Source organism: Bombina bombina, chromosome 5, assembly GCF_027579735.1.
Source record: "Bombina bombina isolate aBomBom1 chromosome 5, aBomBom1.pri, whole genome shotgun sequence".
Classification (NCBI taxonomy): Eukaryota; Metazoa; Chordata; class Amphibia; order Anura; family Bombinatoridae; genus Bombina; species Bombina bombina.
The window spans coordinates 1,056,447,729-1,056,591,907 of NC_069503.1; positions in this window are offsets into that span (position 1 = coordinate 1,056,447,729).

Here is a 144,179-nt window from a genome sequence, read left to right on the forward strand (position 1 = left end):
ATTAGCATGTGCCCATTACCTTGTTCGCAATCACTTTCTATTGTACAATCGGTAGTTTGCCGCTGCCCTTGGGTACGCCAGACTGAATATTTATTGTTGAGCATGTTTTATGAAATTGTTAGAGAGTCATGCCCTAGCCATATGAAGTTATAATTTCATTTAGATCTGAACTTTAACATTATGAGTTTATTTCCAGTCTCAGAATGTTCTGTACTTAGTTTACCACTTTTTTATTGTAATCCTTAGTATGTATCTGTGGGTAAGGGATGTCACAGTTTGTTTATTTTTGTTTTTATTTCATGCTTTGTTTTTTATTGGAACTAAATGTTTTCCAATTCTTTGCAGAGCATATCTGTCTTGAAAAAGGCCCAAGCAGGGGCCGAAACTTTGACTATTACATTATGAACTTTATGAACTAAAAATAAACATTTTTTGGATTGTAATATAAACACCTGTGAGTGCCCTTCTAAATCAATGGTCTACATGTGTACATAATTGAGGATAGCACCCGGGTACTGAATACACCCTAAAGGTTGGAGTGCTGGGATACCGGCTAACTGATATATATATAAGAATGAACTTATAGTGGAAGAATTTGCATACAAAAAGAGAAGTGCCTTCTATGGGCCTCATCAGTGAGGTTCAGCCATATTCCTCTTAGCACACTGGGCAAGGAGTCCACATCTAGTTTCCCCCATCACCTCCCCAGGGTCATAAAAATTTGCATACGAAGAGAGAAGCGCTCTACCAGGAATGAATATCAGCTCAGTGGCTTGTTCTATGGCGAGCTACCACCTAGGAGCAGCCTCTTTTAGCCCAGTTGTGCTTTTCACAGAGGAAAACTTTCCTGAAGTATATCATTCTTATCCTGCCAAGTAAGGTCAGCCCAGCCCCGAAATACCAGGCAATTCTCCTTCGAACAAGGAACATGACAACCCCAGACAATCGCTTCGGCCTTCTATGGGCCTCGTCAGTGAGGTGCAGCCATATTCCTCTAAGCACACTGGGCAAGGAGTCCATGACTGGTTTCCCCCGTCACCTTTAGGGTGACCTCCCCAGGGTCATAAAAATTTGCATACAAAAGAGAGAGCAAAAAAAGGAGCCCCTAAGGGAACCGTGAGTGGGGTGCGCTGACAAGTTGATATGTTGATAATAACAAATGTGAGTGAATAATGTCTATGGACAAACCGTATTAGTCCAAATGAAGAAAACGGTGCTGTGTCTTTTGATACAGTCAAAATGTGCTGGCGGCAAAGCTCCTCTGGACTTCAGGTGAAAGGTGTCTGTAAATTAGAAATAAAAAAGAGGGCGCCACATAGCGTGATATTGTAGATTAAATAGCCAAAATGGAAGAATAATGTTAAGGCTTACCAGAGGTAATGGCACCGTATTGTAACCGGTGCTGACATGCAGGCTAACACTTTCAGTGGCTAGCACACTGGGTGGTATCCGGCAAGCTGTGCACAGGTGCTATTCAGCGTTTCTTTGATTGGCGTCTATGCGGCTGAAACTTGAGACACTGCGATAAGGTAGCAAAGTATCTGCTCTACCGCAGTGTCTCAAGTTTCAGCCGCATAGACGCCAATCAAAGAAACGCTGAATAGCACCTGTGCACAGCTTGCCGGATACCACCCAGTGTGCTAGCCACTGAAAGTGTTAGCCTGCATGTCAGCACCGGTTACAATACGGTGCCATTACCTCTGGTAAGCCTTAACATTATTCTTCCATTTTGGCTATTTAATCTACAATATCACGCTATGTGGCGCCCTCTTTTTTATTTCTAAAAGAGAGAGCACTCTACTAGGAATGAACAACAGCTCAGTGGCTGTGGCTCAGTACAGTCCAGCCTCAAAAAGGTACGTCTGGGTATTTTGCTTTTAAGCTCGTTCAGAGAAGGATTGCCTGGTATTTTGGGGCTGGACTGTACTGTTAAGTCAGGATCATACTGATATGCTACAAGAAAGTTCTTCTCTGTGAAAGGCACATGTTGAGCAAAAAGAGGCTGCTTCTTGGGTGGTAATTAGCCATAGAACAATCTATTATGCTATTGTTCGTTCCCAGGTTGAGTGCTTCTCTCTTTTTATTCATGCAAATTATGACCCTGATGGAAGTCTCCCTAAGGGTGATGCAGGAAGTCAGACGTGGACCCAATGCTCAATGTGCCTAGATGGATATGGCTGCACCTCACTGACGAGGCCCACAATAGGCTGAAATGATCAGCTGAGGTTGCTTCTCGGGCCTTTGGCTTGGATCAAGTGCAGTTTTCTGTGCTTGGTCTTGGTTTGCTGCCTGGAGACCTGCTCCTTCGGCCTGGGGTCCTTTCCCTTTGGGGTTTGGGCTCCTGCTGCTATTGGGGGGGTGGCTACTCCTTAGGCGTAGAGCAACTGGGTAGTAGGACCGTCCCCTTGGCCTTGTGGTATCGTCCCTGGACTTCAGCCACATGATAGTTTTGGGGGGGGGCGCTCTGAAATCCAGCCTAAAGAGGCAATAGGGCAAATATGGCTACCAATGTGCCAAATGTTCCCCATACACTTCGGCTGTTGATTTCTGAGGACTTTCGAGAGAAGATTGGTTTGGCTCATGTCCAGCAGGTGGTTTTGGAGGGTGTTTTGAAGATGCCAAGAGCAAGTTTGCATTGTGTTCAGTCATTCCCTTCAAGAGGGATTTTTGATGTGGCTTTCACCGATGAGCATTATTTACAGACCTGCTATCAACGGACTATTGATGTGGCTGCTGCTCCAGAGTTGGTTGGCATGAAATTTGTTGCCTGTGTGCAGTGGGAGAGAAGAATCCCAGTGACAGTACATATGTACAACCCTTGGGTTACTGATGTGGAAATTCGTCTGTTACTTTGTCGCTACTTTGATGATGTTCAAGGAGGTAGCAAGCTGAAGAATCAGTTTGGGACTTTCAATGGAAAGCGCAGGTTCTGGGTGCAGTTTGTGCCAGATGAATTAGGTATTGGTGGAAAGAAACACCCTCCACAGACTTTCGCCATTGGTGGAAATAGAGGTTTCCTATACTATGATGACATGCCTCTTTTTTGCCGTAGTTGCAACCTGTTTGGTCACAATGCTGAAAATTGCCCAGGTGCCAGATGTCGAAATTGCGGTGAGGAGGATCATCTTGTTGCCCACTGTAGTAAACGCCGGACCTCTGACCTGTGTGGTTCTTCAAGTCATCTGTGCAGGATGTGTCCTTTGAATATGTTTCAGGGGCTTGATAGAGTGAAGCCTTCTTATGCTGATGTTGCAAAAAAAACATCTTCAGTTGCAGTTGAGCCATCTGTGAATGAGGAGGAGGTCTCTGATGAGGCATTGAACTCTATATTACCTCTTTTGTGTAAGAAATCTGCAGTTGGGATCCCTGTCGGAGAGGTGTCTGATGTTCCTGTGGTGGTTCCTGTGGTTGAGAAGGTAGAGGAAGCCCAATCTCATCTTCAGGAGGTGGATCTTGCTACATCTAATGTGATAGCTGCTTCACATGTTCTTGAAGCCCTGTTGCCCAATTCTGTGGATGATACTGTTGCTGTTCCTGGGACAGAGAATTTTTCCTTCACTGAGTCATCTTGTGATGCTGCTCCTGATGCTGTTCTTGGTGAAGGGGAGAACATTGATTGGTCTGCTGTTGTGTCCTCTAGTTCTGAGGAGGATGTGGACACTGAAGGGAAAAAATCTGCCTCCAAGCGAAAAATAGATGTGGATTCTGATGGATGGGAAAGTCCTGATTTGAATCTTCCAGTAATTAAGGGTGCTGATCCAGATACTACAAGTGATGCTGACTCTTTAATTTCAGAGTTTCCTTCTGTCTCTACTAAAGACGTTCCTTCTGACTCAAGCCAGTGTATAGGTGACTTTTCTGATGCCTCTTCTGTTGGTTATCTAGATAAAAGAGATGTGAACCAACTTGCTGAAGTTACTGGTTATGAGGCTGGCAAGGGGGAGCCTAGGAGGTCGGAACGTCACAGAGGCAGATTTAAAGAATCTCCTTTGAGTCCTAAGAAAAAGAAAGGAAAGAAGAAGTCCTGATGTTGTTTCTTTTTTTGTTTTTCTTTAATTTATTTTTGTGATGTTTCTGACCATGTCTTTCCTTAATGTCAGGTGTATGACAACTATAGCAAGGAGAGCTGCAATTTTTAAATTATTATCTGTATGTTCTGCTAATATTTTTTGTTTGCAGGAATGTTGTCTCTCTGAACATCCTAAATGTGCTGACTGGGAATATGGTCCTAAAGTATGGTCTTGTTCTTCTGATAGGAATGGGGGGGGGGGGTGGGAGTTTTGTTTAAGGGGTTTAGTTTTTCTATCCTTAATGTAGTTCATATTGTCCCAGGTCGGGTACTTTTGGTTAGTTTTAGTTTTCGTGGGACTGTTTTTCGTTTGTTTAATGTATATGCTTCTCCAAATAGGGTAGAACGTTTGCTTAATTTTGAAACTTTAAAGTTTGTTTTGCCAGGTCGAGAGCCAACTTTTTTGGTTGGGGATTTTAATTGTATTATTAAGAATGGGGACAGAGAGGGTGGGAGTGATTGTAGGGTGGATAGCTCAGGGAAGTTTTTACTTGATTTGCTTAAATCTTTCGGTTTGAAGGATGCCTTCGGGTCTGTTTCTTTTTCAGGAGAGGGCTTTACTTTCTTTAGTGATAGTGGTGGGATAAAATCTCGAATTGATTTTTGTTTTTTATCTAAATTTTTATGTGTTGATGATTTTTCTTTAAAGCGGATGCCCTTTACGGATCATGCCCTTTTGATGTGTAAGGTGAATTGTGATTTGAAGATCAAGTATTGTAAGGGTGTTGGAAACTGAATGTGGATTTGTTAGAAGATGAGAAGTTTAAGCGTCAGTTTGTTTGGATGTATGAAAGGTGACGTGAAAGAAAATGTGATTTTAGTAATGTGCTTATGTGGTGGGAATGGTTGTAGGTGGAAATAAAGAGGTTTTTTATTAAGAAAGGCTGTGAGAAAGCTAGAATGGAAAGGGAGTTGTATGATAAATGGTATCTGAGGTTGTTGTATTTGTATGAATTGAGAAATTGTGATATTGATGTGCATGAGAAAATTGCTGAAGCAAGAAAGATAATTAAAAAGTGTATGCATGAAAAAGGAAAGAAAATTGTTTTTATGGCAAGATTGGAGAAAATGGAAAAGGATGAGTCTTGTAGTAAATATTTTTTTAAGAAATCTTTTGAAGGAAAGACTGCTTATGTTAGTGTTTTTGATAAGGTTGAGTGTGAAGTTAATGGTACGGATGGTGTTTTGCATGAAGTTCATGAGTTTTACAGTGAGTTGTATAAAGAAAAAACAAGAGATGTTTTATTGGAAAATGAGTTGTTGGAAAATATTGAGGTTAAGTTGGAAAAATATGATAATGATTTGTTAGGAAGGGATCTAAGTTTGGATGAGATTGCAGAGGGAGTTTTAAGAATGGGAAGGTACCTGGTTGTGATGGTTTGCCTGTTGAATTGTATACTTGTTTTTGGAATTTGATTGGGGTTGATATGTTGGATGTTTGTAAGTTTGTTTTTAGAATGAATGTTTTGCCTGTTTCAATGAGGAAAGGTTTGATTGTTTTGTTATTTAAAAAGGGTGATAAGAGAGATTTGAGGAATTGGAGGCCGATTACGTTGTTGAATGTTGACTATAAGGTTATTGCAAAGGTGTTGGCAAATAGAATGCGTGGAGTGATTGGTAAGTTTGTCAATGAAGAGCAAGTGTGTGCTGTTCCTGGGCGTCAGATTTCTGAAAGTTTGTTGTTACTACGTGATGTACTGTGGTATGTGAGGGAGAGGATGAGGTCTGTTGCTGTTGCTATTTTGGATTTTAAAAAAGCGTATGATAGGGTAGTGCATGATTTTATGTTTCATGTTTTAGAACGTTTAGGTTTTTCTGGTAAGATTATTGGATGGTTTAAATGTTTGTATAGTGATATTGTGAGTCAAGTCCAGGTTAATGGTTTTTTGACTGAGGAATTTTGTGTTAAATCTGGAGTGCGTCAATGATGTCCTTTGTCTCCTGTGTTATTTGTATGTGTCATTGTGCCATTATTAACTAGTTTGAGGAAGGATAAATTAGTTAGAGGTGTGAGTGTTCCTGGTAGTAATGGAAGGTGTTTAAAAGTGATTGGGTATATGGATGATGTGAGTGTGGTATGTGAGACTCAGGCTGGTTTGAGGAGGGTGAAAACTTTAGTTGAATGTTTTTGTATGGCAAGTGGTTTCAGAGTTAATTGGAATAAGTGTAAAGTTAAAGTTTTTTGTAATGATAGGGAGATTGATTCCTGTGGATGGCCTGTGACTGAAGGTGCAATTGAGGTGTTGGGTGTGAAATTTGATGTGGATTTGAAAGGCTTGGAAAGTTGGAGAATGTTTTTGATAAAGTGAGTAGAAAACTTCAGTTTTGGTCTTTAAGGACTTTATCTTTGGAAGGAAAAATGTTAGTTATTAAATCGGTTTTGATCCCTATTATGTTATATTTGGCGTTAGTTTTTCCACCACCTGAGAGGATTTTTCAGAGAATTTTGAGAGTGTTGTTTTCTTTTTTCTGGAGTTCTGGTATGGAGCGTTTGAAAAGAGATGTTGTTGTTAAGAGTAAGAATGTTGGTGGTAAGGGTTTTCCAAATGTGGAGAGATTTTTGGCTGTGAAATATGTTAGTAGGTGTGTGGTTCTGAGTGGTAAGGATAGCATGGCTGGTTGTATGGTAAAGTATGCTTGTGGAAATGTTTTAAGATGATATGGTTTATTTGAGATTGATAGAAAGAAACCGGTATGTTTTGCTGTTCCGTGGTTTTATGTAAGGGTGGAATGTTGGATTAAAAAATGTTGCCAATTCTGTGGAGGATACTGTTGCTGTTCCTGGGACGGTGAGTTTTTCCTTCACTGAGTCATCTTGTGATACTGCTCCTGATGCTGTTCTTGGTGAAGCTGTTGTGTCCTCTGGGTCTGAGGATGATATGGATACTGCATGGAAAAAATCTGCCTCTAAGCAGAAAAAAGGTGCAGATTCTGATGGATGGGAGAGTCCTGATTTGGATCTTCCAGTAGTTAAGAGCACAGATACTGCAAGTGATGCTGACTCTTTAATTTCAGAGTTTCCTTGTGTCTACTAAAGATGTTCCCTCTGACTCAAGCCAGTGTATTGGTGACTTTTCTGATGCCTCTTCTGTTGGTTATCTAGATAAATTAGTTAGAGGTGTGAGTGTTCCTGGTAGTAATGGAAGGTGTTTAAAAGTGATTGGGTATATGGATGATGTGAGTGTGGTATGTGAGACTCAGGCTGGTTTGAGGAGGGTGAAAACTTTAGTTGAATGTTTTTGTATGGCAAGTGGTTTCAGAGTTAATTGGAATAAGTGTAAAGTTAAAGTTTTTTGTAATGATAGGGAGATTGATTCCTGTGGATGGCCTGTGACTGAAGGTGCAATTGAGGTGTTGGGTGTGAAATTTGATGTGGATTTGAAAGGCTTGGAAAGTTGGAGAATGTTTTTGATAAAGTGAGTAGAAAACTTCAGTTTTGGTCTTTAAGGACTTTATCTTTGGAAGGAAAAATGTTAGTTATTAAATCGGTTTTGATCCCTATTATGTTATATTTGGCGTTAGTTTTTCCACCACCTGAGAGGATTTTTCAGAGAATTTTGAGAGTGTTGTTTTCTTTTTTCTGGAGTTCTGGTATGGAGCGTTTGAAAAGAGATGTTGTTGTTAAGAGTAAGAATGTTGGTGGTAAGGGTTTTCCAAATGTGGAGAGATTTTTGGCTGTGAAATATGTTAGTAGGTGTGTGGTTCTGAGTGGTAAGGATAGCATGGCTGGTTGTATGGTAAAGTATGCTTGTGGAAATGTTTTAAGACGATATGGTTTATTTGAGATTGATAGAAAGAAACCGGTATGTTTTGCTGTTCCGTGGTTTTATGTAAGGGTGGAATGTTGGATTAAAAAATGTTGCCAATTCTGTGGAGGATACTGTTGCTGTTCCTGGGACGGTGAGTTTTTCCTTCACTGAGTCATCTTGTGATACTGCTCCTGATGCTGTTCTTGGTGAAGGGGAGAACATTGATTGGTCTGCTGTTGTGTCCTCTGGGTCTGAGGATGATATGGATACTGCATGGAAAAAATCTGCCTCTAAGCAGAAAAAAGGTGCAGATTCTGATGGATGGGAGAGTCCTGATTTGGATCTTCCAGTAGTTAAGAGCACAGATACTGCAAGTGATGCTGACTCTTTAATTTCAGAGTTTCCTTGTGTCTACTAAAGATGTTCCCTCTGACTCAAGCCAGTGTATTGGTGACTTTTCTGATGCCTCTTCTGTTGGTTATCTAGATAAAAGAGATGTGAACCAGCTTGCTGAAGTTACTGGTTGAGGTTGGCAACGAGGATCCTAGCAGGTTGGAACATCACAGAGGCAGATTTAAAGGATCTCCTTTGAGTCCTAAGAAAAAGAAAGGAAAAGAAGTCCTGATGTTAATTCTTTTTTTGTTTTTCTTTAATTTATTTTTGTGATATTTCTAACCATTTCTTCTCTTAATGTCAGGCGTATGAAAACTATAGCAAGGAGAGCTGCAATTTTTAAGTTATTATTTGTATTTTCTGCTAATATTTTTTGTTTGCAGGAATGTGGTCTCTCTGAACATCCTAAATGTGCTGACTGGGAATATGGTCCTAAAGTATGGTCTTGTTCTTCTGATAAGAATGGGAGGGGGGGGTATTGTTTAAGGGGTTTTGTTTTTCTATCCTTAATGTAATGTAATTAGCTCATATTGTTCCAGGTTGGGTTTTTTTGGTTAGTTTTAGTTTTTGTGGGACAATTTTTCATTTGTTTAATGTATATGCTTGTATTATTAAGAATGGGGACAGAGGGTGGGAGTGATTGTAGGGTGGATAGCTCAGGGAAGTTTTTAGTTGATATGCTTAAATCTTTTGGTTTTAAGGATACCTTCGGGTCTGTTTAATTTTCAGGGGAAGGTTTTACTTTCTTTAGTGATAGTGGTGGGATAAAATCTCAAATTGATTTTTGTTTTTTATCTAAATTTATACGTGTTAACGATTTTTCTTTAAAGCAGATGCCCTTTGCAGATCATGCCTTTTTGATGTGTAATGTGATTTGAAAATCAAGTATGGTAAGGGTGTTTGGAAACTAAATGTTGATTTGTTAGAAGATGAGCAGATTAAGCGTCAGTTTGTTTGGATGTATGAAAGGTGGCGTGAAAGAGTGTGATTTTAGAAATGTGCTTATGTGGTGGGAATGGTTGAAGGTTAAAATAAAAAGGTTTTTTATTATGAAAGGCTGTGAGAAAGCTAGAATGGAAAGAGTTGTATGCTAAATGGTATATGAGGTTGTTGTATTTGTATAAATTGAGAAATTGTGGTATTGATATACATGAGGAAATTGCTGAAGCAAGAAAGATAAGAAAGAAAGTGTATGCATGAGAAAGGAAAGAAAAATGTTTTTATGGCAAGACTGGAAAATGATGAGTCTTGCAGTAAATAATTTTTTTAAGAAGCTTTTGAAGGAAAGACTGGTTTTGTTAGTGTTTTTTTTATAAGGATGAATGTGAAATTAATGGTACGAATGGTGTTTTGCGTGAAGTTTGTGAGTTTTATAGTGAGATGTATAAAGAAAAGACAAGAGATTTTTTATTGGAAAAGGAGTTGTTGGAAGACATTGGGGTTAAGCTGGAAATATGATAATGATTTGTTAGAAAGGGATATAAGTTTGAATGAGAATGGGAAGGTACCTGGTTGTGATGGTTTGCCTGTTGAATTCTATACTTGTTTTTGTAATTTGAGGTGGATATGTTGGATGTTTGTAAGTTTGTTTTAAGAATGAATGTTTTGCCTGTTTCAATGATTAAAGGTTTGATTGTTTTGTTATTAACAAAGGGTGGTAAGAGAGATTTGAGGAATTGGAGGCCGATTACGTTGTTGAATGTTGACTATAAGGTTATTGCAAAGGTGCTGGCAAATAGAGTACTTGGAGTGATTAGTAAGGTAGTGAGTGAAGAGTAAGTGTGTGCAAGCATATGATAGAGTAGAGCATGATTTTATGTTTTAGAATGTTTAGGTTTTCTGGTAAGATTATTGGATGGTTTAAATGTTTGTATTGTGAGTCAAGTTCAGGTTAATAGAATTTTGTGTTAAATCTGGAGTACATAAAGGTTGTCCTTTGTCTCCTGTGTTATTTGTATGTGTCATTAAACCATTGTTAACTAGTTTGAGGAAGGATACATTAGTTAGAGGTGTGAGTGTTCCTGGCAGTAATGGAAGGTGTTTGCAAGTGATTGGGTATATGGATGATTTGAGTGTGGTATGTGAGACTCAGGCTGGTTTGAGGAGGGTGAAAAGGGAGATTGATTCCTGTGGATGGCCTGTGACTGATGGTGCAATTGAGGTGCTGGGTGTGAAATTTGGTGTGGATTTGAAAGGCTTGGAAAGTTGGGAGAATGTTTGTTTGTGATAAAGTGAGTAGAAAACTTCAGTTTTGGTCTTTAAGGACTTTATCTTTGGAAGGAAAAATGTTAGTTATTTAAATCGGTTTTGATCCCTATTATGTTATATTTAGCGTTAGGTTTTTCTGCCTCCTGAGAGGATTTTTTCAGAGAATTTCGAGAGTATTTTCTTTTTTCTGGAGTTCTAGTATGGATCGTTTGAAAAGAGATGTTGTTAAGAGTAAGAATGTTGGTGGTAGGGGTTTTCCAAATGTGGAGAGATTCTTGGGTGTGAAATATGTTAGTAGGTGTGTGGTTCTGAGTGGTAAGGATAGCATGGCTGGTTGTATGGTTACGTATGCTTGTGGAAATGTTTTAAGACTATATGGTTTGTTTGAGATTGATAGAAAGACTGTTGGATTAAAAAAATATGGTTTAGAGAATGTTAGTATGGAGATGTGGTGGGAAAACAGAATGGTGTTGAAAATGTTGGAGACATAGGAAGGTCTTGAGTAGATTGGGGGTTTGAATGAGAATGAATGTGTGTCGGTAAGGAAAAATGTGTGTAATAAGCATGTGATGAATAGGCAGAAAGATATTAGTTGGATCAGTGTGTATAAGTGTTTGCTCACAAGGGATTTTCAGAGAGTGCGTCATTTAGTGGCTTCAGAAGTGTGTCCTAGAGATGGTTGTTAAAGTGAGATTGTTATTCATTTGTTTTGGAATTGTGAGTATGCTAGGGATGTTTGGAGAAGCTTGTGTAGGATGATTAAGGGTCTGACTGGATTGCTGTTTTTTTACTTTTAATATGATGATGTATGGTTTGTGTGGAAGTGGTGTGGATAAGGAGAAAGCTAGATTGATATGGTTGTTATCATGTTGTGTGAAGGAGGTTTTGTGGGATGTACATCATATATTGATTTTTAAGAAAGAGGTAGTTACTGTAGGTGATTGTGTGGGTATGATTGATGGGAAGTTGTTTTTGTATTTTTATTTTGATAGGAGGCGATATGGGGAATTAGATTCTGAAGGCATCTGGAAAGAAGGGGAAGGATTGGAATTTTTTTTTCTTCCCCTCCAGTCTGTTTATGTCTGTATTTCAATTATGTTTAGTTTTATTCTGTGTGATTATTTAAGTTGTATTTTTGAATTATTTCTGATGACAAAAGTTTGGGTCAATATTTCAGTTATGATTTTATTTTGTATATGCATATATGATTATTTTTCTAATAAAAGAATTATGAAACTTGTGAACTGCTGGTGCAATGCCCCCCTCTGCAGATTTGTGTCCAATCGGCCGCTAGCAGAAGGTGTCAATGAGTCCGGTCGTACATGATCGGACAGATTGCTATACGCCACCTCAGAGGCGGCGTATGAGTTAAGGAGCAGCGGTCTTAAGACCGCTACTTCTTAACTCCTGTTTCCGGTGAGCCTGAATGCTCGTGTAGAAACAAGGGGAACAGGGGCCATTCGGCCCTTGTTAAATAGACCCCATGGAGAGCATTGTGCAGGTGTATAGTTAGTAAGTTTTACCTGTTAGTAGGACTGCAGTTTCCCCCTCCAGTTTTTAACTCTAGTTCTTTACTCACCACTTGTAACACAGGCACACATAGCCAAGGCTCAGATAGCCTTTGCTCAGCTTTATATAGCAGTGAGATAGCAGTGAATGATTTAATTCAAGGCAGCTGTGTACAAATAGACTAGTTAGGAGACTGGAGACACACACACACTTGCAAATTAGATTGGGGTGGCGGACAAATGGCTGGAGAAGCACACAAAAATTGTACAAAAGAACTATTAACAAATATAAAGAAAAGTCATAAATTCAGACATAAGGAGAGAAGCATACCAGTGTATTACAAACAGATTAAAGGGACGTGGAAAAGCAACCAGGCAGATAAAGGAAGCAAGAGAAATGTATACCAGTGTATTACAAACAGAATTAAGGGACGTGGAAAGGCAACTAGGCAGATAAAGGAAGCAGGAGAGATGCATACCAGTGTATTACAAACAGGTTAAAGGGATGTGGAAAGGCAAGCAGGCAGAAATATGTGTATATATGTCTGTAAATACATATATACACATATAAATACATATATACATATGTACATACACAAACACACACACACACATATATATATATATATATATACATACATACATACATGCAGCAGAAAAGAAAGAGAAAGCGCACATCCGATTCAAGGTAGGAGTACTTTATTCAGGCACAACACACGCTAGTAATGCACTTACTAGAAAAAAGTAAAAAGACAGCAGTGTACAAAAAATCAATACGGCTTCACCAGAACATAAGGCAGCGGGAGATCCAGGGCGTCCAATTGCAATTTTCAAACGATACCCGGCAAAGGGAAAGTTCTTTCAACCAATCGGATACGTCCTTGGGCCACCTGACGTCTGTATCTACGGATCCTTTGGACAGCCACAATACCTCTACGCGTTTCGCCAGCGACACCCCAGCTTTTTCAAGAGTAATAGGCTGTAGTGATATCAGTCCTTTTATAGCTAAATAAAACCGCGACAGCTTGTTCCTAATACATACATACATACATATACATATTTAGAGATGTATATGTATGTATCTCAGTGTTAAAGTCCTTTGCCTGCCTTTTATTTTATTTTTTTTCTAACACCCGAGAGCTCAAATCTTTGAGCCTTTATAACTTTGGTGTGCAATATTTATTTGTAATTATTTTTATTAGATGGTGTTATTATTAGTGTAAGTGTATTTTGTAATGTATTTTTGATGTGTTTTCTGACACTTATGTTTTGCAAAACCGTTAATCGGAGCTCTGAAGTCACGGTAATCATTCAAGCATAAATCTCCATTGCGCTCATGCGATCGTGTTTACTTTCAACTCATAATACAAGTGCGAACCCTCGCGATAAACCCTTTTATCGCTTGGGCGCAAATGTTAGCGCTCCACTCGTATCTGGCCCATAATTAGTAGCTATAAGATAGTTAAATAACATTTAAGCTGCATCCTTCATCCAAGGGAGCTTATCTTAATACAGTCAAGGGCTTTTGGAATCCCTTATACTTTCGACGTTAACATTGGTATTCACCCTCTACACTAATACATCTATGTAGTCAATTTAAATTCCAGCTGGGAAAATGTTATCTCTTCAATGATCACCTGAGTATGCACTCAATAGTACCCAAATGTCAATGAAAGGTTTATCCTCATATAAACCGGTGGCTTTGGGTATATTTATTTATCTTGTGATCTGCACAAAGGGGCTGCCATGAGTTAATTTTAAACAACTTTCTAATTTACGTCTATTAAATTTTCTTCTTTCTCTTGGCATCTTTTGATTGAAAAGCAGGGATGTATTCTTAGGAGCCGGCCCATTTCTGGAGCACTATATGGCAACAGTTTTGCAAGAATGTTATCCATTTGCAAGAGCACTAGATTGCAGCACTGTTATCCATTTTGCAAGAGCACTAGATGGCAGCACTGTTTCCTGCCGTACTCCAGATGCCTACCTAGGTATCTCTTCAACACAGAATATAAGGGGAACAAAGCAAACTTGATAATAGAAGTAAATTGGAAACTTTGAAAAATGGTTTGCTGTCTCTGTCTGAATCACAAAAGAGAAGTTTGAGTTTTGATACCTTTAATATTGAGAGCATATTTATTATAGATGAAAGTAAAAGTATATCCCACAAATACATTAAATATTTTAATAACATTTAGTGTTACCCAGCATGAAAATAAATGAGTTACTGTCTACATAACTAAGTTAAATAACAGCAAACACTTTCATGACTTCTTTGGATCTGCTTTGTGAATTGCGTTCAACATATGATCTCACTGAGTTCTGAGAAGTAAAATGAGAATCAATGTGTTGGCTTCTTCTGCAAAACAAATTGTTTAATAACCAGCACTGTTAAATAGCAGGCTAACTTGCTGAATTTATTACCCCAAAAGCAGCAGAATTTTGAAAAACTGTTGAATTACAGCAAGATTAAGTTTCTTCAAATACTATTTAACAATGTGGCCAAGTTATTGACATTAATACAGAAGTATGAATCATTTGAATTTTGCTTGATGTGTTAAAAGATTACATTAATTACATATAGATGATTTATTTAGGACATGCTTGGTTATTTTCAAATGTTCAAACAGAATTTATTCAGTAAGCGTAAGTATCATATGTATTAAATTGTCCTGTAATAAATTCTACCTCTGTGCAGATTTATTTTAAGAAAGTAGTAATCCACATTATGTGAATGATATTCACAGTTGCAGACTGGTACCTGACATTTTAATCATAAGGGCATTTTTATGTTACTTCGCTTTGTGAATTTCATGCAAAAACAAGTGATTTGCCATCTAGTAAACTTACACTGAATTCTGCAGCATGAGTAATGGTTGGTTGCCAATGTCAATGGTTGGTTGTTGTTTAAATTCAGACTGTTTAGAAAATATTTTTTTCTAGCTAGTTATGCCTAATGTAATAGCACTCTAAATCCCATCCTCAGCAACATACTAACATGCTACTGAACCTAGCACAGGTTGTTGAGGTTTATATAGATGAACCCAATGATATAAATTCATTTAGCATAAAAAAGTTATATATATATATAGCTAATCCATTCCCTAGTAATTTCCCTGCTTGACTACTGTAATAACCTACTAACCGGCCTTCTTCTCTCCCACCTCTCTCCCCTTCAATCCATCCTAAATACCTCTGCTAGGCTAATCCACCTCTCCCGACGCTCTGTATCCGCTGCACCTCTCTGTGAGTCCCATCACTGACTCCCCATTCACAGCAGAATTAAATTCGAAATTCTCACTCTGACCTACAAATCCCTTATCAATGCAGCCCCCCCACGTATACTCACTCATCAACAAATATATTCCCGCCCGCCTCGCAAGATCCAACAACAATCTTCTCCTTGCATCTTTTACCATCACCTCCTGTGCTAGACTACAGGACTTCTCTCATGCGGCACCAACCCTCTGGAATGCACTTCCTCGAGCTGTCACTTTCCCCTAACCTCTCCTCCTTTAAACGCTCTCTAATAAATATATATATATATATAAATTGTAAGCTTAACCTATAAGTGATGTAGATTTGTAACCACTTTGGAGAAGAGCCCTCCTTTTATTGTATTAATTTGTGTTGTTAAAGGGATATGAAATCCAAAAAAAAATATTTTGTGATTCAGATTTTTAAAAAGTTTCCATTTTACTTATATTCTTAAATGTCCTTTGTTCCCATGATATTCTGTGTTGAAGAGATACCTAGGTAGGCATCTGGAGCACTACATCTCAGGAAATAGTGCTACCATCTAGTGCTCCAGAAATGGGCAGGCTCCTAAGCATACATTCCTGCTTTTCAACAATAAGAGAACAAAGAAAGCTTAAAAACCCATGCTCTATCTGAATCATGAAAGATAGATTTGGGGTTTCATATCCATTTATGTTTTTTTTTATGCATCTGTATTTTTTTTTAACACAAATTATCATCTTTATGCACCCCTACTCATGTATCCAGCACCACAATACCTAGAGCTTATTTACACATAAACAATAATAATAATGAAGTACTTGGATTTGGGTGTTGGTTGACAGAATTTTCCTTCTTAAGTTTATCTGTCAGGCTCTCCTGAAACATCCTTATGATACCACAATAGTTTTATATAAAACTTAAATAAGGATCCGCCCTTTGCAGGTATTTTAATGAAACATATAGGGGTCTATCTATCAAGCTCCGAATGGAGCTTGACGCCCCGTGTTTCTGGCGAGCTTGCAGGCTCGCCAGAAACGGCAGTTATGAAGCAGCGGTCTAAAGACCGCTGCTCCATAACCTGTTGAGGCGGGCAGCAATCGCCAGAATTCAACCCGATCGAGTACGATCGGGTTGATTGACACCTCCCTGCTGGCGGCCGATTGGCCGCGAGTCTGCAGGGGGCGGAGTTGCACTAGCAGCTCACAAGAATGCTCTCCGCATTCAGCGATCTCTGTCGGACCTGATCCGCACTGTCGGATCAGGTCCAACAGACATTTCATAAATAGGCCTCATTGTGACAATTAAGAAGTACAAGCTCTTTCTGCTTTTAATGATTGAGTCTTATTTTTCATTATCACATTACTCACTATCACGTTAAACAGTATACAAGAAATTTAAAGTATTAATGAGATTACCAACAAGAATTGCCTCATGGTTTTTAAAAATATATATGACAGAACAAATTCTTTTAAAACAACATATCATAAAATGGAGATGACGAGAAATTTTTTGCTAACAAATTCTCTAACCCAAATGTATGATAAGAGCAGAGGACTTGAAACTGTTAATTTTAAAGTGGTAATAGTAGGAGTGGGTTTGGAGTGAAGGATGTTATTGACTCACACATTGCATTAACTAGCTCCCAGTAGTGTATTAGTGCCTCTTTAACCAATGATAATGAAGCAAATAAGATGACAAAAGCAAAATGTAAAGTGATTTAAAATGATATTCTTTTTAATAATATGTCCCTTTTAACCCCTTAACGTCAAGGGTCGTACAGGGTACGTCTTACACAAACTGGTCTTTAAAGACCAGCGACATACCCTGTACGACCTAGGTGTTTAAAGCGGCTGGAAGCAATCCTGATCGCTTCCAGCCGCTTTCAAGGTATTGCCGTGATGCCTCGATATTGAGGCATCATGGCAATACCTTTTCTGGCACACCAATGCAGAGAGGGCCACTCTGTGGCCCTCTCTGCATCGGCCAGCGATGGTGCCAATCATTGGTGGGTGGGAGCAGCTGCAGGGAGGAGGGTGGGCGGCCCATTGCTGGGAATCTTCTTCCGGATTAGTCCCCGGTGCGTGTGGTTGGGTTGGGAGCGGGTGGTGATCTGTGGTGGGAGCGGGTGATTGGGGTTCAATTTTTATTTATAAAAGGGATCGGGGGGAGGGAAGAATTGAGGGGGGGCCAGCTACACTACAGAAAAAAATATATATTTAAAAAAAAATGCACAAAAGTTTGAAAAGTTAAGATAATGGGTACAATTGTGGGGTGGGGGAGGGAAGAGAACTGTTTGGGAGGGATCAGGGGGTGGAATGTGTCAGGTGGGAGGCTGATCTCTACACTAAAGCTAAAATTAACCCTGCAAGCTCCCTACAAGCTACCTAATTAACCCCTTCACTGCTAACCATAATACACGTGTGATGCGCAGCGGCATTTTGCCGCCTTCTAATTACCAAAAAGGAACTCCAAAGCGATATATGTCTGCTATTTCTTAACAAAGGGGATCCCAGAGAAGCATTTACAACCATGTGTGCCATAATTGCACAAGCTGTTTGTAAATAATTTCAGTGAGAAACCTAAAATTGTGAAAAATTTTACGATTTTCTTTTAATTTGATCGCATTTGGCGTTGAAATGGTGGCATGAAATATACCAAGATGGGCCTTGATCAATACTTGAGGTTGTCTACTACACTACACTAAAGTTAAAATTAACCCTAGAAGTTCCCTACATGCTCCCTAATTAACCCCATCACTGCTGGGCATAATACACGTGTGGTGCGCAGTGGTATTTAGCGGCCTTCTAATTACCAAAAAGCAAAGCCAAAGCCATATATGTCTGCTATTTATAAACAAAGGGGATCCCAGAGAAGCATTTACAACCATATATGCCATAATTGCACAAGTTGTTTGTAAATAATTTCAGTGACAAACCTAAAGTTTGTGAAAATTTTTTTTTTATTTGATCGCATTTGGCGGTGAAATGGTGGCTTGAAATATACTAAAATGGGCCTAGATCAATACTTTGGGATGTCTTCTAAAAAAAAAATATACATGTCAATGGATATTCAAGAATTCCTGAAAGATATCAGTGTTCCAATATAACTAGCGCTAATTTTGAAAAAAAAGTGGTTTGGAAATAGCAAAGTGCTACTTGTACTTATTGCCCTATAACTTGCAAAAAAAGCAAAGATCATGTAAACATTGGGTATTTCTAAGCTCAGGACAAAATTTTTAAACTATTTAGCATGGGTCTTTTTTGGTGGTTGTAGATGTGTAACAGATTTTGGGGGTCAAAGTTAGAAAAAGTGTTTTTTTTTTTCATTTTTTTCCTCATATTTTATAAAAAAATTTTTATAGTTAATTATCAGATATGATGAAAATAATCGTCTCTTTAGAAAGTCCATTTAATGGCGAGAAAAACGGTATATAATATGTGTGGGTACAATAAATGAGTAAGAAGAAAATTACAGCTAAACACAAACACAGCAGAAATGTAAAAATAACCCTGGTCCTTAAGGGAAAGAAACTGAAAAATGGCCTTGTCCTTAAGGGGTTAATATGCTGTTTTAAGAGATTTTTAGGATGTTAAAGGGACAGTCTAGTCAAAATTAAACTTTCATGATTCAGATAGGGCATGCAATTTTAAACAACTTTCCAATTTACTTCTATTATCTCATTTGCTCAATTCTTTAGATATCCTTTGTTGAAGAAATAGCAATGCACATGTGTGAGCCAATGACACAAGGCCTCTATGTGCAGCAACCAATCAGCAGCTACTGAGCATATCTAGATATGCTTTCCAGCAAGTGATATCAAGAGAATGAAGCAAATTAGATAATAAAAGTAAATTAGAAAGTTGTTCAAAATAACATGCTCTTTCTAAATCATGAAAGAAAAAAATTGGGTTTCATGTCCCTTTAAGTGTATCAATGGATAATTATGCTGGAGGATAGTTTATGATAGAGTTAATATAAATTAAAGAGTTTAAAGGGACACTGAACCCATATTTTTTTCTTTTGTGATTCAGATAGAGCATGCAGTTTTAAGCAACTTTCTAATTTACTCAATTTTTCTTTGTTCTCTTGATATCTTTATTTGAAAAAAAGGCATCTAAGCTTTTTTTTTTTGGTTTAGGACTCTGGACAGCACTTTTTTATTGGTGGGTGAATTTATCCACCAATCAGCAAGGACAACCCAGGTTGTTCACCAAATATGGGCCGGGATCTAAACTTTCATTCTTGCATTTCAAATAAAGATACCAAAAGAATGAAGAAAATTTGATAATAGGAGTAAATTAGAAAGTTGCTTAAAATTTCAAGCTCTATCTGAATCACAAAAGAAAAAATTTGGGTTCAGTGTCCCTTTAAGTTGCAATGGGAGATCATGTTTGAAAGGTTAGCTTAGTGTATAGGGTTTTCTGTAACCGAGGGATCTTTTGGACTAGGAATATGTTTTAAAGGGGTTTTGCAACAAGAATGTTCCTTGAGAAAGGAATTTGGTAAAAACATATGTTGGTACAGAATGACGGTGTGATGTCACTTGGTAGGTGGACTGCTTAAAGACTTAGTTGGAATTGTTAAGTGGAAGGAAAACTTTTAATAAAGAATTTCCCTTTTCCTAAAAGATTTTACTTTTATATAATAGCTAATACTGGAGGGGTCTTAACAGGGACAGTTGTAGAAAAACCAATGGGGGAGGGGCAAACAGCACTGACCCTGCAAAGATCTGGGGCCTGATCTGATATGCAGCGTCACCAGCAAAAGCCGGCGACGCAGAAATTTGCTCTGTTTTGGTATCCTATATACGGCGTAACCTAGAAGCTAGGCTCGTATATTTCTGCATTCGCCCGTAGTTTTTTGGGCCATAGGCAGGTATACCAAACCAGCGCAGTTTGGTATCCAATATACAGCGTAAGAACTTACGTGGCAAAAATGGAGAAATCTTACTCCATTTTCACCTCGCCACAAAATGCAGCCGTAGTAAGCCTTATGCTGTGTATTGGAGCCCCGTAACTCCCTAAACTACCTGCCAAATAAAACCTAACACCTAACGCATGCGCAATGTCTATCTACCTGTCAACCGCGATCCCCCGCCGCAATCCCTAATAAAGCATTTAACCCCTAAACCGCCGCTCCCGGACCCCGTCGCCACCTACATTAAAAGTATAACCCCCTAATGTGATCCCCCTACACCGTCGCCAGCTACCTTACCTACCCCCTAAAGTGAGCCCCTACCCCGCCGCCATCTACCTTACCTACCCCTAATGTTATCCCCCTACACCGTCGTCAGCTACCTTACCTACCCCCTAAAGTGAGCCCCTACCCCGCCGCCAGCTACCTTACCTACCCCCTAAAGTGAGCCCCTACCCCGCCGCCAGCTACCTTACCTACCCCCTAAAGTGAGCCCCTTACACCGCCGCCATCTATTTTATAAATATTAACCCCTAATTTAATCCCCCTACACCGCCGCCAGCTATATTAACCCTAATTATATTAGGGTTAATATAGTTAATATAGTTAATATATTATATATATTAACTATATTAACCCTAATTATATTAGGGTTAATATAGTTAATATCGTTATTATATTATATATATATATTAAGTATAATAACCCTATCTAACTCTAACATCACTAACTAAAATCTTATTAAAATAAATCTAATTAATATTAATATTATTAATTAAAATATTCCTATTTAAATCTAAATACTTACCTATAAAATAAACCCTAAGATAGCTACAATGTAATTAATAATTACATTGTAGCTATTTTAGGGTTTATATTTATTTTACAGGTAACTTGTTATTTTTTTTTAACTAGGTACAATAGCTATTAAATAGTTAATAACTATTTAATAGCTACCTAGTTAAAATAATTACCAATTTACCTGTAAAATAAATCCTAACCTAAGTTACAAATACACCTACACTATCAATAAATTAAATAAACTACAAATATCTAAACTAAAATACAATAAAATAATCTAAACTAAATTACAAAAAATAAAAAAAAATATTACAAGATTTTTAAGCTAATTACACCTATTCTAAGCCCCCTAATAAAATAACAAAGCCCCCCAAAATAAAAAAAATTCCCTACCCTATTCTAAATTAAAAAAGTTCAGTTCTTTTACCTTACCAGCCCTTAAAAGGGCCTTTTGCGGGGCATGCCCCAAAGAAAACAGCTCTTTTGCCTGTAAAAACCCCCCCACAATACAACACCCCAACATTACAACCCACCACCCACATACCCCTATTCTAAACCCACCCAAACCCCCTTAAAAAAACCTAACACTACCCCCCTGAAGATCTCCCTACCTTGTCTTCACCCAACCGGGCAGAACTCTTCATCCGATCCGGGCGATGTCTTCAATCAAGCGGCGATGTCTTCAAGCAAAGCGGCATCTTCAATCTTCTTTCTTCGCTCCTCAGCCGCGGAGCATCCATCCTGCACAAAGACTGAACTAGGAATGAGGTACCTTTAAATGACGTCATCCAAGATGGCGTCCGTCGAATTCCGATTGGCTGATAGGATTCTATCAGCCAATCGGAATTAAGGTAGAAAAATCTGATTGGCTGATTGAATCAGCCAATCAGATTCAAGTTCAATCCGATTGGCTGATTGGAAGAAGACTTCACTGCCGCTTGATTGGACATCGCCCGGATCGGATGAAGAGTTCTGCCCGGCTGGGTGAAGACAAGGTAGGGAGATCTTCAGGGGGGTAGTGTTAGGTTTTTTTTTAAGGGGGGTTTGGGTGGGTTTAGAATAGGGGTATGTGGGTGGTGGGTTGTAATGTTGGGGGGTGGTATTGTGTTTTTTTTTTTTACAGGCAAAAGAGCTGTTTTCTTTGGGGCATGCCCAGCAAAAGGCCCTTTTAAAGGCTGGTAAGGTAAAAGAACTGTGAACTTTTTTAATTTAGAATAGGGTAGGGAATTTTTTTATTTTGGGGGGCTTTATTATTTATTAGGGGGCTTAAAATAGGTGTAATTATCTTAAAAATCTTGTAATTTTTTTTTATTTTTGTAATTTAGTGTTTGTTTGTTTTTTTATTATAATTATAGTTTATTTAATTTATTGATAGTGTAGGTGTATTTGTAACTTAGGTTAGGATTTATTTTACAAGTAAATTGGTAATTATTTTAACTAGGTAGCTATTAAATAGTTATTAACTATTTAATAGCTATTGTACCTAGTTAAAATAAATACCAATTTACCTGTAAAATAAATATAAACCCTAAAATATCTACAATATAATTATTAATTACATTGTAGCTATCTTATGGTTTATTTTATAGGTAAGTATTTAGATTTAAATAGGAATATTTTAATTAATAATATTAATTAGATTTATTTTAATAAGAATTTAGTTAGGGATGTTAGAGTTAGATAGGGTTATTTGTCATCACGGGGAAATTTTTCCAATCCCTGGCCACACAAAAAGTGTATTCACTATCACAATGCACTAACTGTAGATCGACCTTTTGTGATCTACATGATTACATGCAGTGTTTGCAAGAAGCAATACATAGGATGCACCTCCCGGGAAGCCAGGGAGAGGATCCGTGCCCACCTCAACGACATCGAAAGGGGGATAACACCCACTGGAGCCTCTAAACACTTTGTGGATGAGCACAATAAGGATATAAGCACATTCACCTGGACTGTGATTGACCAGATAAAAAGGAAACCAAGAGGTGGAGATAGATTGAAGGACCTCCTTGCTAAAGAAGTGTTCTGGATCTTCACCCTAGGTAGTCGGCAACCAACTGGTCTAAACATTGAGACGGACCTAATCAATCATTGGTAATTGATTGTCCCTCATCTGCTTCTTAATATATTACATTGTGTTTTCAAACAGTGTAGTATCGAAATAAGCAAATGAGAAAAAAAAGTCTCGTTCTGTATATAAGTACTACAATATACCAATGTAAATATCTATTTTTCAGCTAAGTAAGCAAATATTGTTTCTTTTCTCTTCAATTTTCTTTTACATTTGTTCGACTAAGTAAATAAAGTTGATCAACATGAGGGCACTATTCAACTGTTATACAACAACATTTCGTTTTGTAAAGATACACAGTTAATATAGATATAAGGATTAATCCAATATTATGAATGTTGTTGTGATTAGTTACATGCCCTCTTGTTGACCAACTAAATATCACTTCTAGGCTACCACAAATCCACTTTCATGTTACTCTAATATCTAAACATCTTAATATGTATTGAGGAAAACAAAGCCCGCATTCATTTATTCAGAATTAGTGACAGTAGAATATAACGTTACCTCCTATAATAAGCTGTTAATAAGTATGACCATAAGTAAAATTTGGTATACATTCAGCACATAATGCGATCAGCTTAGAAGTAAGCAGCAGGCAACCAAATTATTCAATTAGCCGAAAAGTTATTTTCTTCTTTTCGTTTGTCAACTAATGAGACTTTATGTCCATTGGTGAATAGGGCACCAACAAGATTACTCACATACAAATTGAGTAATAAAAATATAAAAATATCTTTTAGGGAATTACACTTTCACAGCAGTAAAGATATAAACATATACATGGTTTAACAAAATAAATAAACAATCACTTAGAGTATTATATTCTCACATCACAAGGTATTCAGCCGTACATAGGCAGTTTTCCTTAATAGGTATACACCCACAAGTAACACAGGTAGGTCAGGCCATCCAATAGCAAGATAGCATAGTCTATATCAGTTTGAATAGGGCATTAGGGCAGTATTCTGTCTATGATTAAGGCTCCAAAGGAGCTGAAACGCGTCAGACGCCCACCCCAGCCCCTTTCTTGCTGTCTATTATAGCCATTTGTCCTGTAAATATATCTTAGAAGCTTTTATATTGTGCCAATAAATCCTCACTTTTGCTTTGAGCTCCCTGTCCGGACTTTTTCTTTGTTCTACTATATATATATATATATATATATATATATATATATATATATATATATATATATATAAAATAACTATATTAACTATATTAACCCTAATATAAATAGGGTTAATATAGTTAATATAGCTGGCGGCGGTGTAGGGGGATTAAATTAGGGGTTAATATTTATAAAATAGATGGCGGCGGTGTAAGGGGCTCACTTTAGGGGGTAGGTAAGGTAGCTGGCTGGCGGGGTAGGGGCTCACTTTAGGGGGTAGGTAAGGTAGATGGCGGCGGGGTAGGGGCTCACTTTAGGGGGTAGGTAAGGTAGATGGCGGCGGGTAGGGGCTCACTTTAGGGGGTAGGCAAGGTAGATGGCGGCGGGGTAGGGGCTCACTTTAGGGGGTAGGTAAGGTAGCTGGCGACGGTGTAGGGGGATCACATTAGGGGGTAAGTAAGGTAGATGGCGGAGGGGTAGGGGCTCACATTAGGGGTTATAGATTTAATATAGCTGGTGGCGGGGTCCGGGGAGCAGCGGTTTAGGGGTTAATACATTTTTATTGTTAGGATAGTGAGGGGGGATAGCGGATAGAGGGTTAGATGTGTCGGGCTATGTTTGGGAGGCGTGTTAGACAGTACGGGTGATTTTATAACTTTAGTCAGGTTTTGTAGGCGCCGGCAGTTTCTAAAGTGCCGTAAGTCACTGGCGACTCCAGAAATTTGTACTTACGCAGATTTCTGGACATCGCTGGTTTGTCAGACTTACGGCACTTTAGCCTCTGACGGCGCCGTATATAGGATAGCTCGAGTTGCGAGCTTAAACTGCGGGTGGCGGGGGTTCCCTCGCTTGTGCCGCAAACTACGATCTTTATCGGATCGCACCCCTGGTGCAATGCAGCTGTAGACTGATACAAAGAAGCATGTGGGCGGAGTTTGTCAGTTTGGGGTCTAGTCAATCCAAGGGCATGGATAGGCAAGAAATGACTGAGGCAGCAGGACAATTGTATTTACACAGTGGGGTTGCAGCCTAAACCATTGGTGTTCTTTTGCACCCATGCTAAACCACCGTTGGTTGTTTTATTAAGTTTAAATATAATACAGGCTAAATGTAAAATTCATCCCAACTAGGAATTTGTATTGAGTGCTTATTTTAGAGCTATTGAAGTTCTCATATGTGTGATTTACATTTTGGAGCAAACCACAATGGTACCTGCATCAATTACAATATTTTACAATATAAATGTACTTTCTCTTTTTATCTTTTTGGAAAGGATCATAGTTTTATTTTATATTTACTAAATATTATCAATAATAATAGATGTCATTGGGCCTGATATTCAAAACCTCTCTGCTCAGTTGAGATATTCTAAAATGATCCTCCAGCACTGTGATATCCCTAGTGAGGGAAGTTTTTGATTTACTTCTTCAAGGGGTGTTCCCTGCATTTACGTATGTGGAGAGACAAGCCCAGTGCAATATAGCTGTAATAATTCAACCTTTCTGTCACTATGTTTTGTTTAGTCACTATACCTTTAAGGATTTCTTATTACCTTGGCTATTTAAACACAGCCTAACCACTAATCAATTCTTGATTACTGTTGCATACACCAGTGTATTACGTTTATACATATTTTCCTAGCAGGCTCTCATTTTGTATTCAGCATCCTGCATCGTTACTTTCTTCGCTGTTACTACCTCAGCGTAGCTGTTGCTCCATACTCTCAGTCAGAACTTCCTCCGCCTCCTATCTATCGTATCTATGCTGACTTCACTGGAGGTTCTCTGAGATTTGTTTGTATGAACTCCTTATGATTGGATTTCCTAATCTATCTCTAACTCTGTACAATTGGTCTAAGAAGTTATTCTGTACTCAAGGATTTGGTAAAGTCTGGGATGATCCGGTAGTGGTAAGACTCCACCTGCAGTATTTCAAAATGTACTTACCTGAGAATGTCTTAATCTTTCCGGACTCCATTTTTACTCTGCTGAACTAATTAATGCCATGTGTATGTTTCGAATATTCAGTTCTAGCCAATTTAGTATTCAACAGATATTTAGTATATGAGTTTAACACATACTTTAATGCGTACCTACAGAAAACTAAACACATTCGCCTAGATTTAGAGTTCTGCGTTAGCCGTCAAAAGCAGCGTTAAGGGGTCCTAACGCTGCTTTCTCTTGTAAGGTGTATCCAGTCCACGGGTTCATCCATTACTTGTGGGATATTCTCCTTCCCAACAGGAAGTTGCAGAGGACACCCACAGCAGAGCTGTCTATATAGCTCCTCCCCTAACTACCACTCCCAGTCATTTTCTTGCAATTCTCGACAAGATAGGAAGTATAAGAGATATGTGGTGACTTAGTGTAGTTTTTACCTTCAATCAAGAGTTTGTTTTTTCTAAACGGTACCGGCGTCATACTGTTTTACTCCCAGACATAAATTAGAAGAAGAATCTGCCTGGAGGTTGATGATCTTAGCAGTTTGTAACTAAGGTCCATTGCTGTTCTCACGCATAACTGAAGAGTATGGGAAAGACTTCAGTTGGGGGAACGGTCTGCAGATTACCTGCTTTGAGGTATGTTCAGTATATTTATTCTAGAGAGATGATAAGATCTAGAAAATGCTGACAGCGCCTTTTATAATTGAGGTAAGCCTGATGCAGTGATATAACAACGACTGGGATCATGCTTACAAAAAAGGGTAATATTCATGTTAATACTCATATTTCTTAGTGACAAAACGTTTACATGTTATATAGAAAGAACGTTTTTTCTCTGAGGGTGATAAATCGTTTTTCTCTTGTAAGGTGTATCCAGTCCACGGATCATCCATTACTTGTGGGATATTCTCATTCCCAACAGGAAGTTGCAAGAGGACACCCACAGCAGAGCTGTAATATAGCTCCTCCCCTAACTGTCATAGCCAGTCATTCTCTTGCAACTCTCAACAAGCAAGGACGTTGTAGGAGAGAGTGGTTAAATATAGCTAGTTTATTTTCTTCAATCAAAAGTTTGTTATTTTTAAATAGTACCGGAGTTGTGCTATTTTATCTCAGGCAGTAAATAGAAGAAGAATCTGCCTGAGGTTTCTATGATCTTAGCAGGTTGTAACTAAGATCCATTGCTGTTCTCACATATGTCTGAGGGGATTACACAGATGAGACAGATGAGGTAACTTCAGCGAGAGAATGGCGTGCAGTTTATTCTGCTATCAGGTATGTGCAGTTATAATTTTTTCTAGAGATGGAAAACACTAGAAAATGCTGCTGATACCAGATTAATGTAAGTTAAGTCTGAATACAGTGATTTAATAACGACTGGTATCATGCTTACTCCCAGGGGTAATACCCTTATGATATTTACAATATAAAACGTTTGCTGGCATGTTTAATCGTTTTTATATATGCTTTGGTGATAAAACTTTATTGGGGCCTAATTTTTTCCACATGGCTGGCTTAAATTTTGACTAGAAACAATTTCCACTGTTGTAGAATAAAAGTTACAGTTGGTGCAGTTAAAATTACAAACTGTGACATCCAGCTTCCCTCAAAGGCCCTCTGAATGCTATAGGACATCTCTAAAGGGCCCAAAGGCTTTCCAAAGTTGTTTATTGGGGAAGGTAGGGCCACAGCTTGCTGTGGCAGTTGGTTGTGACTGTTAAAAAACGTCTATTTCGTTTTTTTGATCCGTTTTTTGAACTAAGGGGTTAATCATCCATTTGCAAGTGGGTGCAATGCTCTGACATAGAAGAAACTACTTGTTTATTATGTTTAAAAGCCATGGTGGAACCCCCCTTAGAATGTGTACCAAATGTACTGATTTCATTTTATGCAATAAAGATCATTTTCTGTCTTTAAAAAATTTATCACCAGAGGAATCTGACGAGGGGGAAGTTATGCCGACTAACTTTCCCCACGTGTCAGACCCTTTGACTTCCGCTTAAGGGACTCACGCTCAAATGGCGCCAAGTACATCTAGGGCACCCATAGTGTTTACTTTACAAGACATGGCGGCAGTCATGGATAATACACTGTCAGCGGTATTAGCCAGACTACCTGAACTTAGAGGTAAGCGAGATAGCTCTGGGGTGAGACAAAATGCAGAGCATACTGATGCTTTAAGAACCATGTCTGATACTGCCTCACAATATGCAGAAGCTGAGGAAAGAGAGCTTCAGTCAGTGGGTGATGTTAATGACTCAGGAAAGATACCTGATTCTAATATTTCTACATTTAAATTTAAGCTTGAACACCTCCGCGTGTTGTTTAGGGAGGTTTTAGCTGCTCTGAATGACTGTGATACCATTGCAGTGCCAGAGAAATTGTGTAGACTGGATAAATACTTCGCAGTGCCGGTGTGTACTGATGTTTTTCCAAATACCTAAAAGGTTTACAGAAATTATTAATAAGGAATGGGATAGACCAGGTGTGCCATTCTCTACCCCTCCTATTTTTAGAAAAATGTTTCCAATAGACGCCACCACACGGGACTTATGGCAGACAGTCCCTAAGGTGGAGGGAGCAGTTTCTACTCTAGTAAAGTGTACTACTATCCCTGTCGAGGACAGTTGTGCTTTTTTTAGATCCAATGGATAAAAAATTAGGTTACCTTAAGAAAATATTTATTCAACAAGGTTTTATCCTACAGTCCCTTGCATGCATTGCCCCTGTCACTGCTGCTGCGGCGTACTGGTTTGAGTCTCTGGAAGAGGCTTTACAGGTAGCGACTCCATTGGATGACATACTTGGCAAACTTAGAGCACTTAAGCTAGCCAATTCTTTTATTCTGATGCCATTGTTCATTTGACTAAACTAACGGCTAAGAATTCTGGTTTTGCTATACAGGCGCGCAGAGCGCCATGGCTTAGATCATGGTCAGCTGACGTGACTTCAAAATCTAAGCTACTTAACATTCCCTTCAAGGGGCAGACCCTATTCGGGCCTGGTTGAAGGAGATTATTGCTGATATCACTGGAGGAAAAGGTCATGCCCTTCCTCAGGACAGGTCCAAATCTAGGGCCAAACAGTCTAATTTTCGTGCCTTTCAAAACTTCAAGGCAGGTGCGGCATCAACTTCCTCTAATAATAAACAAGAGGGAACTTTTGCTCAATCCAAGACGGTCTGGAGACCAAACCTGACCTGGAAAAAAGGTAAGCAGGTAAAAAAGCCTGCTGCTGCCTCTAAGACAGCATGAAGGAACGGCCCCCTATCCAGGAACGGATCTAGTAGGTGGCAGACTTTCAATCTTTGCCCAGGCGTGGGCAAGAGATGTTCAGGATCCCTGGGCATTGTAAATTATATCCCAGGGATATCTTCTGGACTTCAAAGCTTCCCCCCCAAAAGGGAGATTTCACCTTTCACAATTATCTGCACACCAGAGAGGCATTCTTACACTGTGTACGAGACCTCCTAGTTATGGGAGTGATCCATCCAGTTCCAAAGGAGGAACAGGGACAGGGTTTTTACTCAAATCTGTTTGTGGTTCCCAAAAAAGAGGGAACCTTCAGACCAATTTTGGATCTAAAGATTCAAAGTTCCGTTGTTCAAGATGGAAACTATTCGTACCATCCTACCACTAATCCAGGAGGGTCAAGATATGACTACAGTGGATCTAAAGGATGCTTATCTTCACATTCCGATACACAAAGATCATCATCGGTTTCTCAGGTTTGCCTTTCAAGACAGGCATTACCAGTTGTAGCTCTTCCCTTGGGATTAGCTACAGCCCCAAGAATCTTTACAAAGGTTCTAGGGTCACTTATGGCGGTCCTAAGGCCGCGGGGCATAGCAGTAGCCCCTTATTTAGACGACATCCTGATACAGGCGTCAAACTTCCAAATTGCCAAGTTTCATTCGGACGTAGTACTGCCATTTCTGTGGTCGCATGGGTGGAAAGTGAACGAGGAAAAGAGTTCTCTATCCCCACTCACAAGAGTTTCCATTCTAGGGACTCTGATAGATTCTGTAGAAATGAAAATTCACCTGACGGAGTCCAGGTTATCAAAGCTTCTAAATTCCTGCCGGGTTCTTCATTCCATTCCGCGCCCTTCGGTGGTTCAGTGTATGGAAGTAATCGGCTTAATGGTAGCGGCAATGGACATAGTGCCGTTTGCACGCTTACATCTCAGACCGCTGCAACTATGCATGCTCAGTCAGTGGAACGGGGATTACACAGATTTGTCCCCTCAACTGAATCTGGACCAAGAGACCAGGGATTCTCTTCTCTGGTGGCTATCTCGGGTCCATCTGTCCAAATGTATGACCTTTCGCAGACCAGATTGGACAATTGTTATGACAGATGCCAGCCTTCTAGGTTAGGGTAAAGTCTGGAACTGACTGAAGGCTCAGGGATCGTGGACTCAGGAGGAGTCTCTCCTTCCATTAAATATTCTGGAACTAAGAGTGATATTCAAGGCTCTTCAGGCTTGGCCTCAGTTAGCAACTCTGAGGTACATCAGATTTCAGTCGGACAACATCACAACTGTAGCTTACATCAACCATCAAGGGGGAACGAGAAGTTCCCTAGAGATGTTAGAAGTTTAAAAAATAATACGCTGGGCAGAGATTCACTCTTGCCACCTATCAGCTATTCATATCCAAGGTGTAGAGCACTGGGAGGCGGATTTTCTAAGTCGTCAGACTTTTCATCCGGGAGAGTGAGAACTCCATCCGGAGGTATTTGCACAACTGATTCATCGTTGGGACAAACCAGAACTGGATCTCATGGCGTCTCGCCAGAACGCCAACCTGGTCTTTCAACCTGGCTTATGTGTTTCCACCGTTTCCTCTGCTCCCTCGACTGATTGCCAAGATCAAGCAGGAGAGAGCATCAGTGATTCTGATAGCACCTGCGTGGCCACACAGGACCTGGTATGCAGATCTAGTGGACATGTCATCCTTTCCACCATGGTCTCTGCCTCTGAAACAGGACCTTCTACTTCAGGGTCCTTTCAACCATCCAAATCTAATTTCTCTGAGGCTGACTGCCTGGAGATTGAACGTTTGATTTTATCAAAGCGTGGCTTCTCCGAGTCAGTTATTGATACCTTAAGAGAGGCACGAAAGCCTGTAACCAGGAAAATTTACCATAAGGTATGGCTTAGATATCTTTATTGGTGTGAATCCAAGGGTTACTCATGGAGTAAGGTCAGGATTGCTAGGATATTATCTTTTCTCCAAGAAGGTTTGGAAAAAGGATTGTCAGCTAGTTAAGCGTCTGGCAGATGTTCCAGACGTTCAGGCATTTTGTCAGGCTTTAGTTAGAATCAAGCCTGTGTTTAAACCTGTTGCTCCACCATGGAGCTTAAACTTGGTTCTTAAGGTTCTTCAAGGAGTTCCGTTTGAACCTCTTCATTCCATAGATATCAAGCTTTTATCTTGGAAAGTTCTTTTTTGGTAGCTATTTCCTCGGCTCGTAGAGTCTCTGAGCTATCTGCCTTACAATGTGATTCTCCTTATCTGATTTTTCATACGGATAAGGTAGTCCTGCGTACCAAACCTGGGTTCTTACCTAAGGTAGTATCTAACAAGAATATCAATCAAGAGATTGTTGTTCCATCCTTGTGTTACACAATCTGGACGTGGTCCGTGCTTTAAAGTTTTACTTACAAGCTACTAAAGATTTTCGTCAAAAATCTGCTTTGTTTGTTGTCTACTCTGGACAGAGGAGAGGTCAAAAGGCTTCGGCAACCTCTTTTTCTTTTTGACAAAGAAGCTTAATCCGCTTAGCCTATGAGACTGCTGGACAGCAGCCTCCTGAAAGGATTACAGTTCATTCCACTAGAGCTGTGGCTTCCACTTGGGCCTTTAAAAATGAGGCTTCTTTTGATCAGATTTGCAAGGCGACAACTTGGTCTTCGCTTCATATTTTTTCAAACTTTTACAAATTTGATACTTACTTACTTTCTTCGGAGGCTATATTTGGGAGACAGGTTTTACGGGCAGTGGTTCCTTTCATTTAAGTTCCTGCCTTGTCCCTCCCTTCATCCGTGTACTTTAGCTTTGGTATTGGTATCCCACAAGTAATGGATGATCCGTGGACTGGATACACCTTACAAGAGAAAACACAATTTATGCTTACCTGATAAATTTATTTCTCTTGTGGTGTATCCAGTCCACGGCCCGCCCTGTCATTTTAAGGCAGGTAATTTTTAAATTTAAACTACAGTAACCACTGCACTCTATGGTTCCTCCTTTTCTCTTGCAACTTCCTGTTGGGAATGAGAATATCCCACAAGTAATGGATGATCCGTGGACTGGATACACCACAAGAGAAATAAATTTATCAGGTAAGCATAAATTGTGTTTTTGGGGCCTAATTTCCACATGGCTAGTCAGATACTCCTAGGAGTATTTTCTTAAGGCCCTCTGACATTGAGTGCATGGTGGGAGGGGCCTATTTTCGCGCTCTAGATGCGCAGTTCATATTCAGACTGAGACATCCAGCTTCCCTAAAGGAGTCCTCTGGCATCTGAGGACCACTACAGAGGGCTTATTTCTTCCCTAAATTGTATTTGAAGGCAGGTAGGAGCCACAGCAGAGCTGTGGCAAGGTGTTTAACTGTTTATTAACGTTTTTTTAAAGTTTTTCAAATCCGGTTTGGGGCCTAAAGGGTTAATCATCCATTTGCAAGTGGGTGCAATGCTGCTTTAGTCCCTTAAACACACACTGTAAACATTTCGAAGAGTTTTCTACTTTTTAACACTGTTTTGCCGTTTATGTCTTAGTTTTTTTTTCTCTTAAAGGCACAGTACCGTTTTTGTTTAATTGCTGTTTCACATTTATTAAAGTGTTTTCCAAGCTTGCTGGTCTCATTACTAGTCTGTTAAACATGTCTGATATAGAGGAAACTCCTTGTTCTATATGTTTAGAAGCCATTGTGGAACCCCCTCTTAGAATGTGTACCAAATGTACTGAAATTTCTATAAATTATAAAGACCATATTATGGCATTTAAAGATTTATCGCCAGAGGTTTCTCAGACTGACAAAAGGGAGGTTATGCCATCTAGCTCTCCCCACGTGTCAGAACCTATAACTCCCGCTCAAGTGACGCTAAGTACATCTAGCGCGTCCAATGCGTTTATCTTACAAGACATGGCGGCAGTTATGACTAATACCCTCACAGAGGTATTGTCCAAACTGCAAGGCTTACAAGGAAAGAGGGACAGCTCTGGTGCTAGAACAAATACAGAGCTTTCTGACGCTTTAGTAGCTATGTCTGATATACCCTCACAATGCTCCGAAGCCGTGGCAAGGGAGTTGCTGTCTGAGGGTGAGATTTCAGATTCAGGGAAGACGTTACTTCAGTCCGATTCTGAAATGACAGCATTTAAATTTAAGCTTGAACACCTCCGCTTATTGCTCAGGGAGGTTTTAGCGACAATGGATGACTGTGACCCATTGTAGTTCCAGAGAAATTGTGTAAAATGGACAAATACTTTGCAGTGCCTGTTTACACTGATGTTTTTCCAGTCCCTAAGAGGTTTTCGGAAATTATTACTAAGGAATGGGATAGACCAGGTGTTCCGTTCTCTCCCCCTCCTGCTTTTAAAAATATGTTTCCCATAGATGTTGCTATACGGGACTCGTGGCAGACAGTCCCTAAGGTGGAGGGTGCTTTTTCTACCCTAGCTAAGCGTACAAATATCCCCGTCGAGGACAGTTGTGCTTTCTTAGATCCTATGGATAAAAAATTGGAGGGTCTCCTTAAGAAAATTTTTATCCATCAATGTTTTATTCTCCAGCCTCTTGCATGCATTGCCCCAGTTTCTGCTGCAGTGGCTTTTTGGTTTGAGTCTCTTGAGGAGGCTCTACAGGTGGAGACCCCGTTAGATGATATTTTAGACAGGATTAAAGCTCTCAAGTTAGCCTTTATTTCTGACGCCGTTTTTCATCTAACCAAACTAACGGCTAAGAATTCAGGTTTTGCCATTCTGGCACGCAGGGCGCTATGGCTTAAGTCCTGGTCAGCAGACGTTACTTCAAAGTCTAAGCTTCTTAACATCCCCTTCAAAGGACAGACCCTATTCGGGCCGGGCCTGAAGGAGATAATTTCTGATATTACTGGAGGTAAAGGTCACGCCCTTCCTCAGGATAGGTCCAATAAATTAAGGACCAAACAGAATAATTTGCGTTCATTTCGAAACTTCAAGAGTGGTGCAGCTTCAGCTTCCTCTAATGCAAAACAAGAGGGAAATTTCGCCCAGTCCAAACCAGTCTGGAGACCGAACCAGGCTTGGAACAAGATGAAGCAGGCCAAAAAACCTGCTGCCACCTCTAAGATGAAGGAGTAGCCCCCAATCCGGGACTGGATCTAGTAGGGGGGAGACTATCTCTCTTCACCCAGGCTTGGGCAAGAGACGTCCAGGATCCCTGGGCATTAGAGATTGTTTCCCAGGAATATCTTCTGGACTTCAAAGCTTCATCTCCAAAGGGGAGATTTCATCTCTCACAATTATCTGTAAACCAGATAAAGAGAGAGGCATTCTTATGTTGTGTTCAAGACCTACTGGGTATGGGAGTGATCCACCCAGTTCCAAGGGAGGAACAGGGGCAGGGCTTCTATTCAAATATGTTTATAGTTCCCAAAAAAGAGGGAACTTTCAGACCAATCTTGGATCTCAAGATCCTAAACAAATTTCTCAGGGTCCCATCCTTCAAAATGGAGACTATCCGAACCATTCTCCCTATGAGCCAGGAGGGTCAATATTTGACTACCATGGACTTAAAGGATGCTTATCTCCACATTCCGATTCACAGAGATCATCAACAGTTCCTCAGGTTCGCCTTCTTATACAGGCATTACCAGTTTGTGGCTCTTCCCTTTGGGTTAGCCACAGCACCAAGAATCTTTACGAAGGTTCTAGGGTCCCTACTGGCGGTTCTAAGGCCACGGGGCATAGCGGTGGCTCCTTACCTAGACGACATTCTGATACAGGCGTCGACTTTTCAAATTGCCAATTCCCATACGGACATTGTTCTGGCCTTTCTGAGGTCTCACGGGTGGAAGGTGAACAAAGAAAAGAGTTCTCTCTCCCCTCTCACAAGAGTTTCCTTCCTAGGAACACAGATAGATTCAGTAGAAATGAAAATTTTTCTGACAGAGGTCAGGTTATCAAAGCTTCTAACTTCCTGCCATGCTCTTCATTCCACTTCTCGGCCATCAGTGGCTCAGTGTATGGAAGTAATCGGCCTAATGGTAGCGGCAATGGATATAGTTCTGCTTGCCCGCCTACATCTCAGACCACTGCAACTTTGCATGCTCAATCAGTGGAATGGGGACTACACAGATTTGTCCCCTCTGCTAAATCTGGATCAAGAGACCAGGGATTCTCTTCTCTGGTGGTTATCTCGGGTCCATCTGTCCAGGGGAATGAGTTTCCGCAGGCCAGAGTGGATTATAGTGACAACAAATGCCAGCCTTCTGGGCTGGGGCACAGTTTGGAACTCCCTGTAGGCTCAGGGTTCATGGACTCAGGAGGAAGCCCTCCTTCCGATAAACATTCTGGAACTTAGAGCGATATTCAATGTTCTTCAGGCTTGGCCTCAACTATCTGCGGTCAGGTTCATAAGATTTCAGTCGGACAATATCACGACTGTAGCCTATATCAACCATCAGGGGGGAACAAGAAGCCCCCTGGCAATGTTGGAGGTTTCAAAGATAATTCTATGGGCTGAGGTTCACTCTTGCCATCTCTCAGCTATCCATATCCCAGGAGTAGAGAACTGGGAGGCGGATTTTTTAAGTCGGCAGACTTTTCATTCGGGGGAGTGGGAGCTCTATCCGGAGGTATTGGCCCAGCTGATTCAACTATGGGGCAAACCAGAACTGGATCTGATGGCGTCTCGTCAGAACGCCAAGCTTCCTTGTTACGGGTCAAGGTCAAGGGATCCCCAGGCAGCGCTGATAGATGCTCTAGCAGTGCCCTGGTCCTTCAGCCTGGCTTATGTATTCCCACCATTTCCTCTCCTCCCTCATCTGATTGCCAAGATCAAGCAGGAGAGGGCTTCGGTGATTTTGATAGCACCTGCGTGGCCACGCAGGACTTGGTATGAAGATCTGGTGGACATGTCATCCTTTCCACCATGGACTCTGCCGCTGAGGCAGGACCTTCTACTCCAAGGTCCATTCAAACATCTAAATCTAATTTCTCTGCGGCTCACTGCTTGGAGATTGAACGCTTGATTTTATCGAAACGTGGTCTCCGAGTCGGTCATTGATACCTTAATTCAGGCTTGAAAGCCTGTCACCAGGAAAATCTATCATAAGATATGGTGTAAATATCTTCATTGGTGTGAATCCAAGGGTTACTCATGGAGTAAGGATAATATCCAAGGAATCCTGACCTTTCTCCAAGAAGGATTGGAGAAGGGATTGTCAGCTAGTTCCTTAAAGGGACAGATTTCTGCTCTGTCTATTCTTCTGCACAAGCGTCTGGCAGATGTTCCAGACGTTCAGGAGTTTTGTCAGGCTTTAGTTAGAATCAAGCCTGTGTTTAAACCTGTTGCTCCGCCATGGAGTTTAAATTTAGTTCTTAAAGTTATTCAAGGGGTTCCATTTAAACCTCTGCATTCCATAGATATCAAGCTTTTATCTTGGAAAGTTCTGTTTTTGGTAGCTATCTCTTCGGCTCGAAGAGTTTCAAAGTTATCTACCTTACAGTGTGATTCCCTTTATCTGATCTTCCATGCAGATAAGGTAGTTTTGCGTACCAAACCTGGGTTTCTTCCTAAGGTGTTATCTAATAAGAATATCAATCAGGAGATTGTTCCGTCACTGTGTCCTAATCCTTCTTCAAAGAAGGAACGTCTATTACGCAATCTTGACGTGGTTCGTGCTTTAAAGTTTTATTTACAAGCTACTAAGGATTTTCGTCAAACATCTGCATTGTTTGTTGTCTACTCTGGACAGAGGAGAGGCCAAAAGGCTTCGGCAACCTCTCTTTCTTTTTGGCTGAGAAGCATAATCCGTTTAGCTTATGAGACTGCTGGCCAGCAGCCTCCTGAAAGAATTACAGCTCATTCCACTAGAGCGGTAGCTTCCACATGGGCTTTTAAAAATGAGGCCTCTGTTGAACAGATTTGTAAGGCCGCGACTTGGTCTTCACTTCAAACTTTTTCTAAATTGCTTCCTTGGAGGCTATTTTTGGGAGAAAGGTCTTGCAGGCAGTGGTGCCTTCCGTTTAAGTTCCTGCTTTGTCTCTCCCTTCATCCGTGTCCTAAAGCTTTGGTATTGGTATCCCACAAGTAATGGATGAACCCGTGGACTGGATACACCTTACAAGAGAAAACAAAATTTATGCTTACCTGATAAATTTCTTTCTCTTGTGGTGTATCCAGTCCACGGCCTGCCCTGTCAATTTAAGGCAGGTGTTTTTTATTTTTAAACTACAGTCACCACTGCACCCTATAGTTTCTCCTTTTTTCTTGCTTGTCTTCGGTCGAATGACTGGGAGTGGCAGTTGGGGGAGGAGCTATATAGACAGCTCTGCTGTGGGTGTCCTCTTGCAACTTCCTGTTGGGAAGGAGAATATCCCACAAGTAATGGATGAACCCGTAGACTGGATACACCACAAGAGAAAGAAATTTATCAGGTAAGCATAAATTTAGTTTTTTACCGCCCGCTGTTATTTAGAGTCAGTCAGGAAAGGGTCTAGCGCTCACTTTCCAGCCGCGACTTTTCCATACTGCAGATCCCCTTACGCCAATTGCGTATCCTATCTTTTCAATGGGATCTTCCTAACGCTGGTATTTAGAGTCTTGGCTGAAGTGAGCGTTAGAACTCTAACGACAAAACTCCAGCTGCAGAAAAAAGTCAGGAGTTAAGAGCTTTATGGGCTAACGCCGGTTTATAAAGTTCTTAGCTACAATGCTCTAAAGTACACTAACACCCATAAAAAACCTATGTACCCCTAAACCGAGGCCCCCCCACATCTCCGCCATTCTAATACATTTTTTTAGCCCCTAATCTGCAAACCGCACACCGCCGCCACATACAGTGGGGAAAAAAAGTATTTAGTCAGCCACCAATTGTGCAAGTTCTCCCACTTAAGAAGATGAGAGGCCTGTAATTTTCATCATAGGTATACCTCAACTATGAGAGACAAAATGTGGAAACAAATCCAGACTATCACATTTTCTGATTTGGAAAGAACTTATTTGAAAATTATGGTGGAAAATAAGTATTTGGTCACCTACAAACAAGCAAGATTTCTGGCTCTCACAGACCTGTATCTTCTTCTTTAAGAGGCTCCTCTGTCCTCCACTCATTACCTGTATTAATGGCACCTGTTTGAACTTGTTATCAGTATAAAAGACACCTGTCCACAACCTCAAACAGTCACACTCCAAACTCCACTATGGTGAAGACCAAAGAGCTGTCGAAGGACACCAGAAACAAAATTGTAGACCTGCACCAGGCTGGGAAGACTGAATCTGCAATAGGCAAGCAGCTTGGTGTAAAGAAATCAACTGTGGGAGCAATAATTAGAAAATGGAAGACATACAAGACCACTGATAATCTCCCTCGATCTGGGGCTCCATGTAAGATCTCACCCCGTGGGGTCAAAATGATCACAAGAACGGTGAGCAAACATCCCAGAACCACACAGGGGACCTAGTGAATGACCTGCAGAGAGCTGGGACCAACATAACAAAGGCTACCATCAGTAACACACTACGCCGCCAGGGACTCAGATCCTGCAGTGCCAGACGTGTCCCCCTGCTTAAGCCAGTACATGTCCGGGCCCATCTGAAGTATGCTAGAGAGTATTTGGATGATCCAGAAGTGGATTGGGAGAATGTCATATGGTCAAATGAAACCAAAGTAGAACTGTTTGGTAGAAACACAACTTGTCGTGTTTGGAGGAGAGAGAACACCATACCTACTGTGATGCATGGAGGTGACAACATCATGCTTTGGGGCTGTTTCTCTGCAAAGGGAACAGGACGACTGATCCATGTACATGAAAGAATGAATGGGGCCATGTATTGTGAGATTTTGAGTGCAAACCTCCTTCCATCAGCAAGGGCATTGAAGATGAAACGTGGCTGGGTCTTTCAGCATGACAATGATCCCAAACACACTGCCTGAGCAATGAAGGAGTGGCTTCGTAAGAAGCATTTCAAGGTCCTGGAGTGGCCTAGCCAGTCTCCAGATCTCAACCCCATAGAAAACCTTTGGAGGGAGTTGAAAGTCCATGTTGCCCAGTGACAGCCCCAAAACATCACTGCTCTAGAGGAGATCTGCATGCAGGAATGGGCCAACATACCAGCAACAGTGTGTGACAACCTTGTGAAGACTTATAGAAAATGTTTGACCTCTGTCATTGCCAACAAAGGATATATAACAAAGTATTAAGATGAACTTTTGATATTGGCCAAATACTTATTTTCCACCGTAATTTACAAATAAATTCTTTCCAAATCAGACAATGTGATTGTCTGGATTTGTTTCACCATTTTGTCTCTCATAGTTGAGGTATACCTATGATGAAAATTACAGGCCTCTCTCATCTTCTTAAGTGGGAGAACTTGCACAATTGGTGGCTGACTAAATACATTTTTTCCCCACTGTACATTATCCCTATGTACCCCTAATCTGCTGCCCCTAACATCGCTGACACCTACATAATATTTATTAACCCCTAATCTGACCCCCCAACGTCGCCGATACCTTACCTACACTTATTAACCCCTAATCTGCTGACCGGACCTCGCCACCACTATAATAAATATATTAACCCCTAAACCGCCGCACTCCCGCCTCAAAAACCTTATAATAAATAGTATTAACCCCTAATCTGCCCTCCCTAACATCTTTGACACCTAACTTCAAGTATTAACCCCTAATCTGCAGACCGGACCTCGCCGCTACTCTAATAAATGTATTAACCCCTAAAGCTAAGTCTAACCCTCCTAAATTAAATATAATTTTTATCTAACGAAATAAATTAAATCTTATTAAATAAATTATTCCTATTTAAAGCTAAATACTTACCTGTAAAATAAATCCTAATATAGCTACAATATAACGAATAATTATATTGTAGCTATTTTAGGATTTATATTTATTTTACAGGCAACTTTGTATTTATTTTAACTAGGTACAATAACTATTAAATAGGTATTTACTATTTAATAGCTACCTAGTTAAAATAATAACAAAACTACCTGTAAAATAAATCCTAACCTAAGTTACAATTAAACCTAACACTACACTATCAATAAATAAATTAACTAAACTACCTACAATTACCTACAATTAAATCAACTAAACTAAATTACAAAAAAAAAACCCACTAAATTACAAAAAAATAAAAAAAAGATTACAAGAATTTTAAACTAATTACACCTACTCTAAGCCCCCTAAAAAAATAACAAAGCCCCCCAAAATAAAAAAAATGCCCTACCCTATTCTAAAATAAAAAGTTAACAGCTCTATTACCTTACCAGCCCTTAAAAGAGCTTTTTGCGGGGCATGCCCCAAAGAAATCAACTCTTTTGCCTGTAAAAAAAAAACATACAATACCCCCCCAAATTACAACCCACCACCCACATACCCCTAATCTAACCCACCCAAACCCCCCTTAAAAAAACTAACACTAAGCCCCTGAAGATCTCCCTACCTTGTATTCACCCAGCCGGGTATCAACGATCCGTCTAGAAGAGGGTAGTGTTAGGTTTATTTAAGTGGGATTTGGGTTAGATTAGGGGTATGTCGGTGGTGGGTTGTAATGTTGGGGGGTATTGTATGTTTTTTTTTACAGGCAAAAGAGCTGATTTCTTTGGGGCATGCCCCGCAAAAAGCCCTTTTAAGGGCTGGTAAGTTATAGAGCTGTTAACTTTTTATTTTAGAATAGGGTAGGGCATTTTTTATTTTGGGGGGCTTTGTTATTTTTTTAGGGGGCTTAGAGTAGGTGTAATTAGTTTAAAATTCTTGTAATCTTTTTTATTTCTTGTAATTTAGTGTGTTTTTTTGTAGTTTAGTTGATTTAATTGTAGGTAATTGTAGGTAGTTTAGTTAATTTATTTATTGATAGTGTAGTGTTAGGTTTAATTGTAACTTAGGTTAGGATTTATTTTACAGGTAATTTTGTTATTATTTTAACTAGGTAGCTATTAAATAGTAAATAACTATATAATAGTAGTGATGTCGCGAATAGTTTGCCGGCGAATAGTTCCCGGCGAACATAGCATGTTCGCGTTCGCCGCAGCGGGCGAACATATGCGATGTTCGGTCCGCCCTCTATTTGTCATCATTGAGTAAACTTTGACCCTGTACCTCACAGTCAGCAGGCACATTCCAGGCAATCAGCAGCAGACCCTCCCTCCCAGACCCTCCCACCTCCTGGACAGCATCCATTTTAGATTCATTCGGAAGCTGCATTCTTAGTGAGAGGAGGGACAGTGTAGCTGCTGCTGATTTAATAGGGAAATCGATAGCTAGGCTAGTGTATTCAGTGTCCACTACAGTCCTGAAGGACTCATCTGATCTCTGCTGTAAGGACAGCACCCCAAAAAGCCCTTTTTAGGGCTAGAAAATCAGTCTGCTTTTTTTTTTCCCTGTGTAATCTAATTGCAGTTGCCTGCCTGCCAGCGTGTGTGTCAGGCTTACAGCGTATACTGTGCCCACTTGCCCAGTGCCACCACTCATATCTGGTGTAACAGTAGTGTACATTTAAAAAAAACAACACTTTTTTGACTGTGAAATAATAGCAGACAGCTGCCAGTACCCAAGATGGCCGCCAATAAGGCTGATGGGGAGGGTTAGAGAGCTGTTTTGGGGGGGATCAGGGAGGTTGGGGGCTAAGGGGGGATGCTACACCACAGCATATGTAAATATGCTAAAAAAAAAAAAACTTTTATTTTAGTACTGGCAGACTTTCTGCCAGTACTTAAGATGGCGGGGACAATTGTGGGGTGGGGGAGGGAAGGGAGCTGTTTGGGAGGGATCAGGGGGTCTGATGTGTCAGGTGGGAGGCTGATCTCTACACTAAAGCTAAAAGTAACCCTGCAAGCTTCCTACAAACTACCTAATTAACCCCTTCACTGCTAGCCGTAATACACGTGTGATGCGCAGCAGCATTTAGCGGCCTTCTAATTACCAGAAAGCAATGCCTAAGTCATATATGTCTGCTATTTCTAAACAAATGGGATCCCAGAGAAGCATTTACAACCATTTATGCCATAATTGCACAATCTGTTTGTAAATAATTTCAGTGAGAAACCTAAAATTGCGAAAAAAATTAAGTTTTTTTTTAAATATGATCGCATTTGGCGGTGAAATGGTGGCATTAAATATACCAAAATGGGCCTAGATCAATACTTTGGGTTGTCTACTACACTACACTTAAGCTAAAATTAACTCTACAAGCTCCCTACATGCTCCCTAATTAACCCCTTCACTGCTGGGCATAAAACACATGTGGTGCGCAGTGGCATTTAGCAGCCTTCTAATTGCCAAAAAGCAACACCAAAGCCATATAAGTCTGCTATTTCTGAACAAAGGGGATCCCAGAGAAGCATTTACAACCACATATGCCATAATTGCATAAGTTGTTTGTAAATAATTTCTGTGAGAAACCTAAAGTTTGTGAAAAAGTGAACAATTTTTTTTTTATTTGATCGCATTTGGCAGTGAAATGGTGGCATGAAATATACCAAAATGGGCCTAGATCAATACTTTGGGTTGTCTACTACACTACACTTAAGCTAAAATTAAGTCTACAAGCTCCCTAATTAACCCCTTCACTGCTGGGCATAAAACACGTGTGGTGCACAGTGGCATTTAGCAGCCTTCTAATTACCAAAAAGCAACACCAAAGCCATATAAGTCTGCTATTTCTGAACAAAGGGGATCCCAGAGAAGCATTTACAACCATTTATGCCATAATTGAATAAGTTGTTTGTATATAATTTCTGTGAGAAACCTAAAGTTTGTGAAAAAGTGAACAATTTTTTTTTATTTGATCGCATTTGGCGGTGAAATGGTGGCATGAAATATACAAAAATGGGCCTAGATCAATACTTTGGGATGTCTTCTAAAAAATATATATATATACATGTCAAGGGAAATTTAGGTATTCCTGACAGATATCAGGGTTCCAATGTAACTAGCGCTCATTTTGAAAAAAGTGGTTTTGAAATGGCAAAGTGCTTCTTGTATTTATTTCCCTATAACTTGCAACAAAAAGCAAAGAACATGTTAACATTGGTTATTTCTAAACTCAGGACAAAATTTAGAAACTATTTAGCATGGTTGTTTTTTGGTGGTTGTAGATATGTAACGGATTTTGGGGGTCAAAGTTAGAAAAAGTGTGTTTTTTTTTCCCTTTTTTTCCTCATATTTTATAATGTTAGTTGATTTATGCCCTTTATGGATTAAAACCAGACTCTGCATCAACTATGTAATTTACCATGGGAGTTTTGCCATGGATCCCCCTCCCGCATGCCACAGTCCAGGTGTTAGTCCCATTGAAACAACTTTTCCATCACTATTGTGGCCAGAAAGAGTCCCTGTGGGTTTTAAAATTTGCCTGCCTATTGAAGTCTATGGCGGTTCGCCCGGTTCGTCCGTTCGCGAACATTTGCGGAAGTTCGCGTTCGCCGTTCGCGAACCCAAATTTTTATGTTCACAACATCACTATTTAATAGTTATTGTACCTAGTTAAAATAAATACAAAGTTGCCTGTAAAATAAAAATAAATCCTAAAATAGCTACAATATAATTATTCGTTATATTGTAGCTATATTAGGATTTATTTTACAGGTAAGTATTTAGCTTTAAATAGGAATAATTTATTTAATAAGATTTAATTTATTTTGTTAGATAAAAATTATATTTAACTTAGGGGGGTGTTCGTGTTAGGGTTAGACTTAGCTTTAGAGGTTAATACATTTATTACAGTAGCGGCGAGGGCCGGTCGGGAGATTAGGGGTTAATACTTGAAGTTAGGTGTCGGTGATGTTAGGGAGGGCAGATTAGGGGTTAATACTATTTATTATTGGGTTTTTGAGTGCGGTGGTTTAGGGGTTAATACATTAATTATAGTGGCGGCGAGGTCCGGTCGGCAGATTAGGGGTTAATAAGTGTAGGTAAGGTAGCGGCAACGTTGGGGGGTCAGATTAGGGGTTAATAAATATTATGTAGGTGTTGGCGATGCTAGGGGCAGCAGATTAGGGGTACATAGGGATAATGTAGGTTGCGGCGGTGTCCGGAGCGGAAGATTAGGGGTTAATAATAAAATGCAGGTGTCAGCGATAGCGAGGGCGGCAGATTAGGGGTTAATAAGTGTAAGGTTAGGGGTGTTTAGACTCCGGGTTCATGTTAGGGTGTTAGGTGCAGACTTAGGAAGTGTTTCCCCATAGGAAACAATGGGGCTGCGCTAGGAGCTGAACGCTGCTTTTTTGCAGGTGTTAGGTTTTTTTTGCAGCTCAAACTGCCCCATTGTTTCCTATGGGGGAATCGTGCACAAGCACATTTTTCCAGCTGGCCGCTACCGTATGCAACGCTGGTATTTAGAATTGAAGTAGCGGTAAATATGCCTCTACGCTCCCTTTTTGGAGCCTAACGCAGCCCTTCAGAGAACTCTAAATACCAGGGTTATTTAAAAGGTGCTGGGGGAAAAAAACACGCGTAGCTAACGCACCCCTTTGGCCGCAAACCTCTAAATCTAGCCGATAGTCTCTTTTTTAAAAAAAAGAACCTAACCTTTCACTGTGTAAGTGATTTGAGTTATTCCTACGATTCCTCAATTGTAGTTCCTAAACTACATTATCTGCTGTTGATTCTGAGTCAGCTTATTCATATCCCTATAATGCTGCAGAAATATCAGCTACTATCTAAAATTACATTTGATCTATAATCTCAGGCAAACTAACTTTCATCTGAAGTTAGTTTATTGCAGTGTAATCAAGCCATAAAAGGGAAAAGATGGATCCTACAGAAATGTCTAACCATATAGCTACACTGAATAAAAAAGTGGACATATTGGCTCAAGGGTTTACCGATCTTCAAAAAGAAAATCAGACTCTTAAAGGTGTAGTTCAAGATTTAATGAGGAATAAACCTCTAGATTCCCCTGAACCATTACTTAACCCACCTATGATTTTCACTGGTAAACGCTCAGAATTCAGGGAATTTAAAACATGTTTAATGTATTTTGCTATGAAACCTAAAACTTTCATTTCAGACAGGATAAAAGTCTGTACTATCATATCATACATGAAAGGGGAACCCAGAGCATGGGCAAACCGTTTCTATGAAAATAATGATAATATTTTAAATTCTGTAGATGTATTTTTCTCTACTATGGCAACTTTATATGAAGATGTTAATAAACAACTTACAGCTGAAAACAACCTTGGATCCTTGAAACAAGGAAAGAGACCAGTTGAAGACTATATAGCAGGATTTCAAATGTGGATAACAGATTCTGAATGGAATAAACTTAGTTTAAAAAATCAATTTCACATTGGGTTGTCTGAAGTATTAAAAGATGATCTCTCCCGCATAGAGATGCCAGATACACTTAAAGGATTAATTAAAATCTGCATATCAATTGACCGTAGATACAGAGAAAGAAAAGCTGAGAAAACTCACTCAGAATACTCGCCTAAAAGGTTTTCTACTTACTCATCTCATGACAGAACTTTATCTCAAGTAACTCCTATGGGGATTGGAACTATGAAAGAGCCCCTTTTCGCAGGAAGAAAAGACTAGAAGAAGATTAGCTAATCTATGCTTATATTGTGCAAGTAGTGAACCTCTAGTTATGTCGCGAACATAAAATTTTCGGTTGGCGAACGCAAACTTCCGCAAATGTTCGCAACCGGGCGAACTGCCATAGACTTCAATAGGCAGGCGAATTTTAAAACCCACAGGGACTCTTTCTGGCCACAATAGTGATGGAAAAGTTGCTTCAAGGGGACTAACACCTGGACTGTGGCATGCCGGAGGGGGATCCATGGCAAAACTCCCATGGAAAATTACATAGTTGATGCAGAGTCTGGTTTTAATCCATAAAGGGCATAAATCACCTAAAATTCCTAAATTATTTGGAATAACGTGCTTTAAAACATCATGTATGATGTTGTATCGATCAGGTAGTGTAAGGGTTACGCCCGCTTCACAGTGACAGACCAAACTACCGCAGCGGGTACAACATCATCATCATTACACCGTACGTCCATGTGTGTAATGCTGCCTGACTGAGACATATCCCTGTTATCTACATCCTCTGGCAATAATGGTTGCACATCACTCATTTCTTCCAACTGATGTGTAAATAACTCCTCTGACAGAACAAGTGAAGCGGCTGTGGTGCTAGTGGTGGCGGCAGGCGGGCGAGTGGTAACTTGAGAGGTGCCCGAAGCTAAGCTGGAGGAGGATGGTGCACAAAGGTTCCGAGCGGAAGCTGTAGAAGATTGGGTGTCCTGTGTTAGCCAGTCAACTATGTCCTCAGAACTTTTCGAGTTCAGGGTACGTGGACTCTGAACACTGGGCATTATTCTAGGGCCATAGGGAATCACAGCACCACGACCACGACGGCCCCTGCGGGGTGGCCTGCCTCTGCCTGTCATTTTTTTTTTGATTAGTGGTACTATGCGTGCAAGCTACTGTGACAACAGATATGAGTGGCACTGTGCACTGGCAGAAGTTGGCAGAGTAGACGCTGTAGGCCTGACACACACACTTGCAGACAACTAACTGCTATTCAATCTATTACAGTCAAAATTGTATTTTTTTTTTTTTTAAATGTACACTACTGTTACACCAGATATGAGTTGCACTGGTGTGACACTGTGCCCTGGCAAGCCCTGAAACACACACGTGTGAAGGAAACTGACTGCTATTATTTCACAGTCAAATTTCTAGGGTTTTTTTGACCCCCACATATTATATACCATTTTTCTCGCCACTAAATGGACTTTCTAAAGATACCATTATTTTCATCATATCTTATAATTTATTATTAAAAATATTATAAAATATGAGGAAAAAATGGAAAAAAAACACACTTTTTCTAACTTTGACCCCCAAAATCTGTTACACATCTAGAACCACCAAAAAACATCCATGCTAAATAGTTTCTAAATTTTGTCCTGAGTTTAGAAATACCCAATGTTAACATGTTCTTTGCTTTTTTTGCAAGTTATAGGGCAATAAGTACAAGTAGCACTTTGCTATTTCAAAACCACTTTTTTTCAAAATGAGCGCTAGTTACATTGGAACCCTGATATTTGTCAGGAATACCTGAATATCCCTTGACATGTATATATATATTTTTTTTAGAAGACATCCCAAAGTATTGATCTAGGCCCATTTTGGTATATTTCATGCCACCATTTCACCGCCAAATGCGATCAAATAAAAATAAATTGTTCACTTTTTCACAAACTTTAGGTTTCTCACAGAAATTATTTACAAACAACTTATGCAATTATGGCATAAATGGTTGTAAATGCTTCTCTGGGATCCCGTTTGTTCAGAAATAGCAGACTTATATGGCTTTGGCGTTGCTTTTTGGTAATTAGAAGGCTGCTAAATGCCACTGCGCACCACACGTGTTTTATGCCCAGCAGTGAAGGGGTTAATAGGGAGCATATAGGGAGCTTGTAGAGGTAATTTTAGCTTAAGTGTAGTGTAGTAGACAACCCAAAGTATTGATCTAGGCCCATTTTGGTATATTTCATGCCACCATTTCACCGCCAAATGCGATCAAATAAAAAAAAAATTGTTCGCTTTTTCACAAACTTTAGGTTTCTCACAGAAATTATATACAAACAACTTATGCAATTATGGCATAAATGGTTGTAAATGCTTCTCTGGGATCCCCTTTGTTCAGAAATAGCAGACATATATGTCTTTGGCGTTGCTTTTTGGTGATTAGAAGGCTGCTAAAATGCCACTGCGCACCACACATGTTTTATGCCCAGCAGTGAAGGGGTTAATTAGGGAGCATGTAGGGAGCTTGTAGAGTTAATTTTAGCTGTAGTGTAGTAGACAACCCAAAGTATTGATCTAGGCCCATTTTGGTATATTTAATGCCAACATTTCACCACCAAATGCGATCAAATTTTAAAAAAACTTAAATTTTTTCGCAATTTTAGGTTTCTCACTGAAATTATTTACAAACAGCTTGTGCAATTATGGCACAAATGATTGTAAATGCTTCTCAGGGATCCCATTTGTTCAGAAATAGCAGACATATATGACTTAGGCGTTGCTTTCTGGTAATTAGAAGGCCGCTAAATGCTGCTGCGCATCACACGTGTATTATGGCTAGCAGTGAAGAGGTTAATTAAGTAGTTTGTAGGGAGCTTGCAGGGTTAATTTTAGCTTTAGTGTAGAGATCAGCCTCCCACCTGACACATCAGACCCCTGATCCCTCCCAAACAGCTCCCTTCCCTCCCCCACCCCACAATTGTCCCCGCCATCTTAAGTACTGGCAGAAAGTCTGCCAGTACTAAAATAAAAGGTTTTTTTTTTTTTTTTTTTTTTTTTAGCATATTTACATATGCTGTAGTGTAGCATCCCCCCTTAGCCCCCAACCTCCCTGATCCCCCCCAAAACAGCTCTCTAACCCTCCCCATATACTGTCTGCCAGTACCCAGTTTGCAAAAAAAGTCATTTTTTTCTGGTGGGATTTTTTTTTCTGTAGTGTAGCTTTCCCCCCCCCACAGACCAACCACCACCACCTGCCTGATCTTTTTTTTTTTAATTTTTATTCCTTTTTTTTTTTAAAAAAATTACACCAACTTTTTCTGTAGTGTAGCGGTTCCCACCCGCTCCCTCCCCATGCACGCGCCCGTCCCCGCCCTACCGTGCATGCGCGCGCATCTGTGAGCGCCCCCGGACATCCCCGCCCCCCTCCACTGACTGCTATTATTTCACAGTCAAAAAAGTGTTTTTTTTTTTAAATTTACACTACTGTTACACCAGATATGAGTGGTGGCACTGGGCAAGTGGGCACAGTATACGCTGTGAGCCTGACACACACGCTGGCAGGCAGGCAACTGCAATTAGATTACACAGGAAAAAAAAAAAAAAGCAGACATGTTCTAGCCCTAAAAAGGGCTTTTTGGGGTGCTGTCCTTACAGCAGAGATCAGATGAGTCCTTCAGGACTGTAGTGGACACTGAATACACTAGCCTAGCTATCGATTTCCCTATTAAATCAGCAGCAGCTACACTGTCCCTCCTCTCACTAAGAATGCAGCTTCCAAATGAATCTAAAATGGATGCTGTCCAGGAGGTGGGAGGGTCTGGGAGGGAGGGTCTGCTGCTGATTGGCTGGAATGTGTCTACTGACTGTGAGGTACAGGGTCAAAGTTTACTCAATGATGACGAATAGGGGGCGGACCGAACATCGCATATGTTTGCCCGCCTCAGCGAACGCGAACAAGCTATGTTCGCCGGGAACTTTTCGCCGGCAAACTATTCGCGACATCACTAGTGACCTCTTGTCCCTCTTTGTTACGTCAGAAAAAGGGTAAGTTATCCTATACTCAACACGTTAAAGCAGATAACATATTGTTCTTTCAATATTTTATTTCAGTGGGATCTCCATCACATCAGAAGCTATGATTGATTCTGGGGCTTTTGGAATGTTCATTGACAAATCATTTGCAACTACAAATAAAATTCCATGTGTGATTAAGCAGATACCAATTCCTGTCAAAGTAATAGATGGATCATATTATCTCAAGGGGCCTATCACACACAATACTGTGCCATTACTTGTTTTTTTTCCTTCAGGTCACAAAGAATACCTTACCTTTGATATAATTCCCTCCTGTGTTCACCCTGTTATTTTAGGGTGTTCTTAGTTACAAAAACATAGATTGGTCTCACAACAATATCACATTCTCATCAAAATATTGCACTCAGTCATGCCACACTGATTTATCTATTTTACACATAGATACAGACATTCCTGATAATTATAATGAGTTCATAGATGTTTTTGATCTGAAAGAGGCAGAGAGCCTTCCACCACACAGAATCTATGACTGCCCTGTAGATATTTTACCTGGAGCTGATATCCCTTATGGAACAATTTACCCTATATCACAAACTGAGTTAAAATTTTAAAGGGAATATTTAGATGAAAATCTTAGAAAGGGGTTTATATGTCCATCAACCTCCCCAGCAGCATTAGCTATATTTTTGTAAAAAATAAAGATGGATCCATGAGATCTATAATTAATTACAGGTCCTTGAACAACATAACTGTTAAAATAGGTATCCATTACCACTTATACCAGAATTACTTGAAAGACTAAATGATGCTACATTTATACTAAACTAGATCTCAAAGGGGCATATAATCTAGTTAGGATAAGACAGGGTGATGAATGGAAGACTGCTTTCAGAACTAGGTATGGTTTATTTGAATACTGTGTAATGCCTTTCAGCTTTTGCAATGCCCCAGCAACTTTTCAAGCATTCATTAACGACATTTTCAGGCATTTATTGGACATCTGTGTTATAGTGTACCTAGATGACATTCTTATATATTAAAAAAAAACTTACAGAACACATAAAATATGTCAGATAGGTATTAGCACGACTTAGAGTTCACAAGCTTTATGCTAAGTTAGAAAAATGTCAATTTCATAAAAGATATATCAAATATCTGGGTTATATACTCTGTCCACGTAGTATAAAAATGGATCCAGAAAAGGTATCTTGCATTATTAATTGGCCACGACCCACTACACAAAAAGCATTACAAAGGTTTTTGGGTTTTGCAAACTTTTATAGAAAATGTATTTGCAATTATTCCTCCATAATAAAACCACTCACCAGTCTTACTGGTAAAAAAGATAGATTTTTATGGTCTCCTGAAGCTGAAGAAACCTTTAACACATTAAAGTTAAAATTTACTACTGCACCAATTCTTCCTTTACCAGATATCTCTAAACAATTCATACTGGAAGTCGATGCATCTAATTCAGGCTTAGGTGCCATTTTATCTCAGCGAGATAATGTCAAAACCATCTTAAACCCTATAGCATTTTACTCTAGAACTCTAACCTCAGCTGAAGTCAACTACACAGTAGGTGATAAAGAATTATTGGCTATTAAATCTGCTTTAGAGACCTGGAAATACCTGCTTAAGAGTACCTCAGTACCATTCATTATATACACAGACCATAAGAATCTGGAATATTTAAAGAAAAACAAAATTCTTTCAGCAAGACAAGTTAGATGGTCTTTATTCTTAGACAGATTTGATTTCATCATTACTTATAGACCAGGACAACGTAACCTTAAGGAAGACTCTCTATCTCGTATACAAGATTCCATAGTCTTACAAAGAAAAAATCATAGCTCTAAGTCCATCCTTAGAACATACTTTTCTATCTAAACAAAAGAAGGATTTAAATATCTCTCTTTCACTGCTTTATCAAAAACCATCAGGGTTGTATTATCATGGAAATTCTTTATATGTACCACCAGCATTACAGCTAAGCATTCTTAAACAATTTCATAATTCCCCTACAGCCGAACATCCAGGAATTAACAAGACTCTGGACATAGTAAGAGGAACCATTGGTGGCCAAAACTTGATAAAGATATCTACCATTATGTACAAACCTGCGATGTTTGTGCTAGAAATAAGCCAGAATGCAAGAAACCTGCAGGTTGTCTTAGACCCTTACCTATACCGTATTTCCCCTGGTCTACCATATCCATGGATTTTATTGTTGAATTACCAAAATCAAAAACGTATAATAATGTATTAGTTCTAGTTGACCATCTTACAAAACTGGCTCATTTTATCCCTCTGAAGAATCTTCCTACAGATTCACAATCACCAGAAATATTTATATTACAAATTATGAAACTGCATGGATTACCAAAAGTAATCATAAGTGACAGAGGTACACAATTCACCTCAACCTTTTGGAGACACGTGTCGACTTCTTAAAATTGATTCTCGACTCTCTACAGCATATCATCTACAGACCAATGGTCTTACTGAGCGTGTCAATCAGATTTTGAAAAATTACCTAAGTTGTTATACCTCACACCTTCAAGACGATTGGTACGATTTACTCCCCATGGCTGAGTTCTCGTATAACAATTCACTCAACTCTTCAACTAAAGTTTCACCATTTTACGCAACATACGGGTTTCATCCCATCAGTTTTCCAAATAAGATAGACGAATGCAACTGTCCAGCTGCATTAGACTTTGCATCTAATATACAATCTACAATACTACAATTAAAGAAATCTTTGGAACATGCAAAAGTTTTACAAAAAAACTTCTTATTACGACAAACAACATAGTCCATCACCAGCGTACAAGGTATCAGATTTAGTATGGTTATCAACTAAAAACCTTAAGTTAAATGTTCCTTCTAAAAAGCTGGCTAATCAATTCATAGGTCCATTTCCTATCATCCGGATTATTAATCCAAATGTGGTCACTCTACGTTTACCGGATAACTATACTATTCATCCAACTTTTCATGTTGCTTTACTGAAACCTTATTTCAAGGATTCCAATCCTCAGAGATGTCAAACTGCTGTACCACCAATCCTTGTTAATGATCAGATTGAATACGAAGTAGATGAAATACTTGACTCCAGAATCAGAAACAAAAGTGTTCACTATATCATTAGTTGGCGTGGTTATGGACCGGAGGAAAATTCCTGGGTCTCATCAGTGGATCTTCACACTCCCAAGTTGGTATCAGCCTTTCATAAGCGTTTTCCACTTAAACCATACATATGAATCCTTGCAGTGGATTCTTTGAAGGGGGGATACTGTAATAATTTAACCTTTCTGTCACTATCGCCTAGATTTAGAGTTCTGCATTAGCCGTCAAAAGCAGCATTAAGGGGTCCTAACGCTGCTTTTTACCACCCGCTGGTATTTAGAGTCAGTCAGGAAAGGGTCTAATGCTCACTTTCCAGCCGCAACTTTTCCATACCGCATATCCCCTTACTCCAATTGGTATCCTATTTTTTCAATGGGATCTTCCTAACGCCGGTATTAGAGTCTTGGCTGAAGTGAGCGGTAGAGCCTCTACCGACAAGACTCCAGCCGCAGAAAAAAAGTCAGGAGTTAAGAGCTTTCTGGGCTAACGCCGGTTCATAAAGCTCTTAACTACTGTGCTCTAAAGTACACTAACATCCATAAACTACCTATGTACCCCTAAACCGAGGTCCCCCCACATCAAAGCCACTCTAATAAAAAATTTTAACCCCTAATCTGCCGACCGCACACCGCCGCCACCTACATTATCCCTATGTACCCCTAATCTGCTGCCCCTAACATCGCTGACCCCTACATAATATTTATTAACCCCTAATCTGCCCCCCCCAATGTCGCCGCTACCTTACCTACACTTATTAACCCCTAATCTTCCGACCGGACCTCGCCGCCACTATAAAAAATGTATTAACCCCTAAACCGCCGCACTCCCGCCTCAAAAACCCTATAATAAATATTATTAACCCCTAATCTGCCCTCCCTAACATCGCCGACACCTATCTTCAAGTATTAACCCCTAATCTGCCGACCGGACCTCGCCGCTACTCTAATAAATGTATTAACCCCTAAAGCTAAGTCTAACCCTAACACCCCCCTAAGTTAAATATAATTTTTATCTAACGAAATAAATTAAATATTATTAACTAAAGTCTTCCTATTTAAAACTAAATACTTACCTGTAAAATAAACCCTAATATAGCTACAATATAACGAATAATTATATATTGTAGCTATTTTAGGATTTATATTTATTTTACAGGCAACTTTGTATTTATTTTAACTAGGTACAATAGCTATTAAATAGTTATTTACTATTTAATAGCTACCTAGTTAAAATAATTACAAAATTACCTGTAAAATAAATCCTAACCTAAGTTACAATTAAACCTAACACTACACTATCAATAAATAAATTAAATCAATTAACTACAAGTACCTACAATTAAACTAAACTAAATTACAAAAAAACCCCCACTAAATTACAAAAATAAAAAAAGATTACAAGAATTTTAAGCTAATTACACCTACTCTAAGCCCCCTAATAAAAGAACAAAGCCCCCCAAAATAAAATAATTCCCTACCCTATTCTAAAATAAAATAGTTAACAGCTCTATTACCTTACCAGCCCTTAAAAGGGCTTTTTGTGGGGCATGCCCCAAAGAAATCAGCTCTTTTGCCTGTAAAAAAAACACAATACCACCCCCCAACATTACAACCCACCACCCACATACCCCTACTCTAACCCAAACCCCCCTTAAATAAACCTAACACTACCCCCCTGAAGATCTCCCTACCTTGAGCCGTCTTCACTCAGCCGAGCAGCGATGGACCAAAAGAAGACATCCAGAGCGGCAGAAGTCTTCATCCTATCCAGACAGAAGAGGACATCCAGACCGGCAAACATCTTCATCCAAGCGGCATCTTCTATCTTCATCCATCCAACGAGGAGCGACTCCATCTTCAAGACCTCCGGCGCGGAACATCCTCTTCTCCCGACGACTAGATGACGAATGAAGGTTTCTGTAAGTGATGTCATCCAAGATGGCGTCCCTCGAATTTTGATTGGCTGATAGGATTCTATCAGCCAATCGGAATTAAGATAGGAAAAATCTGATTGGCTGATTGAATCAGCCAATAAGATTCAAGTTCAATCCGATTGGCTGATCCAATCAGCCAATAAGATTGAGCTTGCATTCTATTGGCTGTTCCGATCAGCCAATAGAATGCGAGCTCAATCTGATTGGCTGATTGGATCAGCCAATCGGATTGAACTTGAATCTGATTGGCTGATTCAATCAGCCAATCAGATTTTTCCTACCTTAATTCCGATTGGCTGATAGAATCATATCAGCCAATCGGAATTCGAGGGACGCCATCTTGGATGACGTCACTTAAAGGAACCTTCATTTGTCGTCTAGTCGTCGGGAGAAGAGGATGTTCCGCGCCTGAGGTCTTGAAGATGGAGCCGCTCCTCGTCGGATGGATGAAGATAGAAGATGCTGCTTGCATGAAGATGTTTGCCGGTCCGGATGTCCTCTTCTGCCCAGATAGGATGAAGACTTCTGCCGCTCCGGATGTCTTCTTTTGGTCCATCGCTGCTCGGCTGAGTGAAGACGACTCAAGGTAGGGAGATCTTCAGGGGGGTAGTGTTAGGTTTATTTAAGGGGGTTTGGGTTAGAGTAGGGGTATGTGGGTGGTGGGTTGTAATGTTGGGGGTGGTATTGTGTTTTTTTTACAGGCAAAAGAGCTGATTTCTTTGGGGCATGCCCCGCAAAAAACCTTTTTAAGGGCTGGTAAGGTAATAGAGCTGTTAACTATTTTATTTAGATTAGGGTAGGGAATTTTTTTATTTTGGGGGGCTTTGTTATTTTATTAGGGGGCTTAGAGTAGGTGTAATTAGCTTAAAATTCTTGTAATCTTTATTTATTTTTTGTAATTTAGTGTTTGTTTGTTTTTTGTAATTTAGTTTAGTTTATTTAATTGTAGGTACTTGTAGTTAATTGATTTAATTTATTTATTGATAGTGTAGTGTTAGGTTTAATTGTAACTTAGGTTAGGATTTATTTTACAGGTAATTTTGTAATTATTTTAACTAGGTAGCTATTAAATAGTAAATAACTATTTAATAGCTACTGTACCTAGTTAAAATAAATACAAAGTTGCTTGTAAAATAAAGATAAATCCTAAAATAGCTACAATATAATTATTCGTTATATTGTAGCTATATTAGGATTTATTTTACAGGTAAGTATTTAGTTTTAAATAGGAAGACTTTAGTTAATAAAATTTAATTTATTTCGTTAGATAAAAATTATATTTAACTTAGGGGGGTGTTAGGGTTAGGGTTAGACTTAGCTTTAGGGGTTAATACATTTATTAGAGTAGCAGCGAGGTCCGGTCGGCAGATTAGGGGTTAATAGTATTTATTATAGGGTTTTTGAGGCGGGAGTGCGGCGGTTTAGGGGTTAATACATTTTTCTCCAACATTGGTGTGTCCGGTCCACAGCGTCATCCTTACTTGTGGGATATTCTCTTCCCCAACAGGAAATGGCAAAGAGTCCCAGCAAAGCTGGTCACATGATCCCTCCTAGGCTCCGCCCACCCCAGTCATTCTCTTTGCCGTTGCACAGGCAACATCTCCACGGAGATGGTTAAGAGTTTTTTGGTGTTTAAATGTAGTTTTATTCTTCTATCAAGTGTTTGTTATTTTAAAATAGTGCTGGTATGTACTATTTACTCTGAAACAGAAAAGGATGAAGATTTCTGTTTGTAAGAGGAAGATGATTTTTAGCAGACAGTAACTAAAATCGATTGCTGTTTCCACACAGGACTGTTGAGATGAAGTAACTTCAGTTGGGGGAAACAGTTAGCAGTCTTTTCTGCTTAAGGTATGACTAGCCATATTTCTAACAAGACCATGTAATGCTGGAAGGCTGTCATTTCCCCTCATGGGGACCGGTAAGCCATTTTCTTAGTTAAACATAAAAGAATAAAGGGCTTCAAAAAGGGCTTAAAAACTGGTAGACATTTTTCTGGGCTAAAACAATTGCTTTACTAGGCATATTATGCAGATTCTAACTAATTATTGGTATTATAATCTTGGGGAACGTTTAGAAAAACGGCAGGCACTGTGTTGGACACCTTTTTCAGATGGGGGCCTTTCTAGTTATAGACAGAGCCTCATTCTGGGACTGTATAGGGGTTAAATGTAAAAACGGCTCCGGTTCCGTTAATTTAAGGGTTAAAGCTCTGAAATTTGGTGTGCAATACTTTTAATGCTTTAAGACACTGTGGTGAAATTTTGGTGAATTTTGAACAATTCCTTCATACTTTTTCACATATTCAGTAATAAAGTGTTTTCAGTTTGAAATTTAAAGTGACAGTAACGGTTTTATTTTAAAACGTTTTTTGTGCTTTGTTGACAAGTTTAAGCCTGTTTAACATGTCTGTACCATCAGATAAGCTATGTTCTATATGTATGAAAGCCAATGTGTCTCCCCATTTAAATTTATGTGATAATTGTGCCATAGTGTCCAAACAAAGTAAGGACAGTAATGCAACAGATAATGATATTGCCCAAGATGATTCCTCAAATGAGGGGAGTAAACATGATACTACATCATCCCCTACTGTGTCTACACCAGTTATGCCCACACAGGAGGCCCCTAGTACATCTAGTGCGCCAATACTTATTACCATGCAACAATTAATGGCTGTAATGGATAACTCCATAGCAAATCTTTTAACCAAAATGCCTACTTATCAGAGAAAGCGCGATTGCTCTGTTTTAAACACTGAAGAGCAAGAGGACGCTGATGATAACTGTTCTGACATACCCTCACACCAATCTCAAGGGGCCATGAGGGAGGTTTTGTCTGATGGAGAAATTTCAGATTCAGGAAAAATTTCTCATCAAGCTGAACCTGATGTTGTGACATTTAAATTTAAATTAGAACATCTCCGCGCACTGCTTAAGGAGGTGTTATCTACTCTGGATGATTGTGACAATTTGGTCATTCCAGAGAAATGATGTAAGATGGACAAGTTCCTAGAGGTTCCGGTGCCCCCCGACGCTTTTCCTATACCCAAGCGGGTGGCGGACATAGTAAATAAAGAGTGGGAAAGGCCCGGCATACCTTTTGTTCCCCCCCCTATATTTAAGAAATTATTTCCTATAGTCGACCCCAGGAAGGACTTATGGCAGACAGTCCCCAAGGTCGAGGGGGCGGTTTCTACTCTAAACAAACGCACTACTATTCCTATCGAAGATAGTTGTGCTTTCAAAGATCCTATGGATAAGAAATTAGAGGGTTTGCTTAAAAAGATTTTTGTACAGCAAGGTTACCTTCTACAACCAATTTCATGCATTGTTCCTGTCACTACGGCAGCGTGTTTCTGGTTCGAGGAACTAGAAAAATCGCTCAGTAAAGAATCTTCATATGAGGAGGTTATGGACAGAGTTCAAGCACTTAAATTGGCTAACTCTTTTGTTTTAGATGCCGCTTTGCAATTAGCTAGATTAGCGGCGAAAAATTCAGGGTTTGCTGTCGTGGCGCGCAGAGTGCTTTGGCTAAAGTCTTGGTCAGCGGATGTGTCTTCCAAGACAAAATTGCTTAACATTCCTTTCAAAGGTAAAACATTATTTGGATCTGATTTGAAAGAGATTATTTCAGACATCACTGGGGGAAAGGGCCACGCCCTCCCACAGGATAGGTCTTTTAAGGCTAATAATAAGCCTAATTTTCGTCCCTTTCGCAGAAACGGACCAGTCTCTAATTCTGTATCCTCTAAGCAAGAGGGTAATACTTCACAACCCAAACCAGCCTGGAAACCAATGCAAGGCTGGAACAAGGGTAAGCAGGCCAAGATGCCTACCACTGCTACCAAAACAGCATGAAGGGATAGCCCCCGATCCGGGACCGGATCTAGTGGGGGGCAGACTTTCTCTCTTTGCTCAGGCTTGGGCAAGAGATGTTCAGGATCCTTGGGCGCTAGAAATAGTTTCTCAAGGTTATCTCCTGGAATTCAAGGAACTACCCCCAAGGGGAAGGTTCCACAGGTCTCAATTATCTTCAAACCAAATAAAGAGACAGGCATTCTTACATTGTGTAGAAGACCTGTTAAAGATGGGAGTGATACATCCAGTTCCAATAAGAGAACAAGGAATGGGATTTTATTCCAATCTGTTCATAGTTCCCAAAAAAGAGGGAACATTCAGACCAATTTTGGATCTAAAGATCCTAAACAAATTTCTCAGGGTACCATCGTTCAAAATGGAAACTATTCGAACGATCCTACCTACTATCCAGGAAAATCAATTTATGACTACCATGGATTTAAAGGATGCGTACCTACATATTCCTATCCACAAGGAACATCATCAGTTCCTAAGGTTCGCTTTTCTGGACAAGCATTACCAGTTTATGGCACTTCCATTTGGATTAGCCACTGCTCCAAGGATTTTCACAAAGGTACTAGGGTCCCTTCTAGCGGTTCTAAGACCAAGGGGCATTGCAGTAGTACCTTACTTGGACGACATCCTGATTCAAGCGTCGTCCCTGTCAAAAGCAAAGGCTCATACGGACATCGTCCTAGCCTTTCTCAGATCTCACGGATGGAAGGTGAACAAAGAAAAAAGTTCTCTGTCCCCGTCAACAAGAGTTCCCTTCTTGGGAACAATAATAGATTCCTTAGAAATGAGGATTTTTCTGACAGAGGTCAGAAAATCAAAACTTCTAAGCTCTTGTCAAGTACTTCATTCTGTTCCTCGTCCTTCCATAGCGCAGTGCATGGAAGTAATAGGATTGATGGTTGCAACAATGGACATAGTTCCTTTTGCACGAATTCATCTAAGACCATTACAACTGTGTATGCTCAGACAGTGGAATGGGGATTATACAGACTTGTCTCCGACGATTCAAGTAGATCAAAAGACCAGAGATTCACTCCGTTGGTGGCTGACCCTGGACAATCTGTCACAGGGAATGAGCTTCCGCAGACCAGAGTGGGTCATTGTCACGACCGACGCCAGCCTAGTGGGCTGGGGCGCGGTCTGGGAATCCCTGAAAGCTCAGGGTCTATGGTCTCGGGAAGAGTCTCTTCTCCCGATAAACATTCTGGAACTGAGAGCGATATTCAATGCTCTCAGAGCTTGGCCTCAACTAGCAAAGGCCAAATTCATAAGGTTTCAGTCAGACAACATGACGACCGTTGCATATATCAATCATCAGGGGGGAACAAGGACTTCCCTGGCGATGAAAGAAGTGACCAAGATAATTCAATGGGCAGAGGATCACTCCTGCCACTTGTCTGCGATCCACATCCCAGGAGTGGAAAATTGGGAAGCGGATTTTCTGAGTCGTCAGACATTCCATCCGGGGGAGTGGGAACTCCATCCGGAAATCTTTGCCCAAATAACTCAATTATGGGGCATTCCAGACATGGATCTGATGGCGTCTCGTCAGAACTTCAAGGTTCCTTGCTACGGGTCCAGATCCAGGGATCCCAAGGCGACCTTAGTAGATGCACTAGTAGCACCTTGGACCTTCAACCTAGCTTATGTATTCCCACCATTTCCTCTCATCCCCAGGCTGGTAGCCAGGATCAATCAGGAGAGGGCCTCGGTGATCTTGATAGCTCCTGCGTGGCCACGCAGGACTTGGTATGCAGACCTGGTGAATATGTCATCGGCTCCACCATGGAAGCTACCTTTGAGACAGGACCTTCTTGTTCAGGGTCCATTCGAACATCCGAATCTGGTTTCCCTCCAACTGACGGCTTGGAGATTGAACGCTTGATTTTATCAAAGTGTGGGTTTTCAGATTCTGTAATAGATACTCTGATTCAGGCTAGAAAGCCTGTAACTAGAAAAATTTAGCATAAAATATGGAAAAAATATATCTGTTGGTGTGAATCTAAAGGATTCCCATGGAACAAGATAAAAATTCCTAAGATTCTATCCTTTCTACAAGAAGGTTTGGAGAAAGGATTATCTGCAAGTTCTCTGAAGGGACAGATCTCTGCTTTATCTGTTTTACTTCACAAAAGACTGGCAGCTGTGCCAGATGTTCAAGCATTTGTTCAGGCTCTGGTTAGGATCAAGCCTGTTTACAGACCTTTGACTCCTCCCTGGAGTCTAAATCTAGTTCTTTCAGTTCTTCAAGGGGTTCCGTTTGAACCCTTACATTCCGTAGATATTAAGTTATTATCTTGGAAAGTTTTGTTTTTGGTTGCAATTTCTTCTGCTAGAAGAGTTTCAGAGTTATCTGCTCTGCAGTGTTCTCCTCCTTATCTGGTGTTCCATGCAGATAAGGTGGTTTTGCGTACTAAGCCTGGTTTTCTTCCGAAAGTTGTTTCCAACAAAAATATTAACCAGGAGATAGTTGTACCTTCTTTGTGTCCGAATCCAGTTTCAAAGAAGGAACGTTTGTTACACAATTTGGACGTAGTCCGTGCTCTAAAATTCTATTTAGAGGCTACTAAAGATTTCAGACAAACATCTTCCTTGTTTGTTGTTTATTCTGGTAAAAGGAGAGGTCAAAAAGTGACTTCTACCTCTCTTTCCTTTTGGCTTAAAAGCATTATCCGACGGCAGCCTCCTGAAAGAATCACAGCTCACTCCACTAGGGCTGTGGCTTCCACATGGGCCTTCAAGAACGAGGCTTCTGTTGACCAGATATGTAAGGCAGCGACTTGGTCTTCACTGCACACTTTTGCCAAATTTTACAAATTTGATACTTTTGCTTCTTCGGAGGCTATTTTTGGGAGAAAGGTTTTGCAAGCCGTGGTGCCTTCCATTTAGGTGACCTGATTTGCTCCCTCCCTTCATCCGTGTCCTAAAGCTTTGGTATTGGTTCCCACAAGTAAGAATGACGCCGTGGACCGGACACACCAATGTTGGAGAAAACAGAATTTATGCTTACCTGATAAATTACTTTCTCCAACGGTGTGTCCGGTCCACGGTCCGCCCTGGTTTTTTAATCAGGTCTGATTAATTATTTTCTCTAACTACAGTCACCACGGTATCATATGGTTTCTCCTATATATATTTCCTCCTGTCCGTCGGTCGAATGACTGGGGTGGGCGGAGCCTAGGAGGGATCATGTGACCAGCTTTGCTGGGACTCTTTGCCATTTCCTGTTGGGGAAGAGAATATCCCACAAGTAAGGATGACGCCGTGGACCGGACACACCGTTGGAGAAAGTAATTTATCAGGTAAGCATAAATTCTGTTATTATAGTGGCGGCGAGGTCTGGTCGGCAGATTAGGGGTTAATAAGTGTATGTAAGGTAGCGGCGTCGTGGGGGGGCAGATTAGGGGTTAATAAATATACTATAGGAGTCGGCGGTGTTGTGGGCAGCAGGTTAGGGGTACATAGGTATAATGTAGGTTGCGGCGGTGTCCGGAGCGGCAGATTAGGGGTTAGTAATACAATGCAGGGGTCAGCGATAGCGGGGGCGGCAGATTAGGGGTTAATAAGTGTAAGATTAGGGATGTTTAGACTCGGGGTACATGTTAGGGTGTTAGGTGCAGATTTAGAAAGTGTTTCCCCATAGGAAACAATGGGGCTGCGTTGGGAGCTTAACGCTGCTTTTTTGCAGGTGTTAGGTTTTTTTTCATCCCAAACTGCCCCATTGTTTCCTATGGGGGAATCGTGCACGAGCACGTTTTTCCAGCTAGCCGCTACCGTAAGCAACGCTGGTATTGAGAGTTGAAGTGGCGGTAAATATGCCTCTACACTCCCTTTTTGGAGCCTCACGCAGCCCTTCAGAGAACTCTAAATACCAGCGTTATTTAAGAGGTGCGGGGGGAAAATACACGCATAGCTAACGCACCCCTTTGGCTGCAAAACTCTAAATCTAGCCGTATGTTTTGTTTAGTCACTATACTTTTAAGGATTTCATATTACCTCGGCTGTTGCATACGTCAGTGTATTACGTTCATACGTATTTTCCTAGCAGGTTCTCATTTTGTATCTAGAATCCTGCATCAAGTTACTTTATTCGTTGTTACTACCTCAGCACAGCTGTTGCTGCTTACTATGTCGGAACGTCCTCCCCCTCCTATCTATCGGATCTACGCTGACTTCACTGGAAGTTCTCTGAGATTTGTTTGTATGAACTCCTCATGATTGGATATCCTAATCTATCTCTAACTCTGTACAATTGGTCTAAAATGTTATTCTATACTCAAAGATTTGGTAAAGTCTGGGATGTTCCGGTAGTGGTAAAACTGCACCTGCAGTATTTCAAAATATACTTACCTGAGAATGTCTTAATCTTTCTGGACTCCATTTTTACTCTGCTGAACTAATTAATGCCATGTATATGTTTCCAACATTCAGTTCTAACCAGTTTAGCATTCAAAAGATATTCAGTATATGAGTTTAACAGATACTTTAATGTGTAGCTACAGAAAACTAAACACATTGGCCTCTATTTATCAAAGTCTGGCGGACCTAATCCGACAGTGCAGATCAGGTCCGCCAGACCTCGCTGAATGCAGAGAGCAATATGCTCTCCGTATTCAGCATTGCACCAGCAGCTCACAAGAGCTGCTGGTGCAACGCCGCCCCCTGCAGACTTGCGGCCAATCACGCCAGCAGGGAGGTGTCAATCAACCTGATCGTACTCGATCGGGTTGATTTCTGGTGATGTCTGTCCGTCTGCTCAGAGCAGGCGGACAGGTTATGGAGCAGCAGTCTTTGTGACCGCTGCTTCATAACTGCTGTTTCTGGCGAGTCTGAAGACTCGCCAGAAACACGGGCCATCAAGCTCCTTTCGGAGCTTGATAGATAGGCCCCATAATCTCTTTTTAAAAAAGAATCTAACCTTTCACTGTGTAAGTGATTTGAGTTATTCCTAGTATTTCTCAATTGTAGTTCCTAAACTACATTATCTGCTGTTTATTCTGAGTCATCTTATTCATATGCCTATAATGCTGCAGAAATATCAGCTCCAAATCTAAAATTCATTTGATCTATAATACCAGGCAAACTAACCTTCATCTTAAATTAGTTTATTGCAATAGAAATGCATGACATGAGTTCTGCTGCATTTACACGTTGTGCTTTGTATTTTAGATCACTTTACACTTCAGAATAACTTCTATTACATTTAAACTCAAACGTTTTATTCTGTATTTTACAGCAGTGTATTTAGGATTGTGATTTTACAAATTCTGATTATGTTTTCACAGTTTCTGTGTAACTTGAACAACTAAGGGTCATGATTAGTGATGTCCCGAACTGTTCGCCCGCGAACGGTTCACAGCGAACATAGCTTGTTCGCGTTTGCGTTTGTGGGCAAACACATGGCGATGTTCGATCCGCCCCTATGTGTCATCATTGAGGAAACTTTGACCCTTTATGTCACAGCCGTCTGACACATTAGAGCCAATCAACATCAGACACTCCCTCACAGACCCTCTCAGCTACTCGGAATCCGCCATTTTAGACTCATAACGACCTTGCTTTCTTAATGAGAGGACGTGTTGTGTTTTTGCTCCTGACATTAATAGGAAAAACATAGCTAGGCTTGTGTATTTACAGTCCAGAAGGACTCCACTCATCTCTGCTGCAAGCACAGCACCCCAAAAAGCCCTTTTTAGGGCTATATTTCGTGCCGTTTTTTTTTTTTTCGTTTTTTTTTTATTAGCATTTGCCTGGCTTTCAGGCTGTGTGTTTAAGGCTCACAGCATATGCTGCTGTGATTACTGCCACCACTGATATCTCCCTAACAACATTAGTTTAAATTTAACTAACCAAAAAATTTAATTATTTTGCTAGTGTAATTTTTTTCTCATTTTCTATCAGGCCTGTGTCACACAGCATATACTCTGGTTCATTGCTCTGTGCCAGCCACCAGTGTTAATATCCGTTTATAACATTATTTTAAATTTAAAAAAAAAAAAAAAAAAAAAAAATATTTTGCTAGTGTAATTTAATTACATTTACTATCAGGCCTGTGTCTGTCAGGCTCACTCAGCATTAATATACCTCATTTTTTTTTTCAGTCTTTTGGTTAATTGGTCTGTGCCAGGCATCCACCCAGCACTCATATCCTCTTCACCTTAATTTAAATTTAAAAAAATAAATTTTTAAATTTGTTTGATAGTGTAATCTAATATAATTTTCTATCAGGCCTGTGTGTTTTGCTGACATACAGAGCCTACTGTGTTTACTTGCTGCCCTCCCTAGTCTATGAGCCACGACTCATATGTGTTTAACCTTTTTTTAATTCCCCCCCCCCAAAAAAAATAATTTAAATAATTTTTCTAGTGTAATCTAATAGTATTTTCTATCAGGCGTGTGAGTATCTGACTTAAAGAGCCAACTGTTTTTAATAGCTGCCCTTCCAAGGCTAGACAGCCACGACTCATATTTATGTGCTTAACCTTTTTCTTTAAATTGCCAAAAAAAGTCTTTAAATCATTATGCTAGTGTAATCTAATTTTATTTTCTATCAGGCCTGTGTCTAACTGTCTATCTGACTTACAAAGCATACTGTTGTTAATTGCTGCCCTACGTAGCAGCCAGCCAGTGCGACCACTCATATGTGCATTGCACTTCTTAACATTATTTTAATATTAAAATCTAAAATTTTTAAATATTTTGCTAGTGTAATCTAACTTAATTTTCTATCAGGCCTGTGTTTTTGTCACTTACACAGCATACTGTGTTAAATTGCTGCCCTACCTACCATCCACGACTCATATCTGCCAGCCTGTGTGCCAGGCCCAACTAGCCAATTAGTGGCACCAATCATAATTCTTGTAACAGTATATAAAAAAATAAAAATCATCATTTTTTGGACTGCAAATATTCAGTCTCCTAGTGTCCTTGAATTGCATTTACCTCCTGCCTGCCAGCCTTTTGTGCCAGGCTGTCTTGCCAACTATTTACACCAATCCTAATTGTTGTCACAGTATAGTTACTAATTAAAATTAAAAAATATTTGATTGTTGATCTTAATCCTCAGTTTGCTCGTGCCCTAGAATTGCACTTTTCTACTGCCTTCCAAGCCTGTGTGCCAGGCCTACTTGAAAAATATTTACACCAATCATATTTGTTGTCACAGTATTCTTATTAATTAAAAATTTAAATTTTGGGTAATATTTGTGGCGAATCCTCAGTTTGCTGGTGACAGTGAATTGTGCCAGTGCCTAATCATGATGGCCATGTAGACCACCACCGAGAGTCCTGGAAGTAACAGGGATGATGAGATGAAAGTGCTTAGAAAAATACTACTTGAAACAACAGAGTTAGCCATGGGTGTTAATCCAAGACCGCTTGGATTTATTTTTGTATTGGGTGCGGCTAATCTTGCAGGCCATATAGAGCTGCCACCATTCAGTGTTGTATCAGCTATAAAAATAATAAGAACTGTACTATCAAAATACAGCCAATGAAGGGCCTATGAAGACTGAGCAAAGGTTGGATTGTAGTATTTTGTTCGGCTAATCATGATGGCCATGTAGACCGCCCGTAACAGGGATGAAAGTGCTAAGAATAGTACTAATTGAAACAACCGAGTTAGCCATTGGTGTTAGTCTAAGACCACTCGGCTTTTTTTTGGGTTTGGGTGCAGCTAATCATGAAGGCCAGATAGACCTGCCACCATTTGGTGTTGTAACAGGTATTAAACTGCAAAGAACAGTACTACTTAACACAACCTACTTACCATGGGTCCCAGAGCATATGTTTGGTTATTATATTTTGTAAGGGTAATCATGCAGGCCATATAGACCTCCACCGATAGGGTGAGTATGAGTAACAGCTATTAAAATGCGAAGGACATTACTAATTAACACAACATAGTTACCATGGGTCGCAGACCAAGAGCAGATGTCTTATTATTATTATATTTTGTATGGGTAATCATCCAGGCCATATAGACCTCATCAAATATGGGGAGTTACAGAGATTAAAGTGCTAAGAATGGTAGTACTTAAAACACAACCTAGTTAAAATAGGTACCAGACCGCATGTCTTATTATTATATTTTTTCAGGGTAATCAGGCAGGCCATATAGAACACCCCCTATAGGGGGGGGGGACAGGGAATAAAGTGCTAAGAAAAGTACTAATTAACACAAGCTAGTTGGGTCCAAGAATGCATGTTTAATTATTAGACTTTATTAGGGTAATTATATATCTAACAAATCTATCTATTTCTCTTCTATCGATTCTATCTAACTATCAATCTATGTATATCTATCCTATCTATCAATCTATCTTCTGTCCGGGATGTTTTGAGACAGCCACTTTGGGAATGTTAGTTGATTTAGGCCCATTATGGCTTAAAAGCAGACTCTGCATAAACTATGTAATTTTCCATGGGAGTTTTGCCAGGGATCCCCCTCCAGCATGCGACAGTCCAGGTGTTAGTACCCTTGAAACAACTTTTCCATCACTATAGTGGCCAGAAAGAGTCCTTGTAGGTTTTAAAGTTCGCCTGCCAATTGAATTCAATGGCGAACCGAAAATTTTAGGTTTGCGACATCACTAGTCATGATTTGTATATTTATGTGTATCTTTTACAAATTACATTGCACTTTGCATTTTGTCTAAATTGAAACTGAAAAACTGTCAGTTTTTCAGAGAGCTTTATTACTTTAAATGGACCAGATAATCAAACATTCTCTAGTTTGGATAAGATTAGACTTCACAGGGGCTGAACTCACTGAATTTTCTAAGAAAATGGGAAAAACCTGGAAGTCCCAGAGAGATGAGAGATGCCTTCCATAGAAAGTAATGAACCTGTATTGGATACAAAATTACAAATGGGAGAGAGACAGTAACTGGACAACACCTGTGACTGATATAAATGCTCAGCTTGCATGATTTATAAATAAAACTGAAATGTTTTCACTACAATTTAGCTTGGTTTGTTTTCTATACTTTAGTAAATATTACTTTTCTGTTAGTTAAAATAAGTATATTGTGAATTTTGAACAAACTTCCCCTGCATACAGCTGGTGAGACAAATCAGTGGGTCTAGCTTGTTTAAAATGCTTACAAAAGTTCACAAGAACTGCCCAGTCCCTCCCACTTTCTGAAACTGTCAGTTTTAATGCTGCAAATATAGGGTGACATATGATTTGTAAAATCTAAACAGAAATATACAAAGTATGATCTCAGTTTGTTAAAGTAACACAGAAACTTTAATAACATTATCAGAATTTGTAAAATCAGGTGAATTTAGGAGATATTGCATAGATGGTTGGGGCAGGATGAAGAGAGCAATTGGATTTAGGGTATGAGGACAGAGTGGGGAGAAGGTGGTGCCAACAGTAACTTTGGACTAGTATTATTTTATGTTCAGTGTTTTCCATGTGTTTTTTAATTACTACCTTAATAAATTATTACTATTGCATGGAGCTCCCAAACCACATTTTTAACACAAAATGTAAGGCAGCTGGGAGTTCTAGTGACATTTTCATTGGCAAGCATTCATATTGGTAAGAATTTTAGGATATATGATATAATCACTGAGATTTAAAATCTTCAGGTTGTCATATAATCATGAACTATCTTCCCAAGCAAAATTTGTATTCAGGTGGAGATTACAAATGAAAGGAACATGAAACTCAAATTTTTTTCATGAATCAGAGCATGGATATTTAAACAACTTTCCAATTTATTTATATGATCAATTTTGCTTCATTCTTTTAGTATACTTTGTTGAAGGAGCAGCAAGGAATTACTGGGAGTTAGCTGAGCACATAAGCCAATGACAAGAGGCACTTCTGGGCAACCACCAATCAGCAGCTAGTACCCATCTTCTGAGCCTAACTAGGTATTATTTTCATCAAAGGATACCAAGATAGTTAAGCAAATTAGAAAATAGAAGTATATTGGAAAGTTGTTTTAAATTATATGATCTATCTGAATCATTAAATAAAAATGTTAGGTTTTCATGTCCCTTTAATTAGTGATTTATTTTATAACTGTGTAATAAAATAAAATAACTGAGCAGAATCAATGCTAAACTACTGTATGGGTCACAGAAGAGGGGAGAGCTTCCCCCTCTCATTCTTCAATTGCATATTGAGGGAACATTATTTAAGCATACAGCAATGGTCATTTTGTTCTTGAAAGCAGGAAAAGCAGTGAAAAGAAAAAGCATAAACTATAGTCATTTGACAGAATAAAAGCTTAATTGTTTATTGCAAAATGCTTTTCAAATATGAAGCTGCACTTTCCAAATTGTGTTTAATATCCCTTTAAAGACACTTAAAGGGACGTTAAAAACTTGAGATTATAATGTAAAATGCTAATGTGTAGTCACTTTGCAATATACTTTCAATATTTATTTTGCACCCTTTTCCTGTCATTTAAGATTCAAGATTGGCTCCTCCTAAATATGCAAAGTGGTGGCTGCAGTTTGACCGTTGAAAAACATTTGCTGCAAACAAGGTGTTAATCAGTTTGCTGTCTCTTTAAAGCATAATTCAAGAATGCAAGAAAAATAAAGCTAATTGCTCCAGAGTTTTATCTTGCAAAATAACTAGTCTGTATTTTATCTAACTGCCTACTAAAAAGAAATTTGTTTTCTTTCATGATTCAGATAGAGCATACAATTTTATACAAATTTCCAATTTAGTTCTATTATCTGATTTCCTTTGCACTGCTGCTCCTTTAACAAAGGATACCAAGAAAATGAAGCACATTTGATAATAGAAGTAAATTGGGGAGTTGTTTAAAATTGTATGCTCTGTCTGAATTATGAAAAAAAAATAGGTTTCATGTCCCTTTAAATTAGTTATAAGATTGCAGAATGAAACACATTCTCAAGTATCAGCTCCAATTTGCTTTTAGTTGCTAGTAGTGTTTATTTTTTAATCAAATTTTGTTAACAAATTGCACTTGCAAACCTCATTCTGTATAGCGTTGTGTTCATCATCATATACAGTACATAGGAAGGAATCAGATAATGTATCCTTTGTTGGCACGCTGCAGTTGGACACCAGTTTCATGTGGGATGCAATAAAATATACAATCTCTACAGTGGTTTGTAGTTTCAGAGAGTCACTAAATTAAATGCTCCAGATGCATCTGTTATGGTTTCCTAAATCCTGTGATGCTTGCGTGTGTGCAAAGGCAGAGCTTCCTTTTCTTAATTCCTACAAGAAGTAATTATGGTTTGTTTAATGCATTTGCACTGCAAGCACAACTATTACAAGTTCAAGATGTTTCCAGTGTGGTCACTTCTAGATGTTTGGATTTTGAATTTACTGTTAAACATACAACAATTCAATCTCCATGACCACAGTCTGATTTTTACAATAATTAACTGAATGATATTAGCATTTCCCAAAAACCTAAAGACAGTGAGCAGAAATGATTGATACAAGTTGATGAAGATAAACTCTTAAAGGGACATTAAACACTTTGAGATGGTAATATTAAATGATAAATTGTATATAATAAAAAAAAAATTCTGCAATATACTTTCATTATTTATTTTGTCCCCTTTGCCTGTAATTCCATTCTGAAATTGTGAGCTTTTCAGTTCCTGTTAGAAATGGAAGTGCAGAACACTGTTAAATCCAGCACAACCATTGGCTGCACACTCTAATGACCTATGTATAACTGTCCCTAATTGGCCACAGCAGAGAAGGTAACACAAGTTGCAACATGGCAGCTCCCAGTGTTTTATAGACACTAAGGGCTCCATGTACTAAGCAGTCAGCGAGCTACCCGCAACAAATCTCGCGTCAAAACTCGCAAACTGATATGTACAAAGCCGTCAATTATGTTAAAACTCGCATCTTTAAAATTGCGAGCGTACTTATCCGCCAAACCTCGCTACCTCTCCATTTTTTACTGTAATTAGACACATTTGACCACCAACTTGCCAAAAACGAATGTACTAAAAAATCTATTTGTCCGCTTGCGTCAATCTCCGCCCCCACCTCGTTATTTTTGCCTCGCCACCTTTTAGGTGGCGGGCAAGGTACAAAACAATAGGAAAGCCACTCTAGACGCCAGTCTATACATATATAAAAGGCAGTAATATCAGCATTGTACTTACATTGTTCATTTCAGCAGCTATGGAGAGAATTCTGTTTTTGTTTATTCTCCGTTTGATGCAAATCCGGGCTAGAATACAGAATACTGGAAATGTAGCTAATCGTATCGTTAGAAGAAGGAGAGTTCGTGTCCCCCGTGTATTCCTTCCACGGGTTGGTTTGCACAGCCTTTCTGACCGAGAGATCATACAAAGATTCCGGCTTGATCGTGAATCGATATTACACCTGTATCGAGAGATTGAAGATCATTTGGAGCCGATGACTGCTCGTTCACAAGCTATTCCGGGACTTCTGAAACTATTAGCTGCATTGCATTTTTTTGCAACAGGCTCCTTTCAGGCAGTTTCTAGCGTCATTATTGGAATGAGTCAATCTGCTTTTTCACGCCACTTATCCAAAGTAATAGGGGCTATGATGGTTATTTTTCATCGATATGTTTGTTTGCCATCTACCCCTGAAGAATGGCAATCTATCAAGTCAAATTTCTATAGGATGGCTGGGATGCCAAATGTCCTAGGTGCCATAGACTGTACCCATGTTGCTGTAAGACCACTTCAAGCTTGTGAGGAGATCTATAGGAATAGAAAGCATTTCCATTCCTTGAATGTCCAGATGGTCTGTGACCCCAACATGAGGATTATCAGTGTCCGTTCTAACTTTCCTGGCTCCTGTCATGATTCTTACATCTTAAGGCAGACTGGGTTATACCGGAAGTTCGAGGATGGAAATATGCCTGACGGATGGCTTCTAGGTAAGCATAACTGGCGTCTAATTTGTCTCTCATTTCAATGTACAAAAATTGCGCCCAATTTGTCGACTGTAATCTGTATAGTTTAAATTTGTATTGTATAGTTCTGAATCTTTATAATTATTCTTATATTAATATTTATATTTATTATATCTTCTATTAGGAGATGGAGGGTACTCATGTACAGAATGGCTGTTGACTCCCTATAACAACCCACAGACCAGAAGTCAAGTACGTTTCAATGAAGCTCACCGATCTACCAGGGGGATTATTGAGAGGACTTTCGGTCTTTTGAAAATGCGGTTTCGATGTCTTGATCGTTCTGGTGGTGCTATGCAGTATGCACCAGAGAAAGTTGCAAAAATTATATTGGTTTGCTGCATACTGCACAATATAGCAATTAAAAGAGGCTGTCCATTAGAAGATGAAGATCCAATAGATGCTGATGATTTACCAGAAGAAATATGTGTAGAACAAGCTAATAGGCGTGGAAATGCAACAAGGGACATGGTTTCAGAACAATATTTTGAAGATTAAAGTTTCAGTTGATCAATAAAAAACTTTCTTTATTAACTTGTCTCCATTTTTTTTAAAGAATTAAGGTTATTAAAAATCACTCATGAAAAACAGTTAAATACATAACAGTTGTTGCTCTTCAATTATCAAAGGTTTCAAATAAATAAAGTTTATGATCAAAGTTATTACAGACAATATATTATAGGTAATACATTGTCTTTGTGACATCACACTAGTGTCTACAGCTGCTCTCACTCTTTTACATAATGTGATTAGTGTAATGTAATCCCTCCATAGCTGATGCTAATTCATTGTATTGTGTCATTGAATTGTAGCTGTAACAAGCGACAGTATATTCAACAGTGCTTTATGTTATCAGATAGGATTTTTGAGTTAAAAAAGACTTGCTAATTTGATTTGTTTTATTCTAACCTCAATTTTTAACAGCTACTAGGTTTTCCCATATTCAAATAAATACCTTAAGGGCTTACTCTTAACACTTATTTTCTTATCCTTTATAATACATTTTTCCATTCAAGATTTGTTAAAAGAATAGTGGCATATAGAAAATAATAGCAAATAAATTATTTTATTACAAAATTACAATCTTTAAACATTTATATTAACAATTGTAAACCAAAGTAACTTGTAATACATATAAACACATATGAAACAAAGAAAATGTTTATAAAAAAATAACAATTGTAAACCAAAGTACATTTTAATACATATAAACACATCTTAAAAAAATAAAATGTTTAGAAACAAAATAAAAATTGTAAACCAAAATAAATTTTAATACATCTAAACACATCTGAAACAAAGAAAATGTTTAGAAACAAAATAACAATTGTAAACCAAAGTAAATTTTAATACATATCAACACATCTGAAACAAAGAAAATGTATAGAAACCAAATATCATTTGTAATAACTATAAACATCGATATTTACAAACCTTCATAAAATACATTAATCTACATATACATTATATTTTTTTCTATTTTTCGGGGATAGATATCTATATCAATGTGCTAATGATTGACATAATGATTAATCACGTCATCGTCTAACATGTCGCGTCCTGAACCTTTTGGTGCTGGAGAATTGGTGATATTAGTTTATGCCATGGATAAATATTTCCCTAAACGGATTGGTGGTGTGAGGGGAGTGAGACAGGAATGCAGAGACAAAATTATATACGAGATGCTGAGAAGAATGCATCGTATTTCAAAAATTAAAAGAACAAGACGACAGTGTCTTAGAAAATATAGTGATTTGAAGAGAAGAGAACCAAAGTATTATAAATCGATTCGAAGATTGATAAGGACATGTAAGTTTCAAAATTATATATGAAATAATTTTTTATAATATAAAAAAAGGGTTTATTTTTGAACTGCGTCTTCATTGACGAATCCAGGACAATATTATTTTCTGAGTGTTACTTTAACTATATTAGTATATACAATTCCAAAAAGTTACAAAAGTAAGCATGCAGAACTGAGTTAGTAGATTAAAATTTAACTATATTACTATATACACTTAAAAGGTTAGAAAAGTTAGCATACAAAAATGAGTTAGTAGAGTAAAATATAACTATATTAGTATATACCATTGAAACATGCAGAACTGAGTTAGTAGAATAAAATATAAATATATTACTATATACCATTGAAACATGTTAGAAAAGTAAGCATGCAGAACTGAATGTTTTGAAAACAAAAAATTACTTGGAATAATTAAAAAAAAAAAAAAAATATTCCAATTTTTTTTTATATATATGTTTATAGATATGAGAAGTAGGAGAATGAAGTGTGAACACCCACCACGCTACCTAAGGTCAATGTTGGTGCAAACACCCAGAAGTGAAGCTCTTTCTCCACCTTTGCCAATAACACTATTGGATATTGAATTATCTCCAAATCCATATGAAATTTTTCATAAAAAGACACAGACAGGTAATGACTTATTATTTAACTTTTAAATAATATATTTTAGGTTTTGGCTTAAAAAGTTTTAGCATGCAATATTAATCAAGTTGCTAATTTACTTCTATTATCAGTTTTTTCCTCATTATCTTTCTATCTTTATTTGAAAAAGAAGGCATCTAAGCTAAGGAGCCAGCCAATTTTTGGTTGAGCACCATGGACAGCACTTTTTGATTGGTTCTGTCCAATTAGCAAGTACAACACAGTTGGTTCACCAAAAATGGGCTGGTATCTAAACTTACAATCTTGCTTTTCAAATAAAGATACAAAAAGAATGAAGTAAAATAGAAAGTTTATTTAAATTGCATGCACTATCTGAATCATGAAACTTAGAAATTGGGTTCAATGTCCCTTTTAATGATTATTATTATTGTTTTAAATAATATATCCTAGGTTTTTGATTTAATAGTTTTCTATCTTTATCTTTGTAATTACGTTCATAGATATTACCATGGAAGACATGGAAAATAGTATGGAAATGGAAGAATTTCAAAATCCTGATAGTGTGACAATATTTGAAGCCTTGAGTTCAGATGATACTCAACCAAGGATAGAAGTTTTACCAACAATGATGGTAGATAAAGGTATGTTTCATACTCAGTAATCTTAAATCTAAGAAAATCAAAGTTTTAACTAATACATATTGTATATTTCAAATAGGAGTTGGCTCAGATGAAAGCTTTAAAGGAGTGGACATAAGTGTAGAAGCTAATATAGTAGATAACCTAGATAACAGCACATCAGGAGGTAATATTTGTGATGAAAAACCCTATCATACATTGCATATGTATATGAAAATTGAATTAAAATTTGCTTTGCATTTATTTTTCTACAGATTTATCTTCAACATCAACTATTGAAACTGCAGACAAAAGTACTCAGAGTTGTCTTGAAGATCATGTTAAACAAAAAATTTCTAAAATTAGGGCAACTTTGGGAATGTTAATGGAGCAAGTAGATTTTTTATACTGTAAATATATTATTTGATTTCATTTTTTGTTTTGTCATGATGATTGTCAGAAGAATGACAATTAATAACTGAGAAAAACTTTTGTGTTGAAGAATCAAAAGTGATTTTGAATTTATGTAAATAAACTTTTTTTTGGGGCATAAAAAAATTTGTCTTTATTAAATAATAACATTTTAAACTTAAAGAACACAAAAACTAACTTATTAAACAATATATCGATGAAAAAAAATTAACAGTGACTAATATAGTGTTACAAATAATAAATTAAATGTTCACTCCAGACGTGGCCTCTTTGGGTCTGTTGTACCCTCCCTTTCACTGACAATAGCCAACAGAGATTGTAATGTCCTTTCACTGATGGTTAAAGCTCTGTTAATTCGCTGGTTTTTCTCTTCATCCATCCGCCTCTGCCACTGGAACATTTCTCTTTGCAGCTGTAATTTCTGCATTTCAATCTCATTCCTTTGCATTTCTACTTCAACATTTTTTTCTGACAGAGCAGCCCAGCAGTCAATATTAGTGTTAATAATATTTTGCATTTCTCTGCGGTCCTCTCTGTATTGCCTTGCAAGTGTCAACATTTCCCTCAATCCAACATCGGCCAATAGTCCTTCTGCCGGTGTATTGTCAATATTTAGACCACCTGTTTGAAGTGCAATTGGTGGTGCCTGTGTTTCAACAGGTTCCTCAAGGTTTTCCGGTGTGTGAATTTCATCTGGTTGCGCATCTCCAAAATCTTCAAGAATATCTGGAGTCTCACTTCCATCATGCCCTCCTGGTGGTTCATCTTGAATGGGATTTTCCACTATCGGCATGAGATTGATAGTGATTTCCCTTGATGAGTTTTCTTCTTCTAGATCAAGACATAACAAATTGTTAGTAAATAAAAATAAAATGTTCTAAAAACACTTGCAGAAATAGAATAGAAGGAGAGAGCAGATACAACCGTCATACACCAATTTAAGTTATATTATATATATATACATATGTGATACATACCATCAAATAATGGAGATGAATTTCCAGTCAATCGCTGGAAAAGACGTCCCAAATCACCTATAAAAAAATAAATAAAATAAAAATAAATAAATAAATAAAATAAAAAGGTTTTTTAGTCAATGTAACCATATATTCAAACGCTATTACATTCAGTGAAATTTCTATTTGGAAAATTATTAATGGAAATGTACTTTGCAATTAACTGGACACTGAAGCAAAAATAATATTTTTGAGAATAAGATATATAGCATGGAATTTCAATCAACTTTCTTATGTAATACTATGATCAGTTCTAAAAAAGAAAATAATGATAACATTTAAATCCATTAGAAAGTTGCTTACAATTGCATGCATGCTCTACACGAATCCTCATTTAAAAAAATTTGTACAGTGTCCCTTTCATGAAAATCTATGATCATTGCTATTTGTCCTTCAAATTACATTCCATCTGTAAAATATCTCGAACTAGAATATGTCAATAATGACATTTGACATTTAAAAAAAAAAAAAAAAAAAATTGATAGATAAAAGAGATAAAACACACAACATTGAAATTATTCATTTGTAAAGTACTTACCAGTTGCTCTACCAACACCAGTTTCTGGAGTGCTGGTCCTTACATCAGGAAGTGTGTCCGCCGAGGAAGTTGTGTGTGTAACATTAGATGTGGAGCGTATTAATTGTCCATGTGTAAAACTGGCCGAAGGTCTGGAAACAGCTGAACTGGGTGGTCTGTAAACCGCAGAAGATGAAGTAGAACAAGTGGGCACTTCGTTACTCCTCACAGGCTCTGCTTGTGTTGTTGGCGTTGCTTTAAAAAAAAAAAAAAAAATACGTTAGGTTTATTTTTATTTCTAGTTGAAACTGAAAGCTAAAAGTGTTAATAATAATAATTACAGCAGTGAATGAAGGCTCAATCATTAAAGGGACATGCCAACCACCTTTTTTATTTTATGATTTAGAAAGAGAATGCAGTTATAAACATCTTTATAATTTACTTATATTATCTAATTTGTTTTATTCTCTTGATATTCTTTGTTGAAAAGCATTTGATTGCTGCACAAAGAAGCCTCGTGTGATTGGCTCAACATGTGTATTTATTTTTCTTCAACTAAGAATATCTAGAAAATGAAGCCAAATAAATAATGGAAGTAATTTGTAATGTTGTTTAAATATCTATTCTCTATCTGAGTCATTAAAAAAAGATTTTGGGTTTAGTGGCCCTTTAAAGGGACATGAACAAATACAATTTCCTTTACAAATTGCATAAGAAAATGCTTTTTCAAAAATATTTAATTGTATTATGTTTTTGCCTTCATTGGATTTTTATACTTTGATGAAAAGCAAATCTATACAGGCACAGTAAATGATCATTGGTTGATGCACATAGATGGTTCATGTGATTGCGTCAACTATGTGCATAGCTATATCTGAAAAAGGTATATGTTTATAAAGCGGAGAACAATTTTGAAAGATGTTAAAAATAATATTCTATAGTCAAATAACGCAACATGGAAGTCAATAGATCAGAAATTTAAGAAGGCATGTGATCTGGGGTTAGTCTCATGATTAATGTCGGACATACAATATTTTTTTAATAGTTTCAAATTACATTATTTCTATTGTCATTATCTCTTTAAGGTTTCTATGCAATACTGGTTTGAAAATAAACACATGGGTGTTATCTTTAGGGATCACTATATTAATAATCAACAAATCTTTAGTTCCGTTAGACCTTTAAAAAAAAGGCAGTATAACAACCCTATTATTGTACAATCCCTTATACCTATATGCAACATAAATTATTACAGTATTTTGGGCCTAAATGGCTTGTACAATCCCTTATACATATATGCGACATAAATGATTACAGTATTTGGGGCCTAAATGGCCTATATAGATTCAGATACTGAAGCGTAAGAAGTCAGATAATGTTATTTTAAAGAAATATATATTGGAGACAATGACCTATCATAATTTTAAAAAAAACATTTGCGTCTTAAATCACTGTCACAATCATCCGTTATGCCAGTGATGATCTCTGGTCCCAGACGCTGAACAAGCTTCTGCTCATAATCATTGAGGTCTGCCACATATGCTGGTCCACCTCCGGTAGCACGTGCTGAATTTTTTTCTCTGGCCAATTTAGCTTTGGCGAAACGTTTAATGTTGTTGTAACGCTTCTTCAGCTGATCGACATCCTTTTTTCCTGGACCCTGGGCACTAACAGCGTCGCTGATCCTTTGCCAGATCTGCTTCCTCCTAGAAAAATTTGTCTGTTTGACACGACATCCAAACAAATAATCATAAGAGTCAATAATCATGTCAATCAAAACAACGTTTTGCTGATGAGAAAAGTGAGGATTCTTGGATTTTGAAGCGGTTTCAGATCCAGATGAAGCCATATCGAATTTGTAAATAAAGATGACAAAAATGAGCGCTCTGTAATTACTCTCCAAAATTTTTGGAACAATAATAAAGTTGTTTAGAAAAGTTGTACATTTATAGGAGCAAAATTCTATTCCCGCGACTACTATGACGTTCATGACACCTTACATGTCACGTGTTAACAATTGGCCAGACAATTCAAGTGAAAGTTAAGTACATCAGCTTAGTCGCGGCGAGCAAGGCGTCAAATTTATCAATATTCCGCCACTGCTCGCGGCGGGCTAGACGTGTCTATTTATTGTGGGATTATTAGTACATAGCAACAGCGGACACCATTTCGCCCGCGGCGAGTAACGGCGAGTTTAGCCGCGTCTAAAATGACGGATGAATTGACGGCTTAGTACATGGAGCCCTAAAACTTTACACTTATTTTGTCACTTTTTAAACAACTAATGAAACTTTAAAAAATACATCTACATGTTAGTCATCATGGACTAATCTTTTCTTTGAATGCATCATTCTATCTAGCATGTATTTTGTGTTTAATGTCCCTTTAATACCATTTGTTAATTTTCTTAGCAGACTTTATATTACTGATTGTTTGCACAGAACTAATTCTCTTTTTTTTTGCAACCATCCACTGTTTAACTCATCACCTATCTTATACTCTTCCTGTTACCTTTAGTCTAATTTCAATGTGAAACACTCAACAGAATACTAATATCCTTGCAAGCGATGACTGACCTCTAATTAAAATATTGGCTTTATTATGTTCCCATGTAAATATTCTAACCTTTACATGAGTATATAATCTCAGGTAAGTATTTATCTGTTTATATATTTAAAGGGACAGTCAAGTCCAAAATAAATGTTCATGATTCAGATAGGGCATGTAATTTTAAACAACTTTCCATTTTACTTTTAGCTCCAATTTTGCTTTGTTCTCTTGGTATTCTTAGTTGAAAGCTAAACCTAGGTAGGCTCATATGCTAATTTCTTGGACTTTGAAGGCCGCCTCTAATCTGAATGCATTTTGACAGTTTTTCAAAGCTAGAGGTGTTAGTTCATGTGTGTCATATAGATAACATTGATCTCACGCATGTGAAGTCACCTAGGAGTAAGCACTGATTGGCTAAAATACAAGTCTGTCAAAAGAACTGAAATAAGGTGGCAGTTTGCAGAGGCTGTGTTGGTAATGCAAAACTGGGAAATGGGTAATAAAGGCATTATCTATCTTTTTTAACAGCAACAATTATAGTGTTGACTGTTCTTTTAAAATGGGGTCAGTACTTCAATGTAGAATTTATATTTTTTATATAGTTCTCACAATCAGAGACATAGAGGAGTCTGACTCACCAGACAATATAATTAATACTTTTAAATAATTAATTAATAATTTATTTAGAGAGCAAATGGTTGGAAAGTATCATTACATATTAATACCAATTACAACTGGTTGTCCCTTCTGAATCCTGTTGCCCAAGGCAAAGGTCTAGTTGAAGGCCAAAACTATTTTCTGGGGTTGCCGTGTTCCTTGTTCAGAGAGGAATTGCCTGGTATTTCCAGTACAATTGTAGTGTTGAGTACTTTTGGGTTGTGCATTATGTTTTGTTTTTTAATTCAAAATTTGACAATTTGTTTTGTAATTGTTAACAATTTTTGAGCCAATACATTATTTAAACCTGTTTATGACTGACAACTGAATATGGCTGCTTAAACAAATGTATATACCAGCCAGTATACAGGGAGTGCAGAATTATTAGGCAAGTTGTATTTTTGAGGATTAATTTTATTATTTAACAACAACCATGTTCTCAATGAACCCAAAAAACTCATTAATATCAAAGCTGAATAGTTTTGGAAGTAGTTTTTAGTTTGTTTTTAGTTATAGCTATTTTAGGGGGATATCTGTGTGTGCAGGTGACTATTACTGTGCATAATTATTAGGCAACTTAACAAAAAACAAATATATACCCATTTCAATGATTTATTTTTACCAGTGAAACCAATATAACATCTCAACATTCACAAATATACATTTCTGACATTCAAAAACAAAACAAAAACAAATCAGTGATCAATATAGCCACCTTTCTTTGCAAGGACACTCAAAAGCCTGCCATCCATGGATTCTGTCAGTGTTTTGATCTGTTCACCATCAACATTGCGTGCAGCAGCAACCACAGCCTCCCAGACACTGTTCAGAGAGGTGTACTGTTTTCCCTCCTTGTAAATCTCACATTTGATGATGGACCACAGGTTCTCAATGGGGTTCAAATCAGGTGAACAAGGAGGCCATGTCATTAGATTTTCTTCTTTTATACCCTTTCTTGCCAGCCACGCTGTGGAGTACTTGGACGTGTGTGATGGAGCATTGTCCTGCATGAAAATCATGTTTTTCTTGAAGGATGCAGACTTATTCCTGTACCACTGCTTGAAGAAGGTGTCTTCCAGAAACTGGCAGTAGGACTGGGAGTTGAGCTTGACTCCATCCTCAACCCGAAAAGGCCCCACAAGCTCATTTTTGATGATACCAGCCCAAACCAGTACTCCACCTCCACCTTGCTGGCGTCTGAGTCGGACTGGAGCTCTCTGCCCTTTACCAATCCAGCCACGGGCCCATCCATCTGGCCCATCAAGACTCACTCTCATTTCATCAGTCCATAAAACCTTAGAAAAATCAGTCTTGAGATATTTCTTGGCCCAGTCTTGACGTTTCAGCTTGTGTGTCTTGTTCAGTGGTGGTTGTCTTTCAGCCTTTCTTACCTTGGCCATGTCTCTGAGTATTGCACACCTTGTGCTTTTGGGCACTCCAGTGATGTTGCAGCTCTGAAATATGGCCAAACTGGTGGCAAGTGGCATCTTGACAGCTGCACGCTTGACTTTTCTCAGTTCATGGGCAGTTATTTTGCACCTTGGTTTTTCCACACGCTTCTTGCGACCCTGTTGACTATTTTGAAACGCTTGATTGTTCGATGATCACGCTTCAGAAGCTTTGCAATTTTAAGAGTGCTGCATCCCTCTGCAAGATATCTCACTATTTTTGACTTTTCTGAGCCTGTCAAGTCCTTCTTTTGACCCATTTTGCCAAAGGAAAGGAAGTTGCCTAATAATTATGCACACCTGATATAGGGTGTTGATGTCATTAGACCACACCCCTTCTCATTACAGAGATGCACATCACCTAATATGCTTAATTGGTAGTAGGCTTTCGAGCCTATACAGCTTGGAGTAAGACAACATGCATAAAGAGGATGATGTGGTTAAAATACTCATTTGCCTAATAATTCTGCACTCCCTGTATATTGGCTAATCTAAGTTCATACCACTAATCTTCTAATAGAAATGAAAATATTTCGGGCACTCACCTTGGTAATAGTGGAGAAAAAACAGCATTTGTTCCTACTGGCACCAGCATCCAATCCCTGCTACCCATCTTTTCCAGGGATTATGAAGAGAGGGATAGATAGGAACAGCTGCTGCTTATTCTGCTTTTTAATGAAAAAGTCAAGTTAAATGAGCCTTTGTATTACAGGCACCTGTCTGAAAAGTTTGCAAAAAATGACACTCCTGACCAGAACATCTGTGTAGATGAATCCCCAATGAAATTTAAGAGATAACTGCTTTTTAAACAATATGCAGTATTCAATCTAAGCGTTCATGCTATGGAATAAAATGTTATAAATTGTGCAAAACCTGAGCATTTTGCATTTATAAAGGGAAAGACAGCCCTTTTCATCCACCTGGTTGCCAAGATTCTAAGGGCACAAATGACAAGATTGCGTGGGAACTGCTCCTACACTTGCTCAACAAAGGCTACAATCTATGGGTTGACAACTACAGCTTATTTTTGTTTAAAAATGTGTTTTATTTTGAAACCCTAGCCTGTGAAACAGTGCACACAAATCAACCAGGTTGTCCCCTGAAGCAGACATACAACAGAAACCGTAGGGTCACAACATCAACTTTACACCAAAATGAAGTGCTGGCCCTTCAGTACACTGACGTTAAATGCTGTCTGCAATGCATGATGAGAGTACAGTATCAGTGTCTTGTCTGTCAGGGGAAAGGATACACAAATACAAAAACAAAGTGCACTGCTGAGTACAGCAAATATATGGGGAAGTAGATTTAGCTGATCAGTGCATACAAACATTTCTGTTTCACAAGACCAAAGCCTGGTACATAACCTTAGCCATATACTTAACACAGCCTGTCTATAATTCATATGTGCTGTAGAAAAAAGCAGGGAAGTCATACACTATCCTATTTACACTAAAGCTTTTATCAGATATTCTCGGATTCAAATGTGGGAGGATAAGGGAGCTGATTAAATAAAATGTCTATGAATGAAAAATGAAATGGACATACCCCATATTTAACTTAAAGGGCCATAATACCCACATGTTTAAACACTTGAAAGTGATGCAGCATAGCTGTAAAAAGCTGATTAGAAAATATCACCTGAACATCTCTATGTAAAAAAGAAAGATATTTTACCTCAAAAGTTTCTCAGTAGCCACCTCCCATTGTAAAGGATTTCTAAGCAGCATTTTAGTGTGTCTGTCCTGGGACATCTGAAGGGACTAGCATCGTGCACTCTCATATTATTTCACCAATCAGGTAAAGGAAGCTTACTATGAAATCTCATGAGAGTCAAGTCAAATCTCATGAGATCACAGTAAGAGTTCATGACCTCAGAACTGCTGATGCTGATTGGCTGCTGTTCATTTCTTCATTTTTTTAAATTTGTTTACCTGCAGCTGGGAGCAGCTGAGTATAACTTTTTACACAGAACTTACTCTGCTGCGCTGAGGAAATTGTGAGGTAAAATATCTTCCTTTTTTACATAGAGAAGCTCAGGTGATATTTTCCTGTCAGCTTTTTACAGTTATACTGACTGCATCAGTTTCAAGTGATTTAACATATGAGTATTATGTCCCTTTAATAAAACCTGTACATGGGGGTATTGTTGTGCTTCTGGGAGATCGCTCAACACAAATATGGGTGTTTTATAGCAGTAAAAAAAAGAGTGTTTTATAGCAGGAAAACATAACATAATGATATAAAAAGTGAAAGTGCAGTGTTTTGTGTGACAATCACAAACAAAAAAAACATGACCACTAAGTTCAGGTTTTGTGATTAAAGAGACAGTCAAGTATAAATTAAACTTTCATTATTCAGATAGGACTTTTAATTTTAATCCACTTTCCAATTTACTTTTATCATCAAATTTGCTTTTTTCTCTTGGTATTCTTAGTTTAAACTAAACATAGGTAGGCTCATATGCTAATTTCTAAGCCTTTGAGGGCTGCCTCTTATCACATGCTTTTTAAATCTCTTTTCAACACAAAGAGACAGAAAGTACACGTGGGCCATATAGATAACACTGTGTTCAGGCACAGAAAGTTATTTAAGATCTAGCACAATACAATGCTAAATTTAATACAATAGATAACAGTCACAGTCATGTGATCAGGGGGCTGGAAGAAGGTTCCTAAATACAAGGTAATCACAAAGGTAAAAAGTATATTAATATAACTGTGTTGGTTATGCAAAACTGGGGAATGAGTAATAAAGGGATTATCTATCTTTTAAAACAATAACAATTCTATGGTTGACTGTCCCTTTAAGTGGCTTCAAAAATAAGACTAGACATATCCCTTTTTGAATATCCTGGGTTGTCTACTTTTGCAAATGGTATGGTATAGAAAAAGGAAGATATACACTAGTGTAGATCTCCCATAGGGGCGCTTTCTATATATTGATAAACAAAATACAGAAAATAACATATGAAATATTATACAATAAAAATGACAATAAAAAAATAAAATAGCAGGTCAGCATATAAAAACCATAAAGTCCCCAAAAAGAATTCCAATCTAAAGTCAGAACTCCGTCAGAGGATGGTCAAATCCTGAAGCAATTGTAGTCTGTGAAAGAGAAAACACAGAGGCGCCACAATGGCCTAGTATCTCCAGCACAAGGGCAAAATATAACAAAATAGACAGGTACTCACAAACGTGATGCACCCTATGGTGCTAGTGGGGTAGGCTGGAACTTTAGCAGTAGTTCATCTCACTAAACGAAACCTGGTTCTGATCCAAACCAAGGAGTATCCACAGGATTCTTCTCCAGCTCTTATTCTGAAAGCATAAATGAATATTTCTAACGACAGCCTTTGTTCTAGAACACTGAGTATGCATAACTGAATATTTCTAATGACAGACTTTGTTCTAGAACACTGAGTATGCATAACTGAATATTTCTAATGACAGCCTTTGTTCTAGAACACTGAGTATGCATACTCAGTGTTCCAGAACAAAGGCTCTCATTAGAAATATTCATTTATGCTTTCAGAATAAGAGCTGGAGAAGAATCCTGTGGATACTCCTTGGTTTGGATCACAGCCAGGTTTCGTTCAGTGAGATGGACTACTGCTAAAGTTCCAGCCTGCCCCACTAGCACCATAGGGTGCATCACGTTTGTGAGTACCTGTCTATTTTGTTATATTTTGCCCTTGTGCTGGAGATATTAGGCCATTGTGGCGCCTCTGTGTTTTCTCTTTCAATGGTATGCTATACCGTCTAAAGGGGATGTAGGCCCAAAAAATCAATGTGTCAAATTTCCATGTATGAAAACTGAAATGGGCACGCCCATATATGGCCCTGTAACTTCCCAAAACCTCATAAAACGTGTACATGGGGGTATTGTTATATTCGTGGGACATAACTGAACACAAGTGGGGGTGTTTTACAGCAGACAAAATATAAGGATGCAAATATATATATATATATATATATATATATATATATATATATATATATACAGGGAGTGCAGAATTATTAGGCAAATGAGTATTTTGACCACATCATCCTCTTTATGCATGTTGTCTTACTCCAAGCTGTATAGGCTCGAAAGCCTACTACCAATTAAGCATATTAGGTGATGTGCATCTCTGTAATGAGAAGGGGTGTGGTCTAATGACATCAACACCCTATATCAGGTGTGCATAATTATTAGGCAACTTCCTTTCCTTTGACAAAATGGGTCAAAAGAAGGACTTGACAGGCTCAGAAAAGTAAAAAATAGTGAGATATCTTGCAGAGGGATGCAGCACTCTTAAAATTGCAAAGCTTCTGAAGCGTGATCATCGAACAATCAAGCGTTTCATTCAAAATAGTCAACAGGGTCGCAAGAAACGTGTGGAAAAACCAAGGCGCAAAATAACTGCCCATGAACTTAGAAAAGTCAAGCGTGCAGCTGCCAAGATGCCACTTGCCACCAGTTTGGCCATATTTCAGAGCTGCAACATCACTGGAGTGCCCAAAAGCACAAGGTGTGCAATACTCAGAGACATGGCCAAGGTAAGAAAGGCTGAAAGACGACCACCACTGAACAAGACACACAAGCTGAAACGTCAAGACTGGGCCAAGAAATATCTCAAGACTGATTTTTCTAAGGTTTTATGGACTGATGAAATGAGAGTGAGTCTTGATGGGCCAGATGGATGGGCCCATGGCTGGATTGGTAAAGGGCAGAGAGCTCCAGTCCGACTCAGACGCCAGCAAGGTGGAGGTGGAGTACTGGTTTGGGCTGGTATCATCAAAGATGAGCTTGTGGGGCCTTTTCGGGTTGGTCTGGGAGGCTGTGGTTGCTGCTGCACGCAATGTTGATGGTGAACAGATCAAAACACTGACAGAATCCATGGATGGCAGGCTTTTGAGTGTCCTTGCAAAGAAAGGTGGCTATATTGGTCACTGATTTGTTTTTGTTTTGTTTTTGAATGTCAGAAATATATATTTGTGAATGTTGAGATGTTATATTGGTTTCACTGGTAAAAATAAATAATTGAAATGGGTATATATTTGTTTTTTTGTTAAGTTGCCTAATAATTATGCACAGTAATAGTCACCTGCACACACAGATATCCCCCTAAAATAGCTATAACTAAAAACAAACTAAAAACTACTTCCAAAACTATTCAGCTTTGATATTAATGAGTTTTTTGGGTTCATTGAGAACATGGTTGTTGTTCAATAATAAAATTAATCCTCAAAAATACAACTTGCCTAATAATTCTGCACTCCCTGTATATATATATATATATATATATATATATATATATATATATATACTAAATTTGGCAAGGCTTTGTGACTAAGTGGCTACAAAAAAAGACTGGAATAGTGTACCCCTTTTGGAATACCCTGGGTTATCTAAATTTTCAAATGGTATGCCATAATGTGGTAATTTTCTTTTTCTTTGGGCTGCCATACTATCTCAAAGGTGACATAGGCCCAGAAAATCAATTTGAAAATTTCCATGTAAATGGTCAGGCCCCATATTTGGGCCTGTAACACCCCCGAAATCCCAGAAACCTGTACATGGGGGGCATTTTTTTACTAAATTATGGTTGAACAAACATAGCTCAAACTCCAGGTTATGTTTATGTTTAGAACTTGGACAATTGCCTCCATCCTTAAGGGGTTAGGAAAAAAGAAAACATTCTGAGGCAATGCACATCTATGTATGACTGAAATATTTACCAGAGAATAACTATATATAATGCTAAGGGAATCAACTTTTAAAATGGATGTGGGTTCTGATAAATTGCAAGCCTCATTTGAATGCCAATACACAGAGTGCTTGGATGAAGTCCCCTCCATATTGCATTATTATAAAGGGAAAGCTATCTAGAAACTTGAGAGCTTTATTCACAGAATTCATTTTTTTCATGAAAAATATAGTGAAATTAATCAGTGATAAATAATGGATAGAAAATAGAATCAACACAATAGGGAAATAAAAATGTCAGCCTTGAAAAGACTACTAGATGTTGGAAGAACCGTAGCTCTGAAAGGTATAGAAAGGCCAAAATTGAATTGCGCAGGGGCGCATTTCAATTTTTTAAATAAGTATTTTTGCAATATACTTCCATTAGCAAACATACTTCTTGTAAAAGTTTTTCAGGGGCATACGTACATATGCTTTGAGGGCCTGTGCACCAGTAGTCAAACACCACACCTTCTCAGAGAGCCAGCAGTGGCTTATGTGTAGGCTGACCATATTGCCGCTTTAAAAAGGGACACATATGAAAAATACATATGTCAGGGCTATTTTCATGGCTGTTTAAAGAAATGGTTTTGTATAAGAACCCTCACATATGTATTTTTCATATGTGTTCCTTTTTAAAGCGGCAATATGGTCAGCCTACTTATGTGACACAAATTAAAGCTTCACAGGCACTATAAACACCACTACCAGCTCTCTGAACTTGAAAACTGGTGCACGGCCCCTCACAGCATAAATGTGTTCACCTATGAAAAACACTAATTACTTTTACTAGAAGCATTTTTGCTAACGGAAGTATATTGCAACAATGCTTCTTTCTAAAATTGAAATGCACCCATGCACAATTTAATTTTGGCCTTTCTATCCCTTTAAGAGCTACAATTCTTCCTATATCTAGTAGTCTTTACAAGACATTTTTATTTCCTTATTGTGTTGATACTATTTTCTACCCATTATTTATCATTAATGAATTTTACTAATTTAAGCAGCTCCTGAGTTTCTAGCTGCTTTGATAAGATATATTGTTATTATTATTTTACATGAAATGTGGAATTCTGTAATTTTCACCTCTTTTTTGCAACTAGGCCCTAAGAGGTTGTATTTGGTTGCTGTTTGCTTTCTTGTATCTAAGCTATGTCATCACGGAAGCCATTAATAACAGACGGGATGGAACCATCTGGACTAGGTCTGATGTAGGCAAAACAATCCACTCTTTTTTTTAAACAGTTAAGCATCGAGGTCACTATAGAAACCATTCATGAAACCAGACAGAAATGTATTGTATGTACACTGACTGAACAAAACTTTATGTGTATCTTTTTTCCATATTGTTCTCCAAACATTCTTAAACAAGTTTAAATCTCTGTTGCTGACAGGCTTTTCTGTTCATCTGACTCTAGTACTTTATATATTAAAACATTTTTGAATATGCTTAATTAAAATGTGAGAATTAAAGGCAAGAAAAAAAATGAAAAGAGAAAAATCTTTTGTTCATTTTAAAATTTTGGGAAACAATCAACTGAGGCTCAAAGCTTTACTGTAGATTTGATTAAATGGACATTAATTAAAAAACTGAAATACAGATAAACAAATTTCAGTTTTATTAACAAAATTATCTTTTTTTTAGTGCTAACTTTTACTATACAGAGAGCATTAGTACAAACAATGTGTGGCCCTCATCTAGCAGCGTTACTGGGGCAGGGGCCCCAGCATAATGATTGGCCCCTCACATGTTCCCCAAACTGTGATTGGCCCTTGTTTTTCCCACCCACTCTGTCAAGGCTCACCCATGCACCCAAGACACACTTTGACTCCTTCTATCTGCCACTTTGACCCCACCCCTCCCATTACAGCCACCAACAACAGCTGGCCTCAGGGAAGTGCCCCCCCCCCCCCTTATAACTATTTTCTGGAGAAGCCACTAGCCTTATTCAAACAATACATCTGATCAGAGACCCAGAGGTGGCATGTGTTTGTCAGCAATTTTGCAAACTGAGTCATCCCTGATGCAGTGCTAAAAAAATTGTTTTACCCAAATCTTTTAGAATGCATATTCAGGGAAATTATTTCCCTCAATATTCGTCAAATGCACTATTCGGTATTTGTTTAGTTTTAAACAAAGCAAATACTTAATATTAGTGGAAAATTTACATTCTTTTTTGTCAAATGAATGTAAATGTTCATTTGCTACAGGTGAAAAAGTTTACCTGTAGCCTTATATTTACCCTTTAGCGTGCTGGAGAGCTGCACTTATGCCGATCCTTCCTCTTAGACCCCAGGGCTGCGTTAATAGGAGACTTCTCCTTTAATGTAGGCCCTGGGATCTGCTGCTCTTAACCTTCTATTAGCTCAGGCCAGGCTCTAAGAAAAATGATCTATATTAACTTCTCTGCCACTTCTTAGAAGTGGTAGAGTTAAATCACTTAAAACACATTTATTCAGGATGATTGACAAGCCCTGCTCTCGCATTACTGGGCACAAGAGAACAGATGGATGAGCTGCACAAGCAAAATGAACCGGACAACACGACATATCAGTCCAAAAGGATGGCTGCAGCAGAACAAAAGAGGCAAACCAGGAAAGCGTGTGCTAGTAACCCGGTTGGTGATGTCCTCCTGACCCTCTGTCCTATCTGTCATCGGACCTTCCATGCAAAGATCGGCCTCATAAGTCATATGCGCAAACATAGACAGAACATAACATAGCATTTCATAGATGACAAAGTGGTCCTCATCAACGACGGATGAACAACCTATTATGCTTCCCTATTAACCTACTAAATGAGATATAAATGTTAGCATGGTCACAATATCTATCGATCTGTGCGTGCATGTGTGTGTGAGTGTGAATGAAGGAAATTCAGTTCCTCAGGAATTATTGCAGATATAACTCAGAAAACCTAACAAAGTCAAACCGATTTTTTTTTTCTTTTTGTGGACTTGATCATTCTTTGGAAGAAAGCCAAATAGTAGCTGAGTTAAATGGTTTCACAAGGCAATTTTTCAGTCTAGGTTACTGAAAAAAGTTAGATGCTTAAATTAGAATAAAGTGCAAAAGACTCAAATGCATTATCAAATAATTGCTTGTCTATACCTATGTATTTAACCACTACAGTGTGTAGGACAACACATTGTCATTCTCCTTTTTGAGTCCCCATAAAACACAGAGGGACATGATATCCCAATTTGGAAAGAGCCTTCTCTTTGCAATGTGGGTCTCACACCTTTATCATTAGTAGGTGCCATAAAAAAAATCACATACCTAATGTATTTACTAAAGATGACCATTCTTTTCATTACCTGGAATGAAAGACATTTAAAAAAACAGAGCGCTCTGTGTTAAACATTCAAAATCTACAATCCTGTGGCTGACAGCGTGAGAAATTTAATCCAATTGGTTTAAACTCACCACATGATCATTCCATACGGAAGGAAGAATAACCGCTACACGCCAAGTTAAGCCATTAACGCAGGAGACCCACAGTAGGACGACCTGTATACCTATAAGGTAGATCTTTGACCCGGCCCAGAAGGTTGATTGAAAACCGATAGAGGCGATCCATGGGAGATGGTCGTAGCCAAATGAATTGGGTTGTACTGCTGATCTTACTTTGGTAACGTTAATAGCGTGTCAGACAGAACAATCACTGTTTGTACTTTTATATGCACCTTTCCATAGCCGACTGCTCTCTTCTTTTGCCTTTACCATTGCCTGTAGCCACACAAGCGTGTATGTATTGGACAAGCGTGTATATTGAACTAAGACCCTTTTTGAATTAAGACACCTTGAGCTTGTGTCTGTCACTATTTAGATTTCTACAGTTACCTTTTTTGGACAGTTTTTAAATAATTTTTTGAAAGGGGCTTTGTCTCTTTTTTATAATTGTTTTTTAAAAGAAGTGGTTACTTAGCATTAATTATATTGCATTGTTTTTATTTTTCTGATAGTTATATTAAATATTGTTATAAATAATGTTATAAATATTGTTGTTATTGTTATTTTTGTGTCAATATATTTGTGAAATAATCCATTTACCTAGCTTTTTAGCGCAACATCTTTATTTTATTTTTAACCTTCCTGAATTGCCATTAGAATGCTTTTCATTTTTTAATGTTTGCTGGTATTTATATAGTGTAAGAGAGTTTATACTTTCTCCTGTGTATTTTTGCTAATGTATTTACTAGCGATGTGTTGAAAGTGTAATTCATTGGGTAGAACGAATAGTCCTGTTGACATTCGTTTTGGACAATCAAGTGAAATGAATGAAAATCCATTAAAATTCGGTAATCAAGTGTTATTTCCTGATTTCAAATCTTACTTTCGTTTTCGAATGTTGATTATTAAATCGAATATCAACATTTGAAATTTCAAATGTAACATTAGATTTAACAAATTGAGTATAAGATACATAGAATTTAGTATAAGATATATAACAGATACAAATATATCAATTTGAATGTTTGTATTTGAATATTGAGAGAGAGAGCATTAGAAATACTATTACAAATATATTGATTTTCATTTTTCATATTCGAATATTGTATAATTTGAATCGAATTATTAGAAAAATTAAAATTAAAGATTACATTTTAAGAAGGAATTAGAAAAAAACTATTGTATTAAATGAATGTTAGAATTACAATTGCTAGAATTTATTCTGGCACATCATTTCTTTACTTTTGCAAATCAATTTTTCCTCCAAACCCAAGGAACGGCAATGGGCATGGCTTGCGCCCCTACATATGCCAACCTTTTCCTTGGGTGGTGGGTAAGAAAGGTGATTTTTTTCAGACTCCAATACCAGTGAAATGGACAAAATACCAATGTGGATTAGATACATTGATGATATTCTCTTTTTATGGGAAGGTACAAAAGAAGATCTAGAATCCTTCCTTAATAATCTAAATGACAACAATCTCAACATCAAATTAACATACCTACAGCCAAACCCAAATAGAATCCCTGGATCTAATAATATTAAAAGATCAAGATGGCAAAATATCAAAAGATCTTTACCGTAAGAAAACGTCTACTAACAGCCTATTACATCAAAATAGTTCTCATGCTCCTGGAACAATAAAATCTCTCCCTACTGGAGAATTCCTAAGAATCTGCAGAAATTGCAGTAATGAAGAATTTTTTAAGCAACAAACTAAAGATATAGAAATAGACTACTAGAAAGAGGCTATAGTAGACGTAGTATTAAAAATGCCAAATCAAGAGCTCAGAACATAAATAGACAAACGTTACTTAAGAAAAAGGAGAAAAAACTGACTCCAAAACGAGGCTGATTCTAACATATTGCCCTCAAATACACCATGTTCTTCAGATTTTCAACAAGCACTGGAATATTCTCCAGACTGATCCAGATCATAAATCTATAGTAGGCACTAAAGTAGAAGTAGGCTACAGACGCACTAAGAATATTAAAGATAGAGTATCCAGTAGTCCCTATTATCTCCCAAAAATCTGAACATCTTTCAATCCTGGATCCTTCCCTTGTGGGACATGCTCTAGTTGCCCACATATAATAAAAACTAAAACAATCTGTGACAGGTTTAATAAACATCATAAACTTCAAAATTATATCAGCTGCTCGACAGAAGGAGTAATTTAAGTTCTTAAAGGGACACTGAACTTAATTTTTTTTCTTTCATGATTCAGATAGACCATTCAATTTTAAGCAACTTTCTAATTTACAACTATTATCAATTTTTCTTCGTTCTCTTGCTATCTTTTTTTAAAAGCAGGAATGTAAAGCTTAGCAGCCAGCCCATTTTGGGTTCAGCACCATAGATAGCACTTGCTTATTGGAGGCTTACATTTACCCACCAAGCATAACCCAGTTTCTCAATAAAAAATTGGCCGGCTCCTATGCATCACATTCCTGCTTTTTAAATAAAGATAGCAAGAGAATGAAGAAAAATTGATAATAGGAGAAAATTAGAAAGTTGCTTAAAATTGCATGCTCTATCTGAATCATGAAAGAAAAAAATTGGGTTTAGTGTCCCTTTAAGTGCAAATGCCCCAAAATCTACGTAGGAATGACAAGTAGAAAATTGTGGGTAAGACTGCAAGAGCACATAAGAAATATTAAAAATGCAGTCACAGATAAAGAAAAAGGCAGACATATTACCTCTGTTGCCCACCATTTTCTCCAACATTATCGGTCCAATCCTAATAATCTCCAATGTATGGGGGTAGAGAAAATAAGCTTAGGTATTAGAGGTGGCAATCTGTAAAAAGCATGGATTTACCTACTTAACTCTGTATACCCCAGAGGAATGAACAAACAAAATAACTATGTTTGCTTTCTATAATCTGTACATTCGGGGCATATCCCCTTAAAAATAGAATTCATGATTACAAATTAAGCTAAAATGGAAAACCCATTTAATTCAATTTTTATTACCCACTTATGTTCATTGTGTTTTATTTCTATACTAGTATACTATGCCTATCAACATAATTAGGGTACTCCCCCCCTTCTCTTTAAATATAGACTATTATTAAAAATGTAGTTAAATATTATTATAATAGGAAAGCACTCTTCACCTTTTCCACACTACATAACGACCCACCTATGTAAGTGTTTATATTTATTTATAGCTACTTACTGTAACCCACAGAGACGCTCTTTAGTATGAGCACTCAGTCCACACACATCACAAATATGTATTTGTAATCACCATGCCTCTATATTATACCAATCACCTCACTTGTATCACACTCAATACCGTTACAGAATATAACATATCACTTTTTTCAATAGTCTCACTACCATCTAACAGGAGACTCAAAATTTCACACAAATTTATTAATCACTAATTATTTGATATCTATTCTATTTAGAATTTTTACAATGTTTCACTTTTGATTCATTTATTTGTAATTTTTCACTATTTATTTTTTCACTTTTGAATTTGTTCTTCTATTCACATTCTGATCATATAGTGTATTTTCCCATAGCCGTTTAATACTTTTATGTATATGATAACATCCCAATCAATTACTCACATTCATGTTTATTACAACCATCTATTTCAGATAGATGTTACCTTCTTTAATATCTATTGACAAGATTACTTTTGGATATGTATTTTCCATGTAGCTAGCTGTTACATCGTAAGTACAAAATTATTGGCCATTCTATTCAAAGTGTAAATAGCACAACACATTACTATAAATTCCTTGCATTCCGAGTATAAACTATATCTGTATATAACACTTTCTCGGGCTATACGATTAAAGATATTCGGAACAGACAATATAAATGACATAAAGGTAGTGTACTCACACACCTCACCTCCTGAACTAATCAGTAATTTAGTGTGACATACTCATACACACCTCCACTGTGCGGCCAATCAGACTCATTCTAACAGCGTGATGTCTGTCGACACTTACCCAATAAATAGAGAGCAAAAAGAAGGCGGCTCCGCCTTTGAAAAAACAGTCTTGCAAAACATGTTAGGGGAGTGAGAATCTAGTGATTCTCCTTTTTAAACAGCAAATCTTCATATACTTCCAACAATCCTAACAAAACCTTAATAGTGCCTAGTATAATTGTGTTGGTGGCATAGCTACGTTATATATAACTGTGTCTCTACTGGTCTTAAATTGAGTTTGCATTTAGCAATCTATTAACCGTGACAGCATCTAGCACAATCCTGTTGGTGGCTTTACTACACTATACTTAATGGGGTTACTACAGGCCCTATACGGGGTTATAATCCGCTCTATTAGGAAATTTGGTTAACATAATGTTGGTGGCATAGCCACATTTTATATAATCAGCATATTGCTTACATTACGATTTTTACTTGTAACCAAGCATATAAATATAGCAAGGATAAATATAGTCACACTTGTTCTAATAAAATCTATATAGATATGTAGATATTTTGTACAATACCGGAAAGTAGCTTTCCTAACCATGATATTTATTATCAATCTTACCTGCTAACTTAAGCAGCAGCGGGCTGTGTCTTACACACTAGCGATACCACTTAAATCTTTGAGCTACCATCCATCATCATACCAATATTATACGTTGATACACCTGGACATTCAGCAGCGAGTTCCTCTGTGCCTAAGGGGGCAACACTATTAATAATTAATATTGTTACATTGGCGTGTTTGTTATTGCCAAATACAGGCTATTATCTTGTCCTCTCAGCAATCACTCTTTAAAAACTAAGAATAGAGTGTAACTGAGTGTACTCTCCTACTCAATTTTTATTAGAACGCACCTCTGTTCTATATTTTAAATCTGACCTTCTTGTTTTTGTGTTTAGGTAAACACATATTATTTCCCATTGTGTCCAACAAGAGTAGTTGAGTGCTCTCATGTACACGCTTTTTGTAATGTTACTTTGACATTACTAATTCTTTGTTTATATTAATTGTGTACAGCACCTCTCCCCCTAATTAATAGCTAATGGTTGGTGATAAGAATAATATCCAACGATTATTAAAATAGGGGACTACATCTGGTAGTGCAACTTTTCTCTCTCCTTTGAAGAATGTTAGAATGTTGTACAAACATTCAAAATTCAAAACAAACAAACAAGATGTTAAAAAATTTTCATTTTCTGAATGTTGCAAGACATTTGCCAATCCCTTGTATTTACTGTAGAGACGGTAGTGGACCCAAAGTAGCCCATAAACCTCATATGAGAAAAGAAATAAGCTGTTTTAAATGAGGAGTATCATACCTCCTTAGGTAGCATAGAAATTATAATCACCTGTCTACTAGATGATCTTCACATCACATTCTCTAGACTTCAACATAAGTACTGAATTGGGTCAAGTGATTAATTTTTAGAAAGAGAAGGATGACCACATGACCATGTGGTTGTTCACCATGGCAACAGTGATCAGATGACAGAACCCTATGTATATAGAAAAGCATCAAGAGGGTGGTTAATTCCCATTTTTTTTTTTAAAGTAGGAATCCTTATTGTTCAAATGAGCATCCCGATTTTTACTAAGCTCTGCAGACCAAGTGCTTAAACGTATTTTATTTGAAGCTTTTATTGTTTATTTAGGACTTATAAAGACTATTGCATCTTTGACCCTTTTCCCCACACATTTGCCAGACAGGAGAGAGCAAAGTTGGCTTGGAAGAAGGCTGAAGGTCCTATTACTACGCAGCAACTATCGTACCGAACAGTGAGTGTGCCTGACTTACGGCTCTCGCCCGGACCCTATTTAGCGCCATCCCGCAAACCTCCCTGTTTGTGCTCAATTGTCGCACATGTCAGGCGGAGATCATCTCACTTGGAGTGGGGGATTGTTTAAGGCCAGATGTGTAACTGAACAGAGATCAGGGAGGTATTAGCGTAAACAGTAGCGCTAATAGAAAACACAGCAGACGCTCCCTAACAGCAGATGGGCCCTCTTACTGCCGAACTTCCCCACGGCAGAGAGTAATTCACTTACGTGTCTCCAGCTCCTGATCACTGTTTCCCTGACCGCTCATCTGCCTCAGTAGCTTACTTACCGGAGGATAATACTCTGAATACGCAACCAGGAGGCTGATCCTGAACGGCCGGGGGAGGTAGGACTTAACCTCTCTGTTATCAGCCAGCTGCTCCGCGGTGTATTCACAGACCAGGTACTGATACCGCATCTCTTAATATAGCAAGCTCTGCCCAGATTAGACAGCTGCAAGTTCCCCATACCTACCTTACCCCACAGTGATTGCAAGCTAAGTAATATATAGAGGCCTAGCTGCTTCCTTATGACACCACCCTCACCGGATCCTTCTTGTTAACTGAAGCTGAAAATAAAGTGTACACAGTAATATAATAACTTGGACCCTAGCTATCATATGGTTGCTATCATTACACACTATAAGGGATATTGCTTATCACTCAAAGTACTAATTACCAACTAGCCCTCAGAGCTCATTCTGTTCATTATAACGCAACCCTATAAATTAGTTCTATGAGCTGACCTAACCTATTAGCCCATTCGGTTAGCATCTAAAGATCAGCCTGAACTTCACAACCTTCAGCTAATACAGAACATTCATATACTGCAGCTATCTGTCCTCTCTCCCCCCTTTCCCGTCGGCCCTTTTTGCCTACGGGTCATACCCTAAGACCCTTTTTCCTTACTTGCTCAGCGGAGAGACACTTCCCCTGGAGAGAGGCAGACTACCTACAGACTATAAGATTCTTTATTGAGCTTCATAACCTGTGAATAAGGCTACTGGGAAAATTCCTCTCTATGACCTGTCTACCTCTGACATTATGATATGCTAAAACCCCTCTGTAGGGGAGTGCCGGTTTCAATCTCTCCACTTTCTAACCCCCGTGGAGTTTAGCCCACCCAATTACAGAAGTAAGGCACTGGAGTTTCTTATATATTGTATATAACATGGCTCATTCACAGAAAAAGAAGCAGAAACATAGTGACCTTCCAAAACGGACTCTCTCAGATAATTTTCCTAACAAGAATCGTTATGAACAGGACATATCGGACGAAGACTCAAGAGACTCAATACTATCCTCCAAAGGAATATCCAGGGGTCCAACTCATTCTAGTGAGAGATCCCCACATACTTCTACCTCCATTCTAGAATCCATTAAAGAACTATCGGACAAGATGGACACCAACCATTCCTCTCTCAAGCAAGAACTTAAGATATCAGTCACTGAACTTAAAAGAGATATTGCCTCGCTAGGCGAGAGAACTGAAATGCTGGAAAAGAAACAAGAAGATCTACGTCTGGATCACTCCAACCTACTTGCTTATACCCAATCTCTTGCTGAGATGATCTCAGATTTAGAATCCAAGATAGCAGACCAAGAAGACAGATCACGCCGTAACAATATAAGAATAAGGGGCATCTCAGAAGAGGTCGGCTCCACTGATCTTCCTAAATTTCTTCTAGATCTATTCGGTGAGCTCCTTGGGCCAATACAAAATCAGGAAGCCTTAATAGACAGAGCCCATCGTGCTCTCAGACCAAGAAATTCACCTTCAAGTTCATCTAGAGATGTTATTGTACGCCTACACTATTATACATTTAAAGAGAAGATCCTTAGAGCATCATTTCAGAACAAGAATCTGAAAGATCCGTTCCAGGCTATACAGATCTTTCCAGACCTATCTTCCCATGCTTTGTCTAAGAGACGCTCATTTATACAAGTCACACAATGCCTCTGCAACAACAACACCAAATATAGATGGGGATTTCCAGTCAAGCTCTTTTTTCAATATCAAGGTTCCTCCTATTCCATCAATACCCCAGATCAGGGACTTCAACTGCTGCAATCACTAGAACTGTTTCCCTCGGCAAACCTACCTAACACTACTCTTGAAAGAACGGAAAAATTCAATCCTGCAGCTCCAATTTGGCGTCCTTCACCACAAACCTTTAGTTTCCAAACTGCAAAGAAAGATGCCTCACCATCTGTTACAAATATATAACTGTTGGAGATAAAGGACACTTCATGGGATCTACATCATCAGAAATCATACTGTTTTACCTTATTATTCCTTTCTCCTTTTATACTCCCTGATTTCTACAACATATTTGTTTAAATGGGAACACCCAGTCAATTCCTGACTGGGAGAAGACACCATCTAGTCTATGGACCTGGGTAACGTACTGTACTAAGGCTGGATACCAGTTTAAAGTGTTATTATACGTATTGTCATGTTACCCAGTTACTGTTGTTGCTTATTCCTTTATGTTCTTGTTTCTTTTTTTACCTCCTGCAGGGACGATTCATATTTGTATTTGTTATGATTGTTTATATCTTTAAAAGCCTGTTTGCTTTGTTACATACACTCGCTGAGGGGTAGCTTAGTCCTACATAAATGTTATCAAATCTAGGCACATTTTCAGATGGTAACCACCTTATAACTATAGACAAGCTCTTACTTCGTTCAGCAAGTTAGGATAGGTATCACAACTTACTACACACATATGGCTCTATCTATAGAAACAGGAATTTTTATTTTTTTTATTTAAAGAGTTCACTTAATGACCCACTTCTCTACATTTCGACAATAATATGCCCCTGGATAGGGGTTGAAGAAGACATAACTTTGATGTCGTACTCACATTTTACATCCTCAACGACATTGATATACAATTTGTCTCAACATCACAAACATATCACTTCAAAGCTTAGCCTAACTCTAGTCTTTGTCTAGACTACCCCGCAGACATAATTTTCACACTAACTCAACTATACTATGAATGTATTGTATTTTGCCATAATGCTTATATTTTTAGTCACCTATAGAACTTATATCCTCGGTGGAGCTGCTTGCATCTTTAGAAAGTTAAATAAGGTTGTCAATGTTGATAAGTTTCCTAATGGGAAATGTACTGTTTATTGTTCTCTGTTTATTGCTGCCCTCTGATTATTTTTAGGCTAGTCCGGCCCTGAGTGGGGATTTCCTCTCCGGCACTCCCCTCTCTTCCTTTTTCTTTCTTTATTCCAGCACAACCTCAGACCTGATCACCCACATTAGAGTAATCAGACACTTCATTTTTTTCCCCCCTCCCCATTAGTTCAATACAGACCCCTTGGCACTTGGTCTGCTACATATATATTACACGGTGCACCACCCCGAGCATTGCATGCAAATTATTTTTGCAACTCCCACCCCCCCATATCCCCCCTCCCACGTCTTACGAGCGGCTCTTGCCCGCTGATACCCCCCACTTCAGCTTCTCTCATACATAGCCCTCTGAAAATCTGCACTAAAACTATAAGCTCTCGTAGATCATAACTTTTCCCTTTCTCTTCTAATAATCTACGAGAGTTACTGAACGATGAGGTATAAAAAATTGAAAATTAGAAACTATTGACTGAAATGAGACATCTCTGATTAGTTTATATCTGGCAGACGGTAAATATTGTTTTTTTTTGTTTTTTTCTGTTATCTACTACTTAATATGCATATCAGATATCAGCTGCCATTACCTACTTTCGTCTCATATTATATAGCAAACCTTTTTACTTATATACCATGTATAATCATTGTTGGTACGATTTGTAGTGTCGCAAGCACATATTTGATTGCTATGTATGTTGACTTATCTTTTTCTCAATAAAAATTATTTAAAAAAAAAAAAAAATGAGCATCCCTATGTCTGTTCAGCTGCCAGGTACTAGTTCTACTTTGGAGATCTTGACCCTTCACAATAGAAAAATATTTGACAAATCATTTGAAAATGAGTTACATTCCATCGACCTGGTATTTTCCTACCTCTGCTCTATATCTGACACCACCTGTCGCCCTTTTCCCATTTCAGACCATCACCTATAATATTAATGCAACAGCTAAACCCACTTCTCCATCCCGCCCCCGCACCTGTAGAAATACACATGCTGTGGATCCGCTCCAATTTTCAAAAATCATTCAAAATCTCCTCCCTCACACCTCCACTATAACCTGCCCTGATCTTGCTACAGCCCACTATAACAAAACTCTCTCCTCTGCATTAGACACACTTGCCCCTCCCCAGCTGCGCAAAACACCACGCCGTCAGTTACAGCCCTGGCATGCTCAGCAAACACGCTATTTGCAAAAATGCTCCCATACTGCTGGGCATGTCTGGAGGAAAACTCACTCTGAACATGATTTCATACACTATAAGTTTATTCTTCGTTCATACACTTCCGCCCTTCACTTAGCCAAGCAAACTTACTTCTCTTCTCTCATATCTACTCTTTTCTCAAACCCTAAACGACTCTTCTCCACCTTTAACTCTCTCCTCTACCCACCTTCTCCACCACCCCCGCCTGTCTTTAGTGCTCAAGACCTGGCTGACTACTTTTTAAACAAAACACATACTATCCGAAGCAACATCCCAACACCAACCTGCAATAATCCAACAACAGGCCCAATTACTCCCTCTGCCACCCTCTGTAACTTCCATCCAACCACTGAGAATGAAGTTTCTTCCTTACTATCTTCCTCACGCCTCACTACCTGCCCACTCGACCCTATCCCTTCCCATCTAATTCCCTCCCTATCTTCCACCCTCACTCCTGCTCTTACCCACATCTTCAACCTATCTCTCTCTACCGGCTCATTCCCATCTTCTTTCAAACATGCAAAAGTCACTCCCATACTCAAAAAACCCTCCCTCAACCCTAATTCTCCAGAAAGCTACCGCCCCATATTACTGCTTCCGCTAACATCAAAACTCCTTGAAAAATTAGTTTACAATCGCATAACCCACTTCCTGTCAGCCAACTCCTTGCTTGACCCACTGCAATCCGGATTCCGCCCAAAACACTCAACTGAGACTGCCCTTACCAAGGTCACAAACGATCTTCTCTCTGCTAAAAATATTGGCCACTACTCTATACTCATCTTACTTGACCTCTCAGCTGCCTTCGACACAGTTGACCACCCCCTCCTCCTACAGACCCTTAGCTCTTTTGGCCTCTGTGACACTGCTCTTTCCTGGATTCACTCCTATCTTTCTCACAGGTCTTTTTCTGTGTCACTTGCCGGCGACTCCTCCTCTCCTATGCCTCTGTCTGTTGGAGTACGTCAAGGATCTGTTCTGGGTCCTCTACTCTTCTCCATCTATACTTCTTCGCTAGGTAAACTTATCAACAGTTATGGTTTCAAATATCACCTCTATGCTGATGACACCCAGATCTACCTTTCCACCCCTGCTCTCTCTCCCTCTGTCCTCTCTCATGTCAGCAACTGCTTATCTGGTATTTCTTCCTGGATGGCCTCTCACCACCTAAAGATTAACATCTCCAAGACTGAGCTCCTTCTTATCCCCCCCTCAAGCTCTATGCTGACTTCTGACTTCTCTATCCCTGTTGACGGCATCACCATTTCCCCATCACCCCAAGTCCGCTGCCTCGGAGTCACACTTGACTCAAACTTATCCTTCATCCCCCATATCCAATTGCTTTCTACATCCTGCCGCAATCATCTACGCAATATTTCTAAAATTCGCCCTTTTCTGAGCGCTGACACCACAAAGCAAATAATCCACTCCCTTGTTATCTCCCGACTTGACTACTGCAACAACCTACTCGCTGGCCTTCCTCTTTCCCGCCTCTCCCCCCTTCAATCCATCCTAAATGCCTCTGCCAGGCTGATCCACCTTTCCCGTCGAACTGTATCTGCTGCACCTCTCTGTGAGTCCCTTCATTGGCTCCCCATTCACAGCAGAATTAAATTCAAAATTCTCACCCTTACATACAAAACTCTCACCAACGCCACTCCCCTCTACCTTTCCTCTCTAATACACAAGTATACTCCAGCCCGTCCATTAAGATCCAACAATGACCTGCTCCTTGCATCTGCAAAAATCACCTCCTCTCATGCTAGACTGCAGGATTTCTGTCGTGCAGCACCTACCCTCTGGAACACTCTCCCTCATGCTGTCAGGCTTTGCCCTAATCTTTCTTACTTTAAATGCTCCCTGAAGACTTTTCTGTTCAGGGAAGCCTACCACCCAACTCAATAATAAATTAATTTCACTTACCTAATATTTCCCTCATCTAACTCTGTATTAACATCCTTCTCAATCTTGCAGTCCTCACCTCCTGTTTCCCAACCTCCTACCCTTCTAGATTGTAAATTCCCACGGGAATAGGGCCCTCAATCCCTCTTGTATGTGTTTGTAAACTTTGTCCTGTATCTTACAAGTCTTGTATTGTTTTATTTAAATGAATTGTATCCATGGACAGCGCTGCGGAATATGTTGGCGCTTAATAAATAAAGTATAATAAATAAATAAATAAATACATGATTTTCAAATAAAGACAGACATGCCAACCTGCAAAAACTCATTTCCAGGAGGTGGCTTCTCCCGCTACTGCCCCCCCCCCCCCCCAGTTATCTATTGGACACCTTGAACCTCTAAATAAGATAGAGACTTATCATTAAAGTAGCTTTATTGCACAACCACACACAACAAAGCTATTTTCCAGTGATCGTACGCTTGTTGAATGCTTAAATATTTTAAAATACAAAGTTTAATTACGTGCAGTAAATAAGGTAGTATTTGTGTTTTATTTTATTAAAATCAGTGTGGGCTTTTTGGCTACTGGTACATGCTTTAATGGTTCTATAATGTCCCAGCAACTAAAGGCATTGTTTAAAGAAACACTTTTCCAGCTTTGGGCCACATTGGATCATTGTACTTGGAATTTCAGGGAGATTGCACTCCATTTGCTGATATCAGGGAGCCGCTATTACAATCAGGGAGGCTCCCTGAACTTCAGGGAGAGTTGGGATGTCTGTATAGATAAGAGAATGAAGAAAATTGATAATAGGAGTAAATTAGAAATTTGCTTCAAATTGCATGCTCTATCTGAATCATGAAAGAAAAAATTTGAGTTCAGTGTCCCTTTAATACCGATAGTTAAAAAAGCAATCAGTGCCAAACAACTAAAAACTGCTCTAGCATGTGTGTGAGAAATCTCGTTGCACTGAAAGAGTACACCCCTGTTCTCCACAGTAGTAATGTACTACTGTTTGCAACTTAATAGGGTTGCTGAGCCAATTACTTTCAGCATATGTGTGTAACCAGCAATCATCAGCCACATTCAAATAAAGGAACATGAAACTTACACTTTTTCTTTCATAATTCAGATAGAGAATACAGAGATGTTTGGAAGGGGAGGTCAGAGAGGTGGGAGCTGAAAGGTGCGAGGGTAATTCTTAAATTAAATATTATTACTATTACCAGCTAACTAATTAAACCCCTTCAATGCAGGGGATTTCAGAAATGTGGTGTGCAGCTGCAGCTTTCTAATTCCCAAAAATTATTGGCAAAGCCATGTATGTCTGCTTTTTCTGAACAAAGGGGATCCCAGAGAAGCTTTTGTAACCATTTGTGTTAGGACTGCATAAGTGGTATATAAATAGTTTCAGTGAGAAACTCAAGATTTGTGAAAAGTTAACAATTTTTTTTATATGATCGCATTTGGCAGCGAACTATTGGCATGAAATATACTAAAATGGGCCTAGATCAATACCTTGGGTTAGCTACTTAAAAAAACTAACAAAAAAAACAAAACATAGATTTGAGGGTTTTATTTCTGTTTCTAAGGAGTGATAGCAAAAGCAAGTTTTTCTCTAAACACATATGGCTAGATTTAGAGTTTTGTCGGTAACGACCCGCGTAGCTAACGCTGGCTTTTTTCTGGCCGCACCTTTAAAATAACTCTGGTATTGAGAGTCCACAGAATGGCTGCGTTAGGCTCCAAAAAAGGAGCGTAGAGCATATTTAACGCCACTGCAACTCTCGATACCAGAGTTGATTACGGACGCGGCCAGCCTCAAAAACGTGCTCGTGCACGATTCCTCTCATAGGAAACAATGGGGCTGTTTGAGCTGAAAAAAAACCTAACACCTGCAAAAAAGCAGCGTTCAGCTCCTAACGCAGCCCCATTGTTTCCTATGGGGAAACACTTCCTACGTCTGCACCTAACACTCTAACATGTATCCCGAGTCTAAACACCCCTAACCTTACACTTATTAACCCCTAATCTGCCGCCCCCGCTATCGCTGACCCCTGCATATTATTATTAACCCCTAATCTGCCGCTCCGTAAACCACCGCTACTTACATTATCCCTATGTACCCCTAATCTGCTGCCCTAACACCGCCGACCCCTATATTATATTTATTAACCCCTAATCTGCCCCCCACAACGTCGCCTCCACCTGCCTACACTTATTAACCCCTAATCTGCCCAGCGGACCGCAGCGCTACTATAATAAAGTTATTAACCCCTAATCCGCCTCACTCCCGCCTCAATAACCCTATAATAAATAGTATTAACCCCTAATCTGCCCTCCCTAACATCACCGACACCTGACTTCAATTATTAACCCCTAATCTGCCGACTGGAGCTCACCGCTATTCTAATAAATGTATTAACCCCTAAAGCTAAGTCTAACCCTAACACTAACACCCCCCTAAGTTAAATATAATTTTAATCTAACAAAATTAATTAACTCTTATTAAATAAATTATTCCTATTTAAAGCTAAATACTTACCTGTAAAATAAATCCTAATATAGCTACAATATAAATTATAATTATATTATAGCTATTTTAGGATTAATATTTATTTTACAGGTAACTTTGTATTTATTTTAACCAGGTACAATAGCAACTATTTAATAGCTAAAATAGTTAAAATAATTACAAATTTACCTGTAAAATAAATCCTAACCTAAGTTACAATTAAACCTAACACTACACTATCAATAAATAAATTAAATAAAATACCTCTAATTATCTACAATTAAACCTAACACTACACTATCAATAAATAAATTAAATACAATTCCTACAAATAAATACAATGAAATAAACTAACTAAAGTACAAAAAATAAAAAAGAACTAAGTTACAAAAAATAAAAAAATATTTACAAACATTAGAAAAATATTACAACAATTTTAAACTAATTACACCTACTCTAAGCCCCCTAATAAAATAACAAAGCCACCCAAAATAAAAAAATGCTCTACCCTATTCTAAATTACTAAAGTTCAAAGTTCTTTTACCTTACCAGCCCTGAACAGGGCCCTTTGCGGGGCATGCCCCAAGAAGTTCAGCTCTTTTGCCTGTAAAAAAAAACATACAATACCCCCCCCCAACATTACAACCCACCACCCACATACCCCTAATCTAACCCAAACCCCCTTAAATAAACCTAACACTAAGCCCCTGAAGATCTTCCTACCTTATCTTCACCATACCAGGTTCACCGATCGATCCAGAAGAGCTCCTCCGATGTCCTGATCCAAGCCCAAGCGGGGGGCTGAAGAGGTCCATGATCCGGCAGAAGTCATCATCCAAGCGGGAGCTGAAGAGGTCCATGATCCGGCTGAAGTCTTCATCCAAGCGGGAGCTGAAGAGATCCATGATCCGGATGAAGTCTTCTATCAACGGCATCTTCAATCTTCTTTCTTCGGGAGCCATCATCTTCCATCCGACGCTGATTGGATCAGCCAATCGGATTGAACTTGATTCTGATTGGCTGATTCCATCAGCCAATCAGAATATTCCTACCTTAATTCCGATTGGCTGATAGAATCCTATCAGCCAATCGGAATTCGAGGGACGCCATCTTGGATGACGTCATTTAAAGGAACCGTCATTCGGCGAGTAGGCGTCGGGAGAAGAGGATGTTCCGCGTCGGATGGAAGATGATGGCTCCCGAAGAAAGAAGATTGAAGATGCCGTTGATAGAAGACTTCATCCAGATCATGGACCTCTTCAGCTCCCGCTTGGATGAAGACTTCAGCCAGATCATGGACCTCTTCAGCTCCCGCTTGGATGATGACTTCAGCCGGATCATGGACCTCTTCAGCCCCCCGCTTGGGCTTGGATCAGGACATCGGAGGAGCTCTTCTGGATCAATCGGTGAACCTGGTATGGTGAAGATAAGGTAGGAAGATCTTCAGGGGCTTAGTGTTAGGTTTATTTAAGGGGGGTTTGGGTTAGATTAGGGGTATGTGGGTGGTGGGTTGTAATGTTGGGGGGGGGTATTGTATGTTTTTTTTACAGGCAAAAGAGCTGAACTTCTTGGGGCATGCCCCGCAAAGGGCCCTGTTCAGGGCTGGTAAGGTAAAAGAGCTTTGAACTTTAGTAATTTAGAATAGGGTAGGGCATTTTTTTTATTTTGGGGGGCTTTGTTATTTTATTAGGGGGCTTAGAGTAGGTGTAATTAGTTTAAAATTGTTGTAATATTTTTCTAATCTTTGTAAATATTTTTTTATTTTTTGTAACTTAGTTCTTTTTTATTTTTTGTACTTTAGTTAGTTTATTTCATTGTATTTATTTGTAGGAATTATATTTAATTTATTTATTGATAGTGAAGTGTTAGGTTTAATTGTAGATAATTATAGGTATTTTATTTAATTTATTTATTGATAGTGTAGTGTTAGGTTTAATTGTAACTTAGGTTAGGATTTATTTTACAGGTAAATTTGTAATTATTTTAACTATTTTAGCTATTAAATAGTTCTTAACTATTTAATAGCTATTGTACCTGGTTAAAATAAATACAAAGTTACCTGTAAAATAAATATTAATCCTAAAATAGCTATAATATAATTATAATTTATATTGTAGCTATATTAGGATTTATTTTACAGGTAAGTATTTAGCTTTAAATAGGAATAATTTATTTAATAAGAGTTAATTAATTTCGTTAGATTAAAATTATATTTAATTTAGGGGGGTGTTAGTGTTAGGGTTAGACTTAGCTTTAGGGGTTAATACATTTATTAGAATAGCGGTGAGCTCCAGTCGGCAGATTAGGGGTTAATAATTGAAGTTATGTGTCGGTGATGTTAGGGAGGGCAGATTAGGGGTTAATACTATTTATGATAGGGTTATTGAGGCGGGAGTGAGGCGGATTAGGGGTTAATAACTTTATTATAGTAGCGGTGCGGTCCGCTCGGCAGATTAGGGGTTAATAAGTGTAGGCAGGTGGAGGCGACGTTGAGGGGGGCAGATTAGGGGTTAATAAATATAATATAGGGGTCGGCGGTGTTAGGGGCAGCAGATTAGGGGTACATAAGTATAATGTAGGTGGCGTTAGGGGTTAAAAAAATTTAATTGAGTGGCGGCGATGTGGGGGGGGCTCGGTTTAGGGGTACATAGGTAGTTTATGGGTGTTAGTGTACTTTAGAGTACAGTAGTTAAGAGCTTTATGAACCGGCGTTAGCCCAGAAAGCTCTTAACTACTGACTTTTTTCTGCGGCTGGAGTTTTGTCGTTAGAATTCTAACGCTCACTTCAGCCACGACTCTAAATACCGGAGTTAGAAAGATCCCATTGAAAAGATAGGATACGCAATTGACGTAAGGGGATCTGTGGTATGGAAAAGTCGCGGCTGAAAAGTGAGCGTTAGACCCTTTTTTGAATGACTTCAAATACCGGCGGTAGCCTAAAACCAGCGTTAGGAGCCTCTAACGCTGGTTTTCACGGCTACCGCCAAACTCCAAATCTAGGCCATAAAGAGTAAACAGAATACTCACAAACGACTTGCACTCAATCGTGCAAATAAGTCAGGCTGAACTATCAGAGCCATCCAGCTGACTCTAACTCCGCTATCCACAACCCTGCAGAGGATCTGCCCAAAGTGGTGGTTAACAGGAAAACACTGGGGTCTCAGGTACAAACTTGTCCCCAGAGTATAAAAAAATGCTCACGGTCAAAAGATTAAAACATCAAATTTATTTATAAAATATTGGTTATTTATAACCAATTTTGCAGACTTAGACGAAATTGTAGTGAAATTCAGACATTTGAGGACAATCTATAGTAATGAAAGCAAGGTTAATTGAAAAGGGGTATCCATTAAATCTGATGAATAGGTGGCACTTTTAAGCCAAATTTATTAGAGCAGCACTAAATACATATTAGTTCATTCTTTTGAAAGATCCTGCTTTGAAATATATTGTAGGGGATTTCCCAGTATGTACTTTTAGGAGAACACCTACTTTAAAGAGCAAACTAGCTGCAGGTAAAATAGTAATGAAAAATAACCTTTTATGAACTCTCATATTAAATGTGTTGAAAATCATCATCTTAATAGTTAAGGTGTCTTCAAATGAGGGAAGAAACTTTGTGGTTTATGTAAATTTATTACAACACATACCGATAGCTTTATGTCCAATATTACCAAAGAAAAATTTCGAAATAGCTCTAGAATCACTTGAGATTCTTTCTTTATTGTATATATTTTGGAGTGCATCTGTGGAATTCAATATACAGGTAGAACCTCTAGGCCCATCAAAAAGAGGTGAAGTGAACACCTCAGAAATGTAAAGAAATCTTTTTTGAAACATAGTGTCCCTAGACATATTTTGTGTAATCATGCTTCCAATAAAGATCCTCTTAAGATCATACCCATAGAGTTTATCCCAAAATCCTGGGGTGTGAACAGATTCAAGAGTTTAAGACAAAGAGAAACTTATAGGATCTGGAAGCTGCAGACTCTGACACCATATAGTCTGAATGAAAATATTGATATGGCAGAATTTAATGACTAGCGAATAGGATGTCTTTTTTATATTCTTTTGGGATTGATCTGTCCCAATTTTTTTCTGCATCTGTTTTTATATATGTATTACATATTTTCTATATATTTTTTATATTTGTTATGACTCCAGGTTGCCATGACACTGTTTTGATGCCAGATGTCAACTGTGACGAATCACGTCTCCCATGATGCATTGCACACGTTTTCTTTTAAATGCCATTCAGTTTCTCTGTCTCATTGCCCTAGTATTGAGTGTATCTCGTGGGTGTGCCTTGACCTATATTTTGGATTTCAAATTCTGGCTTGTGACCTGGACCTCCTTTTGACCATTATTTTGCCTGCTGATTCCACTCTGTGTGTTGCCCGATTGGTTCTGACCTTGAATTTCCCTGACTAAGCTTTTGGACTCTGATTCTGTTTCCAGTTACCGTTTAGTTTGACATCTGGCCTGTCGACTCTGCCTTGACCTTTTCGGTCATTTCCTGGTTTATTGCGCCTGGTTTTCCTCCTGGTGCTCAGCCTATCCCCTCCTGGGTCCTAACTCTACTATCCCAAAGGTTTTTCATTATCACCCCACTTGATGCCGGGATAACAAGACTACTGGCCAAGTTTGGTTTGATAACAAAATATCTGAAGGATTCTAACAATATTATTTTTATCCACTAGCTTGATCCTTTATAAAATTGAAGGATTATATATATTTTTAGATGTATTTTTATATTGTATATTTTATGTATTATTATTGTAGATTATGTATGATCGGTGTGTTCATTTAGTCCTAAAGTCACAAAATTGCATATTTTTGAAACTGACTTATATTGCGGCCTTATACACATATATTTATATATGTTTATATGAGATTGCTGGCAGGCTTATTTACAGTTCATTGTCTATTTGCTGGCAAAGTAGTTGTCCTGTGTTATTTGGCACGGGAGGATACACACATGGCTAATTTGAATATTCTCTCTGATTGGCATATAGCAATGTCGTTCTATTTGTTAGGCCAATGAGATTACTTACTCGGACAAGTACTGTTGTTCAATTACAAGAAGCATACTTTCTGACATGCGCAGTGACTTGGTAAACACGCCCTGGATGTAAGGTATTTAAGCTCATCTTCAATATGCATTTGTTATCACCTGAGGAAACAGTTTTATACTGAGAAACGCGTTGCGAATACATTTGATGTTTTAATCTTTGTGCATAAGCGTATTTTTATACTCTGGGGGAGGGGGATATCTATTCCTCTCTCCGACCTGTGCACTTCCGGTGGATCCTTTTCATTGTTGTGAATACTGGAGTTTGGAGTCAGCTGGATGGCTCTGATAGTTCAGCCTTCCTTATTTGCAAGTCGTTTGTGAGTATTCTGTATACTCTTTATGTGTTTATTGTGATTGCGGAAACTTACTTAACCATTGGAGTGCCCTCTTTCTTCTCTTCATTTTAGATCACTCTGCCTTCTCGTTGTCGGAGACGTTCACCATTTGAAGAGGAGCAGCTCTTTTCTTAACTTTCACATTTTTAAACTTTTGCACTAATTGTTGGTTTGGCACTTAAACCTTTGTGCTAATTTGAGCTTTTATCAGTAATTTTGGCGCATCCATTTTATTTGAGGTTTCCCTGAATATATACAAATTTAGGGATTAAAATTACAAGCTCTCTCTCACTGGTTTTCAAACCTTTCCTCAGGCCTCTCCAACAGGCCAGGCTTTCAGGATTACCTTGGGTGAGAACAGGTAAAATAACGATGGTTACTAATAAGCTGATTGTTTCACATCTGCTCTAGTTCAGATATCGTCAAAATGTGGCCTGTTATGGAGGTCTGAGGACAGGGTTGAAAAACAGTGATTATATCTATAACCCCTTTCAATGTAGTAAAGACATAAATATAGACAAGCAATAATATATACATATACATTGTTTCTAGTTTTATTTTAGACTTAAAAGGTTTTTGCTTAAGATTGTTAACCCTTGAAAAGTAGAGCAGGTATATTTACCTGTAATTCAGCAACAACATCTTTTAAATAAACAAGAATGTAGGAATGTAACTGTAGATGTCCCTGATTACATCCAGAACAAAAATTCTTTTTAAGAAGTTATTCGGTCATGTAAACAAAAAATTCACAAATATTGCTTTAAAATTATTACTATTCATCAATCAATTATGTCTTTCAATTGGGCTACTTTCAACAAGCGTTTGGCTATTGCTTTATATCTTTTCCTTAGAATCTGGAATTTATGTTTTCTCTGGGGAAAGATAAAAAGAAAAAGATTTAGCTACAAAGCAGATGTTTCACATAATCTACACTATGCCTCCTGGTCACCTTCGTTAGTCTGTGGGAAAAACCTTCAGTAACATGTTAGTATCCACGTACACATTTATTTAATTTTTTGTCCCTCTCTATTTGAAAATAATTATATATATATATATATATATATATGTGTGTGTGTGTGTGTGTGTGTGTGTTTGTGTGTGTATATGTATGTATGTGTGTATATATACACACATTTATTAAAACAAAAATGATTAATTTTAATATATATATATGTATATATGTGTGTGTGTGTATATGTGTGTGTGTGTATATATATATATATATATATATATATATATATATATATATATATATATATACAGTATATATATATATATAAACACACACATTTATTAAAACAAAAATTATTAATTTTAATATATATGTATATATATATATATATATATATATATATATATATATACACACACACACATATACACACATACATATATATATATTTATTACAATTAATAATTTTTGTTATAATAAATGTGTGTTTATGTATATATATATATATATATAGACACACATTTATTATAACAAAAAATATTTACTTTAATTAAGAAGTGTGCAATGTAACAGAAATGGTTGATATGACTGTACTCTGGGTATATAATTAAATACTGTAAAAGATTTTCCTGCATATTTCCCGAGTGGTCCTTCTTTAGATCTTGGTTACAATCATCAGCAGTTATGTAGGTGTTTTGTTTATTTCTGCTGTTGTAAAATGTTTTACCACACACCATAAATCATGATACACTTGTACGTGCCTGTGAGTCATATAATTTGATACACTTTTTTTTTTCTCAAAATTAAATATCATTGTCTGTGTAACTACAAAACAAAAATAAAATGATAGGGTGCTAATGTATTTAGTCACAATGAAAATATCTCAAACACACACGCACACTTACACAAACACACACTTACACAAACACACACGCACACAAACACACACGCACACTTACACAAACACACACTTACACAAACACACACGCACACAAACACACACGCACACTTACACAAACACACACTTACACAAACACACACGCGCACTTACACAAACACACACTTACACAAACACACACACGCACACTTACACAAACACACGTACACAACCACACACAATATCATGTCTGATAATATTATGAGCAATAGCTATATCAATACAGTAGCGGTTCTGGTAGGATACTGGGTTATGTTCTTCACTCCTGTTTATTACTGTATCACTCTAAAACCTCAGATATACCACCAATCATACACTTGCAGGGCAGTGAGGTTTATGTACAATATTTTACACTAGGAACAGGTAGTATAAGATTAACCGTCAGTGGTTTTTTTACCCTTGATTAGGGTTTATCCCTGAACCAATATTTTAAAACTACTCAAAACTAATCAAACAGATTTTCATTTGATGCAATTAATGGTATAAAAGATTAGAGGATTTAATTTTAAAACAACCTTACACTTTTTTTTACTATGGCCTCCAATTATGACTTGGAATACGCAGTTTGGGGCTGATTTGGGTGTAGGCTTACACATGGAAGCTTGCAACTAAAAGCTAAGAAGAACAGCTCTTAAAGGTACAGTAAAGTCAAAATTAAACTTTCCTGATTCTGATACGATATGCAATTTTAAACAACGTTTCAATTTATTTTTATCATCAAATTTCCTTTTTTCTCTTGGTATTCTTTGTTGAAAGGTAAACCTAGGTAGACTCATATGCTAATTTCGAAGTGCTTTTTATTAGCTTTTCATGGTTAGACAGTGCTAGTTCATGCGTGCCATATAGATAACATTGTGCACACTCCTGTGGAGTTATTTATAAATTAGCACTAATTGGCTGAAATACAAGTTTGTAAAAAGCACTAAGATAAGGGGCCAGTCTGCAGAGGCTTAGATACAAGGTAATCACAGAGGTAAAAAAATGTATTAATATAGCGGTTTTGGTTATGCAAAAGTGGGGAATGGGTATTAAAAGGATTATCTATCTTTTTAAACATTTTATTTTATCAAAACCTTCCCTTTAAGACAGCTGTTTCTTAACCTGTCCCCAACCTCATTCATTCTGGATTACTGATAAGTGCTGCTCTCTCGCATTTGGTTGCACTAAAGCAGGGGGATGGGTTGTGGCTGCATGTTTGTTCGTACAATGGTATATTCCAGCAGCTGATTCTGCTTGGGAGGCCCTGAAGTTTTGCAGGTTCCCTGTGTGGGAACCTCCTCCCAATGAACCGTAATAAATGGGGCCTTATGTGTTAATCCCTTTGAAATGACACACTCCATTTACTATTCCTGAGCAGATGAATACATAAGTATGTTCCACCTGATTGGCTCACTGGATCTGTCCCTCACAGGGGTTAAACATATAGAAAAAAGGAAGTTTTGTTTAAAAATAAAGTTCTAAGGAAAGAAACTGAGTTTTTTTAACTTAGGAACATAAAATGAAAATGAAATTAAACTAATATTTTCAAGCTAAAAAATATTACAAATTACAGTTTTTTAAATATGTTTGTGACAAGGCACACAATGTCATAATGTCCTATTTCTCTCATTGAAACTTTACTGTCTCTGATTGCAGTGGGTTAAATAAAACATATATAATGAAGCAATTGAATAATGAAGCTGTCTGACACAACCATAGGTGACTTCCTTTACCACATCAGCACAGCAGTGACCTGCAGTACACTGAAAGGCAAAAAAATAAAACATGAAACCATCTGGTCAGTGAAGCAGGAACGCTCCCTTATAAGCTAAACACTAATTTCCTGCGTTCTCATCTCTTAAACATCAGTAATGAAACCATAAATATGTTGCTTAGCAGACCAAACACCCAGTGGATAACAATTTAAAATATATCTAAATAACCAGTGGCACTTTGTCTGTGGCTAAACTTCTTGTTTCTCAAGTTCTCATATATTATTCTTTGTAATCAGTAGAATTCTTTTCTAGTTTGATGTCCACTTTGTTGCGAAACACACCCTAAATATTAATAAAGATATGTCTACAGGCAACGTGAGTTAAATGAAATTGTGAGTAATATTGTATCATTCCTTTTTAATTTAAAGGGACAGGAAACCCCACATTTTCCTTTCATGATTCAGATAGAATCCAGATAGAATTCCAGCATACAGCTGTTATCAAATTTGCTTCAGTCGCTTGGTAACCTTTGTTGAAAAAGCAGCAATACGCTGCTGGTATTTAGCTGAGCACATCTGTTGAGCCAATGTCAAGAGGCAAATATATGTGCAGTCATCAACAAGCAGCTAGCTTCCATAGTGCATTGCTTATCCTGAGCCTACCTAGGTATTCTTTTCAACAAACCATACCAAGATGACAAAGCAAATTAGATAATGAAAGTCAATTGGAAAGTTTCAAATTGCATGAATCATTTTTACTTTTTCTGTCCCTTTAAGTAGAAAAATGTTATAAACAGTAAGTAAATATGTTTTTATAGACAGCCTTATATCTGCTTTATTTATTTCAATTTTTTTTTCTTTTTTTTTTCATACACTTACAAGTACAATAAAGTAAGTCCTATGCTGATTCTGGGGGTATAAACAATGCATAACACAAATAGCTGTTCACAGTTTTGGTAATAAAGGTTATATTAGAGTAAGTGAAAGAAATAACAAGACAGAGCGATAGAGATTAGAAGCTAAATAGTGACAGACATGTCAATTCTCAGAAATGTTCTATATAGTGAACAAAAAAACCCAAAACATTAAAAATATCCAAAACATAATATTATCATTGCAGACAAAAGTACTGTATAAATTAAATTTTTTATACACATCATTATTAACTCTAAAGCAATCATCTATAAGCATTATATGTCTAGATAGTCATGTGACCCACAATTTGATGAAACACGACTGTATTCAGAGAAATATGTCACTCTTTATCTGCTCATACTCCAGTAAATCACCTGCGTAAGAGCAGATACGATCAGGTAAGTGGCTGGGCCTGCGAGGGACAAAATTTCTGTGGAATTCCCACTCCTGTGCTCTCACAAACAATCATAAGAGAGCAGATGTTGTCACTCACCTCAGATCTATCAGTCTGGGGTAATTTAAATCCCACCACCTCTCTCTACCTTTCTGCCCCTGTCTCCATCTAGCCTCACAATCAATAAACTCAACTGTCATTTCGTAACTATTCATCAGTTGCTTTTTTAAACTGATGAATGAAAGTCACCTTTATTTTTTGTGATCGTAAATCCTATTGTTTTTTTAAATGCAAGAATGTACCATCACTTTAAGCAAAATGCCTGCTCTCAACATATAACAATCACTTTCCATATGCCACTTTCCTATACAACAATCACCTTAGCTGCTTTGTACATGTGACAGAAACCCCCCTATATACATATCCTATAATATAAAAGGCCAAGTGTGTTTGTCCAAAGCTGTCATGCACAGTAGAGACAGCACGAGGACAAACACACCTGGCCTTAGAGTCTACCTAATCTGTAATGGTGGGCAGAAGTGGGCGTGGCTGGGCGGGAGCGTGACCGGACGTGAGCGGGGCGTGACCAGACGGGGCCAGGCACGGAAGTCCGCACACTCATGGGAGAGAGAGAGAGAGAGGGGAAGGAGATAGAAAGAGAGGGTAAGAGAGAGCAAAAGAGAGGGGAAAGAGCAAAAAAGAAGGGGGAGAGAGACCAAAATAGAGAGGAAAGGGCAAAGGAGAGGGGAAAGAGCAAAATAGAGAGAAGAGAGAGGAGGAGAGAGAGAGCAAAAGAGAGGGGGAGAGAGAAAATAAGAGGGGGAAGAGAGAGAGCAAATGAGAGGGGAAGAGAGAGAGAGAGCAAAAGAAGAGAGGGGGAAGAGAGGGGGGGGGAGATAGGGGGGAGAAAGAGCAATAGAGAGGGGGATAGAGAGAAATAGAGAGGGGGAGAGAGAGCAAAAGAGGGGTGGGAGAGGGGAGAGAGAGAGGGGGAGAGAGAGCAAAAAAGAGGGATGGAGAGAGAGAGCAAAAGAGAGGTGAGAGAGGCAGAGTAAAAGAGAGGGGGGATAGAGAGTGCAAAAGAGAGGGGAGAGAGCGCGCAAAAGAGAGGGGGGAGAGAGAACGCAAAAGAGAGGGGGAGAGAGAGCGCATAAGAGAGGGGGGAGAGAGAGGGCAAAAAATAGGAGAGAGAGCGCAAAAGAGAGGGGAAGAGAGAGAGTGCAGAAGACAGGGGGAGAGAGAGAGAGCAAAAGAGAGGGGGAGAGAGCGCAAAAGAGAGGGAGGAGAGAGAGCAAAAGAGAGGGGGAGAGAGCAAAAGAGAGGTAGGAGAGAAAGAGAGAGCAAAAGAGGGGGAGAGAGCAAAAGAGAGGGGGTAGAGAGAGCAAATGAGAGGTGAAGCAAGAGAGGGCAAAAGAGAGGCGGAGCGAGAGAGCGTAATAGAGAGGGGGAGAGAGCATAAGAGAGAGAAGGGAGAGAGAGAGCGCAAAAGAAAGGGGGGAGAGAAAGCACAAAAGAGAGGAGGGAAAGAGAGCACAAAAGAGAGAGGGAGAGAGAGCACAAAATAGAGGGGGAGAGAGAGAATGTAAAAGAGAGGGGAGAGAGCGCAAAAGAGAGGGGGAGAGATAGAGCGCAAAAGAGAGGAGGGAGAGAGAGCAAAAGAGGGGGGAGAGGGAGCAAAAGAGAGGGTAAAGACTTAAAGAGAGGGTAAGAGAGCGCAAAAGAGAGGGTAAAGAGCAAAAAAGAGGGGGGAGAGAGAGCAAAATAGAGGGGAAAGAGCAAAGGAGAGGGGAAAGAGCAAAATAGAGGGAAGAGAGAGGAGGAGAGAGAGAGCAAAAGAGAGGGGGAGAGATAGAGCGCAAAAGAGAGGGGGGAGAGAGAGCAAAAGAGGGGGGAGAGGGAGCAAAAGAAAGGGGAAAGAGCTAAAGAGAGGGTAAGAGAGAGCAAAAGAGAGGGTAAAGAGCAAAAAGATGGGGGAGAGAGAGCAAAATAGAGAGGAAAGAGCAAAGGAGAGGGGAAAGAGCAAAATAGAGGGAAGAGAGAGGAGGAGAGAGAGAGCAAAAGAGAGGGGGAGACAGCGTAAAAGAGAGGGGGAGAGAGAGCGCAAAAGAGAGGGGGGAGAGAGAGCAAAAGAGAGGGGGGAGAGAGAGAGCAAAAGAGAGGGGAAGAGAGCAAAAGAGAGGTGGAGCGAGAGAGCACAAAAGAGGTGGAGCGAGAGAGCGTAAAAGAGAGGGGAGAGAGAGCATAAAAGAGAGAAGGGAGAGAGAGAGCGCAAAAGAAAGGGGGGAGAGAAAGCACAAAAGAGAGGGGAAAGAGAGAGTGCAAAAGAGAGGGGAGAGAGCGCAAATGAGAGGGGGAGAGAGAGAGCGCAAAAGAGGGGGGGAGAGAGAGCAAAAGAGAGGGGGGAGAGCTAAAGAGAGGGTAAGAGAGAGCAAAAGACAGGGAAAAGAGCAAAAAAGAGGGGGGGGGAGAGCAAAATAGAGGGGAAAGAGCAAAGGAGAGGGGAAAGAGCAAAATAGAGGGAAGAGAGAGGAGTGGAGAGAGAGGGGGAGATAGAGCAATAGAGAGGGGGAGAGAGAGCAAAAGAAGGGAGGGAGAGACAGAGTAAAAGAGAGGGGGGAGAGAGAGCGTAAAAGAGAGGGGGGCGTAAAAGAGAGGGGGAGAGAGAGAGCGCAAAAGAAAAGGGGGGAGAAAGAGTGCAAAAGAGAGGGGGAGTGAGAGAGGGCAAAAGAGATGGGGGAGAGAGAGCAAAAGACATGGGGAGAGAGAGCAAAAGAGAGGTGAAGCGAGAGCGCAAAAGAGAGGTGGCGCGAGAGAACATAAAAGAGAGGGGGAGAGAGCATAAGAGAAGGGAGAGAGAGAGCGCAAAAGAGAGGAGGGAGGGAGAGTGCAAAAGAGAGGGCGAGAGAGAGCACAAAATAGAGGGGGAGAGAGAGAGTGCAAAAGAGAGGGGAGAGTGCAAAAGAGAGGGGGAGAAAAAGAGCGCAAAAGAGAGAGGGAGAGGGAGCAAAAGAGAGGGTAAGAGATTGCAAAAGAGAGGGTAAAGAGCAAAAAGAGGGGGGAGAGAGAGCAAAATAGAGGGGAAAGAGCAAAGGAGAGGGGGAAGAGCAAAATAGAGGGAAGAGAGAGGAGGAGAGAGAGAGCAAAAGAGAGGGGGAGAGAGCGCAAAAGAGAGGGGGAGAGAAAGCGCAAAAGAGAGGGAGGAGAGAGAGCAAAAGAGAGTGGGGAGAGAGCAAAGAGAGGATGAAGAGAGATAGCAAAAGAGGGGGGAGAAAGCAAAAAAGAAGGGGAGAGACAGCAAAATAGAGAGGAAAGGGTAAAGGAGAGGGAAAAGAGCAAAATAGAGAGAAGAGAGAGGAGAAGAGAGAGAGCAAAATAGAGGGGGAGAGAGAGAGAGCAAAAGAAGAGAGGGGAAGAAAGAGGGGGAGAGAGGGGGGAAAAAAGAGCAATAGAGAGGGGGAGAGAGATAAATAGAGAGCGGGAGGGAGAGCAAAAGAGGGGTGGGAGAGGGGAGAGAGAAAGGGGGAGAGAGAGCAAAAAAGAGGGATGAGAGAGAGAGCAAAAGAGAGGTGAGAGAGGCAGAGTAAAAGAGAGGTGGGATAGAGAGTGCAAAATAGAGGGGAGAGAGAGAGCGTAAAAGAGGGCGGAGAGAGAGAGCACAAAAAAGAGGGGGAGAGAGAGCGCAAAAGAAAGGGGGAGAGAGAGCGCATAAGAGAGGGGGGAGAGAGAGGGCAAAAAAGAGGAGAGAGAGCGCAAAAGAGAGGGGAAGAGAGAGAGTGCAGAAGACAGGGGGAGAGAGAGAGAGCAAAAGAGAGGGGGAGAGAGTACCAAAGAAAGAGGGGAGAGAGCGCAAAAGAGAGGGGGAGAGAGCGCAAAAAAGAGGGGGGAGAGAGAACAAAAGAGAGGGGGGATAGAGAAAGCAAAAGAGAGGGGGAGGGAGCAAAAGAGAGGGGGAGAGAGCAAAAGAGAGGTTGGAGAGAAAGAGATAGCAAAAGAGGGGGAGAGCAAAAGAGAGGTGAAGTAAGAGAGCGCAAAAGAGAGGTGGAACGAGAGAGCGTAATAGAGAGGGGGAGAGAGCATAAGAGAGAGAAGGGAGAGAGAGAGGGCAAAAGAAAGGGGGGAGAGAAAGCGCAAAAGAGAGTAGAGAAAGAGAGCACAAAAGAGAGAGGGAGAGAGAGCACAAAATAGAGGGGGAGAGAGAGAATGCAAAAGAGAGGGGAGAGAGCACAAAAGAGAGGGGGAGAGATAGAGCGCAAAAGAGAGGGGGGAGAGAGAGCAAAAGAGGGGGGAGAGGGAGCAAAAGAGAGGGTAAAGACTTAAAGAGAGGGTAAGAGAGCGCAAAAGAGAGGGTAAAGAGCAAAAAAGAGGGGGGAGAGAGAGCAAAATAGAGGGGAAAGAGCAAAGGAAAGGGGAAAGAGCAAAATAGAGGGAAGAGAGAGGAGGAGAGAGAGAGCAAAAGAGAGGGGGAGAGAGTGTAAAAGAGAGGGGGAGAGCGAAAGCGCAAAAGAGAGGGGGGAGAGAGAGCAAAAGAGAGGGGGGAGAGAGAGAGCAAAAGAGAGGGGGAGAGAGCAAAAGAGAGGTGGAGCGAGAGAGCACAAAAGAGGTGGAGCAAGAGAGCGTAAAAGAGAGTGGGAGAGAGCATAAGAGAGAGAAGGGAGCGAGAGAGCGCAAAAGAAAGGGGGGAGAGAAAGCACAAAAGAGAGGGGGAAGAGAGAGTGCAAAAGAGAGGGGAGAGAGAGAGCACAAAAGAGAGGGGGAGAGAGTGCAAAAGAGATCGGAGAGAGCGCAAATGAGAGGGGGAGAGAGAGAGCGCAAAAGAGGGGGAGAGAGAGCAAAAGAGAGGGGGGGAGGGAACAAAAGAGAGGGGAAATAGCTAATGAGAGGGTAAGAGAGAGCAAAAGAGAGGGTAAAGAGCAAAAAAGAGAGGGGAGAGAGAGCAAAATAGAGGGGAAAGAGCAAAGGAGAGGGGAAAGAGCAAAATAGAGGGAAGAGAGAGGAGTGGAGAGAGAGGGGGGAGATAGAGCAATAGAGAGGGGGAGAGAGAGCAAAAGAGGGGGGAGGGGAGAGAGAGAGGAGGAGAGAGAGTTAAAGAGAGGGATGGAGAGAGAGAGCCAAAGAGAGGGGAGAGAGAGAACGTAAAAGAGAGGGGGAGAGAGCGCAAAAGAGAGGGGGGAGAGAGAGAGCGCAAAAGAGAGGGGGAAGAAAGAGTGCAAAAGCGAGGGGGAGTGAGAGAGCGCAAAAGAGAGGGGGGAGAGAGAGCACAGAAGACAGGGGGAGAGAGAGCAAAAAAGAGGGGGTAGAGAGAGCAAAAGAGAGGTGAAGCGAGAGCGCAAAAGAGAGGTGGCGCGAGAGATTGTAAAAGAGAGGGGGAGAGAGCATAAGAGAGAGAAGGGAGAGAGAGAGCGCAAAAGAGAGGAGGGAGAGAGAGCGCAAAAGAGAGGTGGAGAGAGAGCACAAAATAGAGGGGGAGAGAGAGAGTGCAAAAGAGAGAGGAGAGAGAGCAAAAGAGAGGGGGAGAGAGAGAGCGCAAAAGAGAGGGGGAGAGGGAGCAAAAGAGAGGGTAAGAGAGCAAAACAGAGGGTAAAGAGCAAAAAGAGGGGGGAGAGCAAAATAGAGGGGAAAGAGCAAAGGAGAGGGGGAAGATCTAAATAGAGGGAAGAGAGAGGAGGAGAGAGAGAGCAAAAGAGAGGGGGAGAGAGTACAAAAGAGAGGGGGAGAGAAAGCGCAAAAGAGAGGGGGGAGAGAGAGCAAAAGAGAGTGGGGAGAGAGCAAAAGAGAGGATGAAGAGAGATAGCAAAAGAGGGGGGAGAGAGCAAATGAGAGGGGGTAGAGAGAGCAAAAGAGAGGTGGATCGAAAAAGCGCAAAAGAGGTGGAGCGAGAGAGCGTAAAATAGAGGGGGAGAGTGCATAAGAGAGAGAAGGGAGAGAGAGAGCGCAAAAGAAAGGGGGGAGAGAAAGCACAAAAGAGATGGGGGAGAGAGAGCGCAAAAGAGAGTAGGAGAGAGAGAGAGCACAAAAGAGAGGGAGAGAGAGTGCAAAAGAGAGGGGAGAGAGTGCAAAAGAGAGGGGAGAGAGAGAGTTCAAAAGAAGGGGGATAGAGTGTAAAAGAGAGGGGGGGAGAGGGAACAAAAGAGAGGGGAAAGAGCTAAAGAGAGGGTAAGAGGGAGCAAAAGAGAGGGTAAAGAGCAAAAAAGAGGGGGAAGAGAGAGCAAAATAGAGGGGAAAGAGCAAAGGAGAGGGGAAAGAGCAAAGGAGAGGGGAAAGAGCAAAATAGAGGGAAGAGAGAGGGTGGAGATAGAGCAAAAGAGAGGGGGAAAGAGAGCAAAAGAGGGGGGAGAGAGAGGGGAGAGAGAGGGGAAGAGAGAGAGCAAAAGAGAGGGGATAGAGACAGAGTAAAAGAGAGGGGGAGAGAGAGCACAAAAGAGAGGGGAGAGAGAGCGTAAAAGAGAGGAAGAGAGAGCGCAAAAGAGAGGGAAGAGAGAGCGCAAAAGAGAGGGGGGAGAGAGAGCGCAAAATAGAGGGGGGAGTGAGAGAGAGCGCAAAAGAGAGGGGGGAGAGAGAGAGCAAAAGAGAGGGGAGAGACTGCAAAAGAGAGTGCAGAAGACGGGGAGAGAGAGAGAGCAAAAGAGAGGGGTAGAAAGCACGAAAGAAAGAGGGAAGAGAGCGTAAAAGAGAGGGGGAGAGAGTGAAAAAGAGAGGGGGAGAGAGTGCAAAAGAGAGGGGGGAGAGAGTGCAAAAGAGAGGGAGGAGAGAGGGAGAGCAAAAGAGTGGGGGGAGAGAGCAAAAGAGAGGGGGGAGAGAGCAAAAGAGAAGGGGTAGAGAGGGCAAAAGAGAGGTGAAGCGAGAGAGCACAAAGAGAGGTGGAGCAAAAGAGCATAAAAGAGAGAGGGAGAGAGCATAAGAAGGAGTGGGGGGGAGAGAGAGAGCACAAAAGAGAGGGGCGAGATACAGTGCAAAAGAGAGGGGGGAGAGAGAGCGCAAAAGAGAGTGGGAGAGAGCACAAAAGAGAGGGGGAGAGAGTGCAAAAGAGAGGGGAGAGAGCGCAAAAGAGAGGGGGGAGAGAGAGCGCAAAAGAGAGGGGGAGAGAGAGCAAAAGAGAGGGGGAGAGGGAGCAAAAGAGAGGGGAAAGAGCAAAAGAGAGTTGAGAGAGCCAAAGAGAGGGGAGAGAGAGCAAAAGAGAGGGGGGAGAGAGAGAGCAAAAGAGAGGCGGGAGAGAGAGCAAAAGAGAGGTGTAGCGAGAGCGCAAAAGAGAGGGGGAAAGAGGGGGAGGGAGAGAGAGCAAGGGGTGGGACTGATGTACTGCAAAAAATGTCCCGTGTGAACGGGCTTTAGGACTAGTATATATATATATATATATATATATATATATTAAATCACCATAGATCTTTCCAGCATTGTGTGTTCATTCTGTTTCCCTGTAGCTTGTAATAATAATATGGCACAGTGTGAGACAGACTTGGCACTGTCACTGTACAGTGTGTGCCTGAGTCAGACGGCAGATCACTTTAATTTGCAGAGGAGGTAGGACTTACTTAGCAAATGTTTTTTTTATTTCGAATTGCAATTTTGGATTGTAACTTCAGTGTGGTAGTAGTTGTATGGTGGGGCCAGGAATGTTTCCTCCTCAATACACAAATGGTATGTGCCCTTTTGGCAGATTTTTTAATTTATTTATATATATTACATTCCAGTTTACTGCCCCTTTTATGCAAGGACTTTACAGATGCAAGGAGGCATTTTATCTAAGATTTTTACATCTTCATAAAATGTTATACTCTCAGACTAAGATTGCTCAGTGTTTGAAATGAGACAGGTTAACTTAAAACTGTTCAGTTTACACTACAGCTGACTTAATTTTGAAATACATACCAACAAGCCTAAATCCTGAATTTAACCAGATCTAATGGTATGAGTACCACAATTATGGTTCCACCAAGACCATATAGAGTACAGCATTTTCAAAATCCATAAGTACAGCTGACAGATGGGAACATTTGTACACTATATTTGAAATGGTGCTCTTGGTTGGGGAAAATGGGGAAAAAACAAACAAACATATGTCAACCTTTTAAAAGTACTTTTCTTCATCTAGCCGTTTACCCAGATCATTAATGTACAATTTTGAATTCACATATTATTTTTGTTTGCACATTTACAAATATGATTCTTTAAAAAGTGATCTCTTAATGTCTGCATTTTTTATCATGCATGTCACACACTGTTGATTTAGGGGATGCAAGGTGCATAAATGTATCCTCCTGTGAGTGTTTCTGTGGGAGTCTGTATTTATATCTTTGTGCTTTGGTTTGTGTCTCTATGAGTGTGTATGTATTTTTTTCTGTGGGTCTCTCTGTGAGGGTGGGTGTGTATGTCTTTGTACATTTTCTGTGGATGTCTGTGAGGGTGTGTGCATATGTCTTTGAGCTTTTTCTATGGGTGTCTCTGTGAGGGTGTGTGCATGTTTGTCTTTGTGTATTTTCTCTGGATGCCTCTGTGAGGGTGGGTGTGTATGTCTATTTTCTGTGGATGTCTCTGTGAGGGTGTCTGTTTTCTGTGGATGTCTCTGAGAGGGTGTGTGTTTTCTGTGGGTGTCTCTGTGAGGGTGTGTGTATGTCTTTGTGTGTTTTCTGTGGATGTCTCTGTGAGGGTGTGTGTGTGTGTATGTATGTATGTCTGTGTTTTCTGTGGATGTCTCTGTGAGGGTGTGTGTTTTCTGTGGGTGTCTCTGTGAGTGTGTGTGTATGTATTTGAAATTGTGTATTTTCTGTGGATGTCTCAGTGAGGGTGTGTGTATGTATGTCTTTCTGTGTTTGATGTGGTTGTCTCTCTGTGTGTGTATGTCTTTGTGTTTTTTTCTGTGGGTGTCTGTGTGTGTGAGTATGTCTTTGTGTGTTTTCTGAGGCTGTCTGTCGGTGTTTCCTTGGGTGTATGTGCAAGTTTTTTTGTGTGTGTGTCCATTGTCTGTTCCTTTTTAGGACATTTTGACCTTACGACTGATTCACATTCACATCTTTCTACAGACTTTGAGACTAATGAGACCTTTCCGGAAGTCACCTAATCCGCCATTTAACCTTTAAATTATTGTTTAGGCAGTTCAAGGCCCTTCCTTTCAGCCACTGCATGCTATTGTCATCATTTAGTTGGCATCTTCCTTTACAAAAAAGATAATCAGAACTCCATATTTTGTTTTTTAAATTTCATTTTTTTACAAAACTGTTGTCTACCTCATTACTTGTCAGGTCAATGTAAACAAGTGCTGAGTGTCTGTTTGGGTGTCTGTGTCTGAGTGTGTTTCTTTGCGTGTCTGCTAGAGTGTCTATATGTGAATCCTTATGTGTGAGTGTGTGTGTGTGTGTGTGTTTCAGTGTATGAGTGTGTCTGTGTTTGTATGTTACTACATTTACAACATTTCCAAGTTTAAATAGACACTTAAGAATAAAGTGCATATACATTTTAGTCACTTGGACAAAAATTGCACACGTCAAGGGGGGGCCTGATCAATGGTTAAGTTAGGGGCCCCAAAATGTCTAGTGGTGGCCCTGCTTGCAGTGCAGACCTGCTTACCATAAGTTAAAAAGCATCAGTCTGATCTTAACCTCTCGGTGGTGAAGATAATCATCCAATACTTGTTTGTTCAGGGTGACTGACAATACCAACCATGGGAGAACAGGGGAAAGCACAGCACAATTATCTCTTTATGCAATAATAAATGCAGACAGATTAAAAACTAGCTTCAGGTTCCCTAACTGAGAACCTTGTTCAGCAGTCTAATGCGATTTTGCCCCAAATGTATATAAAAATGTTTTCACTAATTTGTCATGCATCTTGATTATGGCCTAAAGTAATATTACTGCACAGAGGGACTGCTAAACTCCCCAATCTTTGTTGATCTCATAGGGGCATTAAGTTTCCCGGCTGTACACCACTTGGTATACTGTCCAGCATTGCAGTATTCTCTTCGATGGGAGCATCTTATTGATACTTGTAATGCCCTCTTTAGCTACCATGCAGTTCACAAACCTTGCCCCACTCACCTGTATATTGTACCTGCTGGACTAATATATGGCTATTGTTTTTCTTGTGCATCTGTTCTGTTGGTCATATCAGCCTACCTATAGTACCTGGTAAGTCTGCCTTTTACATGTAACCTTCTGTGGAGGCTGACCTCAGCCAGGGCCACCATCAGGGGGTGACAGGGGTGACTCCTGTCAGGGGCCCAATGGGCCAGGGGGGGCCCATGAGGCAAGAAATAAAGACATTTTTTTTTTTTTTTTTGGCAGCAACCAGTGGGTACTACAGCAGAGTGCTAATTGAGCATGGGAAATGTTATTACAAGGAGTAAAGTATTAGCATTTGAGAGGATTTCTGAGTGTGCACTACACCACTATGCACAGGGTGAGACAGACTTGGCACTGTACAGTGTGTGCCTGAGTCAGGCGGCAGATCACTTTCATTTGCAGAGGAGGTAGGACTTACTTAGCAAATGTTTTTTTATTTCAGATTGCAATTTCGGATTGTAACTTCAGTGTGGTAGTAGTTGTATGGTGGGGCCAGGGGTCCATAAAAACATTTTTTTTTTAGCAGTAGTATATTTATGATTATTTGACAATGCTGTAGAATTTCTATATTTAACCATGCAGAAATGTTTCCTCCTCAGTACGCAAATAGTTGGTGCCCTTTTGGCAGATTTTTTTATTCCAGTTTACATCCCAGTTTACTGCCCCTTTTATGCAAGGACTTTCCAGGTGCAAGGAGGCATTTTATCTAAGATTTTTACATCTTCATAAAATGTTATACTCTCAGACTAAGATTGCTCAGTGTTTGAAATGAGACAGGTTAACTTAAAACTGTTCAGTTTACACTACAGCTGACTTAATTTTGAAATACATACCAGTAAGCCTAAATCCTGCATTTAACCAGATCTAATGGTATGAGTACCACAATTATGGTTCAACCAAGACCATATAGAGTACAGCATTTTCAAAATCCATAAGTACAGCTGACAGATGGGAACATTTGTACACTATCGGCTAGATTTAGAGTTCGGCGGTAGCCGTGAAAACCAGCGTTAGAGGCTCCTAACGCTGGTTTTAGGCTACCGCCGGTATTTGGAGTCACTCAAAATAGGGTCTAACGCTCACTTTTCAGCCGCGACTTTTCCATACCGCAGATCCCCTTACGTCAATTGCGTATCCTATCTTTTCAATGGGAACTTTCTAACGCCGGTATTTAGAGTCGTTTCTGAAGTGAGCGTTAGAGCTCTAACGACAAAACTCCAGCCGCCGGAAAATAGCAGGAGTTAAGGGCTTTCTGGGCTAACGCCGGTTCATAAAGCTCTTAACTACTGTACCCTAAAGTACACTAACACCCATAAACTACCTATGTACCCCTAAACCGAGGTCCCCCCACATCGCCGCCACTCGATTAAAATTTTTTAACCCCTAATCTGCCGACCGCCAACTACGTTATCCTTATGTACCCCTAATCTGCTGCCCCTAACACCGCCGACCCCTATAATATATTTATTAACCCCTAATCTGCCCCCCACAACGTCGCCTCCACCTGCCTACACTTATTAACCCCTAATCTGCCGAGCGGACCTGAGCGCTACTATAGTAAAGTTATTAACCCCTAATCCGCCTCACTAACCCTATCATAAATAGTATTAACCCCTAATCTGCCCTCCCTAACATCGCTGACACCTAACTTCAATTATTAACCCCTAATCTGACGACCGGAGCTCACCGCTACTATAATAAATGGATTAACCCCTAAAGCTAAGTCTAACCCTAACACTAACACCCCCCTAAGTTAAATATAATTTTAATCTAACGAAATTCATTAACTCTTATTAAATAAATTATTCCTATTTAAAGCTAAATACTTACCTGTAAAATAAACCCTAATATAGCTACAATATAAATTATAATTATATTGTAGCTATTTTAGGATTAATATTTATTTTACAGGCAACTTGGTAATTATTTTAACCAGGTACAATAGCTATTAAATAGTTAAGAACTATTTAATAGTTACCTAGTTAAAATAATAACAAAATTACCTGTAAAATAAATCCTAACCTAAGTTATAATTAAACCTAACACTACCCTATCAATAAATTAATTAAATAAAATACCTACAATTACCTACAATTAACCTAACACTACACTATCAATACATTAATTAAATAAAATACCTACAATTACCTACAATAAAACCTAACACTACACTATCAATAAATAAATTAAATACAATTGCTACAAATAACTACAATTACATAAACTAACTAAAGTACAAAAAATAAAAAAGAACTAAGTTACAAAAAATAAAAAAATATTTACAAACATAAGAAAAATATTACAACAATTTTAAACTAATTACACCTACTCTAAGCCCCCTAATAAAATAACAAAGACCCCCAAAATAAAAAATTCCCTACCCTATTCTAAATTAATAAATGTAAAAGCTCTTTTACCTTACCAGCCCTGAACAGGGCCCTTTGCGGGGCATGCCCCAAGAAAATCAGCTCTTTTGCCTGTAAAAAAAAACATACAATCCCCCCCCCAACATTACAACCCACCACCCACATACCCCTAATCTAACCCAAACCCCCCTTAAATAAACCTAACACTAAGCCCCTGAAGATCTTCCTACCTTGTCTTCACCTTCACCATCCAGGTATCACCGATCCGTCCTGGCATCCGGTGCTGAAGAGGTCCAGAAGAGGCTCCAAAGTCTTCCTCCTATCCGGCAAGAAGAGGACATCCGGACCGGCAAACATCTTCTCCAAGCGGCATCTTCGATCTTCTTCCATCCGGTGCGGAACGGGTCCATCTTGAATCAGCCGACGCGGATCCATCCTCTTCTTTCTGTGTCTCCCGACGAATGACGGTTCCTTTAAGGGACGTCATCCAAGATGGCGTCCCTCGAATTCCGATTGGCTGATAGGATTCTATCAGCCAATCGGAATTAAGGTAGGAATATTCTGATTGGCTGATGGAATCAGCCAATCAGAATCAAGTTCAATCCGATTGGCTGATCCAATCAGCCAATCAGATTGAGCTCGCATTCTATTGGCTGATCGGAACAGGTTTTTTTACATCTCAAACAGCCCCATTGTTTCCTATGGGAGAATCGTGCACGAGCACGTTTTTGAGGCTGGCCGCGTCCGTAAGCAACTCTGGTATCGAGAGTTGCATTTGCGGTAAAAATGGTCTACGCTCCTTTTTTGGAGCCTAACGCAGCATTTTTTTGAACTCTCGATACCAGAGTTAATTTTATGCTGTGGCCAGAAAAAAGCCCGCGGAGCGTTAACAGCCCATCTACCGCCAAACTCCAAATCTAGGCCTATATTTGAAGTGGTTCTCTTGGTTCTTCATCTAGCCATTTACCCACATCATTAATGTACAATTTTGAATTCACAAATTATTTTTGTTTGCACATTTACAAATATGATTCTTTAAAAAGTGATCTCTTAATGTCTGCATTTTTTATCATGCATGTCACACACTGTTGATTTAGGGGATGCAAGGTGCATAGATGTTTCCTCCTGTGTTTCTGTGGGTGTCTGTGTTTATGTCATTGTGCTTTGGTTTGTGTCTCTATGAGTGTGTATGTATTTTTTTCTGTTGGTCTCTCTGTGAGGGTGGGTGTGTATGTCTTTGTATATTTTCTGTGGATGTCTGTGACGGTGTGTGCATATGTCTTTGAGCTTTTTCTATGGGTGTCTCTGTGAGGGTGTGTGCATGTTTGTCTTTGTGTATTTTCTCTGGATGCCTCTGTGAGGGTGGGTGTGTATATCTGTTTTCTGTGGATGTCTCTGTGAGGGTGTCTGTTTTCTGTGGATGTCTCTGTGAGGGTGTGTGTTTTCTGTGGGTGTCTCTGTGAGGGTGTGTGTATGTCTTTGTGTGTTTTCTGTGGATGTCTCTGTGAGGGTGTGTGTATGTGTATGTATGTATGTCTGTGTTTTCTGTGGATGTCTCTGTGAGGGTGTGTTTATGTATTTGTGTATTTTCTGTGGATGTCTCAGTGAGGGTATGTGTATGTATGTCTTCCTATGTTTTATGTGGTTGTCTCTCTGTGTGTGTATGCCTTTGTGTTTTTTTTTCTGTGGGTGTCTGTGTGTGTGAGTATGTCTTTGTGTGTTTTCTGATGCTGTCTGTCGGTGTTTCCTTGGGTGTATGTGCAAGTTTGTATGTGTCCATTGTCTGTTCTTTTTTAGGACATTTTGACCTTACTACTGATTATTCACATCTTTCTACAGACTTTGAGACTAATGAGACCTTTCTGGAAGTCACCTAATCCGCCATTTAACCTTTCAATTATTGTTTAGGCAGTTCAGGGCCCTTCCTTTCAGCCACTAAATGCTGTTGTCATCATTTAGTTGGCATCTTCCTTTACAAAAAAGATAATCAGAACTCCATATTTTGTTTTCTAAATTTCATTTTTTTTACAAAACTGTAGTCTACCTCATTACTTGTCAAGTCAATGTAAACAAGTGCTGAGTGTCTGTTTGGGTGTCTGTGTCTGAGTGTTTTTCTTTGCGTGTCTGCTAGAGTGTCTATATGTAAATCCTTATGTGTGAGTGTGTGTGTTTCAGTGTATGAGTGTGTGTGTGTGTCTGTATGTTACTACATTTACAACATTTACAAGTTTAAATAGACACTTAAGAGTAAAGTGCATATACATTTTAGTCACTTGGTCAAAAATTGCACACATCGGGGGGGGGGGCTGATCAATGGTTAAGTCAGGGGCCCCAAAATTTCTAGTGGTGGCCCTGATCTCAGCCACTCCATCAAGCTTTAGGCAGCCATTGATCAGTTAGACCTTTTCTGACCTCTAACCTTATCCAATGATTGTAACTATCTTGTTCTGCATTTGGCTTTATCTAATCCAAAGACTCTTTGTTCTCTCACTCTCAATGTTCTCCTTGTTGGTTCTGTCTGTAACAGAGACTTAGGGGCGATTTATCAAGGACATATGCACCCCTGTCCGTTGCAGCTCACCTCTGGTGGGCTGAATTCCCCTGGCAGAATTCAGCATTGCACATGAGCGCTATTTTGCGCTTGCATGCATTCCCACCCCCTGCCCGTGCACAGCCAATCACATGTTGGCAGGAGCTGTCAATCTCCCCAGTCAGATTGAAATTTGCCATTTTAGAGGTGGCGAAAGGTTAGGAAAGCAGCGGTCTGATGACTGCTGCTTGTTAAATATGGCATGCAGGGTCTCTTGTGAGAACTTGCAGTCGTATGGGGTTGAAAGGCTTGTGAAGCCTTTGATAAATCGACCCCATATCATTGATAGGTCTAAATCCTTTGTCATTGATACTTGTCAATACTTAAATTATCTTAATAAAGCATTCAAATATATTCCTTACCTTTTAGTCCAATATTGGCTACCATGACAGTGATCTCTAGGAGACCCTACAATGGCAAATATAAACCGTGTATAACAGGGGCATAAATACAGGGTTCTTTTTGGTCACAATTGAGACTAGGCCCCCAATTGTAGCCCTACAATCAGATAGTGCAGTTGTTACAGGGGAACCATTAGAGCCTGTGTTCCTTCTGCTTTATGTCTTGTCACTTTGTGTGCCCCCTGTGAAAAAGGTTTGCAGTTTAAGGAAAGTATATGGATTTGCCTTTACAAGATGGTGGCAGGGGTTCCTATATGGCCACTACAGTAATGTAGACAAGCCAAGTCTGCTCCTATATACTGTATATATGCATGTGTGTGTGTGTATATATATATATATATATATATATATATACATACATACAGTGGCTATAAAAAGTCTACACACCCCTGTTAAAATGTCAGGTTTCTGTGATGTAAAAAAATGAGACAAAGATAAACCATTTCAGAACATTTTCCACCTTTAATGTGACCTATAAACTGTACAACTCAATTGAAAAACAAACTGAAATCTTTTAGGTAAAGGGAAATAAAAATATAAAACTAAAATAATATGGTTGCATAATTGTGAACACCCTTTTATAACTGGGGATGTAGCTGTGTTCAGAATTAAGCAATCACATTAAAAATCATGTTAAATAGGAGTCAGTACACACCTGTCATCATTTAAAGTGCCTCTTTAAAGTGGCAAGACGGAAGCCTTTTCTTACAAAAAAAACCATCCAAGCCCGGCTAAATTTCTGAAGTTTCCCAAAAGCATGTTGCAAAAGGTGTTCTGGTCTGATGAAAGCAAAGTTGAACTTTTTGGCCATAATTCCAAAAGATATGTTTGGCGTAAAAACAACACTGCATATCACCAAAAGAACACCATACCCACAGTGAAGCATGGTTTTGTCAGCATCATTCTTTGGGCTGTTTTTCTTCAGCTGGAACTGGGGCCTTAGTCAAGGTAGAGGGAATAATGAACAGTTCCAAATACCAGACAATATTGGCACAAAACGTTCAGGCTTCTGCTAGAAAGCTGAACATGAAGAGGAACTTCATCTTTCAGCATGACAATGACCCAAAGCATACATCCAAATCAACAAAGGAATGGCTTTACCAGAAGAAGATTAAAGTTTTGGGATGGCCCAGCCAGAACCTAGTCCTGAATCCAATTGAAAATCTGTGGGGTGATCTGAAGAGGGCTGTGCACAGGAGATGCCCTCGCATTCTGACAGATTTAGAGTGTTTTTGCAAAGAAGAGTGGGCAAATCTTGCCAAATCAAGATGTGCCATGCTGAAAAACTCATACCCAAAAAGACTGAGTGCTGTAATAAAATCAAAAGGTGCTTCAATAAAGTATTAGTTTAAGTTTAAGGGTGTTCACACTTATGCAACCATATTATTTTAGTTTTTTATTTTTATTTCCCTTTACCTAAAAGATTTCAGTTTGTTTTTCAATTGAGTTGTACAGTTTATAGGTCACATTAAAGGTGGAAAAAGTTCTGAAATGATTTATCTTAGTCTCATTTTAACAGGGGTGTGTAGACTTTTTATATAAACTGTATATATATATATATATATATATATATATATATACATATATATATACACACACACATACAGAAAGGCTGCACATTGGCATATCCTCTGGCATAAACTAAGAGAGAAGGATGTATCATAGTAACAGAGAAGCAGCTCCCTATTCTTCTATGTGGCTGTCAGCTCAGATTTTGGAAATGGCCAGATATAGCACTTTTATAATGGGTGCCCTGACAAAATTAGCCCTGGGGCCCAGTGGGCTCTAGTTACTCCCCTGATATAAAAAAAATATATTTATTAATTTGACACAAGAACATGACATTTGGTGCTGTTGTACACATAATAGATCAAGCTTACAAAATCCGCAAACAAATAGGTGCTTAAAGGGACAGTCTAGGCCAAAATAAACTTTCATGATTCAGATAGAGCATGTAATTTTAAACAATTTTCCAATTTACTTTTATCACCAATTTTGCTTTGTTCTCTTGGTATTCTTAGTTGAAAGCTTAACCTAGGAGGTTCATATGCTAATTTATTAGACCTTGAAGCCCACCTCTTTCAGATTGCATTTTAACAGTTTTTCACCACTAGAGGGTGTTAGTTCACATATTTCATATAGATAATACTGTGCTCGTGCACGTGAAGTAATCTGGGAGCAGGCACTGATTGGCTAGACTGCAAGTCTGTCAAAAGAACTGAAAAAAAGAGGCAGTTTGCAGAGGCTTAGATACAAGATAATCACAGAGGTTAAAAGTATATTATTATAACTGTGTTGGTTATGCAAAACTCGGAAATGGGTAATAAAGGGATTATCTATCTTTTAAAACAATAAAAATTCTGATGTAGACTGTCCCTTTAAAGCCTAAACTCAACTGTTGTAAATATATAATGGTAATATAAATGGTATCAAATATATGGACATTTTGTAATTTTTTATTTTCTTTTAATTACAACTAGAATGATTATTGTGCATGCACTTCCTTTATGGTATAATTATCCAATATACCACTACAAAAACGCAATAATTCCCTTAAATGCCCCAAAGACTTACTGTGTTGTGGAGATATTTGTCATCAAAGAACTTCATTAAACAATAAAATAACAAACTAGACAGCTTGTTAACAATTACATTAACAAGACTTCCTTGCCCAATATATATGTCCAAAATAAACATGTGCTGATTCCCCGCAGAAGTTTTCAATGCTGCTTTTTCAAATTTTTTTAACCTGTTTGCAATTTACCCTTTCATAGTTAACAACTTCTATACAATGTATTTGTCTTTAGAACAAATTTTGTTATACACAGTTCACTGTTATACATTAGCACTTTAAGAAGGAATAACTTAAAAAATAGACTATGGGTAAAAATATGTAAAATTAAATTATATCAGTCTTGAAAGGCTGTAATTAGAATGGAATTTACCTTAAAGAAAGATACTGTCACTTTTAAACTTCAATGATTCAGATGGAGCATTAAATGAAAAATAAATAAATCCAATCTTCTATTTTTAATTTGCTCTGTTATCTTGGTATATTTTGTTGAAAAGCATATTTAGGTAGGCTCAGAAGCAGCAATTTACTACTTAACGCTAGCAGCTGATTGGTGGCTGCACATATATGCCTCTTATGGTTGGCTTACCAAGTGTATTCAGCAAGTTCCCAGTAGTAGTATTAAAATAAATTGGAAAGTTGTTTAAAGGGACAGTCTAGTATAAATTAAACTTTCGTTATTCAGATAGTACTTTTAATCAACTTTCCCATTTACTTTTATCATCAAATTTGTTTTTTTCTCTTGGTATTCTTAGTTTAAACTAAACATAGGTAGGCTCATATGCTAATTTCTAAGCCTTTGAGAGCTGCCTCTTATCACATGCTTTTTAAATCTCTTTTCAACACAAAGAGACAGAAAGTACACGTGGGCCATATAGATAACACTGTGTTCAGGCACAGGGAGTTATTTAAGATCTAGCACAAAACAATGCTAAATTTAAGAAAATAGATAATAAACAGTCACAGTCATGTGATCAGGGGGCTGGAAGAGGGTTCCTAGATACAAGGTAATCACAGATGTAAAAAGTATATTAATATAACTGTGTTGGTTATGCAAAACTGGGGAATGGGTAATAAAGGGATTATCTATCTTTTAAAACAATAACAATTCTATGGTAGACTGTCCCTTTAAAATTACTTTCACTATCTAAATAATGAAAGAACAATTCTGGTTTCAATCTCCCTTTGATGCACAAAGCTTAAAGGGACAGTCTTCTTGAACTTTGTTACTGCTTTAAAAGTTAGATAATCCATTTATTACCCATTCCCCAGTTTTGCATAACCAATACAGCTATTTGAATATACTTTTTGCCTCTATGATTACCTGTATATAAGCCACTGCAGACTGCACATTTGCTTAGAGTTTTTTTAACGCTTTTTACAATTTTGCATTTTAGCTGGTTCTTGTGAACCCATTATCATTCTTCATGGAATTGAGCACAATGTTATCTATATGGTACCCATGAACTACCACTGTCTAGATTGTAAAAACTAGCTAATAAAAAACACAGAAAAAAGAGGCGACCTGTGAAGGCTTAGAGGTTATAAAGAAGTGTTTCCCAAACCCAGCCTTTAGGACCCTTAACAGGCCACATATTCATTATTTCTTAACTAGAGCACAAGTGAAATAATCAGTTGACCCATCAGCTGATCAATTCACCTGTGCTCTAGTTAAAATATAATAAATATGTGGCTTGTTAAGGGTTCTAAGGACTGGAGTTGGGAAACACTGGTATAACGTATATTAATATTGTAGGTATATACCATGGTTATATTACAATTTATATATTATTATTCTTTAAAATAACCTCCAATTAAAATGTATATACGAAACAATTGAAATTAATATTTATTCCTAAATTCTATAGATTAGTTAAATCTACAAACACATTGAAATATATTAAGTAGAGACTAACTTATGAATCAATTATACACGTTTATTCCGTTATAATATTCTATACCACAGATCATAAAAATATATCTCTAAAATGAACCTTACTTACAATAAACACCACGCACGAGAATCTCAGCACAGTCTATAATTATCCAGCTTAGTTAACTACAAATATCAGAATATGGACTATTAGCTTAACAATGCTTAGTTAAACAATATGACAAAATACTTTAACAGTCAATTGATATGCCAATTTATCTGAGCTGAAATAACCTCTTATTTAGCCACCATAAAACAAGTTTTAAAATATATCACAATAGCTACAAATAACTTAATACACCAGAGAAATTTAACTACAATAACCAGTTATATGAAATTTTACAATAATAAAACTGATTTATAAATATAAAGTTCACATTCTTTTATAGCAAGTAAAATTATTTAGCATTAATGTGACTAGTTAAAACTACACAGGACTATGGGTATAAATTTAAAATAACAATTGTGCTCTTTAAATTACCAGCTGCAATCGAACTGTAGCAATAAAATACCTATGATTTAAATATTATATAGAGAGCAGCCATATGTTTTCCACATTACCAAATGAGTATTCAGCTTCCAGATAGATCCAGTTCACCTCATATGAAGAAAGGTATTGCAATATGGATAAGGAAGTGAGCCCAATTTTTGCTTATAGAGACTGTGTTTCCAACAGGCCAGCGAGGTTATCAGTCAACATTTAAGCAAGCAAAGACCACTTCTATCATCTTGCATGAGGTTATATCACTTGATACACCCCACCCTTTTTATTCTAATCATTAGTGAACCTTTTGTATATGCTCCATGGTGCTGTCTCTGATAGGCCCTAACAGAGCTGAGCATTGATTGGCCCTCAGATCTGAACATCTCATAGGGTATTTGGGAAATGCTTCCCTGAGCAGTCAATTACCTTTTGATTGCAATACCATCTTTGAACTATAGGTGGCAGCAGACAACCAGAAATGCAGTCTCATTATCAACACTGCTAATAGTTTAATATCTATATATATATATATATATATATATATATATCTCTCTCTCTCTCTATATATATATATATATATATATATATATATATAAAACAGATATCACTACAATTTTCAGTATTAATAAATCATGCGTTTAATACACATGGGACTATATAGTGCTATTTTATCTGAGTATTTTAATACTAAACATGTAATATTTATCATAATATTTTAGAAGATGCCTTTAAAGTTGCATTTGATTATTATCCCATATTAATACAAATGCAGCACATTCCACATTCAGTAATCTTTTGCTGAGTGCACACAAACATATGACACAATGTACAGCACCAACTATACATGCACTTGTCAGATGCCTGACAAATAAAAAAGAATGTTATTAATTTTGAAAGAAATTGGATATTTTAAATTAACTGTATAGCTACTTATTAAATTCAGCAAATACTTATCTAACATGCCACTGCTAGGCATTTTCTCTCAGATCCACAGATATACGTTTATATGGTTTATTTGGACAGTCTGAGGCACATAGTAAATGTTTGAAACTGTATAGATTATTTCTCCAAACTTCAAATCCTTAAGACTTCTATGCTTTCAAGGAACACATTTCAAATTTACTAATGCAGCCATTCAATATAGCAGAAATTTATTCAATATAGTATGTTTCAGATCAATACATATAATCTTATATGAAGATTAAGTCACAGCATTCCCATATGTCTGTAGGTAACTTGAGTTCAGATGTCTTATGTGTATTAAAACTCAGCAGGTACCAATTTAACACCTTAGTATAAACTGCAATTTTCCTCTGTAGACAGGTTCTTCTCTTATTCAAGCTTCAAACAATTTAGCTCTAGAACTTTAGGCTGTTTATACACAGGGGATATTATCTGGTAACTTTTATTACATAGATCTTGATCTGAGCAAATGTGATTTAGCATATTGAGTGGGGAGGGGGTTTGATGTGTAATCAGCAAAGCATCTCATATCTGACCTCAGATTTGCAATACACAGAATGTTTTCAGCAATAAAATAAGCATGCTCAAATTTAATAATTGATAGATTGCATACTTATTGTTCCTATTTTATTTATTTATATATATATATATATATATATATATATATATATATATATATATATATATATATATATTATCTACAGACATTCACAGATACCCTGACAAAATACAGTAACACTGTTGGTTATGCAAAGCTCCGGAATGGGTTGTGAAGGCATTATTCATCTTTTTAAACAATAAAAACATGCAAGACCTGTCCCTTTAAATAATAGAAGGGAGACATTCACAGATACCCTTACAATATACAGTAACACTGTTGGTTATGCAAAGCTCAGGAATAGGTTGTGAAGGCATTATTCTTTTTTTAAACAAAAAAAATGCAAGAACTGTCCCTTTAAATAATAGAAGGGAGAGAGACAATATGATATATAAAAGCATTAAAGGGACATAATAGTGAGATTTTAAAATGTCCTAATGCCCACCCCCTTAGCAAAGCCTTAAAGGGACAGTCTACACCAGAATTTTTATTGTTTTAAAAGATAGATAATCCCTTTATTACCCATTTCCCAGTTTTGCATAACTAACAAAGTTATAATAATATACTTTTAACCTCTGTGATTATCTTGTATCTAAGCCTCTGCAAACTGCCCCTTTTTTCAGTTCTTTTGACAGACTTGCAGCCTAGCCAATCAGTGCCTGCTCCCAGATAACTTCTCGTGCACAAGCACAGTGTTATCTATATGAAATATGTGAACTAACACCCTTTAGTGGTGAAAAACTGTTAAAATACAATCTGAAAGAGGTGGGCTTCAAGGTCTAAGAAATTAGCATATGAACCTCCTAGGTTAAGCTTTCAACTAAGAATACCAAGAGAACAAAGCAAAATTGGTGATAAAAGTAAATTGGAAAATTGTTTAAAATTACATGCTCTATCTAAATCATGAAAGTTTATTTTGGCCTAGACTGTCCCTTTAAGAAACACCATGTACAAAGTTACCCAAAACACAAGTCTGAAGCAGTTAATGGGCTAAAAGTAGGGTTACATGGTCTCTTTAGCTTTATTTATTTATTTATGATTTAATTTATTTATTTATATATCATTACTATATTTTAGTAATATTATTATTATTGAAAATAATATAATTAATATCCAGTTTTTATTAAACATCACAGTTTAATAAGCAATGCGCTAATAAAAGGGAGATAAATCCCAACCTTTTTTCTTTCATGTATTAGAGGGAGTATTAAAATGTAAAAACTTTCCAATTTACTACTATCTAATGTGTTCCATTCTCTTAGTATTCTTTGTTGAAAAGCATACCTAGGTAGGCTCAGGAGCTGCTGATTGGTGGCTGCACATATATGCTACATGTTATTTGTAGAGCCATGTACATTGCTGTTTCTTGAACAAAGGATACCAAGAGAATGAAGCAAATTTGATAAAAGAAGTAAAATTGAATGTTGTTTAAAATTGTATTCTCTATCTGCATTATTAAAAAATAAATTTGGGGATATTTAAGTATTTTAAGAATGTTGAATTATGCTTATGGTTTAAGTATTTTGGGAATGTTGAATTATAATTATAGTACTGTTTGTTTTCTAAGGCCCTACAATAGGCTTCAGGCCTATTTACACTATAAGCAGGGTCATTCAGATTTCAGTAGTTTAAGAAGGCTGAATTATACTTATAGTACTATATGGTCTATAAGTCACTACAATCTGCTTCAGGCCTACATACCCTATAAGCAGGGTTATTTATATTTAAATATTTTAAGAAGGTTGTATTATATTTCTAGTACTGACTATTTTCTAAGTCCCTACAATCTGCTGCATGCTTGTATACACTATAAGCAGGGTCATCTATATTTAAGTATTTTGGTGTTAGACTCCACGCCACCCAATTATTGACTGTGAAAATTGCTACCTAGGACCCTACATACGCAGTTCTATGGACAGATTTTTATAGTTGAGATTCACACCCAGTTTAGTGGGCATTACCATAGCAGTCCTTAGACCTCAGTTGTATTGTTTTATTTTATATATCTATATTTGTCAGACTCTTATCGTTTTTATACTAGCCATATTCTTGTATTGTATATATACATTTTGCTCTGGACCTAGGGGTATAGGGCCCATACTCCTGGGTCAGTGTTATAATGTACCTAATGTTAAATGTGACTCTAACTGTAATATTACTGGTACTCTTCAGTGGAAAATATACGTCTGACGCTCAAGTCTTGTTTTAGCTGCAAGTTTTTGCTAGTAGATCTAAATATTTCCCGCTAATCAATATAGGATAGTTTACACTAGAACTTATAGTTCATATTCCACCGAGATGTGGTTTAATCTTGTACCTAGTTAAATGAATGCATCCAGCATCATTCTGTTACAGCCCAACTTGGATCTCTGTATACAGGTCATTTTCAATATGGCCATTATTAGATTGACCCCCCCAGCTCATATAGCTTACTGGTTAAGCTTAGGGGCACATACCCCATATGAACCCACTAATCCTGTTTAATTGCATTTATTACAAGTGTGTTTTTTTATATATCCCCCTTACCCTTTAAATTGAGGTATTGTCTCTATAAGATCTGAAGATGGTTTCATAACGGCAGATGATATGTCTACTTCATAATACACAACATGCTATATTTATGTATGTATGTATTTGTATGCCCTATGATCCGTTTGTTTGTTTTCTTAAACCTCAATAAAAAATATAAAAAAAAAATTGGGGTTTCATATCCCTTTAAGTGTAGTGAGCTGCTGCACAAGAGCATTTTAATATCACACTATAATATGTGTTAAAATCTGCTTCTTAGTAGCATTACATCCTGCTCCTGAGGTGGCCTGTGATTAGTATTATTACACATATACCACTCGCTGGTTTACTGGTGATTACTTTCATGGGAGAGGATATTCATTGCCATTTCATGGTGGACTATTAACTATGGGACAGATCACAAGTTCCACCCACTAATCAAATATTGTGACCTTGTTAGTGTATTCTCTCCATAGTAGTCAATGGAGAGAGCAGAAGAATAAACCTAACACTTAGCGCTCTCACGCTAACCCAATAAGAGTTATGAATATTTTACATTCCAATCTTCATCACTTACCGAAAAATTTAAATATTATTGTAAAAACATATTTCTATGTATATCTCTATATACCTATTCCTGTATATCTATTCCTATAGATATATAAGTATACATATCATTTTTACATTAACATTATCAGATATACAGTACATAGAAATATATATTTAATAATAAAATTAAAAAAAATTCTGGGGGAAGAATAAAGGAATGCAAAATATGCATTTCATACTTTGTGCTTTGTGATTTAGGCCTAACACGGTGTCGGGTAATCACACATGAAGAATTTCAAACCTCATTGAGTGCTTTTCAAATATTAAATACTGTATGAAATTCTAAATAATCCATAGACAATATATATATATATATACACACTATTAGTTATAGAAAGAAAAAGTGATATACAATACTATCACTTTAAAGAAAGGGAAAGTAGCACATAAAGACAAAATAGCTCTCATATTTATTAACTGCAAAACGCAGGTGTCAAGAATGGATGTCATTAACATGGATACAGGTGATAATTGTGACTTACAAACTAACAAACTAAATATAAACATTATAAAAATGCATACATTGAAACATGAGACGGACCCAAAAAAAGAAATTATGGCAAGAGGTAAATTACCATCATGTTTTTCAATCAATAACACAGATAATTCAAACAGATAAAAGAAAATATAATCTGCTAAAGCTGGCCAGCTAGAAAAACCGTAAACAATATTGCATGAAGGTACCTCCCAAACCGTCCACCTTTGTGCTTCTCACAAAAAAGCTTCAAACCTGAGACAGATTTTACCACCAGTGGATTTGTAAGCTTCTTCTTTTCCAGCTCTATACACACAGGCCGCCTTCACGCTCCTCTCCTCAGAGCTTCCAAATTACGCGGCGGTGACGTCACAAAGGGGGTGTGTGGATGGTGATACACACCTCTCCTCTGATTGGTTGGATAGAGATCTCTCAGCCCAAACAGTCGTAGAGCCCAAACTGGCTCATATACTTTGATCCATACAGCTGAGATGTGATACAAACACAAGGGCAAGCTAGTAAACTGGATTGGAAGTATGATAACTTAGGAATAAGCAGTGGACACAGTTCTGTGTAATAGGCCTCAGCGGGGTTAATCCGATCCCACCTATTAGGTAACTTCTGGGTATCCGGAAAACGCCTTCTTTTTTTCTGTTTGAATTATCCGTTATATTGATTGAAAAACATGATGGTAATTTACCTCTTGCCATAATTTCTTTTTTTGGGTCTGTCTCAAGTTTCAATGTATGCATTTTTATAGACCTAGATTTGGAGTTTGGCGTTAGCCGTGAAAACCAGCGTTAGAGGCTCCTAACGCTGGTTTTAGGCTACCGCCGGTATTTGGAGTCACTCAAAATAGGGTCTAACGCTCACTTTTCATCAGCGACTTTTCCATACCGCAGATCCCCTTACGTAAATTGCGTATCCTATCTTTTCAATGGGATCTTTCTAACTCCGGTATTTAGAGTCGTTTCTGAAGTGAGCGTTAGACATCTAACGACAAAACTCCAGTCGCAGGAAAAAAGTCAGTAGTTAAGAGCTTTCAGGGCTAACGCCGGTTTATAAAGCTCTTAACTACTATGCTCTAAAGTACACTAACACCCATAAACTACCTATGCACCCCTAAACCGAGGTCCCTCCACATCGCTGACACTCAAATAATTTTTTTAACCCCTAATCTGCCGACCGCCACCTACGTTATCCTTATGTACCCCTAATCTGCTGCCCCTAAGACCGCCAACCCCTGTATTATATTTATTAACCCCTAACCTGCCTCCACAACGTTGCAGCCAGCTACCTACAATAATTAACCCCTAATCTGCCGACCGCAAAGCGCCGCCACCTACATTATCTTTATGTACCCCTAATCTGCTGCCCCTAACACCGCCGACCCCTATATTATATTTATTAACCCCTAATCTGCCCCCCACAACGTCGCCTCCACCTACCTACACTTATTAACCCCTAATCTGCCGACCGCGAAGCGCCGCCACCTACGTTATCCTTATGTACCCCTAATCTGCTGCCCCTAACACCGTCAACACCTATATTATATTTATTAACCCCTAATCTGCCCCCCACAACGTCGCCTCCACCTGCCTACACTTATTAACCCCTAATCTGCCGACCGGAGCTCACCGCTATTCTAATAAATGTATTAACCCCTAAAGCTAAGTCTAACCCTAACACTAACACCCCCCTAAGTTAAATATAATTTACATCTAACGAAATTAATTAAATCTTATTAAATAAATTATTCCTATTTAAAGATAAATACTTACCTGTAAAATAAATCCTAATATAGCTACAATATAAATTATAATTATATTATAGCTATTTTAGGATTTATATTTATTTTACAGGTAACTTTGTATTTATTTTAACCAGGTACAATAGCTATTAAATAGTTAAGAACTATTTAATAGCTAAAATAGTTAAAATAATTACAAATTTACCTGTAAAATAAATCCTAACCTAAGTTACAATTAAACCTAACACTACACTATCAATAAATTAATTAAATAAACTACCTACAATTACCTACAATTAACCTAACACTACACTATCAATAAATTAATTAAATACAATTCCTACAAATAAATACAATTAAATAAACTAGCTAAAGTACAAAAAATAAAAAAGAACTAAGTTACAAAAAATAAAAAAATATATACAAACATAAGAAAAATATTACAACAATTTTAAACTAATTACACCTACTCTAAGCACCCTAATAAAATAACAAAGCCCCCCAAAATAAAAAAAATGCCCTACCCTATTCTAAATTACTAAAGTTCAAAGCTCTTTTACCTTACCAGCCCTGAACAGGGCCCTTTGCGGGGCATGCCCCAAAGAATTCAGCTCTTTTGCCTGAAGAAAAAAACATACAATCCCCCCCCCAACATTACAACCCACCACCCACATACCCCTAATCTAACCCAAACCCCCCTTAAATAAACCTAACACTAAGCCCCTGAAGATCATCCTACCTTGTCTTCACCTCACCGGGTATCACCGATCCGTCCTGGCTCCGATATCTTCATCCAACCCAAGCGGGGGCTAGACATCCACTGAAGAAGTCCAGAAGAGGGTCCAAAGTCTTCATCCTATCCGGGAAGAAGAGGCGATCCGGACCGGCAACCATCTTGATCCAAGCGGCATCTTCTATCTTCATCCGATGACGACCGGCTCCATCCTGAAGACCTCCACCGCGGACCCATCTTCTTCCGGCGACGTCCAACTGAAGAATGACGGTTCCTTTAAGGGACGTCATCCAAGATGGCGTCCCTCGAATTCCGATTGGCTGATAGGATTCTATCAGCCAATCAGAATTAAGGTAGGAATATTCTGATTGGCTGATGGAATCAGCCAATCAGAATCAAGTTCAATCCGATTGGCTGATCCAATCAGCCAATCAGATTGAGCTCGCATTCTATTGGCTGATCGGAACAGCCAATAGAATGCGAGCTCAATCTGATTGGCTGATTGGATCAGCCAATCGGATTGAACTTGATTCTGATTGGCTGATTCCATCAGCCAATCAGAATATTCCTACCTTAATTCCGATTGGCTGATAGAATCCTATCAGCCAATCGGAATTCGAGGGACGCCATCTTGGATGACGTCCCTTAAAGGAACCGTCATTCGGCTAGTAGGCGTCGGGAGAAGAGGATGTTCCGCGTCGGAGGTCTGCAAGATGGATCCGGAAGAAAGAAGATTGAAGATCCCGTTGATAGAAGACTTCATCCGGATCATGGACCTCTTCAGCTCCCACTTGGATGAAGACTTCATCCGGATCATGGACCTCTTCAGCTCCCGCTTGGATGAAGACTTCAGCCGGATCATGGACCTCTTCAGCCCCCCGCTTGGGCTTGGATCAGGACATCGGAGGAGCTCTTCAGGACGGATCGGTGAACCTGGCAGGGTGAAGATAAGGTAGGAAGATCTTCAGGGGCTTAGTGTTAGGTTTATTTAAGGGGGTTTGGGTTAGATTAGGGGTATGTGGGTGGTGGGTTGTAATGTTGGGGGGGGGATTGTATGT